Genomic DNA, 124,306 nt, shown 5'->3' with positions numbered 1-124,306 from the left:
ATTAATTTAAATGGCCAATGAGTTTGCAGATGTATCGAATTGCAGCTTCAACACACAATGCAGCTTCTTCGTATTTGATTGACAAGAGGGCAACACGCATCCTGTAGCTTCTTCGTATTTGCAACTTCAGCACACATATCTTGTTAAGAATTTTTATTATGAGCTATATATAAATGTAACTTTTAAAACATAAATCAGAAATTTTGAAAAGAAAATAATATAATAAAATAATAATTTAATTTGACATATCGAGTGGAGAATACAACTTTAAAAATCTCAAAGTACCACATAATCTGCAGAATTTGAATTTTATATTTAAAATTTGACAACTCATTTGAAGATGAGAATGAATTTTCTCATACAACTGATGACACTTATCTATATTATTGGTGGTGTTTCAAGAAAGTTTCTCTATGCATTGAGGGTTGTTTGAAAATAAACAGCATATCTTCACACACCCTCTCTACTGTCTCAAATACTAATTTTTATTTTTAGCCAACAAATTGAATAAATTAAACGAAAATAAAGAACAATATTAAACTTGGGCTTGTAGTGGCCTGATAAGCTCATATATATATATATATATATATTTTACATCAAATTCACTTATCTTTTCTTAGTTAGTTCCTTATATTTTTTAGCTATTTACTTTGTTTTTGTGTTTTGTAGGATTTGCCAAGTAAAGAAAAGAAAAATAGCACAAGTGGAATTTTAAGTAACAAATTCGTCAAAATTTCATGTGCACGTCAGCTGACTTTGGAAGCAAGTTGCGGACAGCTCAAAATGAATTAGAGAATGAGCCTTATATGCTTGGAAAACTACAGATGTCTATTTGTTGGAGCATTTCGGGGATTGTTAATATCATTTTTCTAGAAAAAGTTATGGCCGTTTTAACTTTGAAAGGTTCCCAAGAGGCTGAGCAATTTGTAACTGACAAGAAAGTATTGAAAGCAATAAATCCCATAAAACTAACAGCCAAAAGTGATGCAGCCAAGAACAAGCCAGCTAACACCTATTCAAATATCAGAGGAAATGGAAAATTAAGTGAGAGTAAAGGGCATAAAGGCTGCCCAAAGAGTTAAAATTGTTTTAGCATTTCCTCTCACTTATTGTCATCACTAAATGACTGTTAGTGGGGTGAGTTATGGAGAAAAAACTGTGGCAGCAGAAAAGAAGAAAAGGGCTACAGGTTGCAGCAGCAAAGAGGGAAAAAAAGGTGGAAAAAAAAAGATAGAAAAAAGGAAGGAAAGCAAGGAAAAAAGGCAAGGTTGCTGCGTTGGGGAAGGAAGGAAAGGAAGGAGGAAATTTTGGCATTCTCTTCTTTCGGTTTTATCTTCTCAAACTCGTGTCTTTCTTTTGGTTTAATTTGAGAATTATGTGTAACTAATTTTTAGTAGTTAGGGGCTGTTTTGAAGCCCCAAATATGATTGCAAGTTTGTTATGACATTTCGTTTGAATTACTTTTGTGAATGGATGAAAATTAGTTCACTACTTGTCTCATTTATGAATTCTTTATGTGTTTTCTACGAATGCATACTTAATAAGCATATCTAGGATTCTAATGCTATGAATATGTGTGTGCCTGGCCTTGTCAAATGAGGACCTACATATGTTCTAGAGTAGTACTTGTTAATTGTGATTAACATGTGAACCAATTTCTAGGATTAGTAAGACAACGCTAGTACTTACGATGCCTTGTGATGACTCAAACTCTTTTCGTTCTTAATGATTTCTACTTATTAAATCTATGAACACACCATTCGAGATTGCATGTTAGGGACTAAGTTAAGTTGAAAACGTCATTCTCTTAACATACTACATAAGAAAGAGTAATAGGTTGAGTTCTAACATTGAGCCAACTTGAGCATCTTCATCCAAAAATGAAAGGAATTTGAATGAAACATAACATGTTTGCATGATTATTTGGTGGTGGATAGCAATTCTCCTAACTCGTTTTTTCTTAATTTGTGAACTACTTAAAAATCTATTATTGTCATGTTTTTGTTCGATTTAATTTAAATAGCAAATCAACTCCAAAAATTTGTGTGAGTGTATCTCTGTGTGTCTAGTATTTGCATATAAAATTTCGTAGACTTTAGATAAGTGTAAGTCGGTCTAATAATTATTTTTCGGTGGCTGGTCAGTAGGGACAACAGTCTAGTTTTTGTGACATTTTAAGTAGTTAGATAAAACAACCTTCTGCGGGAAAGACCCTTATTTTCATATGCTACAATTGACAAATCTTATTGTTAATAAGGAAAATTAATAGGACATTTGTGTGCTACTTTGTGGTGTGCTTTTAATCCTGTCATGGCCGTGTAAGGGGAACAAAAATGTGAGTTTATCATTTACCTTAGAAATGGTAATAAATTTAGGGGTGTGCTATCTACACACTTCATTTTACTTCTTACACACCCCTTGTTAATTTTTATCTGTTGATTTTCTTCGATTCATTTGATCCAACGACAGAAAATTAGAAGGGTGTGTGAAAAGTAAAATGAGGTGTGTGAATATCACACCCCTAAATTTAATTTAGGTCAATAAATAGTTTTATATTTCAGAATAAGTTAATGTTGATTTCATTTATAAGTATATATGCAATTTGAAACAATTGTGTCTGTACGGCTCAAAATTGTTTTTACAACTAAAAAAGTTTATAAGGTTAATGCTGCATAACATTTAATGTTACAAGTGTTTTATTATTAAATTTAATTTTTTATAACTATTTAAAATTTTCATATTTTTTGTTAGAAATATTTCGTTATTAATGTTTGTAATTTCTTCCCATATGATTCATTGATTGATAAATAGTATTGAAGAAATTTCCGTGTTTGTAACCATCTTTCACATAGAAGTTACCAGTTTTCCATAAGCACTTTTAAAAAAAGCACAGATTTCAAACGTTAATGAAAACATTGATCATTTACCAGTAGACGCTGCTTTTATTTCACAATCACTCCCAGACACCAACCGCAGAAAAAACTCTATTTTAAACGTGCTTCAACCTCAATCTGACATGAACCCACCAGGCCCTCTCTCATTGGTCAAAGTCACACACGCGCCACAGGAGCACGTTAGACATACCTATGCTATGACCGGGCGGGTCCCACACAGTCAGATCCTCTGAGGTAAGTATTTACGTTTGTGAAAATAGGAGAGAAGAGTCAGCATCCACCGGCACCAGTAACAGCACCACCACAACCATGGATAGATAGATAGATTTCGGAGGGATAAATACACAACTACTTACAAAACACGAAACATTCCAGACAACAACACCGCCGCTGACACCGGTGTCCCGTCATACCGCCGGCATGGGTGCCGCAGAGCCTGTAAAGCAACCCATCTTTCTCATTTCTTTTCTGTTGTTTATTTTTTATTTTCTATTTTGTTTATTATTAGCTCTGTGTACATTTCAATTAATGCCAAAAGGTCCGAACTTTGCTGTGGCTTGTAGGTGGAGGAGAGAGAAAGAGAGGAGCTTGAGGAGAGAGAGGACTATGGGAGGAAGGAGGAGGAGGAGGAGGATGTGAGAGATGTTGAGAAAGGGGAGGTGGGTTTTGAAGAACAGGCGGTGGCAGCTGAGAGAAATATTAATATTAATATTAATCATGGAAATAATAATATTAATCAGGACGAGAGAGAAGGAGATGTTCATGTGTCAATGCTGCAGAGGCTGAATCCAACAAACCCTTTGAGAATTGTAATAAATAGCAAAACCAGAGCTGCAACTCCGCCGCCGCCGCCGCCGCCGTCTCGGTTCTCTAATATCAGAGGCGTTGGTGGTGGTCATGGTGGTGCTACTGCTACTCCTTCCCCTCCTCAGTTATCCTCTCACACCAACACTCCCCAGCATTCTCAGCCTCGTTCGACACCAAACCCACAAGTAAGTTTTCCTTTTTTTTTTTTGTTTTTTTAATTAATCTTCCTCATTAAAACAAAATTAAAGTTTTTAAACAACTTAGGATACCAACTGATAAGTGATGCTTAAGAAAGATTAAACAAAGATATCTCATTTTTATTCTTGAAAATTTGAGATTTATATATATGTTCCCTAAATATCCTTGGTTAGTTTGGAAAGGAAATGATACAGATCATTTTTCTGGGACTTGTTTATTGAGATTGAGACTTGAAGCAAAACCGAGCGCAATAACGTTCTAGGTTCATATAGCTGACCCATTTCGTGGTATAAGACTTTGTCAATTAAGTGATGTTTAAGAAAGATTAAACAAAGATATCTCATTTTTAATCTTGAAATTTTGCGATATATGTTATTTTTATCCTAAATATCTTTGATGAGTTTGGTAAGGAAATGATAAAAGCCATTTTTCTGGGACTTGTTTAATGAGATTGAGACTTGGCACAAAATCGAGCACTATGGCGTTTTAGGGTTCATGCAGCCGATCCCATTTAGTGACATAAAAAGATTAATTGCAGAACTTGTGGTCCTAAATATTTTTAATCAGTTTGTCAGCCATTTATCTGGTAGAGCATGATTTTTTTGGGGAGAATTTTGAGTTATCAATCTGATATTTTAATGGGTTTTGTCTCAATTTTTTGACCAGCCATCTTTTACAACACTGAATTCAAGAAAATACACCAACAAGATATCTCTGTTTCTATTTCTTCTGCACATGGTTGCAGCCATTGGGCTAGTCGGTTTCCTTCTGTTCAGGGGAGTTCAAGGGCTGATAGAAGCATCAGACAACAAGGTTAAAAGAGCCGAGAAACGAGTGTTGAAGTTTTTTCTACCACAAGTCGAAGCTGCATCTCTTTTAAGCATTGTTCTTGCATTTGCATGGCAAAAGGCAGTCAGGCTATGGCCTAAGTTTTTTATTCATTTCATACTATGGACCACTTTTGTCATGTCTCTGTCTGCTGGAATTCTGCTAATTTGCTTCCAAAAGGCTCCCACTGATGGCGTTGCATTCTGCTTTATTGCATTTGCGATAGGCAATGGCTTATACGCTTGTTGGATCACACAGCGGATAGGATTTTGTAGCAAGATATTGATCAAATCGCTCGAACCCGTATCAAAGTTCCCCGATTTGAATCAACCCACTTATTGGATGCTTGGGGTCGGATTTCTGTGGATGTCCCTGTGGATTCTAGCTGTGATTGGAGCCTTGAATTTCTACTTTCCTCCACTGATCATAATTTTATTGGTCTTGAGCTTAGCTTGGACAGCTGAAGTAATGAGGAACGTTGCAAATATGACCGTCAGTAGGGTAATTTCTCTTTATTATCTCAGAGGAATGCAATCTAATACTCAATTTTGCTTCCAGAGAGCCTTGAGTAAAAATCTTGGAAGTGCTTGTTTGGGTTCACTCTTTGTACCTGCAATTGAAGCACTGAGAATTGTTGCTCGGGCTTTAAATTTACTCAAGGGAGAAGATGAGTTCATGTTTTCTTGTGCACATTGCTGTCTCAAAGTCATGGAGTGCATCTTCAGATATGGCAACGGCTGGGCCTTCATACAGGTACGTTTATAAGCCATTGTCAAGTGACTTTGTGATTCCGTTTGCATACCAGCCAAGTGCTTCTTGCAGAGAGCACTTCAAGTGCTTTTCCAAGATTCACTTCCATTTTTGCTAAGGATTGGTACCAAAAACCATTACCAAAAACGCTTTCAGCCATTTTGAAAATACTTCCAAACGAGTCCTTATTTTGCCTAGCAAAGTATACTAGTTTTGCCAGCTGATCAATATTTCAGTAACACAATATGGCCAATTGCTGCAGATAGCAGTGTATGGGAAAGGTTTTGTGAGGGCATCACAAGACACCTGGGAGCTCTTTGAACGGCAAGAAATGGAACCAATTGTTGATTCCGACATTACCAGCTCAATCTGCTTCCTAACCGGCGTCTGCAGCGGCTCTATCTGTGTCATAGTTGTGGCGGCTTGGACCGCTAGAGTGCACCAAAGTTTCACAGCCACCATTTCCCTCCTTACATTCTTCATTGGATACCTTATGGTTGGTCACTTTTCTTACTCTATTATTCATTTTATGCATATGAACGATGTGATCAACTTGTTAATTCTTTAATCTTTGTTGCTTATTAGTTATTTAAATACCTAATTAACACCTTAACCTAACCAATTTCTATTAATATGCTTTTTCCAGACGAGGATAGCCATGGCACTACCACATGCTTGTGTAGGTAGTTACTTTGTTTGCTATGCAGAGAATCCAGACAACAGATTGTTTGACAACACAATCAAGGATCGCCTCGCTTTGATGAAATCTGGTCGAGATGTAGTCGTTCCCACACCTCGAGTCCCCAGCCGGTTTGCAAGGTAAAGCATAATCACACTGCCATTAACTCCTCGAGTCCCCTCACTCCTTGTAGAAGTGAACTCCGGCCATCCCCAAAACCATGATTGGAGCCCTTTTTTCTCCATCGGTACGATATTATAAGGGCATCGGATATTGTTCGGACGAGGTTTTACATGTGTATAACCGTCCTCTCGAAACATGTACGCGAGGTCTATCATGTACGAATGAGGCCTCCCGTACATATGAATAGGGGAACACTATGTATAAATGGCTCATACATTTTCCGGATACTCTCCTCGGAGACTCGGACTTGAAGAATCGGCCAAATGAGCTCAAGCTAAAATTTCCTGCAACTACTACAACTCTGCAAGAGTGATATGGTGGTGGTGATGATCAAGGTTGAATGAAAGAGTTGAACCATTATTGGAAGGAACATGGGGAGCCAACGCGTTGAGACTCCATTGAACAAAGGGCTAAAAGAAAAATATCTCGTGGGGCTGTCCTATTTGTATAATCTGTCCTTTTGGCATATACCGTATGCTGAAAAGTCGCATTTTTTATTTTATTTTATTTGTTCACTGGAATTTTTACCTAAAATTCGAAACCAAACAAAAAAAATAAAAAATCCCGATCCAATACAGAAAAATTCTCAAATCAATAATACCAAAATTTTGGGGACTTTATACTGAATCGATCTCGAACCTTTAGGTACTGGAATCGGGATTACATATTCAATGGTTTAGGAATCCCAAAACGATCCGACATATATATATATATATATTTATTTTAGTTGCATAAGTGTTGAATTTATAGTAGATTATATTAGAAATAGAAGTATGAAATTAAGTAGTTTGGAATAGGGTTGGGCACGGGCCGGGCCGGGTAGAGAGCTTTAGAGTTTTAGAACCGGACTTAACCCAGCCCGTTTGAAATGGGCCGGTTTGGGGCGGGTCCGTGGTTCCTATTACATTTTTTTTCATCAACACAGAAGGGGACGACGTCATTCAAGTCGTCTTCCTCAATCGTCGAACCCGTTTCCTCCGCGACAACCCAGATGCAGCTTAGACCGTTCAAGTCGTCTTCCTTAGTCATCTGGGAGAGAGGAGAAGGCGAAAAATCAGAACCATAAAAAAAAAACCCAACCAACACAAAATCATAACCATAAAAAACCCAGAAAAGACGAGTCAAAGAGAGAGGAGAAGACGAGTTAGGGAGTCTATCCCACATGCGCAACGCCGACGGACTAGTGGGCGGCCATAGGAGTCTATCCTAGTTCTGGATCGTGGCAATGATGTGGTAGATTGAGTCAACAATGCTGCGAAATCAGTGGAGTCGGACCATATTGGGTGGTCAACGGCCGAGATCTGACGGTCCAGCGACTTCAGCAAGAGCTCGAGGGCGACGCAATCGTGGTGGTCGTGAGGCGGTGATGGTCTGGGTGACTGTTGTCGAGAACTCGACACATGCTTAAGTGTGAATGAATGGAAAATGGGAGATTGATGAAAGTCTTTGAGATCAGATGAGGGGATAAAAAAGCTGGAGAGTTGGATTTAATTAAACCATATAATTAAGTCTTTGAAATCAAATGAGGGGATAAAAAAGCTGGAGAGATGAAAGTCTTTGAGGTCTAGGTGACTGTTGGCGAGAACTCGACGCATGCTTTGACACGTATTGGTTATAGAGACCTTCTTGAAGGCCTCTCAAATCTGGTCCAATATGGTGGGTGACCTTGTAAGTCAAGGGCTAGTGGGCTATAGCATCGCTCTAATCCAATTCCAATCCATTATTGCATGCTACAAACGGGCCGGGCCGGGGCCCGTTCCTTCTTATTTTTGGACTCGTCCCGTCCCGCCCCACCCCATTTTGTGTTTCGAATTTTTGGACCCACCCCGTACCCGCCCCGACCCACGAGTCCAGAACCTGTTTGCCCACCCCTAGTTTGGAACCTTGGAACTTTAGATGGTATGAATGAATTGGTATTTCAATTGGTATAAGGTAAAAAGCCTAAATTTCAATTGATATGAAATTGGGTGATAAAAATTTAGTTCAAAAGCCCAAATTTTAGAACACAGCACAAAACTCTCAAATTTCAGCCCAAAATCCAGTCCCGAAATACTGCGACTCATGCGAATGAGTTGCAGATTATATCAATGTTTGAATTTCATCTTTCAAGCGTTTTTTGAATTGCTTGGGTGCTTCGAATCAAATTGTATATGAATTGCAGTCCATTAGGGACATTTTCATTCTTCTGCTAATCTTAATTATTTGTATCTCAAAGAAAAAAAAATACCTAAACGCATTTGACTTTTTTTTAATCTTTTACACTTAAAACATCTTAGCAAGGAGATGACAAATCCTAAATGAAATGTCATGTAATCAAATTTGAAGGTAAAATCAAACTCCAACTGATATATCAATCCTATGTGGATTGACATATGAATTTTCATATGTCAAATTTGTTAATTATTTTATTATGTGAGTCTCATCAATGTACCAATTATAGATGTTGAAAATTTATTTAAAAAAATGGGTCCTACAAATAGAAGCCTATAGCCATTTCAGCCTTACTCCCTATTCTGTCTTAAATAAAGCTATGAGATATCATTTCTAAGAAAAATATATATGGTTGGAGGAAAAAAAAAATCCGACATTCCCACGTCAGTTATCAAATTAACATTTGACATCTATTTTTGACATCTTCATTGAAGATGCTTTTATTATGCATTTACAATGATTTCCACTATGTAAAATATGTACGTGTCTCCTAAATTACCTATGAATTATCAACTGAAAGGAAATTAATTATATGACATAAGACCATAGTCCCAATCGTGCTTAGTATTGATTTAGGGTTTAGGAGAATTGGTTACTGATTGTTAGAGTAAACTAAATGTTTTTGCTGTGAAGAATCTGATTAACATTTGTGATTCGTTCGAACAGTTTTTTTTTATTTTTTTATTTTTACTTGCGCAGTCAATTTGTTTTATGCTGAATTATAACACTAAAGTTGTGAGGAAATGTGAATGCGAATGTGATAACCTATAACCTCATCTATCATTTGTTTTAGACATCACTCAAGTTGTGAGTAAATGTGAATAGACATTTTACGAAAATTACTAGGCACTAAATGCAATTATGCCTTCATATTTTTTTCTTCTTCTTTTAGTATATTTTCAGAATTTATAAGAGGGTACATTTTCTTCTTTTGTATATAAAGATATTCTTCAAAATTTACAAATTCAACCTTTATTCATACATGCCTAATATGGTTATACATAATACTTTATGCATGTTTTATGCGCTTTTGAAAATCGCAGTAACGTGTGAACACCTATGTTAATGTCTTCTTAAAAGGACATTAAAAATGGAGAGCCCTTCAGAGTACTTGCTTCCATTTGGATGCTGGCCCTCAGGCTAATTTCATAACATCTCATTTAAAAAAAAAAAAAAAAAAAAAAAAAAAAAAACTGAAATTGTAGAAACCATTCTACTATAATAATAATAATAATATCTCAGCATCCTTTTTCACTTTTAGTGTTGATTTTGGAACCAATTTAAATTCATCAATTAATTCTTGACAGCTCCCCAAATCCATAAACATAAAAGAACACAAATAATATCTAAAAAAAATTAAACGCACAGTATACGACAAAAAAAATCCTCCCAGATTTATGGGGTGGCCACGCTGCGTGGGAATACAAAAGTAATGAGAAAGAAATTGGAAAGGGAACCAACGGCTGCGATTTGGTTTGATGAGATGAGAATTTTGACGTTTTTTTCTTCATATTTTCAATTTCTAATGTCGTTGGTTGACCCACCACCATGCAATTGGCTTTTTCTCATTCAATTTTGAATGCAGTTACTTTCAGCTTATATATAAAGTGGTATATTGTCACTTGTTCTATTTCTATTGATATTTTTTTTAACTTGTAAGTGAAAAGTTTAAGTTTGATTTTCATCGTAGGAGAATGTGAATTACATTATTACTAATCTATTGTTAGGCTAAACCCACTCTTTTTCCTCTAACGTATATAATATCGTTTGTTAAAAAAATGATATAGTATTGCATTAGTGCATTTGCTTTATGCTTTTATATAAAAAGGATGGACGAATAAATTTGGTATTGGAGCCCAATGAAATTGCTTCAACATTATATAGTATTATGCAAAAAATATGAGATGATATAGGGTTATGAGTGTGCCAGTTTTAAGATAATTCTCTTAGCATTTCTTGTCTAGCTATATAAAATCTATATTTACATTAGGGTGGATGAATAAACTAGTATTGGTCATGTTGGAGACTGATGAAATTGCAAGTGTGTTTAAAAAGTAAACTTTCAATCATACGTGTTTGTTGTGTTGTTTATTGTTATTCCAGCATCTCATCTTTATTAATATATTTATTTTATATATGAAATGATGCATGAGTTGATGGATGAAAGCTCAATTAATTCATGATATATTGGTGGTGGTGTGTATTTTAATTTGATCAATTTATATTATTGTTTGATGGACCGATAAAATTACAAATGGATTTTGAAAATACAACATAACGTTAAGAACCAAGCCGGCATTAGTGATATTGTGACAAGTCTTTGTTTTTATTTTATGTATGGAGTGGTGTATGGGTACTTGGATGAAAGTGCAATTAATTCGATGTATATTGGAGGTGGCGTGTATTTGGTTTTGGTCCATTTATAATAGTGTTTCACGAACTGATAAAATTGCAGATGGGTTTAAAAAATACAACTAAACGTTAGGGACCAGGCCGGCATTAGTGAATTGGTCACAAGTCTTTGTTTTTAATTTATTCATGGAATGACGTATGAGTGGTTGGATGAGTGGGCATATAAAGATGAGCAAGGACGAATAAATACAAAGGTGTCAAAAAAGGTACGCCTCTTCTTCTCTAACTTACTAAAATCAACTTGCTTTTGGGCTAAAGATGAATCATAAGATAAAAGAGACTAACAAGAAGCTTGGTGAGGATGCATTTCGTAGAACCTTTCTATAATCACATAAGCCTATTGATATCTACTTATCAGGAATACAATAGGTCTCTCAATAACTCATAATGAATTGTCATAAATCCCCAACATTATTGTTTTGAATGTTTAATATAACTTAGCATTACAAAATTCTATTAACTTAATTAATACAATTCTATCGACCTAATGATATGTCTACCCAAATTCTTATATTTACGCCCTTTTTTTCTAGCTCAAATGAACTTGTTACTGGGTTTTCTAGCTCAAATGAACTTGTTACTGGGTTAAAGATGGGTTATAAAATAAAAAATGGGGATAATTAAGTCTGATCCCAAGTCACTAATGTTTATTGATGAAACATTTTTAGTTTTAAATTTTTGTTTGAAGGCCTTTGACTTATGTCCATATGAAATTCTTAAAATTAATCAAATTCCATGTCAGATTTTCCTTTTCTTTTTATTTAAAAAGACTCATTTATTCATTTCCTTTTATGTCATTTCCGTTTAGGATAATTGATCATTTACATCATTTAAGGGATTTTATTGCAGCTAGATATCCCTAACATCCCTTTAATTTGAAATTAAAATATGAATTTTTATACGTTCCAATAGTTTCATCTCATTTTTCGTTTGACTGAATTAACAATCTTTTATTAATAATCATGGGTCCATTATATTTGCTAGAACGCTTATGGATGCCCTCCTTTTTTTGTATTTTTAATCTAAATGGGTATATTGTTTTGAAATTTGTTTCTAATTATAAGGGTACATTTTTTTTATAAAAAAAAAACTTTGGGGTGTACACATATGAAAACAATTTACTTTTGGGAGGATGTAGGAATTGGACCATAATTAATAATTATATATGGCAATTGTATGGGTACTTTCTTTTAACAAGTAACTACAATTATACCTTCCTTAGTCCAAAAAATAAAAAAAATAAAAAAAATAAAAAAAACAAAAAACTACAATTATACCTTCCGTATATATGTAATAGGTACAATTGCAATTGTTTTGAATGTTGCTAGACTCTCTTTATTGTCATATTTTTTTGGGAAAATTAGAATCTCCTGTACTTTTCTAATACTCTTTAGATTAAACATTGGTTCTATTTTGAAATTTGATTATGACGCCTAAACAATAGTCATGTCAGCATTTTTATATTTATTTAGATTACATGTAATTATTGTATTTTTTAAATTTAAAATGTTAATTATTAAATTCCATATATATCCCTTTAGGTTGATATATTTATGTACGTGGCCTTTTTTTTAGGAAGCCAGTTTCTTCTCCCATGTTTGAGCCGTATGATTTATTCTCCCACGTTAGAATTCTATGATCCTCATTTTTGAATTTTGAATGGACTTATCCATTTCAATTAGTGGTTGTTTTCACTATTTTATATTGATATTATGTGAGATAATTAGACGTATTCTCTATTTTCTGAGGCTTGAGGCTGGTACGTTCAAATAATATATTTAAACGTATCAAATACGTGCCAAGAAGATATATAAAGTAACATACCAAATATATTTTTTAAATAAATACAAACGTACCAAAATAATATATAAATGTACCAAATACATACAAAAAAAAAAAAAATATGAACATATCAAACACGTACCAAGAAGATGTATAAAGTAACGTACCAAATATGTAACAAGGAGAAATATATGTTTAATCAAGAGCAAATATATGTACCAAATATGTTTTTTTTTTAAATAAATATAAACGTACCAAATACATGCAAAAAATAAAACAAACATAACAAATATGTACCAAGAAGATATATTAAGTAACGTATCAAATATGTACCAAGAAGAAATCAAAGTTTCATGTGTAATTTGAAAGACTTTTTATTAAAATTGAATACTACAATATTTATCTACAAGATCTAAGGAGTTTTGAGATATTATCTAAGAAAATTAAAAGGTATATTAAATATAATGGCAAGTTGCATTTATGTGTATTTTGAAAGACTTTATATTGGAATTAAATTATACAATATTTATCAACAAGATTTTAAGAGTTTTGATGTATTATCTAGGAATTAAAAGGTATATTTATATAATGGCAAATTGGGTAATTTAAATTATAAAAAATGCTACTTCTAATCCATTTGGCACCAAAATTGTAGGAAGATATTTAATCAAAACTCTAAAAGGCATAAATGTTTAATTTCAAAATTGGGTAAAGTACAAAAATCTACCACAATTTTCATACATCATCTTTTAAAATTGTCATCTTTAGAATTTGGTTCAATGTTATATCTTCCGTTACTTGACCGTTTACTTTTTAGTTAAATACTGACGTAGCTTGATTCGGGACCCACTTTTTGTTAAAAATTTAATAAAAACTAAAAAAAAATTATTTAATATTTTTTAAATATTAAAAGTAAATAAAAAAAAAAAACCCCTTAGTAACCACCCTTTCCCCCGGCTGCGGAAGAAGAAGAAGGAGGTCACAAAGGTTTCCCGATTCCACCTCAATGAGATATGGGTTTTTTTTTTCCTCCTCTTTTTTTTGCAGATTCAGGGTTTTTTTTTTTTTTTTTTTTTAATTTTAAAATTTTTCTTTTTCTTTTTCTTCTTCCTCCTCCTCCTCCTCCTTCTTCCTCTGGGTTGTAGATTCGGGTTTTTTTCTTCTTCTTCTTCTGCAATTTTTTTCTTCTTCTTCTTCCTCCTTTTTTTCCTGGGTTGCAAGAAACGGACTGGAAGGGAGAAGAAGATGAAGATGGGGGAGAAGAGAGAGAAGAGGGGTGGGGGAAGGGTACGAACATAAGGCTTTTTTTTTTTTTTTTTTTTTTTAACTTTTCTTCATTTTTTTTTAATATTTTAAAATTATTAAATGATATTTTTTTAGTTTTTAATAATATTTATTAATTTTTTAATAGAAAATGGGATCCGGATCAAGCCACGTCAGCATTTAATTGAAAAGTAAATGGCCAAGTAACGAAAGGTATAACATTAGACCAAATTCTAAAGATGATGTATGATATTGTTAGTTTTAAAAGATGAGATATGAAAGTGTAACACCAATAATTGAGATAGTTTTTTGTACTTTACCCTTCAAAATTTTAAAACTTAGGCATATGTATCAAAACCCACTTATTTTTTTACTCATATTATAATCTCATCCATCTTAAAAGGTGAAAAAAATTAAAATATTATTTTTCACTCTATTTCTAAAAAAACGTTTGATAACTATCCAACAAAGAGAAACATTGTCAACTTAATAAAATATTGAAAAATGAAAACTTCAAAGAAAAAAAAGCCACTCTTTTTCTCCACTTTTCCTTTATCACGGATCCACCCAATCTCTTGAGGTACCCTGTCCGGACGGTAAAACCTCCATCTCTCTCTCTCTCTCTCTCTCTCTCTCTCTCTCTCTCCACCTCTCTTTCTTGCACTTTCGCCAAACACCCATATCCATAATCTACCCACTGTGAAAGGTTTACTTGAGAGAGAAAGAGAGAGACTATGAGTCTGTGTTGAGAGAGAGACCTACTCTCTCACACTTCTCTATCCAATTTCATGTATACTGCATTCCTAGATCTGTAGTTCAGAGGAATTGATATCTTTGTTTGATGGGTGGGAGTGGGTTTGGCCCCTTGGGAGGTTTCTTAGATCTGGATATGCTATACTAGTGCAGGTGAGAGATAGCGCTTGGAAAAGAGGGGTTTTGGCGGCGGTGGTAAGGAGAGGGGTTGTTGGCGAGTTGCGATGGTTGACCAGGGTTGTGTGAGTCGGGATGTACGGTGGGCCTTTGTTGTATGGCTTTTTGTTCTCTTTTCTTTTAAAAAAATAATAATGAATTTATAAATAAGGGTCTAAAAGTCTTTTTATAAAAGAATAAATATGTAATTAACACTTTTACTAAAAAGTAAGTAGGAAAATAAGATAATAAGATGAATTTAGCAGCAGTTACTGTTTTTTATGAGTTTAGAATGTACCCATGTATGATATATGAGTTGAATGCATTTTTCAGTCTCATGGATACATTTCTATGCAAAATGTACCCATATATACACACACGTGTGTATATAAATAAATATAAATATATACTGTATTTATATATATTTGTTGATTTTGCAATTCTTGTTTTGGATTTGTGTCTATGAGAATCCAATTATATGTATACATTGTTTTTTATGTGTTTAGAATGTACTCGCTTGATTATTAGTAGATTAATGTTCTGTTGGTTTCAAATTTTACTATTTATTGTTTCTTTTATACTCTTTTTAGGGAATAGTTTATTATAAAGTTTGAAGTCCATAAATTAAGGAATTTCAAAAATAGATAGTTGACATGGAAATACATTAATATCAATATGATGAGATGTACAAAGTCAAGGATTTTTTTATTTTGATTTTAAAAAAAAAAACAAAAAAACAAACAAGGTTTCTGTCAAACACTATTGGTGACTAGGGATCTCATCCAAAGTCTCTTGACTAAAAAGATATTAACGAGAGGCTTCGTGCGGTTAAATCACGTACACGTATAACCTTTTCATAGTCACATAAGCCTATTGATATCCACCTATTAGGAATACAATAGATCTCTAAATAACTTATAATTAACTGCAGTAAGTCTTCTACATTATTGTTTTGAATGTTTCATATAACCTACTGCTACAAAACTCTATTAACTTAATTAATACCGTTCTATCAAAATAATGATTATGTCTACTCAAATTCTTACAGGTGCACCTTTTCTTTTCTAGCTTAAATCAACCTGTGTTTGGGATAAAGATGGGTCACAAGATAAAAAAAATTAACAAGAGGATTAGAGAGATTGCATCTCGTAGACCCAGTGACTTAAAAGACAATCGTGAAGATACACAATTTATAAAGAGAGAGAGGGTCACTCACTCATTTGTCCCTAATGAAAATATTGTAGGGAGAGATGAAGATACTAAGGCAATTATCCAACTTTTGTTGGATCCCATCTCAAGTGAGAATGTGTCAACCATTTCCATAGTTGGAATTGGGGGATTAGGGAAAACTGCACTTGCCCAACTCATATTCAACGATGAGGTGATTCATAATCATTTTGAGTTGAAAATATGGACATGTGTCTCTAATGCATTTGAGTTGGATATAGTCGTTAAGAAAATCCTTCAATCCAAAAATCATGATGAGATTGAGAAGTTGCAAAATGATCTTAGAAAAAAAGTAGATGGGAAGAAGTACCTACTTGTATTGGATGACGTGTGGAATGAGGATCGAGAGAAGTGGCTTAGCTTGAAGAACTTGTTAATGGGTGGTGGAGAATGTAGTAGAATACTAATAACCACTCGTAGTAAAACTGTTGCAATGATATCAGACACAGCTAAACCATACACCTTAAAGGGTTTGAATGAAGAGCAAAGTTGGTCTTTATTTAAGAAAATGGCTTATAAAGATGGACGGGAGCCAGAGAGTCCAACAATTAAGGCCGTTGGGGAGGAGGTTGCAAGAAAATGTCAAGGAGTTCCACTCGCTATAAGGACGATAGGTGGGATGTTGTTTGCCAAAGATGACAAAACAGATTGGTTGAATTTCAAAGAAAAGACACTGTCTAAAATAAATCAAGAACAAAATGATATTTTACCAACACTTAAATTGAGTTATGATGTCCTCCCATCACATTTGAAGCATTGTTTTGCTTATTGTAGTTCGTTCCCACCTGATTATAAGATCTCTGTACAGAGATTGATTAGATTTTGGGTGGCGCAAGGGTTCATTAAGTCATCCGACGAAAATGAGTGTTTGGAGGATGTTGCGTATGAATTTTATAGGGAGTTGTTGCAGAGATCATTTTTTCAAGAAGAAAAAACAAATGAGTTTGGTATGATAGTAAGTTGTAAAATGCATGATCTCATGAATGAACTTGCAATCTCAGTGTCGGGGGTCAGAAGCGTCATAGTTGATATGAACCAAAAGAATTTTCATGAAAAGCTTCATCATGTATCTTTCAATTTTGATATTGATTTGTCGCAATGAGAAGTGCCAACATCCTTGCTAAAAGCAAATAAGATACGAACTTTTCTTTTTACTTGCCAAAACCCTTACGGAAAAAGAGATGGGTCATTATGTGATTCATTTTGTGCTGCAATTGTTTCAAATTTTAAGTCATTGCGTATGTTGAGTCTCAATAACTTGGGAATTAAAAGAGTACCTAAATGTCTTAAAAAAATGAAACATTTGAGATATCTTGATCTTAGTGGGAATCCCGTAGAGAGACTTCCAGATTGGATAGTTGGACTTTCGAATTTGGAAACACTAGATCTCAGTTGGTGTGAAAGTCTTGTGGAATTGCCTAGAGACATTAAAAATATGATCAACTTAAGGCATCTCATATTGGAAGACTGCTGGCGATTGAGTGGAATGCCACGTGGAATTGGTGAATTGAATGGTGTTCGTACATTGAATAGATTTGTTTTGAGCGAAAGCAATTGTTTGGGGAGGGGCGGTAGTGCTGGTCTTGCTGAGCTGGGGACCCTTAACGAATTAAGGGGAGAGTTACTCATAAGGAAATTGAGGCATGTGGTGTCAGAATCAAATGTTGGTACACCTCTCAAGGACAAACAGCATCTCCATTCTTTGACTTTAGTGTGGAAATCTAGAGAAGATGGAAGGGGAGTTGATGAGGAGGATATTATAAAGTCAATGGAAGTATTGCAACCCCATTCTAATCTAAAGCAGCTGACAGTGTTTCATTATGGTGGTGTGAGGTTTGCGAGTTGGTTTTCTTCTCTCATAAATATTGTTAATCTCGAATTGCGGTTTTGTAAGAGATGCCAATGTCTTCCGCCCTTGGATCATTTGCCTTCCCTTAAGTCTCTTACAATGGTTGGGTTGCAGAAGTTGAAGTACATATCAGAGAATGAGAGCAGTAATAGTATGAGTGATGAGATGATGAGGATCTCATTCTTTCCCTCCCTGGAGACACTCAAGTTATACAATTGCCCTGTTCTGAAGGGATGGTGGAGGGCCCACACTCATAACAGTGCTTCTTCTTCTTCATCAACGGAAAATCTGTCGTTGCCTTCTTTTCCTCGTCTTTCTACATTGGAGATCAGGAATTGTCTTAATCTAACTTCACTGCCAGAAGGGATTCGTGGACTCCCCTGTTTAAATACACTGGATATTCGGCAATGCCCCATGTTAAGCGAAAGATACAAGAAAAAAACAGGTGAGGACTGGCCTAAGATTGCTCACGTCCCACACATTGACATTGATTAAGGTGCGTTTTCTAACTTGTTTCAATTCACACTAGCCTAATTCAATATAAACTACGAAATATTCAAACGCCAATCTCATTTCTTAATTTTATTCTTCATTCATCATCACCAGCATCTTACTTTTTTCTTTTCAAATGCCATTACCATGTGGATCAAAGCTTCCGTCGTCCATGCCTTTTAACTTCAATTTTTTTTTTTTTAATCTCTCTTTAATTTCCTTCTTTTCAATTATAGTCTTATATGCAGCGAATGGGGCGTCAACCTTTTGGATTCAGTATGTGATGGCCATGTTGACTGCTTGGAGTGGTTGTTTATGTTTTTTTTTTTTTGATCATCGGGGTTTAGGTACTATGTCCTCCCTGTTGTAATGTTTTTTTTTCAGTAATATAATATGGGCGTGAGGGCTTAGCCCCCCAGCTCTGACTGGGTTCCAGCCCTCTTTAAATATTTCTTTTTAATATAACTCCAATAACAGCGACCATCAAAAGAGCTTCCCATAGCGACATGATCTCGTTGCCATAATAATCCTTTGCACACAGGCAATTCTAAAACCATAAGATACCTAAAACAAACCTACTGATATTACAGAATGGTTTAACCCAAAGTTATTTAATTCAAACACCGAACGCAAACCCTAAGCACCTTGATAGTCCTTAAACCCGGGAAGGAGTGTATACTCACAGTTGCAGAATCCTAAAGCCACGCTTGAAACGTCTGAAGCTGAGGGTTGAGCTTAAGTTGTTCCATGAGTGCATTAGCTTCTTTCCACTCATCTCAGCTTCCATCTAGAACCTCAAAACCCCACTTTAGTCTTTCTCTTACAGGAGGAAACAGCATCTCCGGTGAAAGTGCATTCGAACTTGGCATCCATTCCTCCATCATACTTAGAAGCAACCGCATCCTGAAAGGAAGTCCCATGACAAACTTCCCATCCATCCATTGACTCCGAAGTCTTGAACTTCACAATTGTAAGTTTGCTCTTGCTACTCTTTCCAGCTCGTAATTGCGCCATTGTGTTGTTGTAGTCCTGCAATGCAAAGAGTCAAAAGCTTCACATAAGCAACTCTCGAACGGTAAAATTTAAATCCAACATTGAACCAACCCATGAACGTACACGACATCAAAACCAAAACAGATTACTAAATGTCAAAAAAGAGTATTTCAAGGGTATGGCAATAAGGATCACACCTGAAATGCTTTAGTAAGATTGAAGACCCCTCTTTGATCAACCCTGTAGAGGTCTCCGCTGATAGTAGAAAGTGCAGTAGCACAATAGATAATCTTGTTACAGCCCTGTACTGCGGCGTACAGGGTGGCAGTATCACCCACATCCCCAGTCAATGGCAAGACAGATATGAAAAAAGAGAGAAAATGATAACACCCACCATTTAAAGAGAACAACAAAAAAGTATCTTGCAAACCCTTGATTTATCGGTAAAGCACATCAGAACCAAACAGTTAAGAAAATAATTTAAAACCAATTCTATATGTCTAATCAGAAAGAGCATTTCACAAAATTCCAGATCTGCTACACCATCAAAGGGCAGACCTAATAGGAAAACGACATCATTCGTTATCCAATTGACACAACAATCCCACTAAAATTGACTACTCATAAGAATCTCATTCCACAAAACTACTTCAGTCCAGGCCTAAACAACTGCAAGCAAAAAAAAAAAATCCCCAAGATACTTTCATCCAAATCATCCACCGCCATTAACAAAAGCACAACCTATATCTTCCTTCGGCTAACATTACAGAACAAATTGAAACCCTACTCATTCCCAAACATGCTTTTGGAATCAGAATAGAAAGGAAACTTGAAATTAGAGTATCATACAAAACTGGGCTGCGGATTGGACTCGTGCTCGGAATCGACCTCTTCCTCTTCCTCTTCAGATAGATCACCGAATAAGTTCTACATCACCGATGTGTCATTTTGACAAATTAAGCAAATAGTTTGAAATTCAAAATTTTAACAGTTTGGGCTGATGGAAGTGGCGTTCCGTCAGTGGCATGGATGGAAAAAACAAAAATTGTTTTACACGCTAGACTTTCTTCCAGTTTGTGGGCCGTTTATTTAAGCTTGTTTTCTCTTAAGCTTTTGTTCTTTTATTAATTTTCATGTCCTTTTTATTTGAATAAAGTTGTTATGTGATTTTTGGTTATATTAAAATTTGGGATAAAGTATAAAAAATTACCTTAACTATTGAGGTCACGACAATTTTATACCTTATCTTTTAAAATTGACAATATCATACCGCATCTTACGAATTTGTGACAATGTCATACCTCCGTCAATTTTTCTGTTAGTTTTTCTGTTAAGTGCTAACGTGGCTTGATTCGAAACTTACTTTCTATTAAAAATTATTTAATATTTTTTAAATATTAAAATAATAATAAAAACAGAGAAAAAAAAAAAAAAAAAAAAACCTCATTTCGTCCCTCCCTCCCCCATCCTCCCTTCTCTGTCCTCTCCCAATCTTCATCTTCTTTCCCCACCTGCAAATCCCAAAAAAAAAAAAAAAAAAAAACGAAAAAGGAAAAAAATCCAATTTGTCTTCCCCCCACACCCACACTCAATTTCCCCACACCCACACCCACACCCAATTTTCCCACACCCACACCCATACCCACACTCTTCTCCCTCCTGCAACCCAGAAAAAAAAAAAAAAAAAAAAAAAGCCCCAGATCCCGTCGGCGGGAAGATAGGTGAGCAGAGAAGGTGGAGGATGGGTGCGGAAGAGGATGTGGAGAATGGATGAAAATGGTGGATTTGGGGTTTGATGGGTTTTCAAAATTTTATTTTTTTTCCTCTTCTTCTTCTTCTTCTTCTTCTTCTTCCGCAGGGGAGTTGATGGTTTTAAAAATAAAAAATAAAAAAAAAATTTCCTTCCTCCTTTTTTTCCTCTTCTTGTTCTTCCTCCTTCTCCTTCTCCTTCTTCTTCTTCCGCAGGGGGGTGTTGATGGGTTTTCAAATTTTTTTTTATTTTTTCTTCCTCCTCCTTTTCTTCCTCTTCTTCTTCTTCCTCCTTCTCCTTCTCCCTTCTTCTTCTTCGGCGCCAACAGGGGGAATTTTTTTTTTCCTTCCTCCTTTTTTTCCTCTTCTTCTTCTTCCTCCTCCTCCTCCTCCTCCTTCTCCTTCTTGTTCTTCCGCAGGGGGTTGTTGGGTTTTCAAAATTTTTTTATTTTTTTTATTTTTTTGGGTTTGCAGGTGGGGGGAAGAAAATGAAGATAGGGAGAAGAGAGAGGAGGGGGGAGGGGGAGGGGGAGGGACGAACTGATGGTTTTTTTTTTTTTTTTCCCTCTTCTTTTTATTATTATTTTAATATTTAAAAAAATATTAAATAATTATTTTTTAGTTTTTAATTATTTTTTTAATAGAAAGTATGTTCCGAATCAAGCCACGTGAGCACTTAACAGAAAAATTGACGGAGGTATAACATTGTCACAAATTCGTAAGATGCGGTATGACATTGTCAATTTTAAAAGATGAGGTATGAAACTGTCGTGACCCCAATAGTTGAGGTAGTTTTTTGTACCTTACCCTTTTTTTCTTAATTTTACTTTTATTTATTATTTTAATATTTAAAAAATATTAATTTTTTTTTAGTTTTTAATAATATTTTATTAATTTTTTAATAGAAAGTGGTCCCCGTCTCTTGCCACGTCAGCATTTAACAGAAAAACTAACAGAAAAATTGACGGAGGTATGACATTGTCACAAATTCGTAAGATGCGGTATGACATTGTCAATTTTAAAAGATGAGGTATGATATTGTCGTGATCCCAATAATTGAGGTAATTTTTTTGTACTTTACCCTAAAATTAGTTCAAGCGGTTTGACATTGTACCACTAACATATATTTAATATTGACGATTGATGACGATCCTATGATCATGATTTAATCTAGACTTTTCCTTACCAAGCAATTAAGACGTATTTACTTATACACTAGGTTTTGCTAAATATGTTGGAAAACTGAATACTTACAACACATCCAAATCCCTCTTACATGCTTTTGTAATGGTCTAATCTCTCCAATCCCACATTTTGCAATCCATCTCTTACTAATTTGGCGTCAATCTCTTGAGACATAGAAACCTCTTGCTCAAATTAACTCGTATGTAAGGGGATGTTTGGTATTATATTTTTATCCAATTTTTTTGTTTTGAAACTAATGTGTATTAAGTAATTTAACTACATTTATTATTTATTTAAACAAAAAATTAGATGCAATAAAGATTCCAAATAGGCCCTAAGTAACCTCAGCTGAGTGGTGCACAAATCAGTGCCCATCTTTTTCTAGTGAGCTATGATAAACTCAATTGGATACACTGTAGTAAGAACGTTTGCCAGTTGATGCTTAGACTTTACAAAAGTCAAATAAATTAAAATGTCGATCAACTTCAACATGTTTACGTTGATCAAGTTGAACGGGAGTGTGAGAGGGATAGTAGAAAGCCTAGTGAAGTTAACCCAAGTTTGCATCATGCCAAGGCCGAACTTGACATATTACCATGGCTACAAAAACTCCTAAAGAAACCCAACTGGTGCAAGAAATTGAATAAAAACTTATTATTTGCTGCTCATTTCGGAAGGCCAGTTCGAAAAACCTCCTTTTTTAGATTGCAAATTTTGTGATGACAAAAGATAAAGTAGAAACAAGGAAAAGAAATGAAAGCAAATACATTAGCGCCTCGATCACTATATGCCAAACCAACATCCTAGCGAAGTTTACTTCAGTTTACATCAGTGCCAAGGCTGACTTTGCAGACTACAACATAATAAGTTTTCTGCACTCTTCTCTATTTCCAGAGATAGAACTTGATACAGTCACGGCCACGAAAACTTCATCGGAACCCTACCTGGTGCAAGCAACGGACTAGGAACTTTAATTGGGTGTTCATTTCTGAATGTCGGTTGGAAAACTTTCTATTTTCTATGATCAATCTCTTTGCCCGCTGCATTACAACATATCAGAGTGTTTTCTTCAGTGCGTAGATAAAAAAATGTTCGGTGCTCTCAGTGATTTTCTATCAATACTAGATTCTATATTTGGTCATTTCTTAAATCTATACTTTACTGGACCTGTTTTGTCATTCGACACCTCACAACTTCCCAAGAAATTCGCCATGATGTCATCATGCTTGGCTGATTAACTAGTGAACATAAAGAGAGCCCCGATTTAGAACATTTCTGAAGAGAAACTCATGTTCAAAACAACTTAACACTCCAAGCATTAACCAAACACACTGATTAGGAGGATGAAAGAGAAAACCTGTAAGAAAGAAAAATTCCAAAAACTGAAAAACACTTCTTATTCTCCCCAGTTCTGAAAAGCCAGAGAAGGCGGGATAGCTAATCATCAAACAATTTAACTTCAGATACAATCTCACACTTCAAAAAGCTACGGTTCTTCATTTTCAATACCAAAATGCTACTCTTGTATGCATGATGCATACACACTACTGAAAAGAGTAATTCTTAATCCAGCATGAAAGTCACCCTTTGGCAGAATAGCACCTGTTCCTTCGTAAGGGCAATACAACAGGTCTCTCAATAACTCATAATTAACTTCAACAAGTCCTATACATTATTGTTTTGAATGTTTCATAAAACCACCGTTACAAAACCTATTACTAACCATGCTTCAGTCAAGAATCGAATTTTAGGTCCTATGGTACTTGTACGATCTCTTTGGTATGTTACTAACCATGCTTCATACTGCAGTTCAAACTATATGGCTGTTAACTTAAAATAGTTTATGCAGCTAACGTCTAATATTTGATTTTTCTGCGTCGTATGGAGTCGGCTGATATTAACCTTTTTCATGAATACCCATACATTGTCAAGGCAACTAACGTCTATTATTTGATTTTTCTGTTTCGCTTGGAGTTGGCAGATATTTACCTCTTCATGAATACCCTTAAATTGTCAATGCAACTGTGTTAACTGTAATTGGATGAATGAATGCTCGCAGGTACTGGCAGAGGATGAAAACAATGTCAAAGCGCTATTTAGGCGAGGCAAAGCCAGAGCAGATCTTTGGCACTGGCTGTTGTCATTGATTTATCGTCTTTTGGCACTGGATATTGTCATTGATATATCGTCTCTTCAGGCACGAAAGGCATAAAGCTGAGTAGTCAAAGATCTGAAGCTTTTGAATTGTACGATAAATGAAGAAATTCGTGTACTGAACTTGCTAATAAACAAGACTATGAATTGTGATTTGTGACCCAGAAGGTTCAGTTTACGTGCCAATAGTTTTTGCCGGGATCAAAGATACAGTGATAAAATTGAACTGTTCTAAACCGTGAGACAAGATCCTCATTTTGCTTTGTTTACTGAGTTCCGATTGTGAATTTTCCGTCACAACCATAATCTTTTAGATGGTGTGCCAAAACGAGTGGCTTTGTTTCTTTGAAGTGCTTCTTGGTTCTTTAGTTTATCTTTGGCTGGAGAATATTGTTTCTTTAGTAGCACAATTGAGCTTTAACCCGCACCTTGCTGCAGGAATGTCAAATTGATTATAAGCATTGTATATAAATTTTCGAATGAGGAATTAAATGTGTTGTAAGCATTGTGCGTAAGTATGTAAAAATTATTTACACAAAATATGATATAATATATATATATATATATATATATATAATATACAGTAGTTGTTGACAACTCTTTATACATATAAAGAGTTGTTGAAATCCTATTTTATCGATATACAAATTGATGTTAGCACGAAACTCATAAGAAGAAAATGGAGGGAGGGAAAGAGGGAGATGGAGCTTTCCATTGTATGCTTGGTGTGGCTTGTTGGAGTCGTGCAGATACCTGCAATACTTCAACAAACAAATTGACAATGTTTGTTCTCTGTTATGTTCTTTTGCAACTTGATCCTACAAACAAAAGCATAGACAAAACTTGAAAAACGATGCCAACCTGAATCTTTTACAAAACAAAGCACCATGAAAAATTTCAATAGTAAATGTTTTCCCATATAAAAAAAGAAACAAAGAAATAAACGTTTTACTTCGAAATTTCAACATAATCTTAGGTCAGACATTAACACCTTACTTTGAAATTTCTCCCCCAAAATGTGACAACAGTGTTCGAAGACAATCGTTGTAGAGTAGACATTAGGTGGACAACTCTTTGACCATGTCATTAGACACATTACAAAAAGCTTACTTTCCATGAGCTTTGCATGTAACTTACAAATTCCCAGGTACCAGTGTCACTTGTATGTCCTCAACTTTCATTGCTTAATCAAGTCTACGACTGAAACATTAACCCAATCCGGAAAAAAAACAAAAACAAAAACGCGACTCTCTCTCTCTCTCTCTCTCTCTCTCTCTCTATGGCTTTCTTACTACATAAAAATGTACCTAATTAGAGCATGCCACACATCAACACATCCAATCTTCCACTTTACAAATCACAGCTGCTGGCTTTACTCGTTCTGCTTCCCCACAAATTATATACACAGAAATTAGAAATTGAAATATTGACACTTTTCATCGAACATCTAGTGTGCCACCTTCTTATATGCTTTCTTGTAAGATTAATTGAAGAAGAATACTTCAGTTTTTGAACAAAATTAACTTCAAGATGAGTAATTTAACAGAACTGAAGCAAAAAGAAACCCAAAAATCTTTAATTGAACAACAAAACTTGGTCTTTGAACAAATAACTTCCGGATGAGTTTAAGAGAGGAGAAGCAAAAAAAAACCCAGAAATTTGAATAATTTGTCTTTCAGAACTGGAATTACCCTGAACGAATATCACTTCCGCTGCGAGAGAGATGGAATAACATGTTGAGAGGAGAGACCTTTTTTCTTTTCGGTCAACTTGATGCGGTTTTCTGGTCATAGTGTTTTCATCGAGAGAGGTGGAATTAAGAATTCGGGAGTGCTGTCCAAAGGAGATAACGACAGCTCAAGAACCGAACGCTATGTAACTCATACGTGTCAATTGGGATATATTAGTAATTTTACCGTGTCGGATGAAAATTTGAAAGAGTAAAATTATCTTCTATTCTAATCTCTCTTATTTTCTCTTGTCTTCTATTTGAATTTTTTATGCTCCTAATGTTTTGGGGCATCCCGATAATTATATACTTGCTAATCCGATGCCCACCCAGCCTCATATTGTCAACATTTTTATTTAATTTTTTTTATAGACAAAAAGACAAAAAGAAAAATGTAAGATGAGTGAAGAGAAGATGATGGTAATATAATAAGAGAGAATCTTATTATAGGAACAGTAAAATAGGTGCAAAACGGTCATTTAACTGTTGGTCAACAATGATTTTAAACCCAGTTTCAATATAGGTATAATTTAAGGGTCCATGTGGATGGAGTGCTCAAAACATAATGATTTGAATTTTTACTATATTATTGAGTTAATTAAGAAAACCTATAAAACTAGGAGTGAGCTCATCGAAATGTTTTAATTCTTATTCTCTATAAATACAGCATGTCCTGTTTTAGTAAATTCATGAAACTGAAGAATCGAAATGATTCTTGTTCCTATTATGTATAAATAAGCATGCCATATTATATGAAATCATAAAAATATTGGATCGAGGTTTGAAATTTCCTCATTTCAAATGGATCCCAATGTATGACTTTCCTTGTCCCCCATAAATCTTCTTTAGATTTTTGTGTCCGGAATAACCAGATCCGGGAGTTTGGGCCGTTCAAGAGAGAGAGATTCAGACTGTTCAAAGACTTCTTTTTCGTGAGTTAGGCTAGTGGAATTGGCTAATAGGGGCCACGTGATATAAAATGAGTGGTCTGCATTTTTGAATTTTGCTGCTTTGGGCACAGAGATTTGAAGATGATCTCAGCTCTCATAATTGAGGGTTTTAGGCTTTTTAACCTTAGATTGTGGAAAAGATATAGAATATGTTAAACCATTCAGAACTTGTGAAAAAAATCGATCATAATTTTGTTTTATCACGCATCTCTTTTACTTTTAGTGGAGATTCTAAAAACCAATTTAAATTCATCCATTAATTCTTAGCATCTGTTAGTGTAGATTATATCATCAACATAAATAGACACTATGATATCTCATCATCCCCTTTAATTTTAGTGTAAAATGTTGTTTCACAAGTACTCTTTTAACGATTTTATAGTTTTGGCAGTATTCAAACTTACATCAAAGTAATATTAGCATTTCATCTTACACCTTATGAGATGAAGACACATGGCAAAAGGGTAGTATTATCATTATTTGTTTTTTTCTCAACCCAAAACTAGAAATTGGAGTAGATCTAATTTTCTCAGTTGCTCAAACATAAACAACAATACAATATACAGTAGCGTGTGGGCCTTGGGAGCGGGAGAGAGAACATTTGTTGGAAATCAATCCCCCAAAGTAGGATGATTATGTTTTAGTTTATTATGCCACTAGACTAAAGTAGAATGATTGGGATACAATCAAAGAAATTTAATAATACAATTTGTGAAGATGGATGAATAAAGTAAAAATTGCAAATGGGTTTATAAAGTACGGATGAGGATCCCCTTGGATCCTCATTGTCTGATTGAAATGGATATTGGATTGGAGGATGATTGTCTACCCTCCTAATTTTTCTATCTTTCCATCCCCTCCTATTTGAACAGTCAAGGTTAAATCACGTCAACATCTTATATTAATTTTTTATAAAGATAATATGACAAAAAATAATGTGTGAGATGAGAGAATGGAACGGGATGTGAATACGAGTGCAGAGAATCCTCCTCCTATTGGATTGAGGTTTGAAATTTCCTCATTCCAAATGGACCCCAATTTATGACTTTCTTTGTCCCCGTAATAAAGGGTTTTAGCCTTAAATTTCCTCATTCCTCATTGTCTGATTGTAACCGTTCAGAACTTGTGAAAAAGTTAGTTATAATTTTGTTTAATTAATTGGAGAACAAAAATTTTAATTTGAGATTTCTTCGGAATGGTATATTTATATGTTTACTAAAGTGGAATGGGAGTGGAAAAAAAGGAATTGGATTCTTTCTAAATTGATTATGCAGTTTGATCATTTATTAAATTTTCTAAGAATGAAGAAAATAGGCGGAATCCACTCAAAAGCAGTAATTATACTCATGGAAATCAAGAGCTCCAATACTTAGGGGGCATGAGATTTGGACTCCAAGAGAAAGTTGCGAGATGGAGAAAAAAAAGTATTCGAATTGTGTGAGATTATTAGAGTTTTTTGAAATCTACCGTAAAACTTTTATTTTTAGCCTGTGTCCTCTGAGAAGGACATTAAAAATGGAAAGGCTTCAGAGTACTGCTTCCATTTGGATGATGGCCCTCAGGCTAATTTCACAGCATCTGATAAATAAACTAAAATTCTAGAAACCAATCTATAATAATAATAATATTAATATCTCATCATCCCTTCTACTTTTAGTGTAGATTCTGGAAACCAATTTAAATTCATTCATTAATTCTTGGCAACTCCTAATGTAGATTATATTAACAACATAAATGAACATTACGATATCTCATCATCTCTTTATTTTTAGTGTACAATGTTGTTTCATTGGTAGTCTTCTATGGAAGAATAATCCTACGAATGCCAAAAAATCTTTATTGAATTTATATTAAGAATAGAGAAAATAATATTTAATAAACAACTGATAGAATCACATTATTGCTAGCCCATTGTGAGGCTAAGTCCACAACCCCCCTCCTCCTTAGTGTAAATAATATCGTTTGTTCAAATAAAAAAAAAATCATTTGACAACTAATTTAATCACATTATTATCCACATGGGAAATACTTTTTTTATAACTGGCATTACAGCCTCTTAAGATGAAAATTGCATTATTTCCAACTTGGAACCTGCCACTCTTGTTCCTTCAAGACTTAAAAAGTAAATTGTATGATTTTTCCTCTATTTTAGGTCATGTGTCAATGAGTACCCCACCATTTAGACAACCCATTTCTGATTATTACCTTTTTTTTTTTTTTTGTTAATTTTAAATGATTGTCTCATTCCATAACTTCAAGACCATTCTTCAAATCAACATAACACATTAATCAGGATCTTCATATATATATATATATATATATATATATAAATAGTTGATTTTTCAAACTTGTTGAAATTTGATTAGTTCAACTTTATCATCTTTTGAAATTTCTATGGAAGAATAATCCTCCAGATGCCAAAAAATCTTTTGGTATAGCCAACTGATATAACAGTCTTCATTTCTATTGTGTTGGGTATCCTAGATCCATGAAGTTTCTTGATTCACCAAGCACCCACGCTTGTCCAACTACATCCCAAACTATTGTGTTTGGTTTATGATTCACTAGCCTTCATGCACGCGCCTGCATTTTTTAATCACACTATTATCTGCGTATGAATGACCATTTTTATAATCGGCATTACAACCTCTTAAGATGAAAATTGCAATATTTCCAACTTGGAACCTACTACTCTTGTTCCTTAAAGACTTAAACAGTAAACTGTATGATTTTTCCTCTATTTTAGGTCATGTGTCAATGAGTACCCCACCATTTAGACAGCCCATTTCTGATTATTACATTTTTTTTTTAATTTTAAATGATTGTCTCATTCCATAACTTCAAGACCGTTCTTCAAATCAACATAACACATCAATCAGGATCCTCATATATATAAATAGTTGATTTTTCAAACTTGTTGAAATTTGATTAGTTCAACTTTATCATCTTTTGAAATTTCTATGGAAGAATAATCCTCCAGATGCCAAAAAATCTTTTGGTATAGCCAACTGATACGACAGTCTTCATTCCTAACTTACATTGTATGCGTGTTGACTGTTGCGTATCCTAGATCCATGAAGTTTCTTGATTCACCAAGCACCCACACTCGTCCAACTACATCCCAAACTATTGTGTTTGGTTTATGATTCACTAGCCTTCATGCACGCGCCTGCATTTTTTAATCAGACTATTATCCGCGTATGAAAGACCTTTTTTATAACCGGCATTATAACCTCTTAAGATGAAAATTGCATTATTTCCAACTTGGAACCTACCACTCTTGTTCCTTAAAGACTTAAAAAGTAAACTATATGATTTTTCCTCTATTTTAGGTCATGTGTCAATGAGTACCCCACCATTTAGACAACCCATTTCTTATTATTACCTTCTTTTTTTTTTTGTTAATTTTAAATGATTGTCTCATTCCATAACTTCAAGACCGTTCTTCAAATCAACATAACACATCAATCATGATCCTCATATATATAAATAGTTGATTTTTCATACTTGTTGATATTTGATTAGTTCAACTTTATCATCTTTTGAAATTTCTATGGAAGAATAATCCTCCAGATGCCAAAAAATCTTTTGGTATAGCCAACTGATACGACAATCTTCATTCCTAACTTATATTGTATGCGTGTTGACTGTTGGGTATCCTAGATCCATGAAGTTTCTTGATTCACCAAGCACCCACGCTCGTCCAACTACATCCCAAACTATTGTGTTTGGTTTATGATTTACTAGGCTTCATGTACGCGCCTGCATTTTTTAATCACATTATTATCCGCATACGAAATACCTTTTTTATAACCGGCATTACAACCTCTTAAGATGAAAATTGCATTATTTCCAACTTGGAACCTGCCACTCTTGTTCCTTCAAGACTTAAAAAGTAAATTGTATGATTTTTCCTCTATTTTAGGTCATGTGTCAATGAGTACCCCACCATTTAGACAACCCATTTCTGATTATTACCTTTTTTTTTTTTTTTGTTAATTTTAAATGATTGTCTCATTCCATAACTTCAAGACCATTCTTCAAATCAACATAACACATTAATCAGGATCTTCATATATATATATATATATATAAATAGTTGATTTTTCAAACTTGTTGAAATTTGATTAGTTCAACTTTATCATCTTTTGAAATTTCTATGGAAGAATAATCCTCCAGATGCCAAAAAATCTTTTGGTATAGCCAACTGATATAACAGTCTTCATTTCTAACTTATATTGTATGCGTGTTGACTATTGGGTATCCTAGATCCATGAAGTTTCTTGATTCACCAAGCACCCACGCTTGTCCAACTACATCCCAAACTATTGTGTTTGGTTTATGATTTACTAGGCTTCATGCACGCGCCTGCATTTTTTAATCACATTATTATCCGCATACGAAAGACCTTTTTTATAACCGGCATTACAACATCTTAAGATGAAAATTGCATTATTTCCAACTTGGAACCTGCCACTCTTGTTCCTTAAAGACTTAAAAAGTAAATCGTATGATTTTTCCTCTATTTTAGGTCATGTGTCAATGAGTACCCCGCCATTTAGACAACCCATTTTTGATTATTACATTTTTTTTTTTGTTAATTTTAAATCATTGTCTCATTCCATAACTTCAAGACCGTTATTCAAATCAACATAAACACATCAATCAGGATCTTCATATATATAAATAGTTGATTTTTCAAACTTGTTGAAATTTGATTAGTTCAACTTTATCATCTTTTGAAATTTCTATGGAAGAATAATCCTCCGGATGCCAAAAAATCTTTTGGTATAGCCAACTGATACAATAGTCTTCATTCCTAACTTATATTGTATGCGTGTTGACTGTTGGGTATCCTAGATCCATGAAGTTTCTTGATTCACCAAGCACCCACGCTCGTTCAACTACATCCCAAACTATTGTGTTTGGTTTATGATTCACTAGCCTTTATGCACATGCCTGCATTTTTTAAATTACGGTATGCTACGCGAGGAGAGAAGAATCTAATTGGGCAGTGAGGAGAGAAACCGGGAAAAGGAATTATGGAGAGTGATTTGTGGCAAGTGATTGGTTGTTTGCGTGAGGGATAGGGAACACAGATCCCCTTTTTGTGGGATTGTTTGACCTTCAAAGTTTGTACTACCTTTAATGTACAAATCAGATTGCTTACAGTGTTTTAGACATTGTAAATTCGTATGTGCGTGTACAAAAATACTCATGGTTAGCGTACTTTAACGGGGCGTAATTTTTTCGTTACAGATCCGATTCAAGTCTAACACGTGTTCATAGCGACGAGTACAATTTAATTACGAAACCAAGAAAAGAAACAACAGTCGAAAACAACATCCACGTCATATTACACTTTTCCCCAAAAGGGTAAAAATGTCAAATTACACAAACGAAAAGGAAATTACAGTGAAAATTAGGGACAGGTCGTCACAAAAAGCAAGATTATGTTTAGTCTTATCAATAGAAGTAGAATTGATTCATACGAAATACATCCATGGGTGTACAACCACAATTTTTCAAGATCAATGGACTACATAGTCTACAACTTTCAGGTCCATATACCCCATCTTCTTCAACCATGGTCATAAAACAAGAACATTGAATGATTTAATGAATTCAAGTTATACTCTTACATGAACTTCAAAGCCAAGATTAACCAAAGTCCAAAGACTGGTCACACTATTTTCTCCAAATTCTATATGTTCTTCCACAAATCCGAGCTTTAATTTAAATAAAAGTCAAGAAAACACCTTCAACAACTAAACATCACCAAATGGGATTGCATTTCCCAATTGTCGAATAAAAAAAAAAAATCACATGCGGGTAAAATTTAATTAGTCATAACGAAAGAGGGAAAATAGAAAAGGATACAAAAATTTGTGTTGCTCGAACACCTTGTCTCTACAAAACAAGAATCACTCCACAAAAAAAAAAAAAAAAAAAAAAAAAAAAAAAAAAAAAAACATAATACAATTTAATTTGATGAGCAATTCAATTTGCTGCAATTGGAGCTTGGTAATGTCGGCAAAGAAAACCACAGAAAATGGCTTCAATAAAGTAGTTGGGAGAGGGTCTATGAAACGATGCCATTGTGCAATGGCACAAACGAGGTCTGGTTTCAGGTGTTTGTCAACGAATTCCTCGAGTTTTTGAATTTTGTGGTGGAAGATGTCTACGAGCCCTAGATTCGACTGGATTAAAATTCGACAGCACAACCTTCTCCAACTCTAATGTCCTCTGAATATCGACTTCCGTTGGCTCAACAGTCAATATTGATCACTCCGTATTGCCTCACCACCGAGATAGTGATGGCTCAAAATAAAGTTTGGGGATCTAATCTGTGGATTTTGCATGGGGACAGAGATGGAGCTGCGATGTGAAATTAAAAAGAAAAAAATGAAAGGTTTCGAATGTCAGGAAGAAATGTGGGAAGGAGACAAAATAAATATATTAAACAAATAAAAGTTATTAAATAACTTTTGATTAAAATTTAAAATTTTGAAATTCTTGTCATTAATTTTTCTTATAATATATAGTAACGTGTGGGCCCAGGGAGTGGGAGAGAGATCATTGGTTGAAAATCAAATCCCGTAGACTAAAGTAGAATAATTATGTTTTAGTTTATTATGCCACTAGACTAAAGTAGAATGATTGGGATTCAATCAAAGAAATTTCATAGCATACTAAATTTAATAATATAATTTGTGAAGATCGATGCATAAAGTAAAATTGTAAATGGGTTTAAAATGTACGGATGAGGTTCCCCTCGGATCTTCATTGTCTGATTGTAATCGATATTGGACTGAGGTTTGAAATCTCCTCATTCCAAATGGACCCTACTTTTTGACTTTCTTTGTCTTCATAATAAAGGGTTTTAGCCTTAAATTTCCTCATTTCTCATTGTCTGATTGTAACCGTTCAGAACTTGTGAAAATGTCAGTTATAATTTTGTTTAATTAATTGTAGAACCAAAATTTAAATTTGAGATTTCTTCATAATGGTATATTTATATGTTTACTAAAGTGGAATGGGAGTGGAAAAAAAACGGGAATTGGATTCTTTCTAAATTGATTCTGCAGTTTGATCATTTAATAATTTTTAAAGAATGAAAAAAAATAGGCGAAGGCCACTCAAAATCAGTAATTATACTCATGAAAATCAAGAATTCCAATACTTAAAGGGCATGAGATTTTGACTTCAAGAGAAAGTTGCGAGATGGAGAAAAAAAGTATTCGAATTGTGTAAGATTATTAGAGTTTTTTGAAATTTGTCCTAAAACTTTTATTTTTAGCCTCTGTCCTCTGAGAAGGACATTAAAAATGGAGAGCCTTCAGAGTACTTGCTTCTGACACACCCCGACCCAGAAAGTCCACTTGGACCCTGAATCGAGCTGTGCTGGCCGACACCTGGAAGGTGACGAAGCCATAAAATGTGATAGTGTATAAAAAGTGAATGAATTTGAATCTAAAAGTGTCTAAATACCAGAGTGCGCTACAAGTGGGAGCGAACCCATTTCACACGCGATGTCAGAGCATAAGTAAGGTACAGTAGTGTGGGTAAGAATCATACCCTCAAAAATATCCATCAATACTAAGATTCGCCACAGATTCTTGTCGATACAAACTCAGCAGTTAAAACCTGGAGGGCACCAAACAGAAGGTGTGAGTAAGCAATAAAACCAAGCTTCACAAAGTTACTATCTCTAAAAAAGTAATGCCCCTAAATGTAAAACCCGTATCGTTTTCCATAAGACAGTACAACATATATACATATATCCAAACCATACTCAGAAATGACCAAAACCACGGTTTGCCATCAACTCCACCATACATTAATAAGTAGGCCAAATGAACTAAATCAATACAAAGTGATATATCAGTCAGAGTCATCTAAAATGACTTGTACATCTTATCCTTATCTCATCAATCATGGCTAGCATATAAGTCGGAGTCACCTATAGTGACCTGTACGACTTATCCATATCTCATCAATCCTGGCTAGCATATAAGTCGGAGTCACCTATAGTGACCTGTACGACTTATCCATATCTCATCAATCCTGGCTAGCCAATAGCTCAATAAGTATACCTGCACACGAGTCAGAACCACCTAAAGTGGTCTGTACGACAGGACTGGGTGTAAATAAATACGCTCAAGTGCTACGATCACGTGAAGACTGAGCGAATAATCGCGGGTCACCTACGAGTCGGAACCACCTAAAGTGGTATGTACGACAGGACTGTGCACCTACCTTGAATCCAAGGTGAGTGTAAGGTGCGGGAGGTGAACATCACGTGAAGGACTGTGCCCTGGCCACGGGCGGGAGCACTAACACCGGGGTGCAGGTTTATGAGCTCTCAATGCATCTCAATATAACATGTGCAACTCATGGCAACCAGTACGACAATATCGAAGTTGCCTAACTCATAACTGTAGTCATGCTATAACGCAATCGATTCAACTATTACCATAAACTCACCTGAACTTACCTGGGTGTCCTGAGTTCACCTTTGCACTTGAAAGCATTCCCAATAATTATATGCAAGTAATATACATATGGATATATCATGATGCAATCTACTACTTAACCATGTCGTAGCATTTTCAATTATAAACAATATGGTGTGAAGTGTACAATCAGTAACGCCCTACTCCCAAACTACTTATTTTCAGGGATAATTATCCATGACAACCCAATTAACTCTAATTTAACTAACTAATTCACAAAACTAAAACTTGCCGTTACAAATTTCCTTCGCATTACTCAATTTCCCAAGCAAGGCTTTTGTCTCAAATATTTTATGGCTGCATCTAACGTCTCGTTAGACTGCCTACGTACCCTAGACAGGGATCAAGCCATTCGTAGTTCATATAGTACTTCAAGCATTCACAATAAATATGTATGAAAGTAATATGCCTAATCAATTTGAAAGTGTCGATAGAACTCTCAATAATATGTACGATGAAAAGGAAAAGATGCACTCACCTGGAGTCCACGCTATGATTCTCTAGTGCACGCATCGAGGCGTCCTGAATGATTGGTCCCTGTGACCAATTATCAAATCACATCTCAGAACTCTTATCCGTAGAATATGTAATTCACATAAAACACAACTTCAACGACATTCTAAAATAGTTTGATACCCATTGACCACAAATCAACCGTCGATCAAAGATCGACGGTAGGGTTTACAACCCTGTATAACTTGACCCAGAAGATCCGCAAATCAGATTTCCAATCCGCAACTCCCAACGATCCACAATATGTTTCTAGAATAACATATTAAAATTTCATTACGATCCAACGGTCAAATCTCCGTCAATTGCCTAAAACAAGTGGCCGTGAACATTTATTTTACTAACTTACAAATCCAATTCAGGAAGATCCGTAAGTCGGATTCCCGATCCGTAAATTCCAATATTCTTTAAATATTACGTATTATAATGTATCCAATTTTGGTGACGATCTAACGGTCGGATCATCGATTCACATTTTATCAAGTAACGTATCGTAACGAATTTAGGTTCCAACTATCAACCTACGTCATTCAAATGACAAAACTGAATTCAAGACATTTGACATAGCCTAAAAATAGCATTGGCGGCCCACTGGCCACGTGCCGCCGCGGGTGGCGGTCGGCCGCCCTGACTCGCCGGAAAATTCAACTATTTCCGAAAATTCTCAAACTTCACAGAAATGAAGATCTCAGTGAGTGGAGCAACTTTCATACCTGCCACGAAGTCCAAAAGTGGACGGAAGATGGTCAAGTTTGCCCACGAAGCCGGCGGGTGCCTAAAACTTCCCGACATCGATTCGTCGTCTACGGTGGTCCAACGGGGTCAAGGTTGGTTGGGTTTTGCTCCTGGGATGATGGGCTACAAAGCCCAAGTGGTGGCATCGGCCATTGCTTTGCCGATTTGCTGGAAAATCGAGAAGGGTGGCCGAAGCACCATTGATTTTCGTCAACTTTCGTGGCCTCAAACCGCCTCATACCATGGTTAATCAAGGTGGTTCTGGGGTGGGTTTTGTAGAGGGGAATGAGAGCTTCAAGATGGTGGTGGTGGCATCGAAAAACTCCACCGGAGTTGACCGGAATCGGCCTTGGAAAGTGGGTGGTCGCGAGTGGGAAAAACCCACGGGAAAGCTGGGATATTTTTATTTTTTATTTTTTTTTATTTTTTTTCTTTTCTTTCCTTTTTCTGATTGGGCTTCACCTTAAATAACCAATTTCTGATTGGGGATTTAATTTAATCAACACTAAACCTTGAATAACCAATTTCGAACGTCCGTAACTATACCGTTATAATCCGGACTCGCAAACGGCTTTCGTCTATGCGTTCACATCCACGAGTATTACGAGAATATGTTAAAAGAATAAGTCATACGTCTCTCTAGACGATGGTCAACAGAAGTCAAAGTCCTTACTTATAGGGCAATTTCGTAAATTCACACTTTTTAAATAAAATAAAAACGTAAAATTTGAAACGGGTTGTCACAGCTTCCATTTGGATGATGGCCCTCAGGCTAATTTCGTAGCATCTAAAATTCTAGAAACCAATCTATAATAATAATAATACTACTAATATCTCATCATCCCTTCTACTTTTAGTGTAGATTCTGGAAACCAATTTAAATTCATTCATTAATTCTTGGCAGCTCCTAATGTAGATTATATTATCAACATAAATGAACATTACGATATCTCATCATCTCTTTATTTTTAGTGTACAATGTTGTTTCACTGGTAGTCTTCTAATAGTTACATAGTTTTGGCAGTATTCAAGCTTACATCAAAGCAATCTTAGTCTTTTATCTTACACCTTATGAGATGAAGACACTTGGCAAAAGAGTAGCATTATTATTATTTATTTTTTGTCCTCATTTTGAAACTGGAAATTAGAGTAGATCTAATTTACTCAGCTAAAAGAAAGCTTTAGAAGTTGGGTTAGATTAATCTTCTCAGCTGCTCAAAAATAAACAACAATACAATATATAATTATTAGTTATTTACGCAATAAATGTGAGGATTGATGAATAAATTAGTAGTGAAGATACCATTAAAATTGGACTGATTGCTTCTATTTGGAAACGTGCAGGGTGTAGAAACGTGCAGGGTGTACAAATGCCCAAATGACGGGGTATATACCATATAGTAGCGTGTGGGTCCAGCAAATGGGAGAGAGAACGTGTGCTGGAAATCAAATCCCGTCATTAGTGGAAGACACAAACAAATCCGTGATTGTTGTAATTGCGTTTTCTTACAGGTCCACACAACACTAGCTTTACTAGAACACTAGCTAATACTTTACTAGACTAAAGTTGAATGATTATATTTTTCAATTTGGACGTTTTGATATAGGCACTTTATTTTTAAATGTTATAGACTAAACATCTATTTATTTTGCAAATTTGATTAAACATTTTCCCTACAATTTTGGTACTTTAATTTTAATTAATTAGAAGTCTATTCACGTTAGCATTCCCTTTTTTTCTCCTATTTTTATGCCTCTCTTATTATGATGATTTAAGATTTTTTTTATTTTTTATTAAAATATTTATTTTAGTAAATTAAGGGGTGTGCTATCCACACACCTCATTTTATTTCTCACACATCCTTGATAATTTCTGTCCGTTGATATTCTTCAATTCATCCGATCCGACGGCCGAAAATTCAAAAGTTGTGTGAGAAGTAAAATAGAGTGTGTGGATATCACACCCCTAAATTAAATAGAATGTAACAAAACTCCTTGTTAGGTGTGTTTGGTTATATCGGTACGTTTGATTATAATGGTACATTTGAATTTTTGGTCCATTTGGCTTATTGGTACATTTGAATTTTTGGTACATTTAGTTTTTTGTACATTTGAATTTTTGATACGTTTGTTTTCAAAACATAAGTTTTATTACTTTTTGTCCTAATAATGAGGAATTACTTTAATTAATTAATTTTATATAGAAAAGTCATTAATCAACAAACAATAGCCTTTTTATTAATTCAAAATTATATGATTTATCGTTATTATTTAGCATTATCTACAATAATAAGGATTTATCTCCGATCAACTAAAAGTTGTTCCAGAGACTTATCTACCAAAAAATAAGACTATCTAGCGCATTGTGTATGAATCAAACATATTTTTAAACATTCCAAACAGATGAACATTCAGTTTAATATAGTTTATAATCGGGTATGTTTTAATTCGGGGTTGGTACATTTTCATTTGACGTTGGTACGTTTTCATTTAATGTTGGCACGTTTCCATTTGGCATGGGTGTACATTTAGATTCGAAAAGTTTAAATTTTTAGACTTAAATATAGTTGAAATTATTTAAAATATATAGCAGATATTTAAATGTAAATTAATTTCAATTAATCTAAAATAGTTTAAGTCTGAGTATCTTAATCAAATGTTTCAAAAGCTTAATCAAAAACTCAAAAAGCATAAATGTTTAATCTACAAAAGTCTAAAAGAAATCATCTAATTCTAAAACATAGATGTTTAAAAGTCTTTACTTTTACACTGACACACCCCGACCGAGATCAGGGAGTGCTGGCCGTCACCCGAAGGTGACGTAGCCATGTGCGCGTGCGGAAGCTATTAAGATAGTAATATAAAAGTACGAATAATTAAAAACTAGCATACAAAGTACTAATACAAGTGCTAGCATATGTGAGACACAATTTCAGAGCAAGTCTACAGCAGTCCAAAAAGGAAAGATGCGACATAAATACACCCGAAGGTGACCCTACAATGGTGAGTGTTTGTCAGAAATGCCGGGACGCCCTCTGGGAAAAACCACCGAACCTGCTAGATCACTAGAACCTGGAGGGGCGCAAAAACAAAAGCGTGAGTGGGCAAAAACAAAGCTCTTTGAAAACTCTTTAGCAAAATACATTCTAACCCCTCGCCGTAAAACCTGTATACTTCCCAGAAAATGAACATATATACGTATGTATAGATATGCCAATCATGCTCCAAAATATGCCATTCATGCTCGAGAATATGCCACTACAGAATCTCATAATCAAATGTAAATGCTCAAGCGTAATTCACATCCATAACATATAGTCTAGCAGCCGGGAGTCACCTAACGTGATCTGTACGGCTACATATAGAGCTCTAATCTCAACTCAATAACTGAATCTGCACACGAATCGGAACCACCTAACGTGGTCTGTACGACAAGACTGGGTGTATCATATATACGCTCTAGTGCTACGATCACGTGAAGACTGTGCGAATAATCGCGGGTCACCTACGAGTCGGAACCACCTAATGTGGTCTGTACGACAAGCCTATGCACCTAACTTGGATCCAAGCTGAGCGTGTGGTGCGGGTGAACATCACGTGAAGGACTGTACCCTGGCCACGGGCGGGAGCACTAACACCGGGGGTGCAAATTATGAGCTCTCTAAGCATTTCAAACTAGTTCAGAATGTAAATATGAATAACCTTTACCTGGCACTTACCTGGGCATCCACAGCACCCAATACGCATATATAGACATATGCATATTCGAATATATAAATAACGTATATGCAACTAATCATGCATAACCACCAATTATATAAAAGGAGTGACATATAACAAATAAGCATTTATACTAAATTTCTGGGAATTAATATGTATATAGGTATATACGGAAAACAAAAGCCCACTCACTGATAAGTGGAAGGGTCGTAGCCCCCCTGCCTTGAGTGTGCACGCTCGTCCTCGGAATACGAATCACCTATATGCGAAATATCTACGAAAACGTTAATTTAAAAGCACATAACCAACTTCTCGTAATAACTTCTCATACATTGCTCAAAATGGACAATTGAATATACCAACGTGCTCTACACAACCTCAGGATCACAACCATATTTTTAAAATAATTTTTGGACCCCGCACGCGCCCCCACGCGCCTGAATAGGCACGGACCTACGCGCCCCCACGCGCGGCCACATGCCATGCACACTGACGGTGTCACTAGACGCCGTCAGGAATATTCTGTTAAACTGACGGAATATTCCGTTAGACTTAACCGGACGCCGTTAACGGCGTCAGGAATATTCCGTCAACTTTGACGGAATATTCCGTCTCCTTCTCCAATCAGTCACCGACGCCGGCGCCGTCGCCGGAAAACCTGCAACTCACTATTTCTCTCTCGTTTTTCCACCTTTTTCCACGTTTCTTGCACCAAAATCAACCCTAGAGCTAGTAGAACATATCCCAACAAGTTTTAAGGCCTAAAATTTCGAGATTATACCTGTCAAAATCTCCAAAACTCGGCCAACTCCACAACCAACGATCCTGACGTCCAATTTCACCCAACGAGCTACTCCCAAGCTCCTGGGAACCTCACAAACACAACTACAAGCTTAGAAATTCCAAAAACAAGCTAGATTAATCTTGCATGAACAGTACACAATTCGGACCGCTTCGAATCGACGTGAAAATGGTAGTTTCCTTACCTGAAAATGGTACCACTGGACTCCTCTCTGCCTCACGAACTTGATGGTGTACTTGGTTTCTTGATTTGTGAAGGTTTGAGTATGTTTGTGGGTGTGTACGTACGAAGAAGAGAGAAGAAGAAGAACTCGGGGAGAGAGAGAGAGAGAGAGACAGAGACAGAGACAGAAAAAGACAAAGAGTGAGGGAAAGAGGGAGGGAATCCCGGGAGAAAAAGAGAGGGTATGAGTGTGTGTGGTCCTACAACACCACACTACACAACACTAATGTGATAAAAACGAACTAGGGGTAAAATGGTCAATTCACACGTACGTTTTAATAATCCCGGGACGGGATGTTACATACACAGCTTAGACTTTTACATACATTTAAACTTTTGTATACACCTTTATACTCTCTTTTTTTTACATACTTTTAGACTTTTCCACATAATTTTATATTTTTGTTCACACTTTTAAACTTTTGTACACATCTTAGACGTAAACTAAGGGGCACTTGCTTTTGTAGTTTTTCGTAACTATTTTTATAATTTATGGCCATGATCTGTGACTGTGATGCACTCAATTTTTTTTAGGGAAAATTGCTCATCAAAGTGAGCAACTTTGTTATGTCTCGGTGTGTCCGAGATTGCATGCATTTTTAAGGCAATGCAACCAAGGATGCCTGCATAATTAAAGTAATCCCAGAGAAGAAAATACCAAGTATGCCTGCATCATTAAAGTAATCCCAAAGAAGAAAATTAAAGTAGCTTTGTTATGTGCTATTAATTCAAAATAATTGTAGGTGTCAAAAGTTAATCATATAGTGGGAGCCAGTGACTTTGTTTTTATGCAGACAGAACTTAACCGAAAAAAAAAAAAAAAAAAACTTAATTAAGACTTGGGCTAAAAGTTAACGATGTAGTAGGAGCTGATGTAAAAACATTGTTTAACTTTCAGTTTCATCACTTCCTGGAACCAAATAGTGTAGATGCACTGTGAAAGCATGCTGGTTTATTTGTTAATTATTGAGAGGTTCAAGGTAATAATTTGTTAATTATTTGAGGGGCTCAGGTAACCCACCAACGTGGAAAATGAAGCAAAGGTGTAGCTAGCTGTCGTTCTGTATTTTTCTGAGTTAGTGGGATGTCTAGGATTTGGACAAAAGTTGCGCTTTATGTCTTGTTATAAATCTCTTTCGGACTACTTAGCCTTTTTAACCACTGGTCTTTTTCCTTGCTTTGTTTATGGCCTTTTCCTGGGGCCAGACTGCCTTTTAGCCTCCTTTGTTGTACATCCCATGGTAATTCAACTTAAATCGTATAGAGAGAGGATTGATAAAAAGAAAAAAAGAAAGAAACCAAACCTTTAACCATGACATATAACAAATAGATTATCTCATGCACAAAAAGTCAATAAATTCAGTAAAAACTGAAGGCAAAGAGTAAATTCAAACAATTCAGAAACATACATGAAGCAACACATGGAGAAAAAGTAAAAAAATTGAGTAAAAACGAAAGGAAAAAATAAATGCAAACAATTGAATAATACACACACACAACAGCTAGAAGCATGCAGAGAGAAACGGTAAAAATCCCAAACTCATCTGATTATCTTGAAAACCCACCAGATCCTTCTCACAATCCAAAATCCAAATAACCACTTATAATCCATAAAATTACAATGAAATCAATACCAGAATGCACCAAACAACAGTATAAAAAAAATGCAGTAAAAGCAAGGACCAATTCAACAGCCCAAATAAGCAAAAAGATTCATACCTCAATTGAATTTTGAACTTGATTCTCGCTTAAAAATCTTAATCTACAAAACCAAATTAGTATTATTAATAATAAAGTAACACGATAATGTAGCAAACAACATTGAAAAATAAAATCCAGTAAGGGTAAAGATCAATTCAACAATCTAAATAAGTGGAAGCATTCATACCTGAACTGAATTTGCAGGTTGATTTTGTCGCTTAAAAATTCTAATCTGCAAAACCAAATCAATTTTATTAACACCGATAATTTAAGATTTGATATGAAAAACAAATCTATAATACAGACCTTTCACTGTTAATGAACAATGGTTTTTGTGTTGGGTTTTAGTATATGTATAATGTTGCTTCACTAGAACTCTTTTAACGGTTACATAGTTTTGACAATATTTAAGCTTACATCAAAGTAATCTTAACCTCTCATCTTACGTCTTATAAGATGAAGACACTTGGCAAAAAGGTAGTATTATCATTATTTTTTTATCTCAACCATCATTTTGAAATTAGAAATTGGAGTAGATCTAATTTTCTCAGTTGCTCAAACATAAACACAAAGCAATATATAGCTGCGTGTGGGTCCAAGGAGTGGGAGAGAGAACATTTGTTTATTATGCGACGAGAGAATGATCGAGATTTAATCAAAGAAATTTCATAGTGTGCTAAATTTAATAATATAATTTGTGAGGATCGATGGGTAAATTTAAAACTAAAGATACCAATAAAATTGCAAACGGGTTGAAAAAGTACGGATGAGGAACCCCTCTGATCCTCGTTATCTAATTGTAATCAATATTGGATTGAGCTTTGAAATTTCCTCATTCCCAAATGGTATCTTCAGTACTTTTTCAAAGCTCAATCCAATATTGATTACAATCAGACAGATCGGAGGGGTTCCTCATCCGTACTTTTTCAATGGGTGTACAAATGCGCAAATGGCAGGAATAGAGTAGCGTGTGGGCCCTGCGATTTGTTGTAATTGGCGTTTTTTTACTGAAGATAGGATTCTCTCCTTTTTTTTTTTTTTCTTTCTCTTATATTTGAACGGTTACGGTTAAGTCACGTCAACATCTTACATTAATTTTTTACAACAAAAAAAAAATTAAAATAAAAGAATGTAAGATAAGAGATTAAAAAGGGATAAGAAGAGGAGGTAAGAGAATTCTGCTTCTTCTTACTGTTGAAGAGCACTAGCTAATACTTTACTAAAGTAGAATGATTGATGCTCTCCACAAAAAAAAAAAAGTAGATTGATTGATTGTGTTTTCTAATTTGTCTGATTAATACTTTATCAAGCCACTAGACTAAAGTAGAAGACAATTATGAAGACCAGCAGTAACATATTGACCGGTCTCGTTTTCATTTTAAGCATGGAATTATATGTGAGTGGCTGCATATAAAGACAAGCGGGAGGAGCCATCTTCCGCTACGCAAAACCATTTTTTCACTTACAAGTTTCTACTTCATTTCACTTGTGTTTTTTCTTGTCCTGAATCTAAGAAATGGCGGAACGAGTTCTCTTCAACGTTGCAGGAGGGATCATTGAGAGGCTAGGCTCCCTAGCGTTCCAAGAGATTGGATTGATTTGGGGTGTCCAAGACGAGTTCCAGAAGCTCAAAGAGACAGTGGCCAGATTCCAAGCTTTTCTTCTTGACGCTGAGCAAAAGCAAGCCAACAATGAAGTCAAACTGTGGCTCCAAAGCGTAGAAGACGCAGTTTATGAAGCCGATGACGTGTTGGATGAGTTTAATACTAAAAATCAACGGAGAAAAATGTTGCCTGAAAATACAAAGCTGTCAAAAAAGGTACGCCTCTTCTTTCTCTAGCTCAAATCAACTTGCTTCTGGGCTAAAAGATGGGACATAGGATAAAAGATATTAACAAGAGGTTTGGTGAGGTTGCATCTCATAGAACCTTTACATAGTCACATTAGCCTATAGATATCCACCTATTAGGAATACAATAGGTCTCTCAATAACTCAATTAACTACAGTAAGTTCTCTACATTATTATTTTGAATGTTTCATATAACTTAACGTTACAAAATTCTATTAACTTAATTAATACAGTTCTTTCATATTAATGATTATGTTTATTCAAATTCTTACAGGTGGGCCTTTTTTTTTCTAACTCAAATCAACTTGTTTTTGGGCTGAACATGGGTCATAAGATAAAAGATATTAACAAAAGGCTGAGTGAGGTTGCAAATCGTAGACCCCTTCACTTAGAAGTAAATCGTGAAGATACACTATTTGTAATGAGAGAGAGGGTCACTCACTCATTTGTCCCCAAGGAAAATATTATAGGGAGAGATGAAGATAAAAAGGCAATTATCCAACTTTTGTTGGATCCCATCTTAACTGAGAATGTGTCAACCATTTCCATAGTTGGATTTGGAGGATTGGGGAAAACTGCACTTGCCCAACTCATATTCAACGATGAGGTGATTCAAAATCATTTTGAGTTGAAAATATGGACATGTGTCTCTAACGTATTCGAGTTGGATATAGTTGTTAAGAAAATCCTTCAATCCAAAAATCATGATGAGATTGAGCAGTTGCAAAATGATCTTAGAAAAAAAGTAGATGGGAAGAAGTACCTACTTGTGTTGGATGACGTGTGGAATGAGGATCGAGAGAAGTGGCTTAGCTTGAAGAACTTGTTAATGGGTGGTGGAGAAGGTAGTAGAATACTAATAACCACTCGTAGTAAAACCGTTGCGACAATATCAAACACAGCTAAATCATACACCTTAAGGGGTTTGAATGAAGAGCAAAGTTGGTCTTTATTTAAGAAAATGGCTTATAAAGATGGAAAGGAGCCAAAGAATTCAACAATTAAGGCAGTTGGAGAGGAGGTTGCAAGAAAATGTCAAGGAGTGCCACTCGCTATAAGGACGATAGGTGGGATGTTGTTCACCAAAGATGACGAAACTGATTGGTTGAATTTCAAAGAAAAGGAACTTTCAAAAATAAGTCAAAAAGAAGATGATATTTTTCCAACACTTAAATTGAGTTATGATGTGCTCCCATCACATTTGAAGCATTGTTTTGCTTATTGTAGCTTGTTCCCACCTGATTATAAGATCTCTATACAGAGATTGATTAGACTTTGGGTGGCGCAAGGGTTCATTAAGTCAACTGATGAAAGCAAGGGTTTGGAGGATGTTGCATATCAATATTACAAGGAGTTGTTGTGGAGATCGTTTTTTCAAGAAGAAGAAAAAGATGAGTTTGGTATAATAAGAAGTTGTAAAATGCACGATCTCATGAATGAACTTGCAAACTTTGTGTCGGGAGATAGAAGTGCCCTAGTTGAACTGAATCAAAAGAATTTTCATGAAAAGCTTCGTCACGTAGCTTTCAATTTTGATATTGATTTGTTGAAATGGGAAGTGCCAACATCCTTGCTAAAAGCAAGCAAGATACGAACCTTTCTTTTTCTTCAACAAGCTTGGGGTGGTCGCCAAAGTTCCTCACGTAATGCATTTTGTGCTACAATTGTTTCAAATTTTAAGTCATTGCGTATGTTGAGTTTTAATCAATTGGGAATTAAAAGAGTATCTAAATGTCTTAAAAAAATGAAACATTTGAGATATCTTGATCTTAGTGGGAATCTCATGGAGAGACTTCCAGATTGGATAGTTGGACTGTCGAATTTGGAAACACTAGATCTCAGTTGGTGTGGTAGGCTTGTGGAATTGCCTAGAGACATTAAAAAAATGATCAACTTAAGGCATCTCATCTTGGAAGGCTGTACGGGGTTGAGTGGAATGCCACGTGGAATTGGTGAATTGAATGGTGTTCGTACATTGAATAGATTTGTTTTGAGCGAAAGCAATTGTTTGGGGAGGGGCGGTAGTGCGGGTCTTGCTGAGCTGGGGACCCTTAACGAATTAAGGGGACATTTAGAAATTCATAAGTTGAGGCATGTGGTGTCAGAATCAAATGTTGGTACACTTCTCAAGGACAAACAACATCTTTGTTCGTTGGATTTATTCTGGAAATATAGAGAAGATGTAAGGGGAGTTGATGAGGAGGATATTATAAAGTCAATGGAAGTATTGCAACCCCATTCTAATCTAAAGCACTTGGAAGTGTGGAATTATGGTGGTGTGAGGTTTGCGAGTTGGTTTTCTTCTCTCATAAATATTGTTAATCTCGAATTGTGGTTTTGTAAGAGATGCCAACGTCTTCCGCCCTTGGATCATTTGCGTTCCCTTAAGTCTCTTACATTGGCTGAGTTGGAGAAGTTGGAGTACATATCAGAGAATGAGAGCAGTAATAGTATGAGTGATGAGATGATGAGGATCTCATTCTTTCCCTCCCTGGAGTACCTCTGGATACAAGATTGCCCTGTTCTGAAGGGATGGTGGAGGGCGCACACTTGTAACGGTGCTTCTTCTTCTTCAACAACTGAAATTCTGCAGTTGCCTTCTTTTTCCTGTCTTTCTCATTTGTTTATCAGTGATTGTCCTAATCTAACTTCCATGCCTCTGTATCCAAATGTGGAGAGAATAGATCTTGCGAATTCCAGCTGGAAGGTGGTTGATTCCTTGTTTGTTAGAGGAGCATCTGATATTACACATGATGTTGATGTTGATGTTTCTGCCTCTTCTTCTTCCCCTCATCTATCCAAATTAACACATCTGACACTCAATGGAATTGAGGATTTGGCATCAATGCCAGAAGGGATTCGTGGACTTCCCTGTTTAAATACATTGAAAATTCGGAATTGCCCCATGTTAAGCGAAAGATGCAAGAAAGAAAAAGGTGAGGACTGGCCTAAGATTGCTCACATCCCACACATTGACATTGATTAAGGTGCGTTTTCTAACTTGTTTCAATTCACACTAGCCTAATTCAATATAAACTACGAAATATTCAAATGCCAATCTCATTTCTTAATTTTATTCTTCATTCATCATCACCAGCATTTTACTTTTTTCTTTTCAAATGACATTACCATGTGGATCAAAGTTTCCGTCGTCCATGCTTTTTAACTTCAATTCTTTTTTTTTAATCTCTCGTTAATTTCCTTCTTTTCAATTATAGTCTTATATGCAGCGAATGGGGCGTCAACCTTTTGGATTCAGTATGTGATGGCCATGTTGACTGCTTGGAGTGGTTTTTTTTTTTTTTTTTTTTTTTTTTGATCATCGGGGTTTAGGTACTATGTCCCCCCTGTTGTAATGTTTTTTGTTCCAGCCCTCTTTAAATATTTCTTTTTAATATAACTCCAACAACAGCGACCATCAAAAGAGCTTCCCAGAGCGACATGATCTCGTCGCCATAATAATCCTTTGTACAAGCAATTCTAAAACAAACCTACTGATATTACAGAATGGTTTAACCCAAAGTTATTTAATTCAAACACCGAACGCAAACCCTAAGCAACTTGATAGTCCTTAAACCCGGGAAAGAGTGTATACTCACAGTTGCAGAATCCCAAAGCCACGCTTGAAACGTCTAAAGCTGAGGGTTGAGCTTAAGTTGTTCCATGAGTGCATTATCAGCAGCCCAGATCGCATCATCCACCTAAAATATTGCAAAAGAAAAATGTTTTAGCTCCTAAATCCAAACAGCAAAAGAAAAAACACAGAAAATTAAGTAAACAGAACGCAACTGAACTTGCACAGCTGCTTCTCAAATTCACGAAATGTTGATAGAATGTTGCAGCCGCGCGGCAAATTCATCAGGTAATTTCTGTTGCCAATGATTTTCTATCAAATGAATTCATTTTGTGTTCAAATTCTAAGTAATTAATAATAAGAAGGATACCATGAATTTTATTTACCCAAATCTTGTAATTAATAATAAGAAAAATACCATGAATTTCATTTTGGGAAGCTGTGCAACATACCTTCCTCTGGTGAAAACTTTTCTGACAGTTCAACATACCCTCCCCTGGTGAAAACACATCCTACAATGCAGCAAGAAATAGGGTAAAAGGAATTATAGTTGGTTTCCATTTAGAACCTCAAAACCCCACTTTAGTCTTTCTCTTACAGGAGGAAATAGCATCTCCGGTGAAAATGCATTTGAACTTGGCATCCGTTCCTCCATCATACATAGAAGCAACCACATCCTGAAAGTAAGTCCCATGACAAACTTCCCATCCATCCACTGACTCCGAAGTCTTGAACTTTACAATTGTTGTAGTCCTGCAATGCAAACAGTCAAAAGCTTCACATAAGCAACTCTCGAACGGTAAAATTTAAATCCAACATTGAACCAACCCATGAACTTAAACAACATCAAAACCTAAACAGATTACTAAATGTCAAAAAAGAGTATTTCAAGGCTATGGCAATAAGGATCACACCTGAAATGCTTTAGTAAGATTGAAGACCCCTCTTTGATCAACCCTGTAGAGGTCTCCGCTGATAGTAGAAAGTGCAGTAGCACAATAGATAATCTTGTTACAGCCCTGTACTGCGGCGTACAGGGTAGCAGTATCACCCACATCCCCAGTCAATGGCAAGACAGATATGAAAAAAGAGAGAAAATGATAACACCCACCATTTAAAGAGAACAACAAAAAAATATCTTGCAAACCCTTGATTTATCGGTAAAGCACATCAGAACCAAACAGTTAAGAAAATAATTTAAAACCAATTCTATATTTCTAATAAGAAAGAGCATTTCACAAAATTCCAGATCTGCTACACCATCAAAGGACAGACCGAATAGGAAAACGACATCATTCATTATCCAGATTGAAACAACAATCCCACTAAAATTGACTACTCATAAGAATCTCATTCCACAAAACTTCTTCAGTCCAGGCCTAAACAACTGCAAGCAAAAAAAAATCCCCAAGATACATCCTTTCATCCAAATCATCCACCGCCATTAACAAAAGCACAACCTATATCTTCCTTCGGCTAAGATTACAGAACAAATTGAAACCCTACTCATTCCCAAACATGCTTTTGGAATCAGAATAGAAAGGAAACTTGAAATTAGAGGATCATACAAAACTGGGCTGCGGATTGGACTCGTGCTCGGAATCCACCTCTTCCTCTTCCTCTTCAGATTGATCACCGAATAGGTTCTACATCACCTGGTGCCGCTTCTCCTCCCCCATCGCTGCTGCTGTGTGTTGCAGTCGGAGCCCTCAAACTACTGACATTAAATAGTTCATTTGATTAGATCATAGAAACTATCACCATAGCATCCTGCAAATTTCAAGAAGTGTGTGTTGAAACAAATCTGAAAAGGAATGAAAACCCTGTTAACCAAACCCATCAACAGTAACATAAGCCTCACCAATCGTAGCAAACAAAACCAATCCGACGTGGTCAACAATACAAAAAATACTCCAGCCAATATACAGCACGTAGAAGCAACGCAATTTTTTTTATATTTTTATTTAATAAAAATACCCAAATCCGTAATGATCCTAACAGTTAAAATTAGGGTTTGATAATTAGTGCACCTATTGCTATTAGACTTTGATCCCCGGGAATTACTGGATACTGTTGATGATGCCATTGTGTTCAAGCCAATGGATTTCAACCCTATTCGCAAAACATCACAAACTCCATCAGAAAAAGATCCCGACTGGAAGATGGCTAGGGCGGACTGCCTTAGAAGAATGGGCAGAAAAGGTTCCCGCTCCGAGCATCCAGCAGCTCAAATACCCAAATTAGTAACCAAATAATCGAAACCCACAATAAAAAATCATACAAAAATTAATGCTTTCACAGAAAAATGTCTAAAACCCACAAACCCTAAAAAAAAATTATTATACAAAAAACCCACAAATTAATGCATGACTTCTACAATTGACACGAGGGAAGATGCAAAAGGGCGGCCAATTCAAAAGGCAATGGTAACCTAAGTTGGCAGAATGGGGACGTAATGTGCACCAAAAATTATAGTTGAACTATTTTACGGTTTTGCTTTGAGAAATTCTCTGCTTGTTCTGCGAATCAATTCTCGGTTTCTTTTGCAAATGTGTCATTTTGACAAATTAAGCAAATAGTTTGAAATTCAAAATTTTAACGGTTTGTGCTGATGGAAGGTAGCGTTCCGTCAGTTGCATGGATTGAAAACAAAAAATATGTTTAGGAAAACTAACGAAAAATCCTAAACAACTTTAGTTTTTAATCAAGAGGATAAAATAAATTTGTAAGTGAATAGTATCAGGAGTAACTTTTCAAGGTAAAAATGTCTTTAACGTTAAAAGTCAACAGTACCGAAAGCGTTTCATTAAGATTCCCAAATTGTTTTGCGCGTTGAACTTATTTTCAGCTTGTGGGCCCTTTATTCAAGCTTGTTTTCAAAAACTCCTACAGAAGCCCAACTGGTGCAAGAAATTGAATAGAAACTTCTTTATTTGCTGCTCATTTCGGAAGGCCAGTTCGAAAAACCTCCTATTTTAGATTGCAAATTTTGTGATGACAAAAGATAAAAGTGGCACATAATAAGTTTTTCTGCACTCTTTCTCTATTTCCAGAAATAGAACTTGATACAGTCACGGCCACGAAAACTTCACTGGAACCCTACCTGGTGCAAGAAATAGTTACTGTTCTTCATTTTCAATACCCTAGGGTTACTCTTGTATGTATGCATGTATGCAAAAGAGTAATTCTTAATCCAGCATGAATGTCACCTTTGGGCAGAATAGCGCCTGTTCCCTCATAAGGGCAGGGCTAAAGAGCGAGATATGAGTTTAGTGCATTGTGGGAGTGTGGGTTTGTTACTTTAACCATTTTTTCTATTCTATTCCAGTCTCATGTTAACAGCATGTGGTACACGTCATCAATCGGAAAACATAAATCTCTATCAATGTATAATCATTATTGTGATTCAACACTGCATTCTTCAACCAAATTATGAACAAAACAGCCAGGCCAATGAACAGAAAAAAAATTGGACAAAAAATAAAATGAACAGAAAAATAAACTTAAAATTACAACGTAAACCACTCAAAGCAGAGTAAGTATTCAGACATCGACTTTAAGCCGAAAACTATGAAAGTTCCGAATCCTCAAATGCATTTTCCAATTGCAGTACAAACGCTTAAGCATAAACACTGAAGATAAAGTAAAACAACAGAAAATGTACTTTCCCCAAATAACTCAATTTACGGTGGGAGGAGGGACCCATAATGCTTTTTGACATTCAAGTCTCTTTGAAAACAAAACTATTCAATTTGAGATTTTCTTTTTTTAAATGGGTGCAAAAATAATTTTACATATTGAATTGGGTTAGAGATGATAGTTTAGGTAATAAATTTAGATTTAAAAAGATATTAGTTCTTAATTAAAAAATATTTAGAGGTTTAAATAATAAATTGAGTGTAAAAAAAGATTAAATGAAACCAAATAAAATTTTCCATCCATTAATTCTTAGCAGCTCTCTGTGTAGATTATAGCATCATCATAAAAGGACATTATGATGTCTCATTATCCCTTTTACTTTTATTGTATAATGTTGCTTCATTACATAGTTCTGGCAATCTTCAAACTTCCATCAAAGCAATCTCAATCTTTCATCTTACATCATATAAGACGATGACACTTGACAAAATAGTAAAAACGTGCAGCGGTCTGCTCAAAAAAACAAAAAAATCCAGCGGTCAGCCCAAAAATAAGGAAGGTGCAGCGGCCTGCCGAAAGGTTAAGAAACGTGAAGGACCCAGCTGGCATTAAAAATAAATTTGAACTACTAAGATCAGCAGTAACATATTGACCAGTCTTTGTTTTTATTTTTAACATGGAATCACGTGTGAGTGTTTGGAAGTGCTGGGTGTAAACGTGCATAGCCGGGTGTACAAATGCTCAAATGGCCGGTAGATTAATATAGTAGAGTGTGGACCCGAAGAGTGGGAAAGATAATATGTGGGGAGATCCGGATTTAAGGGGTGGCCACGTGGTGGCGTGGGAACACAAAAGTAGAGGGAAAGAAAAGGAGAGGGAACCAAACCAGCGGCTATAAATTGCAAATGGGTTTAATATATTGACCAGTCTTATTTTATACATGGACTGATGTGAGTGGCTGGATTAGAGAAGGGCATATAGAGATCAAAGACTAGCAGGAGGAGTCATCTTTCACCAGGCAAAACCATATTCTCACTTACAAGTTTTTACTCCACTTCACTTCACTTCACTTCACTTTACTTGGGTTTTTGCTTTGTTTATGGCCTTTTCCTGGGGCCAGACTGCCTTTTAGCCTCCTTTGTTGTACATCCCATGGTAATTCAACTTAAATTGTAAAGAGAGAGGATTGATAAAAAGAAAAAAGAAAGAAACCAAACCTTTAACCATGACATATAACAAATAGATTATCTCATGCACAAAAAGTCAATAAATTCAGTAAAAACTGAAGGCAAAGAGTAAATTCAAACAATTGAGAAACATAGATGAAGCAACACATGGAGAAAAAGAGTAAATTCAGTAAAAACTGAAGGCAAAGGGAATTGGATTCTTTTTAAATTGATTCTATACTTTAATCGTTTAATAAGTTTTTAGAAATGAAAAAAATAGGCGGAGTCCACTAAAAATCAGTAATTATACTCATGAAAATCAAGAGTTTCAATACTTAGGGGGCATGAGATTTTTTTTTTTAAAAAAAAAAAACGAAATTATCTACACTAAAGTAGAGATGGGTGAACTTAACCTCACAATAAATTAACAATAATGTGATTCAAATTCTCATTTGACAAGCTCGAACCTAAAATTTCTTACTTAAAAATGAAGAGCCCTTTAGTACTTGCTTCCATTTGAATATTGGCCCTCAGGCTAATTTCATAGCATCTGATAAATAAACTCAAATTCTAGAAACCAATCTATAATAATAATATCTCAACATTCCTTTTACTTTTAGGGTAAATTCAGGAAACCAATTTAAATTAATCCATTAATTCTTGTCAGCTGCTAGTGTAGATTATATTATCAACATAAATGAACACTATGATATGTCATCATCCCCTCTAATTTTCTCAGCTGAAAAAAAAAAAAAAAAAGTTAAAAGAAAGCGTAAGAAATTGGAAACATAAACAAATGTCCTTTTTTTCTCAACTGAAAGAAAGTGTCAGAAATTGGAGTAGATCAAATTTTCACAACGGCTCAAACATAAACAAAATACAATGTATAATTATTTGTTATTAATTACAAAATAAATGTGAGCATCCGTGAACAAATTAGTAGTGAAGATACCAATAAAATTGAAATGATTGCTTCTAGTTGGAAGTGCTGGGTGTAGAACCAGCCAGCGCTGGGTGTACAAATGCGCAAATGGCAAGAATAGAGTAGCGTGTGCGTCCCGTGATTTGTTGTAATTGACGTTTTTTACTGGAGATAGGATTTTTTTTTTTTCTTTTCTTTCTTTTTCTTATATTTGAACGGTAACGGTTAAATCATATCAAAATTTTACATTAATTTTTTATAATAAGAAAAAAAGACAAAATAAAAGAATGTAAAATAAGAGATTAAAAATGGATAAGAAGAGGAGGTAAGAGAATTCTGCTTCTTCCTACTGACGAAGAGCACTAGCTAATACTTTACTAAAGTAGAATGATTGATGCTCTCCACAAAAAAAAAAAAGGTAGATTGATTGATTGTGTTTTCTAATTTGTCTGATTGTAATCATTCAATACTTTATTAAGCCACTAGACTAAAGTAGAAGACAATTATGAAGACCAGCTGTAACATATTGACCGGTCTCGTTTTCATTTTAAGCATGGAATTATATGTGAGTGTCTGCATATAAAGACAAGCGGGAGGAGCCATCTTCCGCTACGCAAAACCATTTTTTCACTTACAAGTTTCTACTTCATTTCACTTGTGTTTTTTCTTGTCCTGAATCTAAGAAATGGCGGAAGGAGTTCTCTTCAACGTTGCAGGAGGGATCATTGAGAGGTTAGGCTCCCTAGCTTTCCAAGAGATTGGATTGATTTGGGGTGTCCAAGACGAGTTCCAGAAGCTCAAAGAGACAGTGGCCAGATTCCAAGCTGTTCTTCTTGACGCTGAGCAAAAGCAAGCCAACAATGAAGTCAAACTGTGGCTCCAAAGCGTAGAAGACGCAGTTTATGAAGCCGATGACGTGGTGGATGAGTTTAATACTAAAAATCAACGGAGAAAAATGATGCCTGAAAATACAAAGCTGTCAAAAAAGGTACGCATCTTCTTTCTCTAGCCCAAATCAACTTGCTTCTGGGCTAAAAGATGGGACATAAGATAAAAGATATTAATCAGAGGTTTGGTGAGGTTGCATCTCATAGAACCTTTACATAGTCACATTAGCCTATAGATATCCACCTATTAGGAATACAATAGGTCTCTCAATAACTCAATTAACTGCAATAAGTTCTCTACGTTATTATTTTGAATGTTTCATATAACTTAACATTACAAAACTCTATTAACTTAATTAATACAGTTCTTTCATATTAATGATTATGTCTATTCAAATTCTTACAGGTGGGCTTTATTTTTTCTAGCTCAAATCAACTTGTTTTTGGGCTGAAGATGGGTCATAAGATAAAAGATATTAACAAAAGGCTGAGTGAGGTTGCAAATCGTAGAACCTTTCACTTAGAAGTAAATCGTGAAGATACACGATTTGTAAAGAGGGAGAGGGTCACTCACTCATTTATCCGTAAGGAAAATATTATAGGGAGAGATAAAGATAAAATGGCAATTATCCAACTTTTGTTGGATTCCATCTCAGCTGAGAATGTGTCAACCATTTCCATAGTTGGAATTGGAGGATTGGGAAAAACTGCACTTGCCCAACTCATATTCAACGAAGAGGTGATTCAAAAGCATTTTGAGTTGAAAATATGGGCATGTGTCTCTAATGTATTTGAGTTGGATATAGTTGTTAAGAAAATCCTTCAATCCAAAAGTCATGACGAGATTGAGCAGTTGCAAAATGATCTTAGGGAAAAAGTAGATGGGAAGAAGTACCTACTTGTGTTGGATGACGTGTGGAATGAGGATCGAGAGAAGTGGCTTAGCTTGAAGAACTTGTTAATGGGTGGTGGAGAAGGTAGTAGAATACTAATAACCACTCGTAGTAAAACCGTTGCGACGATATCAGATGCAGCTAAATCATACACCTTAAAGGGTTTGAATGAAGAGCAAAGTTGGTCTTTATTTAAGAAAATGGCTTATAAAGACGGAAAGGAGCCAGAGAATTCAACAATTAAGGCAGTTGGGGAGGAGGTTGCAAGAAAATGTCAGGGAGTGCCCCTCGCTATAAGGACGATAGGTGGGATGTTGTTCACCAAAGATGACGAAACTGATTGGTTGAATTTCAAACAAAAGACACTTTCAAAAATAAATCAAGAACAAAATGATATTTTACCAACACTTAAATTGAGTTATGATGTGCTCCCATCACATTTGAAGCATTGTTTTGCTTATTGTAGTTTGTTCCCACCTGATTATGAGATCTCTGTTCAGAGATTGATTAGACTTTGGGTGGCGCAAGGGTTCATTAAGTCATCTGATGAAAACAAGGGTTTGGAGGATGTTGCATATGAATATTACAAGGAGTTGTTGTGGAGATCGTTTTTTCAAGAAGAAGAAAAAGATGAGTTTGGTATAATAAGAAGTTGTAAAATGCATGATCTCATGAATGAACTTGCAATCTTAGTGTCGGGGGTTGGAAGTGTCGTAGTTAAACCAAACCAAAAGAATTTTCATGAAAAGCTTCGTCATGTATCTTTCAATTTTCAAATTGATCCGTTTGAAAGGGAAGTGTCAACTTCGTTGCCAAAAGCAAAAAAGATACGAACTTTTCTTTTTCTTTGCCAAAAGGAGTTGACTTATAGCAATCGGTCATTATGTAATTCATTTTGTGCTACAATTGTTTCAAATTTTAAGTCATTACGAATGTTGAGTCTCACTGAATTAGGAATTACAACATTACCTAATTATCTTAGAAAAATGAAACATTTGAGATATCTTGATCTTAGTTGTAATCGTTACATGAAGAGACTTCCAGATTGGATAGTTGGACTTTCGAATTTGGAAACACTAGATCTCTCTGATTGTCGGGAGCTTGTGGAATTGCCTAGAGACATTAAAAAAATGATCAACTTAAGGCATCTCATCTTGGAAGATTGCTGGGGATTGAGTGGAATGCCACGTGGAATTGGTGAATTGAATGGTGTTCGTACATTGAATAGATTTGTTTTGAGCGAAAGCAATTGTTTGGGGAGGGGTGGTAGTGCTGGTCTTGCTGAGCTGGGGACCCTTAACGAATTAAGGGGACATTTAGAATTAAGGGTAGTGGTGTCAGAATCAAATGTTGGTACACCTCTCAAGGACAAACAGCATCTTTGTTCGTTGGATTTAACCTGGAAATACGGAGAAGATATAAGCGCGGTTGATGAGGAGGATATTATAAAGTCAATGGAAGTATTGCAACCCCATTCTAATCTAAAGCAGTTGTCGGTGTATGACTATAGTGGTGTGAGGTTTGCGAGTTGGTTTTCTTCTCTCATAAATATTGTTTATCTCCAATTGATTGGATGTAACAGATGCCAACGTCTTCCGCCCTTGGATCATTTGCCTTCCCTTAAGTCTCTTACAATGGTTGGGTTGCAGAAGTTGGAGTACATATCAGAGAATGAGAGCAGTAATAGTATGAGTAATGAGATGATGAGGATCTCATTCTTTCCCTCCCTGGAGTACCTCTGGATATCTAATTGCCCTGTTCTGAAGGGATGGTGGAGGGCCCACACTCATAACAGTGCTTCTTCTTCTTCATCAACGGAAAATCTGTCGTTGCCTTCTTTTCCTCGTCTTTCTACATTGGAGATCTATAATTGTCCTAATCTAACTTCACTGCCAGAAGGGATTCGTGGACTCCCCTGTTTAAATACACTGGATATGCACCAATGCCCCATGTTAAGCGAAAGATACAAAAAAGAAACAGGTGAGGACTGGCCTAAGATTGCTCACATCCCACACATTAACATTTATTAAGGTGCGTTTTCTAACTTGTTTCAATTCACACTAGCCTAATTTAATATAAACCACGAAATATTCAAATGCCTATCTTATTTCTTAATTTTATGCTTCATTCATCCTCACCAGCATTTCTTTTCAAATGACATTACCATGTGGATCAAAGTTTCCGTCGTCCATACTTTTTAACTTCAATTGTTTTTTTTAATCTCTCTCTAATTTCATTCTTTTCAATTATAGTCTTATATGCAGCGAATGAGGCGTCAACCCTTTGGATTCAATATGTGATGGCCACGTTGACTGCTTGGAGTGGTTGTTTATGTTTTTTTTTTTTTTTTTTTTTGGGATCATCGGGGTTTAGGTACTATATCCCCCCGTTGTAATGTTTTTTCTTTAATAATATAATATGGGCGTGAGGGCCTAGCCCCCCAGCTTTGACTGGGTTCCAGCCCTCTTTAAATATTTCTTTTTAATATAACTCCAACAACAGCGACCATCAAAAGAGCTTCCCAGAGCGACATGATCTCGTCGCCATAATAATCCTTTGTACAAGCAATTCTAAAACCATAAGATACCTAAAACAAACCTACTGATATTACAGAAAGGTTTAACCCAAAGTTACTTAATTCAAACACCGAACGCAAACCCTAAGCACCTTGATAGTCCTTAAACCCGGGAAAGAGTGTATACTCACAGTTGCAGAATCCCAAAGCCACGCTTGAAACGTCTGAAGCTGAGGGTAGAGCTTAAGTTCTTTCCACTCATCTCAGCTTTCAATGTGGCATTTTCAGCAGCCCAGATCGCATCATCCACCTAAAAATATTGCAAAAGAAAAATGTTTTAGCTCCTAAATCCAAACAGCAAAAGAAAAAACACAGAAAATTAAGTAAACAGTACGCAACTGAACTTGCACAGCTGCTTCTCAAATTCACGAAATGTTGCTTGAATGTTGCAGCTGCGGGGCAAATTCATCAGGTAATTTCTGTTGCCAATGATTTTCTAGCAAATGAATTCATTTTGTGTTCAAATTCTAAGTAATTAATAATAAGAAGGATACCATGAATTTTATTTACCCAAATCTTGTAATTAATAATAAGAAAAATACCATGAATTTCATATTGGGAAGCTGTGCAACATACCGTCCTCTGCTGAAAACTTTTCTGACAGTTCAACATACCCTCCCCTGGTGAAAACATATCCTACAATGCAGCAAGAAATAGAGTAAAAGGAATTATAGTTGGTTTCTATTTAGAACCTCAAAACCCCGCTTTAGTCTTTCTCTTACAGGAGGAAATAGCATCTCCGGTGAAAATGCATTTGAACTTGGCATCCGTTCCTCCATCATACATAGAAGCAACCACATCCTGAAAGCAAGTCCCCTAGAAGCAACCACATCCTGAAAGGAAGTCCCATGACAAACTTCCCATCCATCCACTGACTCCAAAGTCTTGAACTTTACAATTGTAAGTTTGCTCTTGCTACTCTTTCCAGCTCGTAATTGCGCCATTTTGTTGTTGTAGTCCTGCAATGCAGACAGTCAAAAGCTTCACATAAGCAACTCTCGAACGGTAAAATTTAAATCCAACATTGAACCAACCCATGAATTTAAACGACATCAAAACCAAAACAGATTACTAAATGTCAAAAAGAGTATTTCAAGGCTATGGCAATAAGGATCACACCTGAAATGCTTTAGTAAGATTGAAGACCCCTCTTTGATCAACCCTGTAGAGGTCTCCGCTGATAGTAGAAAGTGCAGTAGCACAACAGATAATCTTGTTACAGCCCTGTACTGCGGCGTACAGGGTAGCAGTATCACCCACATCCCCAGTCAATGGCAAGACAGATATGAAAAAACAGAGAATATGATAACACCCACCATTTAAAGAGAACAGCAAAAAAATATCTTGCAAACCCTTGATTTATCGGTAAAACACATCAGAACCAAACAGTTAAGAAAATAATTTAAAACCAATTCTATATTTCTAATCAGAAAGAGCATTTCAAAAAATTCCAGATCTGCTACACCATCAAAGGACAGACCGAATAGGAAAACGACATCATTCATTATCCAGATTGAAACAACAATCCCACTAAAATTGACTACTCATAAGAATCTCATTCCACAAAACTTCTTCAGTCCAGGCCTAAACAACTGCATGCAAAAAAAAATCCCCAAGATACATCCTTTCATCCAAATCATCCACCGCCATTAACAAAAGCACAACCTATATCTTCCTTCAGCTAAGATTACAGAACAAATTGAAACCCTACTCATTCCCAAACATGCTTTTGGAATCAGAATAGGAAGGAAACTTGAAATTAGAGGATCATACAAAACTGGGCTGCGGATTGGACTCGTGCTCGGAATCCACCTCTTGCTCTTCCTCTTCAGATTGATCACCGAATAGGTTCTACATCACCTGGTGCCGCTTCTCCTCCCCCATCACTGCTGCTGTGTGTTGCAGTCGGAGCCCTCAAACTACTGACATTAAATAGTTCATTTGATTAGATCATAGAAACTATCACCATAGCATCCTGCAAATTTCAAGTAGTGTGTGTTGAAACAAATCTGAAAAGGAATGAAAACCCTGTTAACCAAACCCATCAACAGTCACATAAGCCTCACCAATCGTAGCAAACAAAACCAAGCCGACGTGGTCAACAATACAAAAAATACTCCGAACATCAGCCAATATACAGCACGTAGAAGCAACGCAATTTTTTTAATTTTTTAATTTTATAAAAATACCCAAATCCGTAATGATCCTAACAGTTAAAATTAGGGTTTGATAATTAGTGCACCTACTGCTATTAGACTTTGATCCCCGGGAATTACCGGATACTGTTGATGATGCCATTGTGTTCAAGCCAATGGATTTCAACCCTATTCGCAAAACATCACAAACTCCATCAGAAAAAGATCCCGACTGGAATATGGCTAGGGCGGACTGCCTTAGAGGAATGGGCAGAAAAGGTTCCCGCTCCGAGCATCCAGCAGCTCAAATACCCAAATTAATAACCAAATAATCGAAACCCACAATAAAAAATCATACAAAAATTAATGCTTTCACAGAAAAATGTCTAAAACCCACAAGCCCTAAAAAAAAATATTACACAAAAATCTCACCGTGCTCAGATATACTAATTAAGATTAAGGGGTTTTTATGAGCAAGAACACATACAAACTTGGAAATGTCATACAATCCAAACCCTTTTCCAATATTAGCCACAACGAAATGAGGCCCTATCGGCCCAGTCAGAACCTTCTCGATAACCTCCTTCACCGCAACCTATCAATTCCAACACAAAAATTGAGAATGTGTGAGAAAATTTGAGCTTGTAATTTTCTCGGAAACCAAACAGGGGTCTAGACTTTAAACCAAACCTTAGGAGAGGGGTGGAGAGAGAGGGCAGAGGCGAGCTTCGGGCGAGCAAGGATTCGGCTGCAGATTGGGTTCCAGGATTTGCTAACGCACGCCACTGATGCGAATGATAAGGCGGGTAGGTGCGAGAGGATGTCGTCGAGAAGGTCGTCGTTTAGCAGATTAGGCGTGGAGGGGGAGGGAAAGAAGCGGTGAAGAAGCAGAAGGCGATGCGTAGTCGAAGCGGAGAAAGCATCCCCGAAAGATATAGGGTGGTTCGGTTTCGGTATTTTGCCAAAATCGAAACTGAACCAAAACTTCGGTCCGTTCAGTTCGGTTTAATTTTCTTTCGGATTTTTGGGTTTGGTTTTTTTTTATTTGGTTTTGTTCGGTTCAGCTTCAATTTTTTTTTATTTATTTTATAAAATTTGATATTTTTTAATATGAAATTTTTTTAAAAAAAAAAAAATTTGCATTGGTAGATTAATAGTAAGAAAATGAGGTCACTTGGTACTACGATTTAGTGATATTTCTCTTTACTTGTAAGTGATAAGTGTTAGGTTTGATTCTCGCCAAAGGAGAAGTTGAACCACATTATTGCTAGTTCATTGTGAGACTAATTCCACTAATTCTCCTTAGTGTATATAATATCGATTATTAAAAAAAATGATAATATTGATTGTTCAAATAATAATAATAATAAAATAGGAAAAGTGGGAAAGTGAGAAGGTAGTTGTACATATACAAGATCATACAAACCAATTATATTTTATCAACAACCTCAATTGCAAAGAAAAATGATCACCGTACCCATTCAAAAAGCAAATAAATAGATAAATTCTTTCAAAACTTTCCTCCATAACCAATGAAATATCATCTCTAATTGAACCAAGCATATGCTCCTTGAAAAAGCCCTAGGCCTAATTTCAAACTTGACAACAAAGTTTCACAAAAGAAACATCATGGGCATACATTCGTAAAGTGTAAAGGGATTCGTTTTTTCCGAACCCCCAAAACCGAATCAATAAGGTTCGGTTCGTTTTTTTCCTTTTCGGTTCGGTTTTTTTTGTTGAACCAAGCATATGCTCCTTGAAAAAGCCCTAGGCCTAATTTCAAACTTGACAACAAAGTTTCACAAAAGAAACATCATGGGCATATATTCGTAAAGTGTAAAGGGATTCGGTTTTTCCGAACCCCCAAAACCGAATCAATAAGGTTCGGTTCGTATTTTTCTTTTTCGGTTCGGTTTTTTTTGTTTTTTGGTTTTTCAATTTTGGTTCGGTGTTTGGTCCCATTTGTTTTGGTTTTCGGTTTTTTGAACCCACCCCTAAAAAGATTTATTCGTTTTTAAAGGAATGACAGAATTGATACAACGTCAAAAGACTCAAAAGTATCACTAGGGGCCAAACAAGAGATTGAAAACACAAAGCAGCACAACCAACCTAATTCTTATACGACATGACGCTTGTAGTTTCTAAACATATATTATACAATGAAAGTGATTTCCGTCCTTCTTATAGACATTTAATTGAACCGATCAAAAGAGAATTAACGAAGAAAAAGTATTTCATATTACAGCAAATACTAAACATTTTATGGTAATTGTTACTCATATGTTTTAACTTGCTGTTGTATGCAATATATACAGAAATCATTACTTCAATTGACACAAGGGAAGATGCAAGAGGGCGGCCTATTCAAAAGGCAATGGTACATACAAATCTTGTATCAGCCTTGAAACTTTCTGGTATCTGCGTTGGTATTTTGTTAACCCAAGTTGGCAGAATGGGGACGTAATGTGCACCAAAAAATTATAGTTGAATTATTTTACGGTTTTGCTTTGAGAAATTCTCTGCTTGTTTTGCGAATCAATTCTCGGTTTCTTTTGCAAATGTGTCATTTTGACAAATTAAGCAAATAGTTTGAAATTCAAAATTTTAACGGTTTGGCTGATGGAAGTGGCGTTCCCTCAGTGGCATGGATTGAAAAAATAAAAATTGTTTTGCACGCTGGATTAACTTCCAGCTTGTGGGCCCTTTATTTAAGCTTGTTTTCTTTTAGTTTTTGTCATTTTTATTAAAATTTATGACATTTTCATAAAATAAAGTTGCTTTGTGATTTTTTGTTAACTTAAAGTTAGCTCAAACCGTGTGACATTGTACCGTTAACTACATTTTATATTGACGATTGATGACGATCCTATGATCATGATTTAATCCAGATTTTTCCTTACCAATCAATTAAGATGTATTTACTTATACATTAAGTTTTGCTAACAATATGTTGGAAAACTGAATACTTACACCGCATCCAAATCCCCCTTACATGCTTTTGTAATGGTCTAATCTCTCCAATCTCACATTTTGCAATCCATTTTTTACTAATTTGCCATCAATCTCTTGAGACTTGGAAATCTCTCACTCAAACATAATCATTCATAAGGGGATGTTTGGTATTACTTTTGATCCAATTTATTGTATTGAAACTAATGCATATTAACTAATTTAGCCACATTTCATTTATTTAAACAAAAAATCAGATGCAATTAAGATTCCAAATAAGCCCCAAGTAACCTCAGCTAAGTGGTGCACAAATCAATGCTCATCTTTTTCAAGTGAGCTATGATAAATTTAATTGGACAAAAATAAGTACACCTGTGAGTTGATGCTCAGACTTTACAGAACTCAAATAAATTAAAATGTCGATCAACTTCAACATGTTTACGTCGATCATGTTGAACTGGAGTGTGAGTGGGAGTGTAGAAAGCCTTGTGAAGTTAACCTAAGTTTGCATCAGTGCCAAGGCGGAACTTGACATTTCATCATGGCTACAAAAACTCCTTCAGAAACCCAACTGGTGCAAGAAATTGAATAGAAACTTCTTATTTGCTGCTCATTTCGGAAGGCCAGTTCGAAAAAAGCTCCTATTTTAGATTGCAAATTTTGTGATGACAAAGGATAAAGTAGAACATAATAAGTTTTCTGCACTCTTCTCTATTTCCAGAAATAAAACTTGATCCTGCACGGCCACGAAAACTTCATCGGAACCCTACCTGATGCAAGCGACGGACTAGGAACTTTAATTGGGTGCTCATTTCAGAATGTCAGTTGGAAAACATCCTATTTTCTATTCAATCTCTATGACCACTGCATTACTGGATTCTTAGTGATTTTCTATCAATACTGGATTCTATATTTGGTCATTTCTTAAATATATACTTTACTGAACCTGTTTAGTCATTCGACACCTCACAAATTCCAAAAAAATTCACCATCATGCCAACATGCTTGGGTGATTAACTAGTGAACATACAGACAGCCCCGATTCAAAACATTTCTCAAGAGAAACTCAAGTTCAAAACAACTTAAAACTCCAAGCATTAACCAAACAAAATGATTAGGAGGATGAACGAGAGAAACTTGTAACAGAGAACAATTGCCCAAAATAGAAAACACTTTATTCCTCCCCAATTTCTGAAAAACTAGAGAAAGCAGGACTAACTTCAGATACAATCTCACTCTTGAAAAAGCTAATGTGCTTCACTTTCAATACCAAATCGCTAGTCTTGTATGTATACATGTATACACACTACTGAAAAGGGTAATTCTTAATCCAGCATGGGCAGAATAGTACCTGTACCCTCAAACGGGCAAGGCTAAAGGGCGAGATGCGGGTTTAGTGCATTGTGGGCGTGTGGGTTTGTCAACTTAACCAAGCAAAACAACTACTAATCTAGCCATTTTTCCTACTCTATTCCAAACTTATTCGCAAGTTCTCCTACTAATAGGATTCATTACTAGTGATGAAGAAAGATTTAGCACTACAGATCATCAAACGGAACAAACTCAAATCAAAAACATAAATTCCTAATCAATGTATAATCATTATTGGGATTCGCATTCTTCAACCAAACTATGAACAAAAGAGCCAGGCCAATGAACAGAAAATAAACTTAAATTACAACATAAAGCAGAGTAAGTATTTAAACATCAACAACTTCAGACGAACTATGAAGTTCCGAATCCTCAAATGCATTTTCCAAATTGCAGTACAAACACTAAGCACAAAAACCATAGATAAAGTAAAACAACAGAAAATGCACTTTCCCCAAATAACTCAATTTACCTCTCACTCTCATACCGCCTTGGCATTCCCTCTCTCGACCTTTTTTGCCTCTGCCTTATCTGGTTTCGCCGCCTCCCCTGAGCAACACCCACCTTCATGATGGTGATGATGGTGGTGATGCCCATGCCCATGCCCATGCCCATGCACATGCCCATGACTATGTCCATGCACCTTCTTCCCCTTGAGCTCCTTCCTCATATCATACGCATCTTCCCCATCGGCATAGTACTTCGCCTCCACATCATGAATCTTATATCCCAAAGTCTCAGTGTACAAATTGAACGCTGCTCGATTGCTCTTCCTAACATGAAGCGACACGTACTCCGCCGCGAACACCTGTTCCATGGCGTTCTGGGCGGCGCTCATGAGCTTGGTGGCGAGCCCGAGTTTGCGGTGGGTGCGGAGAACGGCGAGGGAGGTGATGTGGCCGTGGCACTCGTTACTCTCCTCCTCCATCTTGGCCAGGACGTAGCCGACGATGCGACCGTTGTAGTCTTCAGCGACGTAGAGGAGCTGCGGCCATGAGAGGATGTGATAAAGGTAGTACTTCATCTGGTAATTCTCAGGGAGGCAGAAAAGGTTGCAGGCTTGCATCGCCAGGAGGTCGTCGATTGTGGCCTTGCGTATGCACACCATTTTTGGAGCTCCTGGAGTTTCTAGGGTTAGGGTTTTAGTGTGGGAATTTTGACTTTGGGGAAGAAGAGAAGGGAGTGAGGTCAAAAGAAATACGGGGGTGTTGTGGGATTTTTAATGAGATTGGGCTTGGGCTGAATTATGGGCTTGATGAATTTAAACATGGGCTTAAAGTCCATACCTTTCGAATAAATTAAATACAAAATAAAACATTTTGACGATTTTCCTCCACAACTTTTATTTTCCTCATTCTTTTATCTCCATGTAGCATCATCTTTCTCCGTAATTGACCTAACTTTTCATTAAAACTGTCTTGTTTAAAGAAAGAGAACAACAACAAATAATATTTTGTAACTAACGAGAGTTTTATGGACAGATAATTAGATGTAACGCGGGAATTGACCATTTATAATAGTCCACGTGGAAAATTGGCCAGAATTAGGGAAACTGGCGAAATAATCAAACTAGAAACATGAATACCGACCCTCCAAGATCAAATTCTTCCATCTGACAAGTTCCAGTTCGATTCTACGTTTCTTGTCAATCGGTTCAATTCTGGAACCGTTAGTAAAATCGACCTACTATTTTCTCGGAGGACTCAACGGAAAACAGGTTTGTATTTCAAGATCAAGAATTTGTTGTAGTTTGTACACGAACCATATATAAACTTTATACACACATATTATCATGAATATCATACATGTCAAAGCAAAAAAAGAGTGGTCGTCTTACTCAAATTTCCAGATTCTGATGTACTTATCGTAGTGCGTGGTGATAACCTTCCTCATCCCAACCGTCAAGCACGTAATGGGAGGCCGTCTGGTACTAAGAATGCTCTCAACGGGGGTATCTTCCGAAAGCCTTGTTCCTTTCATTCTTTGGGTAGTCCCAATCGTGTTTCGAGAACTTGATGATAAATATCCATCCAAGACGCAACTTGAAATTACTTCACCTGTGCTCTGGTTCAGAAGACGCAGCACACCGTCTATTCCGCCAACCGCCAACGTCGATGCATCATTTCTCATGTGCTGCAACGTGTATACCCTATTTGGACTCACTCGTGTCTCCCATAAACATTTCATTGTCCTGAATCGTACAATATAACAGAAGAACATTAACATACTACTGTATTACGTCAACTGTTACTATCGAGACAGTAAAATAAAAGGGCGGAAGACAGAGAAAACTAGGACGTAAAGGGTAAGTTTTGCATACAAATTTTACGATAACAAAACCACCATATAAAAACTACAGATTTTTTATGCTGAAATCCGTTGGTGACAAAACAACCATATAAAGTTTTAGCATCTGTCCAGAGAAATACAAGTCACACAAAAGTATAAAGAATAGACCCCGAAATGAAAATTGATAAACCACTCTAAACCTTAAGGCTTAATATTTCAGCGACACTAGTGTTCAGCCCTTAGTTTCAGAGAAACGGTCAAAATTCAGCCCCAAAAGAATCGAGATTATATAACTTCTAAGAAACAAATTTTCTAGAATTGGAACAAGTATATGTGATGTTTGTTCACGTGTTTGGATGTTGCCTTGTTGATATCATTGTCAGCTGCCCTATCCATGGCTGGTTAGCTTCTCAAGTTTTTTGCCTTAATTCGTTACGTTTAAAGATTTTTTCTTTTGGTTAAAAGTTGTGGGTTTTCTTTTAATGATAATTAATGTACAGTTAAATGGGCATTTTAACAGAAATCACCTCAGAATATGTCGTTAAATTGACACTTCCATATGAAAACACACTAAGGGCCGTCAGACACTATCTTCGATTAAAATCCCTTGTCTTTTAGAGAGGAGGGCAAAAAATTGGGGGTCTACACACTTTTTCATACTCGCTTTTATTGAAGTTTTCATCTTGAAGCAACTCTCATTCTGTAGAAAGGATAAGTAACTGACTAGTTGCATACAAGCTTTCTATCTACCAATGATATCATCTACAGAACATTTGAAGTAATCCAAACCTTGTATTCGAATTGTAACAAGGTGAAAAATGGAAACGGTTATAACATAGACTATCATCAAGCTAAAGTGCACATCCAGGCAAATTAAAATTCTTAAAAAAGCATTTTAAGTCATATTTCATACCTAACGTCCCAACATAATGCATATCCAGCAGCTGATCCAGCAAATACTAAGTGAGAGCCCGGGTTGAAACACAAAGTCTTTATGCCTGCATTGAAAAATTGATACTAGATTTATGATCTCTGTCATGAACATAATGTCCTTATCACTCCAAGATAGAGGATTGCTCAAAACCCATAAATATGTTATTTAGAATATTGATGTACTGTTAAGCGCCAACACTTCCAAACAACTGCAATCAAAATCCTTATCAATTTGCTTTCACATGAATATATTTCATTCAACAAGGACAAAAGGGCATAAGTAGTAAGAGTACACCCAGCAGTTATAAGACACAACAAATAAATATGAGACAGTGCAATTATGACTTCTTCATGATCCCATTGGCAGTTTGATGAAGTACTCAAAATTATATGAACAAAGTATAGTGTATCTCTGTCGATATGTTCGATGGAATGAGTTGTCCAGCACACAATGAATCAGATATACTAGACTGAGTGGCGGAGGATGGAAAAAAGAATGTAATTAGTGTCCTGATGAGCTTTCGAATTTATTTTAGTTTTATGTATCAGAAGTTATAACTGGAATGTAGGTGTCCCTCATAACAACGGTAGAGCACGCATAACGTGTAACCTGAGGAATCATTTGAACTTAATTTCGCAACCCGCTCGCCAGATGAAAGTCCAGATATTGTGATACCACCAAGAGATGAACCACTAAGTATCAACTGATCATCACTCAAACATAAGCATGTTACTGGCCCCGCATGCGTTCTGCAATCAGGAATCAAAAGAAAATCCATAAACCATTGAGCAGCATATAAATTCATATTACAGCAAATACTGAACATTCTATGCCAGAGGGGAAATTATTCTAAATTCTAACTCATACTTCCTGTTTTTCGTTTTACGTCTACAAGTCAAAAGGTATCTACTTAAGCTGTATAAATTCACTGTATTCTTCAGAAGAAAAATGAAAACAAATACAAACACCAATCTAGAAGCTACATTCTTTGTAGTACATACCTAATGATTTGAGAACATTGTTTACTATACATGTCAAACACACGAGCTGTCCCATCCTCGCATCCAACCACAGCCTCAGGATCGCAGTAACTACAATCAGAACAGAATGTGAAATCCACCAAAAGTAAACCTCCATACATATCTAGCATTCCATTCCAAAACAGAAATGATCAAGTAAAGACAACCGTAAAAAAAAAAAAAAATTGAAGGGCCTTCAGCAACAAAGGAGTTTTTTAAAGTCCAAAAGCAATAGTAACGGCAATATTAGTAAACAAATAAATAAGATATAATCAATCAAAACAAGAAACTTTCAGAACAACCATTGATAGAAGCTCAAAATGTAAAATATTCAGACAATCCCCCGCCCAACCAATTGGTGAAGGAAATCAAATAATAAATCTCCAATTTTATGTTATTGGTCTTTACCATGTATATTGCTGCTCATGAAGTAGTGCATTCTAGCACTTACAAAATAAAACTAAAAATAATGAGAGTATTTTCTCTGCATACCGCATGCATAAACCCTTCGGAAAGGTGCCCTCACGCGAGGGAAATATGCTTCTCATCGCATTCCTCCTCCATATGCATATACGAGTGCCAACCAAACCTACAATCTACAGAAAACTAAGTCAGTCATGTCTGAAATTCCGTTAATTATTGAAAGCAACATGCTTTGACTAAGGACTATTAAATAAGGTAGCTATTCACACTCAAGGTTAAAGATCCAACAATATTATCACAACGAATCATCCATACCAGTCTCTAAACTGGATGAAAGGAATTGAACAGCATACATGCTATTTACATTTCCAAGTAAGCTTGAAGAATGCAATAAGCTCAATAGCATATTTCAAAAGCCCTTGTATGCTCTGTCATATAAATTGATGTTAATGCTACATTTTCACTCCTAGGTTGATCTGTTAAACTAAGATGCGTGCATGGCATTGCAATCCTTTATCAAGATGTCCAGAAAACAACAGAAGTCACAGTCTTGCTTCACAATCTGAACGGTAAGTCAATGATATATCCAGATTAAGCTTCAGATCAATATGTGGTCTGTAACATGATAGCATTTAAGTTGAGTCTCATTTGAATGAAAAAGTAATAAGTTTGAATTACCTTGCTTTCATCAAAATCAAAGTCAACCAAAGGAACCTTGTCTGGAATGGGATATTCTCCCACACATTTATAGCTTTCCAATGACCAAAGACGCATAACCTAGCATCATTGCCATGTCAAAAGTCAGAAGAACTATACTGAAGAGAAAACCTTATGATCACATAATTAACAACAATTGAATAAGTTCTCGAGTTTATTACTACAAGCTATCAAGAGAAGAAAGGGTAGGCCCTGCGGAACAAGGCCTGTTGAACAAAGAAAGACCAAGGTTGTGGACACAAAGAGTGGTATACTTAGTTAAAAGATACAACAGGGCCAAGTGCAAATGCTAACAAAGCACTCGATGCCTTGGCTTAGGTGGAAATAGGTGAAGGATGGTATAATGTGGGAAATGGCAAAATGCATGCAAGTTGAGCTGATGAGAACTGAAAAGATGGACCATTCATTCAAAAATACAATTTCCGTCAAATATAAAACTTATTCCACAGCCAATATCATTTAGTTTGAATTTGACATTTGTTAATACGATCCTCCAAGCAGATTTGCAAGCCAAGTGGGCGGTGCTTGTACAAATGACACATTTGGAGGCCAGATACAAATACGTTTAAATTACATTTACATCCTATAGAACACATCCATACTTCTAAAGCATATCCAAAATCTAATAATAACATGTATGGTACTAAGTTCTTGCCTCAAGAAGTCGTCACATTATAGTATAGAGTTGAAACATCACAATGGGCAAAATATAGGGAGGAATCGTGATCTAGGAACATATGATTCAAGGACAATATTCAAGCTCCCCACCCCAGTTTGGAAGTACATCAAGAGATTCAGGACTCGGGAATATTTGTGCTTTTGGATAATTAACAGTTAAAAAAAGGAGCGACCACAAGCCAACAAGGCTCCCCACTTTGCGAGGGTCAGGGGGAACGTTTATCGTACAAAGCCTTACCCTTGCCTTACAAAAAGGCTGTTTTCATGACTCAAACCCGTGACCTTCGGTCAAAAAAATTCAATATATTTTATGATACATAAAGATGCTAGTTTTGTAAGTTGTTTACAAGGGAAACTACCTTATCACCGCTGCCAGTGAGAAGCAACCCCATCTTTTTTCGACACTGTCCAACCCTAAGACAAAGCAAGGTTAGGAAATGATATCATCCCCGCAGAAAGCAGTATGCCTAGGCATAAGATAAGAACTAACACAGATCCCTTCCCTCATCAAGCTATGAGCCTACTTACACAAACAGCCAGCTAAACCAGAATTTGTTTGGCACCCCAGCTTCAGTATTTAATAATACCGTACATATAATTCTACAGTCAGAAAGTATAATCTTAAATGTAATTAAAATTGAAATGTGAGGCGTGAAGTATCTCGTGAGGTTTAACAAGCATTAACGTCGTATTCAACTATTCATTTGCCCCTCTTGGTTAACGAGACAACTGGTTTCTTGAATAAATGCCTTCTCAAGCAACGGCCTCTCCAAATTCATCTATACGCAAACTCTAGATTAAATTAATTAATTCTATAGAATGTTTCACGCCCGCGATTCAGCCCTCAATTGACACAATCAAAACTTTCAATGCATTATATAGGCTGCTTCTTGTACAATGCAAAGACACGCAGACATTCAAAAACTTCATATTATGATTCACAAAAGTTACATCACACCAAAAAGTATACGAAGAAAGGTGAATTGAACATTAAGAAGGATAAAGACAATACCCGACAGAGTGACCCCTCAAGTGATCGACTCGAATTCGACCTTTGTGTAACGCCACTTTATGACGCTCCACAGCCATCTCCTCCAAAAAAACCTCCCAAGGTTTCTCAGGACCATCACTAGACCCATTGCTAGAACCCGCAAGACGCATCTGCCATTGCTTGCGGCAAAACACTCGGAGCAACTTAGACTTGTTGATCACCGTGCTCCTGCATTAAAAGTAACAAAAACCCAGTTCAAATTTACCTACAAAATTCCGAAAGAAGGGTAGTTGAAATCGAGTACCAGGTTTTGCATACGGCGGAACAACTTGCGAGGTCGAAGAAGTCGAGGAAAGAGAAGATGGTGCAAAGGATTTCGTGTTGGAGGGACTGGATTGTGGTCGGAGATCTTGCTCTTGAGCTGCTGCTCCGCCTCTTCTTGTCGCCGGTCAAAGAGACATCCATCTTTGCTCGTAATCCGTCGGTAAATTGAGTTTAGCAACGTTATACACAGGGTGTCTTCGATTAGGAGTTTTTTCTAGTTCAATAAATCATGCCAATTCAATCAAGAATTAAATAAATTATGAAACTTCACGAATCTTCAATTAAAATTTTAAAAAGTTTGTAAAATTTTATAGAAATGTGAACGTATTTATTTCTACTAATTAATAAAACACTAATTGTCAATTAAAATATTATAAAATTACCAATTTAACCATGTAATTAAAACAAAACGTGAATAAGAAATATAAGGTATAATTGTAATTTCACACAACCAAATTTTGCTATTTTTTTTCAAAGTCTCACCTACATGTAATCCTAACATATCTCTAATTTAAAAAAAAAAAAAACTTCCCGCTCTCACATTCTCTATCACTCTCTTCTTCTCTCCTTCTATTTCAAAAACAAAAATAAAAAATTTCCTTACACACTTTGTGTGTGCCTATATGCTAGTTTTTAATTTAAAAATAATTTATAAAATTTCATTGTATATTCAATTAAGATTTTATTTTAAAGCACTTTAAAAAATGAAGAATTTAAATGGATTTAGAAAGATTTATCCGTGTTTTTTAAACTTTACAAATTCATTCTTTTTTTCAAGATTTCTATTGAATTCATCTAAAGTTCACATGGAGTCTATAGAACTCAACTAAACTTCATGAATACAACGTCCATATATTTAGAAACATTTTAAGGGATTTTTTCTTCTTAAATTCAATAATTTTTACATAATCTTTAGAAATCAATTAAGCACTATAAAATTATGAATTTGTTAATACACTAAAATTCCTCAAAACTCCTAATTGAGATGGTAACAATATTTTTTTTATACAACGATGTATTTGTAGCAAGGAGTGGAAAATAAATTGGTATCGAATTTGTCATTCATGAGATTCGAACCTAAGACCTTTCCCTTGGAAGTGTAGAGGGAATAGTATTAAACCGTAGTACTAAATAGCAACATCGATGGTTGTTGGATGTGTGTGGTGCAATAGCAAGGTGGCAGGAGGCAATGGTGGTTGGAGTGGTGGCGGTGGCGGTGTAGATGGTGATGTTAGCTGAGAATGGTGGTGGTGGCGTCAGCAACAATGGTGATCTATGATTATCTGGTAACCGCAACAATAGTAGCGGAGGGTGTTGTGGTATCAATGTTGGATAAGAGTGGTGGTTGGATGGTGATTAGGAGGTAGTGGGAGTGATCGAGTTGGAAATGGTGGAGGTGGTGGGCGAATAGTAGTAGTGGTGGTGGTGGTGGTAGTGGTGATGGTGATGGTGGTAGTGGGGATGCAGTGATCCCATTTCGTATTCAGGAGAATAAACAAAATCCGGGTTTTAAGAGCTTTGAAGAAAGTTTGGTATTTTAAATAAGGTTTTTTAGCCAAAACGATCTATGAGATTTGCATAATACATCACTTTGGTCCCTGATATTTAAAATCAATAGAAGTGGTCCCTGAGATTGTCTACCATCAATCATTTTGGTCATTTTGTGCAAAATTATGTTAAATAAGGATCAAAATGACAAAGACACCCACAATTTAATAAACTATGGGCCAAAATGATTTGACAAAAATTATGGGTATTTTAGTCATTTTATTCTTATTTAACGAAGATTTTTCATGGAATGACCAAAATGATTAATGGTGGACAAACTCAGGGATTAATTTTATTAATTCCAATCTCAAAGGCCAAAGTGAAGAGTTATGCAAATCTCATAGATCATTTTAGCTAAAAACCTCTAAATAATTTCTTTTTTGTTTTGGTTTGGGCCTATGATTGTTTTCTTGTTGGACAAATAGTTAAAGAATAGTCTGGAAGTGGTTCTAGACTTTCCTACAAATTAGGTTTATTATGGTTTCTATATTGGCTAACTTATTTAATTGTACTTTTCGAAAAGTTCTTCCCTGCTATGCAACATTGAATGAGCTGGATTAGTTTGGATTATTGCTTTTATTGTGGACCCGTCAATTCTGACTTTCTAATGCTTATAACATTCAAGTGGAATTCATAGCTTTCATCTTATCATATTATTTATTCAAAAATTAAGAATTTCTCTCTCAAATTTCTATATTCAAAAGTAATCATTCGTGATCACCTTGTTAAATACCTTCCCTTGTGCTATAAATATAATTATATGATTGATTTTATAGATAATCTTTTTCATATAGTTTCTCCTCTCTTAGAATTCCTAACTGATTGTATTAGGTTGCACTCCACTCATGCAACTTGTTATATAATCCTAGAAATAAATCAAGGTATGTAATCCTGAGGTGTTAGAATAGCGGCCTTAATTCCAGATTCTTCTCCTTAGTTATTGTTCCTTGTATATCAAGTAAATGTTAATCTAAGAAGTCATATGTCATATTAGTCTAGCGAAAGGACATGAAAATTTTCGGTGAAATTTTATTAATTTTAATAACAATAAATTACAACTTGAAGTTTGACAAATCAATTAATTAACCCTGTGTGGACCAAAAAAATTAATAACAAGGTAGTGCCAGTCGAATAGGTAGAAAGATTTGAAGAAATTAGCTAGCTAGTTATATCTTTTGGTATCAGGAAGAGGTGTGCCATCAAGGAAGTGCTTGATGAGTGAAAGTCCTCTTGCAGGCTGATAGCTTGGAACTTGATGCCCTGCCTGTCTCACTGTAGCAAATGTTAGGCCTCCCTCGAACTCTTGTGTGTACCCAGCAACCTGTTCAACGACACATACAGAACATATCAAGACTTTTGAAGGTCTTATGAAAATTCGATTACTGAAACAAACAACAGTAGAAAGAAAATAAATAAATAAAAAATGTTGTATATAATACCTCTCCACTAAGGAACCAAGCGTGCCACTCAGTCTTTACTGGAAGATTCATCTTGTCAAGAGAATACTTTGTTGAAGTGACTGGTACCCTCCCATCAATGTCGCCACTGCACTCAATTTTTTCATAAAAATAAGATCGTTTGTAACCCTAACACTGAAACTGCAAGGCCTTCTTTTCCTCAAGTATTGAAATTGCATAGCATTTATAAGAATATATAACATACGAACAAGAAAAAGTCTGAAACTTGACCTGAAAATCCACACTCGAAGTCCATTCTGCAGGAACTCATGTAAAAGAGGTAGTACGGTTGATGCACTATCGCCCCATGTGATAACATCACTACATGGTTCCCAATCGTGTGAGAGTTTGGTGACATTGGCATGGAGAGCTTGTTGAACGTCAGGCCGATTCAAATAAGCATACACATAGTCCTCACTGCACGGATCAAATTTGAATATCTGCACGACGAATGTATTAGCGCAAGATTATGTTTTGCAATAAGCAGTGTTACATATATCTATATGCGGGAAATTTTTAGGGTTTTGTTTTAACTTACCGAAGTCCTTTTGGGTTTTGCAGTGAGGTTGGTAGACAAACATGAAGGGGCATAGATGTTATAAATGTCAACGTAATAGGTATCTTTAGCAGCATCATCTGTGGCATCACTGCACTCCTTACGCTGATCAGTCTTGACATTAGGTGCAAAATTACAGTAGTTGTTAATAACGTTTGCAGTTTTATCTGAAATGATAGCATGGCTCGCAAGATAGTCGTACATTCCCTTTGTATCAGTTTCATCATTGATCACTGCATTCCCAATCTACATCATGTAACAAGGAAAGCTTTGAGTAAAGAAGAGAGATAGGGTATTTGCAATCTGCTAAAATTTTAATAAACTTTATATGCTTCATTATCATCAATGCTTTTAACATGTCATAGAGACAAAAAATTTGGATGTTAACGATCACACCGTCGAGTGGTGTTACCAAATACATATTGTAATACAAATATGCAATACGGTAAATATATATTTGATGGACCTAGGATATAGTACTAATAAATAAATAAATACATGTGCTATAACATAAATGAATCAGTAACATTATGTGCCAGTTGGTTGTCTCACATAAAATGTATGGTATCATAAACAATAAATCTCGCATCTATTACAACAAGTGGGCAGTATAGTGCGCCGCATATATAAATAAAGGAGAAAGATTTTCGCAACCCTTTTGCACACATCTTTTTTTTTTTTTCCCCCAATGCAAAATATTAAAAATAAACATGAATGTGTAATGATAAAGAAGAGCAGAAATACTTTCTCAAACAATAAATTCTCAGTTTTTTTCCTTTTTTACCCAATTCATTAAGTGATAGTCAAGCATATAATAAGCAGATTTCGCACCCACCCACTAAAATTAGGCAATGTGTAACATCAGTCTTAAAAAACAAAAATGATGACCAGACCAAGAATTATGGAAAACCAAGAGCAAAAGGGATTATATGATGATACCACCAAATGTGGGAGTTGGCCAACCCTTGCCAGGAGCGACCAATCACCTCCAATGCAAGCATTTTTCCTATGACCTTTTTACAACTTTCACCAACTACCAAGAATCCAAGAACATAGAACCTCATGGAATCTAAATTCTAATTATTTGCTATAGATTTGTGCTTCCCAATTAGTCTAAAACTTAATTATTTGCCATTGATTTGTAAGGGACTCGCTCAGTTGATTAAGAGCAATCTTCCTTACAATCACAGTTCCATATTGAAATCCCCCTCCTCCAATATCGCTTATATATAAAACGAAAAAAAATTGTTTGTCATAGAGTTGGGACTTCCCAATTTGAGAGAGAGAGAGAGAGAGAGAGAGAGAGAGAGAGAGAGAGAGAGAGAGAGAGAGGAACATACTATTATGCCCTTGAGGTTGATAATGGTCTTGTTAGCCCTCTTATTATGGTATAGAATGGTATGTGCAAGTTGAGGTACATAATGCCCTGCATAACTTTCCCCAGAGATATAAAACTCCCTGCCCTTGTATTCAGGAAACCTCTCCAACCAATTCACCAAAAATACATAATTATCTGCTGCTGTGTTTCTATCCCCGCTCGCATTGTAATCAGATGTTCTATTTGAGTATGAAAATCCCACCCCAGCAGGAGACTCAAGGAACAACACATTAGCAGCTGAAGAAAAAAAGAGAGATGAAACTTTGAAGATTTATAAATTAAGGTCTGGTAATTGTGTTTTAAATATATACCATGATTCCATGAAAATCTGTTTCTGTAAAGTGTTTTTCCATCGCTGTGGATTCGGAACGGTCCAAGCTCGAGCATTGCTCCATAGGCAAGAGAAGAACAACCAGGTCCTGTGAAAATATTAAGCAATGGCAACCTTATATTATTGTCAGTTAATATGTACCAATTAATAGGTAATAAATTATTAAAATGTCATCAAAGTAGTAGTTAGTAATTTATGTCACTGGATCCAATTGACACAGGATGCAAGTGGAAGTTAGTAAGACTAAACTAGAATGATGTTCTAAGATAATTCTATATATACTGGTGTATGAGATGCATCGGTGCATTGGATGACTAAATCTGTATGATTGAATTGTTACCATTGCAATCTAACCGTTTAAATACCAGTACACTCCATAAACCGGAGTATCGCAACAGTCTTATGCCAAAATATTGGTAGAAAGGAGAAGATATATGTAACCGAATTGTGTAAATAAATGATCATGTGTCATGTGGACAACTAAACTATTTGTATTTATCTGATAAATAATTGATCAACATACGAATCACAAACATTTTCAACGTCCATTTTATATTATGTATATTTTCCAACTGAGAGACGTATTAGATTCAGCATGAGCGCCAAGATATCCTCCACAAGGGGCCAGCCCTTCCGAAAATTAAAGAGGGGTGCCAGGATTAGCCTTCTGGGGAATTTGCATTAAGCTTCACATACGTCAAGATTAACAAAGAGTCATGTGTGTGTTTGGTGCGACTATCGCAATACAATATGTGGTGTTAGGCCTAAATCATTGAAAAAAAAATTAATTGATGTAAATTTACAAGACAAGCAATTGATTACAATTAACCTTTTGGGTGATGAAAATTATTGTTTAGGGCATCAATAATTGAGGGACATAAGTAGCTATAAATTATTATTCTTTTAATAATCATATCAGGCCGAAGAAAAACTAGGAACCATCATGCAAAGGTGTGGGAACACTACAAAGAGAGTGGGAAAATACAGAAAGAAAAGATAGGTTGGAGTAGCTAGTACCACACAAGAAGCATTTTTTGGAATTTTTTTTTTTTTAAACAAGTGATATTTTACATTAATTTATCAAAATTTTAAGAAAGGAGATTAGAAATTAGAATTTGGCTGCAGAAAAATGCTCTAGCTATTTTGGCTAAGCTTAAGCCAGCTATTTAGTTGGGATTTTAGTGGAATACTTCATATATTTCCACTTCTATCAATCACCAATAATTAAAATAAAGGAAAAAAAATGTATACCTAGACAAAGAGATCACAATTAACCACCCATAACTTTAGCAGCAAATGACAAATTATAACATCATCAGTTGAACAGGTGGTATTGACATTACAATTTGCAGGTAGGATAGTAATTTACCTCCATTGAGCCACAGAAGAAGAGGTGAAGAATCCTTAGCTCGCTCAGCTTCAACTAAATAGTAAAACATTGCACGGCCGGCATTTTTATCCACCGTAACGTACCCGCCATACTGGGAGAACTTCACGTTGGGTTGTCCAGGCAATTTAACGATCCTATCCTTCACCTTCAACCCTTCCTGAGGATGAGTTTTGGTTGCGTTTGCGTGAAGAATCGCCACGAAGGGACTCTTGTCGATGCGGGCGACGTTCTTCAATTTGGACCTGTGGAGCTGTGAAAGTGCTTGCGATTGCTTGCTTCCATGGATTTGAGTTGCGAAGCAAGAAAGAATGAGAAGAGATAAAATTGCCAAACAAGGCCTAATTATTTGCATTTTGATTGTATTCATGGTATTAGTATATTTTTGGTGTCTTTTTAGAGAGAAAGAAAGAATGAAAGGGCTTCTGGGTTTTGGATCCAAAGAAAGAATGATTGTTTTCAATGTTTGGGTAATTCCGATGAAATTCCCAGGAAAGGTTATGAGAGCTCACTCATTTTTATAAGACAAAAGTTAGTCACCAATCATGTTATGCCATGTGAGTAGTGTTTTGGGAGTGATTGGGGTCATTTAAGAACACATGCAGTTAATTATATAAATGAAATAATCCAACCTGACAAACAAAAAGTGTGTGAAGGGCCGACTTCTAAGGAAAATCCGCCTTCAGCAAGATTCTCGGACTTAATAGTCGCTTATTAAAAACTTTACTCAACAAACTGAGAATGCCTTACAAGACAAAAAGTATACATTCTGTTGTAATAATACAAGGATATGCGTAAGCTTATCTCCAACTAACGTTGTATCATTATATCACATGAAGCCGCAATAATAGTATATTCATACTATTTTTTTCAAAGGGAGATCAACTGGTGGTTTTACCATGGCAATCCATTTTTTCAGGGGTCAAAAGACTTCTAGAAGCATCTCAGTCTTCCTCTTGCCACCACTCACCAGCGCTAGGAGTCGAATTCAAAACGTGTTGTGTGAAATACGAGCCTGAAATTCATCCCCAACTACTAAACTACTTTATGATAATCATGTAGCCGTACCGTTGAAATTGCTCTCCTACAAACCACTCACTTCCTTGAAAACTTTATATTATTAGTGCTCTTGGCCATGATTAGCTTCCCACCTAAAAAAAATTGTCCATTTCAAGATGATGACCACAAGAAGTTAATTCTTATAATTTGCGTGGGACTTGAAATGCACCACTTGCTCTCCCATCTTTTTAGCTATCTTTCTTCGCTCAGTCCCGTTTCCACGAGGAAGATGCTACGCCTAAGATAATGGATAAAGATGCATATTTTATTACTTGCACTCAATTAGTAGGACGCACACAACCTTTAACTTTCATACATCATTATCATTTTTTTTTTGTGCATATTAAATTATTGTAATGAATACCGTATGCTAACATTAATACTACAGGTGTATTTTTGCTCACTATCTTCAAGTGTTGGTAATGCTAACTACGTATCCAACTTATTGTTATTCTATGAGTCTAAATTTTGAGATTTGTGTATATCCACTGTATAAAGCTCGAAACTTAAATTCATCTAACGTTAATAAATAGGATGGTGAACAAAAATATTCCCTTTTATATTAGAATCTATAATATGTAAATTTTTTGTCGAAGATACAATATAACACATATTCTTACAGTTGTTGGCAATTTTAAGAATGGCTGACACACCCCGTCCCGAAGGAGGGCATGCTGGCCGTCACGTGAGAGTGACGTAACCATTTGCACAGTTCGGAAGCTTTAAAAATATACAACTTCTAAAATGAAACACCCGAAGGTGAGTCCTTATTTGGTCCATTCTGTCAGAACACCGTTGAATTTCCTCGTAGTCACCACACCTTTGCAATTCTTGAACCTGGAGGGGCGCAAAACAAAATTGAGTGGGTCAGCAAAACGAACGTATTCAAAACCTTCTTTTCTCTTTTGCATATACTAACCCCTCGCCGTAAAACAAGTATAGTTTCCCAGAAAATAACATATATACGTATGTATAGATATGCCAGTCATGCTCAAAGATATATCATTCATGCTCATAAATATGTCATTCATGCTCGAGAATATGCCACAACGGAAACTCATAATCAAATGTAAGTGCTCAAGCGTAATTCACATCAATAACATATAATCTGGCAGCCGGGAGTCACCTAACGTGACCTGTACGGCTGCATCTAGAGCTCTACTCTCAACTCAATAACTGAATCTGCACACGAGTTGGAACCACCTAACGTGGTCTGTACGACAGGCTGGGTGTAATATATATATATGCTCTAGTGCTACGATCACGTGAAGCTGTGCGATAAATCGCGGGTCACCTACAAGTCGGAACCACCTAATGTGGTCTGTACGACAGGCTTGCACCTAACTTGGATCCAAGGCGAGCATGCGGTGCTGGTGAACATACACGTGAAGGCTGTGCCCTGGCCCTGGGCGGGAGCACTAACACCGGGGGTGCAGATTATGAGCTCTCTAATCCTCTCAAACTACTACTGCATAACAACATGAATACCACTTACCTGGCACTTACCTGTGCGTCCACAGCACCAATACACATATATAAATGTATGCCACTACTAATGCATGTGATGATAGTATTTCAATCGTAGCTTACCTGGGCCTCCTCAGCACCATGCAACAGTATGCATAATTATGGTAATGCACATATTAAAATATGATGCATATATGACAGGATAATTAATTCGTATTTCTTTTAAAATACGTTTCTGGGAAATACGTCAAGCATACGTATATATATATATACTGAAAAATAACTGCCCACTCACTGATCACATCGACGTCTCATAGGTCCCTGAACCTCCCCTAGCTTGGTTACATTCTTCCTCTGTAATATTTTCACCTATACAAAAAGTAACCAAATTGATGTTATTTAACGTACATACACCAAACATTCGTCCATAACTTTCTCATACGTTGCTCAATTTGGGTGTATGAATATACCACGGTGATCTACACGACGTCACGAACGCGTGACAATTTTCAGAACTCAATTTGGAGCTCTCACGCGCCCCCACGCGCACTGTTCACGCGCTGCCCACGCGCGCGTCTTCTTCCTCGCGTCGCCGGACTGGTTTCGCCGGAGATGGTGTTTTGCCGGAATTTCTGGGAAAATTTCAAAGTGTCATAACTTCTTCATTTCTTAACCATTTTCGACGTACTATATATCAAATTGAAGGTATTGACGAGACGAACACATCCATACCTTCCTCGACTCCTAAATCGCCGTGGATTCGCCGGAAAAGGCCCCGAAAGCTCCGGCCAAACTTTGAACTTGTCATTCTCCGTGTTCCTATGTCCATTTTTCACGTAATTTATACCAAAATGAAGCCCTAAACATAATCTACCACGTTGGACTAGTTTTAGGGCCTAAAAACAACGGAATCAAACTTTTCCAAAAATACGAAAATTCGGCCGAACTTACAGTTCGTGATCCCGATGTCCAAATCCTTCAAACGAAGCACTCCGAGCTTCCTTAGGACCTCACCAAGCTTCCTACAAGCTTCAAAATCCCAGAAAACATCAAGTTTTACATGTGCATGAACAGTGCACACGCACAGTGAAATTGAAATCCATGTTTTCCGAAGTGAAACTCACCTGAAATTGGTACCATCGTGTTCGTGTGGTCCTCAGGAGAACGATGGTGGTCTTAGATCCTTCGTTGGTATAGTTTTAGGGTGGTTTTGTGGGTGGTCCGTGTGAGTTCGAAGGAGAGAGAGAGAACGGAGAGTGAATGAGAGATTTGTGAGGGAGGAGAGAGAGAGACAAGGTACGGGAATGAGGGAGAGATTTGAGGGAGGTGGGATCCTACCCAATCCCCAAATCATCAAGTTACAACATATTTTACGCCCCTTAGTCCCGTTTAAGGGCATTTTCATAACTTCACGTCCTCGGAATTAAAATTCCGGGACGGGTTGTGACAACCTTCCCTCCTTATAGAATTTCGTCCCCGAAATTCCAACAACCAACTTAATCATCTAAACTCATACAATAGCTTCGGATAAATCTCTCTCATCCGATTCTCCCACGTAATTTCTTCCACTGAATGCTTTCTTCACAAATTCTTTACCAATTACACTGTCTTAATTCTCAATACATTCTTTTTCCAATCCAAAGTCGTCCTTGGTTCCTCAACCAGTTTAATCCGGATTAATTCTCAATAGTTGCACCAGAACTCCATGTGACGAATCTGCCACCTAGTGACAACGCATTGAAATATAATACATTATGCACCTTAGCCAATTCTGAAGACATCACCACTTGTATGCAACTTCACTTACTCTTCGATGATCACATAAAGTCCAATGTACTTAGGACTTAATTTGCTTTCCTTTCCCAGCCGAATCATACTTTTCTAAAGTGAAAACTTCAAAATTATAAGATCATCTACGTTAAACACTCGATTAGTGACATGTTCAACTATTAATCTCTTTTGCCATTCCTGGCTACTCTCAGGTTAAACTTAATCACCTGAATAATTTGAGAAGACTCATCCATAGTTTCAGGGCCTACCAAAACTCTTTCGTGATCGAATCTTCTCTATCCAGAAGTATTTTTTCCACAAATCAACAAAAATCGACACATTTCATGGTCCTTATGGCGTTACTTTGGAAACTGCGCAACCAACATACTTAAGAAACTCAGCAGTTTCGTAACCCAAATCTCTTCTCCATAAAACATATAAGTACTGTTGCACTGTGGTTGTTACTCAACACTGGAGTAAATGTACTAACTTGGTACATTGATCAACTATCACTTCAAGTTCAATCATAACCATCCTATTCTTGAACTCAGCAATCTTTCTTTTTCCCTTCTTTCTTTACCTTGGTTAATTCTTAATTTTCGTCGTTAACCATTTGAGTCTTGAGTACGACCTTACTAAAAAGACTTAACTTGAAAATTAGCAATTACAACTTCTTCTCAATCTTCCATTCTCAACTTTACTTCAGTTGATTTCCAATCCACAAGAAGACAATCTTGGCAAGCGTGCCAGGCATTAATTCTTACCGCCGTCTTCTCACCAAATGCATCAGCTAGAACAATTTTACGATCACCCTGGTCGTACAATCATGTTCATTAAACAATTCAATCCACCTTCGCTGCCTCATATCAAAATCCTTCCAAGTAATTGATATTGGAGACTTTTTGGATTCGTAAAAATCTTGCATTCTTACCAAATATAATGTCTTCATAACTTCACAGCAAGAATGGTAATCATGACTTCCAAATCACCAGTAGGGTAATTCATTTCATGAGGTTCCTTTTGTCGTGAAACGTATGTAATCACCCTAACATTTGCATCAACATGCATCCAATACCATTCAAGAAACATCACTAAAAATTTATGATTACCACTATTCTCTGGGAATACTAGATTACGTGCATGAGTGAGGAAATACTTCAGTTGTTGAATCCTTTACTCATAATTATCATCCCACTCAAACTTAACCTCTTTTCTCGTCAATGGCAAGGCAATGACTGAAAAATCTTTCACGAACCGTCCCTGATAGCTTGTTAAGCTAGGATAACTCCGAATCCCAATCACGATTCGTGGTTGTTCTAAATTCTCAATTTCTGCTACCTTTTAAGAATTCACTTGAATGCCTGAAGCTGATATAACATATCTCAAAAATGCTACTTGATTCATCCAACCTTGGCATTTGCTAAACTTAGCATACAATCGACGTTCCCTCGATCTTTGCAATACCAATATGTTTAGCATACTTTGCTCTAGTCTTATCAATCCTTTCAATAGCAACAACAACAAATCGGTCTAGATATCATTGGAATACTTTATTCATCAAATTCATAAAGTAGTAGATGCATTCGTCACTCCGAATGGCATCACCTAAACTTGAAATGACCTTAACGAGTCCTGAAAGTTATCATAAGGGCATCCTTACCGATAGTCTTCAACTAATAATATCCAGACCTCAAATCAAACTTAGAAAATATACAACCACCTAGAAGCTGATCAAACAACCATCAATGTGAGGTTACGAATAACGGTTTTCAATTGTTACTCGATTCAACTGCTTATAATCAAAGCACAACCCAAAAGTGGCCAGCTGAACAATAACAAAAAAAACCCTAAGACTGGAATGGAAACCAGCAACTACCAGATACGCCTCCATCGTATCACAAGGCCACCACCACCACTAAGAGAACGAACCAACGAAACAACTAGATCAACAAAAAATGAGGTAAACGAGCCAACCGTGCAGTGAGCGCTCCCATAATCCTACCAGATAGTGTTAAAAACATTGTAATAGCCCACCTAACACCCGATGATAAGCACACAGGCCGAGTAGCAGAGGCCAGTGGTTAAGGACCCGCAATTTAAAGTCGCACCGAAGCAGGAAAGGGCCATGAAGGTCCAAATCTAAGACCATCTCATGGGCATTGAGACAAAGTTCAAAGAACAAAGCTCAAGGGAAGCCAAAACAAAGACCAAAAGAGAAAAAGTTTAGAAATTAAAAACTTTTTGAGTGGAATGATGGGGGAAGGATGAGGAAATGAAGGGGGAAGAGGGAAGATGTGGAGGGTGTAGATGGATGGGAAAGAGGGAAAGAGGGCTAGAAAAAGGTGGGAAGGATGGGGGAAAAAGGAAGATGCTGAGGGTGGAGAAGGACGAGAAAGAAGGAAGGATGGCTAGAAAGAGGTGAGAGTTGGGCTACCGCCGACCCCAAGCCAGAGCAAGGAGCAGCAGCTATGAGGGTTTCTTTTTTCTTGAAAGTATAGGGGAGAAAAGGTTTTAGAGAGAGAGAGAGAGAGAGAGAGAGAGAGAGAAAGTGTTAAAAGTAAACATAGATTATGTTGAAAATCCATTAATTGGGTATATCATGGTCAACATTAATATTAGTTGTCTCAAAATTTGAATTTTAAACATAAATTATGTAATATGAAACCCAATGAACAAACAAGTATTAAATTGAATAAAAAATGAACCCAAATTGAAATTATATTATGAGGGCAATCTCCTATCAAAGAAGAGGGTTAAGAATTCAGATAAGATTTCAAGCAGCTTGTTTCTACTCATGTGATTTCCTCATACGTTAATTGTCAGCTCGTTAAGCTTCCAGTTCTTCTTTGCAGGCAGTGAAGATGGTGGTGGGCGGATCATGACAGTTCATACCATTTCAGAAACCTGCATGACCTTCTTCTTGATGTTGGCAAAAGGCCTCATGCTATATGAAGGTGGACATGTACATATAAGGCATAGATGATCCACTCCCCTGGGCGATGTGGGATCTAACAATCCACCCCCCTTAGGGGCCCGACATCCTCGTCGGCACACTTCCGGCCAAGGATTGGCTCTAATACCAAATTGTCACATCCCAGCCCGGGCTCGACTCCGCCATAACACGATATTGTCCGCTTTGAGCCCCGACCACACCCTCACGATTTTGTTTATGGGAACTCACACGAGAACTTCCCGGTGGGTCACCTATCCTAGAATTGCTCTCGCACTAACTCGCTTAACTTCGGAGTTCCTATAAAACTCGAAGCCAGTGAGCTCCCAAAAGGTCTCTTGCTAGGTAGACATGGGAATATACATATAAGGCTTACAGGATTCTCACCCCTGGGTGATGTGGGATCTTACAATTAAAGTTAATAAAAAGCATTTAACAGTTCATTAAAAATTATTTGAAGCTGCTGTCAAATTTGATAGCAACCCGCCTTGCTGCTAATTCATGTCATGCTGCATAGGAATTTACATATTGGTTGGAAAATATTTGTGTTATTTTTACTGTTATTGTTGATCTGGACCTTTTGACATCTCATTTGGAGATGCTTTTAAACAATCTTTTTTTTTTTTAATATTAAATTGTGTAACCATTTTTATTTTCATCATAAGTTTTTTAGGGTAGTGCTACTCACACACTCCTTTTTACTTTTCACACACCCTTATTAAATTTTGTCCATTGATCTTCTCAATTAATTCGATTCGACGGCTAGAAATTGAAAGGTATATGTAACAAGTAAAATTAAGTGTGTGAATAGCACCATTTTTTTTTTATCTCACCTTCACAATGAAAATCATCGGAGCCTAATTAATGAGTCGATCTTTTTTTTTTGCCCTAATTTGAACACCTCTCACACACACACACACACACACACACACACACACACACACACATATATAGGAATCCTTTAACAAGAGGGATCCCCATTAAAAAAAAAAAAAAGATGGGGACACCCTCTTGACTGTTAGATTTGGCTTTAATGAAATTATGTGGTTGAGATTCTATGGCATGTGATTTAATCTCAACCATAGAATTCCATTAAAACCAAATCTAACGGTCAAGAGGGTATTCCCATTTTTTTTTAAAAACGGGGATCCCTCTTGTTCAAGGGCCTGCATATATATATATATATATATATATATAATTTAGGATTCAATGATTAAAAAAGGGAGTTTCTATTTTTGCTCACATGTCTTATTTTCTAACTATTTTTAATGAGAAGGTTAGATGACAAGTTTATGCTAACTATTTGTCAAAGGCTGAATTATGTGCAATATGCATGGACCAAATCTTTTTTTTGGGGATCTTAAGGATCTCGCGATCGTGACCATTCATCGTACATCTTGCGGTAAAAAATCATTTCAAAATTTAAAATTTAAAATTAAAGATAAATAGCCACCCAACACCTGATAAGAAGCACACATGCCGAGTAGCAGAGGTCGGTGGTTGAGGACGCGCGATGTAAAGTAGCATCGGAGCAGGAGAGGGCCATGAAGGTCCATATATGAGACCAGTTCATGGGAATTGAGACAAAGTTCAAAGCACAAAGCTCAAGGGAAGCCAAAACAAAGGCCAAAAGAGAAAAAGTTTAGAAATTAAAAACTTTTTGAGTGGAAGGATAAGGGAATGATGAGGAAAAGAAGGGGGAAGAGGGAAGATGTGGAGGGTGTAGATGGATGGGGAAAAGGGCTAGAAAAAGGTGGGAAGGAGGGGGGGAAAGGAAGATGCAGAAGCTGGAGAAGGACGAGAAAGAGGGAATGATGGCTAGAAAGAGGCGGGAGTTGGGTTGCCGTCGACCCCAAGCTAGAGCAAGGAGCGGTGGCTAGTAGGGTTTCTTTTTTCTTGAAGGTAGAGGGGAGAAAAGGTTTTAGAGAGAGACAAAAAAAAAGTGTTAAAAGTAAACATAGATTATGTTGAAAATCCATTAATTGGGTATATCATGGTCAACATTAATATTAGTTGTCTCAAAATTTGAATTTTAAACATAAATTATGTAATATGAAACCCAATGAATCGAAACGGGACCCAAATTGAAATTATATTAGGAGGGCAATCTCCTATCAAAGAAGAGGGTTAAGAATTCAGATAAGATTTCAAGGAGTTTGTTTCTACTCATGTGATTTCCTCATACGTCAATTGTCAGCTCGTCAAGCTTCCAGTTCTTCTTTGTGGGAAGTGAAGATGGTGGTGGGCGGATCATGACAGTTCATACCATTTCAGAAACTTGCATGACCTTCTACTTGATGTTGGCAACTAGAGTTGTAGGGTGAGTTAGTAGTTTTGTGTTGGGTTTGGAGGTGATGGCATGATAGGGCTAGTGGTAACCGTTTGTTGGTGGATGATATGCTTTCCATAACCTTCTATTGATTTTAGAGGCAAAGTATGCCCTAGTTAGTTTAACAAATTTTTAAATAGGGCTTAACGAATGTGACATGTTCAATTGGTTGGGTATTTATTTAGAATGTTTAAAAATGTTTAAACCAATTTGAAATGACATTAAAAGGTTGGGGGTTTTAGGTACTTAATCCTATATAATAAATGCTTTAAACAAATAAAAAGGACGGTGAACCAACAATCACTTATAATAAATGTTTAAACCAACAAAATTAAAGTTAATGAAAAACATTTAACAATTCATTAAAAATTATTTGAAGCTGCTGTCAAATTGACAGCAACCCGCTTTGCTGCTAATTCATGTTATGCTGCATATGAATTGACATCTCGATTGGAAAATATTTGTGTTATTTTTACTGTTATTGTTGATGTGGACCTTTTGACATCTTATTTGAAGATGCTTTTAAACAATCTTTTTTTTTTTTTAATATTAAATTGTGTAACCATTTTTATTTTCTTCATAAGTTTTTTAGGGTAATGCTACTTACACACTCCTTTTTACCTTTCACACACTCTTATTAAATTTTGTCAATTGATATTCTTCAATTAATTCGATTTGACGGCTAGAAATCGAGAGGTGTGTATATATATATATAATTTAGGATTCAATGATTAAAAAAGGGAGTTTCTATTTTTGCTCACATGTCTTATTTTCTAACTATTTTTAATGAAAAGGTTAGATGACAAGTTTATGCTACCTATTTGTCGAAGGCTGAATTATGTGCAATGCATGGACCAAATCTTTTTTCTGGGGACCTTAAGGATCTCACGATCATGACCGTTTATCGTAGATCTTACGGCCATAAATCATTTCAAAATTTAAAATTTAAAATTAAAGATAAATAACACCTAACGAAAATTGAACGCATGATATATGATGAATGATCACGATCGTGAGATCCCTAAAATCCCCAGGGCCTGAGATTTTGGAAAAATAAGGTCTAATTGCTATATTAAATCATATGAAAAATCAAGAAATAATTCATGCAATTATATATCAAAGTAATGCATGCACATAAGTAACTAATGCTAAATGAACAAGACATAATGGATTAGAAAAACCTAGAAAATATGGTTGAGGCAAACGTTGGACACTTTGTCTTTAAGGCAAGTTTATGCCCCACTATGATGCTCATGGTTGATTGGCATATGTCTCCCAAGATACAACGATCACGTCCTTGTAATAGTAGCACTCCAAATCACAAGGCTCCATGAACTACTATTGTGTTGAAAATTTTCTCATATGGACTCAATGAGACTTTCTATTATTTAGTGCACTATAGGTTTGATTATGTAAAACAATGAAAAGTTATTTTGTGATTATAGGGGGTTTCTCTATTTATAAAATGTGAGATACTTCTTTAAAAAGCATATGACTATTCATGAAGAGTCAAAAGTTACAATTCTTCATTTAAGTAAACACATATTTCTATCAAAATGCTCAACTTCTAATTTCTATGCAATTAATAAATTTAATATAATAATATTATTATTATTATTAAATTGACTCGATTGAGATAACATTATGTCATTTTATTCTGACTTGACTAGAGATGCAATCGCAAACTTCTGCAAGTTCCCATGAATGAATGAATGACACACGGAGAGATCATATCAGATAGACAGAGATCGGATCGCACAATAATTGTTCAACGGCCACTGAAACTTCAGCAGCAGAGAGCTTTTTCATTCAAAGTGTAAGAATAATAACTACGCCATCAGTCCTATAAATATAACAGAAAATTAAATCCTTGCTCCAAATACGAATAAATTTATATGAGTGTCTTATGATTCCTTGAAACCTGAAACTGAGGAAAAAAAGATGGGTGTATGTGTCATGTTTCAAATTTTTTTATATAATTTTAACGTTTCAGGATGGTTCATTTTAACGAAAAATCATATTTTTATACTAAAAAAATCAATTATGGTACTATTCACTTTACTATTTATTTTGTCATTATTATTAAAACTCAAAGTTTTGAAGTCATTTTCTTTAGTTTTATTTTTTATTTTTTTATGATACAATCTATTTTCCTTTTCTTGAAGTAGAAAGAACAAAAGATTGAATGAAAACAAAAGGTGAGAGGATAACTGGTTTTGGACTGTGATGCAATCATTAAAACTAAGGCCATGTTCAATTAAACGAGTCAAAAATAGTCATGTTCAGAATTATAGTTATTTAAAAAAAATTATTTTTTAACGAACAATTTCAGGTCATACTTATATATCATTGTCAACCGAAGGGGCCAAACATAGTCACCTCAATAATTTACTAGTTTTAAGTTTATAATTTAATTTAATTATACTACCTTTGAATGTTTTCAAATCTAACCGTTGAATTTGAATTAATTATTGCAACTGATGAGCTGGGCTAAAAAAGAAAAAGCGCTAAGAGAGAGCTACATTTGGCCAGCCTGATGCCCATTTGGCCAAATAATGGTCTGGTGGGCTATATAGAATTATAGCCAGTCATCGGTTGGAGATGAATTTTTGGGCAAATTAGGTCTTTTTTGGCATTTGGACCTTTAGCCCTCTCCATTGGAGATGGCCTAAGGCGCCAAGGTGCTAGTATGTGCATGTGGAACCTTTTTGATTTTGGAAGAATGCTAGCAATATGCTCATTTAGACCATTTTGATCCGTCTTTTCAATTATTCTTCTCATTTTGTAATATTTCACGATGTTCTGAACCGATACTTTTTAGGTCACCTTTAAAGTTCATCTCTTGAAAAATTAACTAATCTAAACCTGTTTATAGTCTAAATGGTTATCCAATAAATCCTCTACTCTTTTTTCTAGGTCATCCTTTCTAATTCGGTTTTTTTTTTTTTTTAACAGAATTAATCTTTAAATGGTGATCTATAGAGTAGACGGTTCTAATCACTAAAACTAAACTACAAGATGAGAAAGAAAGCTAAAAAATGTATTATCATCCCCTCCTCAATCATAGTGAATAACTGATATATGGTTTACATTGTATAGGATGGGTGTGGTTAGGGATTCCTTCATTGAAAGCATCATACTTTTGACTTTTCTCTTGGACGCTTATGCTCGTCCATAACGCTTTGATGTGATGATTATTAAGAACCGATTGATCAATTTGTATCTAGAAAACAACACAAAACAGATAAGAAGAAAACATATGAGAGGTATTAAAGCTCTTTTGAGAGCGCTTTTAAAATAGTTAAAAGCGTTTTTATAATGGCTGAAAGTCTTTCTGGCGAAAATATTATCAGAACCAATTCTTATTAAAAATACAAGTGAAAGCACTTCAAGTGCTTTTATAACCCAAAAATATTTTTGCTAAAAATGTTTTTAATCATTTTGAAAACACTTCTGAACGAACACTTAATATTGTTGTCAACTGATTAATTATAAATTTCAAAACTATTCTGGAATGAAAAATACTTCTTTGGTTGTTCAACCGTGACCGACGCGGATAGAAAAAAAAAGTTTACGAACAAGATATTGCTTATTGCATTCAAAATTTATTTTCCACTACATTATACGTTTTAAATTATGTAATATGTCTTGGTTTTTGTGGATCTTGGCCTAACTTGCAATTTGGTCGAGCACTAAATATTAGTGTACGTCTCCATCTAGGTAACAGCCGCCCTTCAGCATTTGGACGCACATCACAGCCCAATCCATGTCTAGTCTGTAAGAACATGAGGATGAAAAAGATTGTTATGCTGGTGATTCAAAAAGTCTTATAAAAAGAGGATGTCCTATTTTATATGAAATTTGACTTATGTAAACTGATTTTTACCGCTTATAATTTGAAAAAGAGACTATATGGATGTTCTATGTGAATTCTAATAGGAGAACCAAAAGGATCGTTTGCCAACGGGATTTTACATCATCAAGATCAAGTGAGAAATGTTGGAATATGATCATGATGATATTGGCTTTACTATGTGTGTATTTGATGTGTGGAGGTGCACCATAAGATTGTTGTATTGATATACACTTAAGCAAAGATTGTATTAAAAGGTATGACTTATCATAAGGGTTATACCTTTCTATAAGTGATGTGTCTTATCATGAAAGGATAAGATCATTCAGAGAAATCTCACAACTCTTGGAAAGATAAAGTTAATTTAAAAAGGAGAATTCATTCTTCTAGGCAGATCATCCAACGGGAAATGGATTCTCGTCTTCCCTTTGGTGCACTATGTCTCCCTTGACACTCCCTCATAGTAAATCAATAGTCTAACAACGTTAGAGATTGATCCTGTGATTACCAACGATCCCATGTTCTCAATTTCGGTCTCTGACGACTCACCTATTTGGTGGTCAACGTCCACCCTAGGAACAGAGCGGACGCGATCTTGCCCTGTGACACAATAGAGCTTCTTGTCCTCGGTAGCTACAAAGACGGTGGCTACTCCCCTGGTCGTTTCCTTGGACTCCCGGACGTCTCTGGACAGACTGATTAGCTTACGGCGCAACCGTTGGTTGGTTACGTTAGGGTTGGTCAGTTGGGTTTGGCTGGGGCGAGTTCTTCGCAGTGACCCTGTTGAAATCCATGGCGGGTTAGGGTATTAGGAATAAGACAATACCTACCCAAGAGAATAGAGAAGGGCTAGCTAGTATGATATATGAGCCAAGCCTAGAGAATGTAATTGTAGCAGAGGCTCCATATGTCCAGAACTTGTATGTTGCCCTATGATTGTTCTTGGGTACATGGGGGTCATAATGTCTCGTATTGCTTTTCTATATTTGTGCATGCACCAAAAAGCTGAAAAGGAAATTATATATAGGGTTATTTACGCAAAAAAAAAAGGGGAAATTAGGGCTACATACTAAAAAAACAAAAAACGAAAATAGGCAAAAATAAAAACAAAAATATATGTGTTTTAAATAAGATAAGAATATGCATGTTGCATTAACAAACCTTATATTAGAAATTAATTCCTTATTGGTGGTAATTAGGTATTTTATTCTAGTTTACATTAACTTGTAACTCAAGCCGTCTTTTGTGTTTTTTTTCTTCTTTTACCTACTGTTTTTCCTTTTTTCTCAATATAATTTTTATAAGGGTAATGCTAGGGAGACCAGTTATTTAAATCATAAATTGTAAACAATAAGACGTGGTTGTTAATGATTGAATTATTATTTAATTGTGAATTAAAATGTTTATTTCATATTGACGACATATCGTATATTTTGTAAATATGGTCTTAAAAATTAATCTGCATAACATTACTCTTTTTCTAGTGACACATTTTTTGGCAGATAGTCCTACCTTTCCCAAATGGACACTACACACTGTCGTAATTTTACATACGGACAACATCCTTTCTACGACGTGTTCTTACTACTTAGCTAGTTACTAATCACATTGATCGAGCAATGTTTGAGAAGTGAATGTAATTTTCGAGTACTTGGCTTACATATGCATGTTATACCGGCCGACTCTAAGTTAAATCCACTTGCATCCAGATTCATTTTAATTTCACTATTTTAGAATTTTGCATGAACAAAATTCGCTTTAGAATTTAATTCGTTACGGATGTTAATTAGTTACGTACTCTTGGTCATCACCGTCTAAGACACTTATCGCAACTTTTTTTTGTCGAATTTTAGAAAGTTTCATTAAGTTTGAATGGAAATGTTTACATCAATTGCAAACGCATGACTCAAAATGCTCCCATTGATGAAGTCCGCCATCACATGGCGAGTCACAAACGCTTAGAGCATGTCGTACTTCTAAATTCTACACAATTCTCCTTTTCAAAATGATGACAATAACACTTTCATTTTGGTGAATGAAACATTGTTAAGTCTATCAAGATGAGCATGTACCAAGTATTTAAAATGAGATTCACCTTCTCTTGATCTTTAGAGTTCATTGTCACTCACCAATAGTTTTGGTATTAAAGATTGAGATTAAAACATTAATTAAAATGTATCTATTTATTTTTTCTATCTTTGATTTTAAATCTAACTGTTAGTGATCATGTATTTCTTTGTCATCGAATGATCAAGAAAACATCTATTTTAAAATGATTACATATTTTAAAAATTGGTGAATGAGTCATCTATCTTCTGTTACTGGTTATTTTTGCGGGTCATGTTCGTATTTGGATTTTCCATATGCTAGCTTAATGACACATTTGAATTCAGAATGTCCATGTAGGCACCCGAATCAAGTTGTGCTGGCTTCATCACCTTCTAGCTGTCAGCCAACACAACTTGATTGGGGTGCCCAGGTGGACATTCCGAACCAGGTTCTGTCACTTAATAGGTCATGTGAATTAAGTTAATTTTCACATGACATGCATGATACTACATATTGCCAGCTGTTGGTGCACGCACCGCCAATTTAATTTGTAGTTTTTCTCAATTAGGACATTCAGTTAAAGTGGTATCTCATCATTTTCACGCGTCAACTTTTTTTGGTATGTGCATTTTTTTAAACGAACGATATTATCTATACGGGAGTAGGTGGGCTTGACCTCACAATGGGTTAGCAATAATGTAGTTCAAATTCGCCTTTGGCAAGAATCAGATTTAAGACCTCTCACTTACAAGTGAAAAATGATACTACTGGCTATAGCACTAAAAGACGGTATTTACGTTTTTTAAGAAGCGTAAAATCTCAAACGTGGAATTTCCGTATCTATGCCAATTTCTTTTATTTGTAAGAAAACTCATTTTCGTTGAACGTTGTGTATATGTGAAATCCCAAAATGCCCTTAATGTGATAATTCAAGGTTTTTATGATAATTTCACCTACTTCATTTCTTATCCAACCTACCCCGACTATCTTTTGAATTTCTGTACACGACGATTTACAAAATTCGTTCAGGTAACACTATAAAATGTGATTAACTAGAACACTGATTTTACTTTTGTATACTAGTTTACATCACCCAAAATTTTAATTATATTTACTTCAAGAAGATTATTGAAGAATTTTCAATTGGAATACTGATAAAAAAGAGAAAAACATTCAACATCTATATATTACTATAACATACAAGTTATTCTAATTAGAACACACGCAGGGCAACCAATCTTCTCGAAATGAAAAACAAAATTCAACATTATTATTTTTTTGGTCGAACTGGAAAACAAGAAACAACTCTTAACAAACCCCCAAACCAAAATCAACCAAACATACCCCTCTCCCTCCTCTCTTGAAAGCAACAAATTTAAAGAAACAAAAACACTGTGGAGTAGCCATAGCTACCAAAGCATACACATCTATTGAACTTCTGCCTCACTCACAACCAGGCCTCATGCGACGTTATCCTAATCCACATCGACGCTCACGGGAGACAGTGGCAGTAGCACTGCCATCACGAACAGAAGTCAAACCACTGCTACCACCAGTAGCTGTGGACTTCTGTTCGGTAGCCTTCTCCATACCTTTCTTCACTTCCAACAAGCTTATCTTGTACAGCTTAAGCTCCTCCTCTCCCATGGTCTTAATCGGCTTAATCCACTGCGGACCACACTTGTCATGGTCCACCACTTGGCCTAGGGTTTTGCTCTCTGATGGCTCCTGGTCGTCCGAAACCTCCACCTTAGCGGCATGCTGGGCTAGCATGTCTTCGACACGGTATTGCCCAGTGACACAAAACAGCTTTTTGTCCTTAGTCTCTACATAAAATGTGACTTCTTTCCCGGTTGCCTCCTTGAGCTCCCGTACGTCTCTGGACAGGCTCATTAGTTTGCGCCGCAATCGTTGTTTGGACAGATTATTGGTTCGGGTTTGTTTGGACGAGTTCTTGGAGGTGACTATGCTGAAATCCATGACGGCTTAGGGTATTAATTAGGAATAAGACAATACCTATAGCCAAGATAATATAGAGAAGAGGATTGGTATGATATATGAGTCAGGGCTACAGAGGTATTTATAGCACAGGTTGCATATGTCCAGAATTCCTTCCCTTGTAGGTTTGCCCTATGATTGTTCTTGGGTATATGGGGGCAATAATATCTTTAATTCTTTTTCTTTATTTGTGCATGCACGAACAAGCAAAAAACAGGAAATTATTTTTAGGGCTTACTTATCCAAAAACCAAAAAAGGTAATTATATATAGGGTTTCCGTAACCAAAAAACAGAAACGGAAATTAATTAATGGATAATTATTGAAAAAACATTGAAGGAAACAATCAAGCAAACAACAAAGCATTATTCTACTAAGTAAGACCAGCCATGTGATTCCTAAAACACCATTGTACTTGGTTTTGCGCTAAGTATTCCATTAGATCTAGGTACTCGATGTATTTTCTTAGAGTCTCTTTCCAAATCTTCTTAGGTCTTCCTTTACCTCTTTTGCCTTGAGCATTTGTCTCATAATCGCATTTTCTAATTGAAACATCCATAGGTCTTCGGTTGACATATCCAAACCGAAATAACAAAGAAGGAAAAGAGGCAAAAATAAAAATATGTGTTTTTCAAATAGGATGAGAATGCATGTTGCAGGAAGGGAAATTTCACCAACTCTTTACTAAATCTCCTTCAACCTCATAGTGAAAGAAGTTCAAGTCTTTTGTGTTCTTTTTCTTGTACCTTATATTATTTTTCCTTTTTGCTTCTTCTTTTTCAACATACTTTTTGCCTTATATTGTTGTTGAGTTGAGCACACTACACATTGTCGAGATTTCACGGGTTAATTGTTGTTGAGTTGAGCCATTTGCTAAATAAATTAAGAGAGTTTAACTAAAAATATTTTCATGACACTATCTTTTGCTAAAAAAATTATAGCCAACTTTTTTTATTTTTAAGGACACACACACTAAAACATGGTTCAACATACAACTCCACTCCCAATCCAAACACTGCTTCGACATTCATCGGTTATATGTAAAAATAAAAAGTAATTTTGCAAAAGGAAGAATTTGATACAATTAGAATAAAAAAAATTTCACCTACTAACTTTCCTCCAATAATTTGATAGTTGTGATTCTTTTAATGTAGCACATAGTAGCTTGGGCGTGCCAACTTTTGTGATAAGTGCAATTTTTTTTAAGAATGTAGCATCTAAGGACATAGAAATATATGAGGATGTCAGAATCTTTAAAATCTCAAAAAATAGGTCCGGAGATGATCCTTTTCCATATTGGTCAACCGATACTTAAGTAGGGCGATAAGTAGTCAAAATAAAAATACGTGCAACTAACACGAATACGAGAAGTTGAGATTACTCTATACTAAAACGAATTTGAAAAACACTGTTTATAATAGTGATTTGACACTATTGCCCTTAATTTCTGCCCATTCGGTTTTTTCTGTTTAGCACAGTGAATTTACAATTTTTTTCTTCAATCTCCTGTTGACTGAGGGTGCTGATTTGTGTTAAGTGTGACGGTGACACTTTCTTTTTTTGGTCAGAAGTAGAGAAATTTCATAAAATAAAGTTCAAACAGACAAATTACATCAAAGATCAGCATACAGAAAAAAAAAAAGTTACTTATGCAAACAAAACATGAGTAAAGGTTCTTCCCTATAGCAAATTACAAATAGTACACAAAGAAAATAAACATGAAACGGTTTCAACCCAAATACAAATCCTCCACAAGGATTCAAACAGTGGAGGCCCAAAGGCGGCTCACAGAGAAAACTCTACAAGCCTAGGTGAGAGATCACCCGCCGCAGTTGCTTGAAAACCATAAACGGCCGACAATCCACACCGCCAGATTCACACCACAAAATAACAATTATTCACCCCTATATCGGGGTCATACACAGACCTTCACAAGTCCCAAATAAATAACAATGCTAAATCACATAACAACAGCATCATAAAAACCAAAACAAAACTGAAAAGTATCACCGATAAACCTACAAACCAAACGGAGAAGCCAAACCTCAATTGCTATAACCACTGCCCGGTAACCAGCAAGAACAAAGTTCCAAAGCCGGCGAAGTAGGACATGAATTCAGAACCAAAGAAGGAGGTGGGGCAAAGCTCCGCACCGAACCCAAGTGCTTGGTTTCGCACACCTTCAACTGAATGAGCAACGATTCGCTCTTGAGGTGAGCAGCGGACACAAGAGCTCGGTCAAACTTCTCAATCGAAAGTGTGACGGTGACACTTGCCTATTCTAAACCACCGCCACCATTCTTCTCGCTAAAAACCACGGGCCACAACACCATTTTCCATTCTGCCAAAATTCGAGCTTTGCACGCACGAATTCGAATCCTTTCCTAGGTTTAAAATTTTCTTCCCATCCAAAACGGATTCACGCACTTCGTCCACTGGCGCTCCCACCAATCAACGGTGCAGAGTTCTCTTCGTCCACCGGCAATTCCTTGTGGGTCCCACTAAAACCCATCTAACGAATCAGAGTTCCCAAAAAAAACTTCATTTGAAGTACAAATCTCGTTCAGCTTTATGCTAAATAAATATACCATGTGCCCAACGACTAAGTCAACAAAAGTCAACATATACTCAATAAGGGTATATTCGTCATTCTCCCACTCTAAGGATTTAAAATACTATAATTCAGGGACAGGTCGTTACACAAGAACCATGTACCACAAGTCAGCAAAGATTGACGGCACCGCGACCACGGAGAGCAGGGCAACCCCAACTCCTATGAACTGGTTTTCTAATGAGAAAAAAGGTATACATACTTCAAGCAGGCTTTCAGTCAACTATAAACAAAACCTCACTTAAGAACACAATTTGTGATTTTTATAAAATTTGAGAGAAAACATATTAAATTGAAACGATCTCAAGGATGATATAACATACTAAATTGATTAGTAAAGAAATATATATTTCCAATGACAAGTTGCTATCTTTTTAACTACCCATTCAACAACCCAATGTCCTGGATCAAACCCCTAAATTAATTAAAGTCCTCCTCGAGCATCAGTTTTTCTGGGAAAAGAAATAAAAACCAAGTACAGTTTTGGCTTCCTTGTCCATCAAACCTATGTCATTGTGCAGCAGGTTTTAGGGTTTCGCTAATTGACAAGTAATAGAAGAAAACCCAAGAATGAAATTTCAGCTCCACAAGTACAAGAAAACCAACTCAAGTCTGAAAAATGAGAGTCTATTTCGGTTTCTATTTGTACACTTCGAATACGAAGGGAAAAAACAAAAAGGGAAAGAAAGCAAGCAAACCAGACAATGTGCAGGTCTCTCTCCGAAGATTATGCGCAAAATAGACCTAGCTGATATCCTCCAAGTTGCCCTCTCACTCTCTCTCTCTCTCTCTCTCTCTCCCCCCCCCACTCTGGTTGTAACGTAAGGGGACTTTTCTTTTTCAGCTGTTGAGATTGATCCAACGACACCTGTAACTTACTCCTGGCAAATACTCCCACTCATGATAGCCTCGTGGATGTTGAGATTGATCCAATGACACCTGCAATGAACCAAATTGATGTAAGCATATTTTGCAGACCAAGCCAAGTCAAGAACCTTGTACTGCAAGTCTGCAAAGATTGGTGGCACCATGACCATGGAGAGCAGGGCAACCCCAACTCATATGAACTGGTTTCCTAATGAGAAAGTATACATAATTAAAGCAGACTTTATTAACAAAACGTCACTTAAGAAAAAAGCTTGTAAGATACAGGACACGACGTACCTTACAATATAGCTCTGAAAGCTAGCTGCTACAAGTGAATGTTGCAGAATCAAATGGCTAAAACTGTTAGAATGTCATCCAGTTTAACATTATGGACATCACAAATCTTCAATTTCAACTTTCCCTTGATACAAACTCAACAGTTGAGGTACTTGGTCTAGGTATCTGGTCACAAATCTCTCCAAGAACAGCTTCTCCACTTGCAATAACACATAACTCAAGCTAAAATTTTCATTTATCAATCCTTTCAATAACAAAACCTTAACAACTGAACACCTTGGGATGATTCTATTCTCCAAACTTAGGCACAAAACCGCTGGGCACTTTGCGAGTAGTCCCGATGACCATCCCATCTTGTTGACAAAAAAATCCATTGCTAGCGTTATTTTTTTCTCAGATAGATTCATACACTGCGGGTTTTTCCTGAAAGCAAAGAGAATATCATCCTCAGACCAACCCCAGCTCCTGTAAACTTCCCGACTTCGATCCCATATCAACTTACTATTCTTACCAGACAATGAGCGTAGCGCAAACATAAAAGTCGCTTTTTCAAGATCAAGTCCCTTATCCCTCACCTCATCCACAACTTTACCAAAATTTTCAGGCTTTTGCATTAAAGTTTGGGTGCATTGAGCTAGCATCAGAGAAATGCATGATTGGGAAACACCCAATTCTCTCAACAGCCCAATATTTGGAGCCACATTCTTGCAGTGACCTTCCAAGAAAATTCGAGATCGAAACTTGAAAACCGAAACAACATTCTTCTCCGAAATCAGACTCCTAAGGAACTCATAAGTGGGTACAATTCGGTTCGCCAAGCTTACCGATAAAAGATGTGGAGTAGAAGCCAGAGTTTTGGCAAGCTCCTCCTTGGAAACTCCGAGGGAGCTGAAAAACTTGATCTTGGGCAAAAGGGTTCTCTCCGGATACGCCAACAGAACTCTCGGGTACGACCTGACGAGCTTTGAGATCTGGATTTCGGAGAAGCCGTGGTCTCTCAGAAGGGCCAAAACAGAGTCTGCCCTTTCTGGGTTTTGCAATTCGAGCATTTTGGACGCTGAAATTGCAGCTTCTGGGGACAACCCACATGACCTTATGAGGTAATCGACGGTGAAATTTTGTTGGTTTTCTGGGATTTTTGAGGTGATGGGTCTGTAAAGCAACTGGTTTTGAAGAGAAGAAAGTGAGGGTTTTACATTTTCAATCACTAATCTCTTGTTTCTGGAAGCAAATGGAGAGGAAAATATTAAATAGCATAACCTGGGGGTCTTTGAGCTGCAGAGTAGAACCATGTTAGATGCTGCCGGCGACGAACGATTTCTCACGGCAAACCCCAGAACCCTTGGAGTGGCTCTCAGGTCTCTAGAACCCATAAGTAGGGGTGAATAAAAACCCACAAATTAACCTCAGTGAAAAATTAACAAACACACGTGTCGTTTAATTCACACCAAAGTCGAAAATCACCCGCTATGAGAAATTATTATGGCTCGTTTGGATATACTTTTAGAATGACTAAAAGTATTTTTAGAGAAAATATTTTTTTGTTGTAAAAGCACTTCAAGTGTTTTTTGCAAGAAGCATCAGTTATGTGCTTATTCTAGGAAGTACTTTAAGTGATTTTTCATAATTCATTTGCATTTTTACTATAGATGAGTTCCAAAAATATTTTTACTAAAAATACTTTCACTTATTTTAAAAGCACGTTCAAACGAGCTCTTAGTGATCCTATTTTGTTAGAGATCAAGCTCTGATAGCCCTTAAAGAAATTTTAAAGGAAAACTAATGAAAATAGCTGGAAAACTTTGAGTTTTAACGATAAAAACAAAATAAATGGTAAAATGAATAGTACCAGAATTAACTTTTTAACGTAAAAATGTGGTTTTTCGTTAAAGTAAACAGTACTGTAAGCTTTTCGTTAAAACTCCCAAATTTTAAGCCCTATTAAACATCAAATGTTCATCACCTTTGAATCATTTGACTTTTATTATTTTAAATTAAACATAAATAATACCTGACCAAAACTAAACGTACGATACACGATGAACGGTTGAGATGTGGGGATCCATAAGACCCCACATAATGGATCTGGAGGGGATTTCCTAAATCAAATTCTAATTTAGAGACCAAATCAGAAGAACTTTCTTATAAAAAAAATAAATTACAGAGGCTATAAACCTAAATCTACCAAATCCACCAAAGCCACAAATTCTGGCCTTCGAAATTTGATTCAACAGTTAAAATTATTATAACTTTTAAAGTGAATTATTATTTATTGCCGTTAAATCAAATTTTAAAGATCCAAATTTATGATTTTGATGAATTTAGTGAAAGGATCCGGAGAGAATTCTTTTTCCTAAATACTTATCAAACAAAATTTCAATTTAAATTAAAGAAAATAAAAATTGAAAACAAAATAGTTATATCGTGGCAATTACCAAAAAAATTACTGTAAGAAATCGATTCCGGCTCATACCGTCCTACGCTGAGAAACTTCACAGCAGGAAAAAGGAGCTCATACTTCGCAAAATTTGATCTCAAAGCCCGTAATTTACCCAAATCCACTTCCAAGTCACTGATTTCAATTTCCGCGGTAGAAGCCGTCGTCGTCAATGTTCAGCAACAACAGCATATCAATCTCAGTCTCCGACGACGAAGCGGACGAACTCGGCCGGATGCGAGTTCGAGTTCGAAGAAAGCGCAAGAAACTCGGCCACCGACTCAAGAACGAGTTCCTCTACCGAGTCGCTAGAAAGCTCGTCAGGTACTGGGCACTTCTCATTTTTCTCCCGGCCCTTGGGTTGCTCTTATACGAGGTTTCGAAGATTGGTAGGAAGCCGAGTTTGGTGGTGAAATCGGAACTCAGTGCGCCGGAAAAGCCGAGTTTGGTTGGCGCGGAAACGGTGAAGAACTCGAGTTTGGAGAAGAAATCGGAGGGGAATTTGAATCGGCTCGATCATACGACTCGGGTTGTTGGAGGCGTTAGACAACGTAAGTTCAACTCTTGCTTAATTGCCATACGTTTCGGATGCAATTGTACAATGGGTAATCGAAATTGTGTTAAGAACGAGTTCAAAATCTTTAATTTTTCTTTCTAAAGAGTATAAGGAAACGATTCTGCAATCTGCATAGTGTTGTAAGTTACTTACTTTTCTAATGACGTTGTAAATTTCAATGAGTGTAAGCTAGAATTGTGCCTGTTAGATTAATGGGATTGCCCGAATGCCGATTATCATGCATTGCTTGACACCCACATTAGTTAACGATTCGGAGTGATTGCCGAGCTTGCTTTGTTGTTTCTTTAGTGTTACTGAGAATTGGGTTGTGCATTTTACTGTATTTGGAAAATTTTATTTTATTTAGGATTGGAGTATTGAAGCATTTTGAAATGTGACGAAAATTTGCGGTAATGTTAGGTTGTTTGGACATCCTATCTCCTGAAGAACTTGAGCATCTGGAAATTCCTATTCGCGAAGATTCCAATACTCCTGTTAAGAAAGTGGTATACATATCAGAGAATGACACTCCGTTTTCAGGAGGGAACAACAGTCTTTCTCAGGAGCACACACAGGCCCCAAGATTTAATTCATTTACCGGAAGTCAAACTCTGGATCAGAGAGCGAAATCGTTTAAGGTTATAAGCTGCATCTTTGTTTTGAAACTTTGAACTGGTTTAGTATTCTATCTGGTCTTTGTCATGTTAAAGGTCAAATTTTAAGATGCATCTAATTTCTTTAGGTTTTGATGTAGATGTTATTTTCATTGTGAAGCACATTGAGGTCTTTACTTTTTGCCCAATTTTAAACAGAAATAATAATAATAATTTGTACTGTGAGGCGGTGTTCATATTGTTAGAAATTTGTTGCTCACAGGTAAATGAAACTGTTACTATGAACTGTGGTTTCTACAGTGAAAATGGAGGGTTTAAAATCTCAAATGAAGACAAGGGGTACATGGATAGTTGCAAGGTTGTAGTGTCCACATGTGCATTTGGTGGTGGAGATGATCTTTATCAGCCTATTGGAATGTCAGAGGCAACACTTCGAAAGGTTTTTGTCTTTTCAGTCAAATATTACTAATTAGCTTCGAAGTTATAAATTCTTATGAGTACTGAATGGATGCAGGTTTGCTATGTCGCTTTTTGGGATGAAATTACTCTAAGTACACAGGAAGCGGCTGAACATAGAATTGATGGGAATGGATTTATTGGGAAATGGCGCATTGTGGTTGTTAAAGATCTTCCCTTTTCGGACCAAAGGTTAAACGGAAAGATCCCAAAGGTAACAACTTTCAGAGTTAGGTTAAATTATTATCTTTTTCTCTATTTTCATTTAGTTTGTTTAAGTTCAATTTAAAAAATTTATCCTGATCATGTTGCTATCTCTTGTCATCTGTCATTTCTTTACTTTTTAATTTTTGCAAACATTTTTGTTTTCATGATACATGAAAGCTATTGCAACATGGAACCTATTTTCTGTAATTACATTAATAAGTCAAGTAAAGTACAATAATTTAAGCAGAACAATATTAATCAAGGGGACGCTGGATCTGTTCTTCATGATATAATAGGTTTAAGCTAAATGTCAAATATCCAAAAAGTTCTGTTACAAGTGCTAGCCAAATATCATGTATAGGTGTATGTGGATATTTATCTGAGACTTCGTATATTTTTTCTGGTGTTAGATGTTGCCCCATCGTCTTTTTCCTCATGCAAAGTATTCCATTTGGGTAGATTCAAAGTCCCAATTTAGGAGGGACCCTTTAGGTGTGCTCGAAGCCCTACTTTGGCGTTCAAATTCTGTACTTGCGATCTCAGAACATGGAGCTCGCAGTAGCGTTTATGATGAAGCGAAGGCTGTTGTGAAAAAAAACAAGGCCAAACCAGAAGAAGTTGAGGTGCAATTGACTCAATACCGCCATGATGGCTTGCCAGATGACAAGAGGTTCAACGGAAAGAAGGGTATGCTTCGTTTTCTTTCACTTGTTCTGGCTTGATCTCTCTTATGAAATATTGCTATTTATGATGCTTCATGATTGTAGCAATTCTTGAATTCCATTGCTTCTTTGTTGAGTACATCTTTTTGAAGCAGGAGCAGTTAAGCCTACTGCATGCCTTATTGCTTTCCTTAATTCTGTATATAAGGTGACTTACTCCTGGGTTTTACCGAATGTAAATATCTTAAAATTTTGACATTGAGAAGAATAGTCGAAATATAAAATCAATCTGTTTATTCATGTTTTCTTATCAGTCTGTTCGTAATTTGAAACAATCTGTTGATTGCCTCAATTCTGCATATTTTCACTTGCTCCTCTGCGCATCATATACCCATACACTGATTCCAGCAGCCAGTCCGCTCCCCATCAGTCTACTTCAGATTCATATTTTCCCAATTTGTGTTTAAAGTGGGTTATGAGCCCTTCCTCGCTGTCTGCTGCCACCAAGCTTATTTGGATACTTGAGAATTAAGAAATAACCGTACTTAATATGAAAAACTCCAAAACTACAAAGCTGGTGATATCATTGTCTTGCATTTTGTTCCTGTACTGAACCATTGTGTCGTTAACCTGTGCAGCTTTATCTGAAGCATCTGTTATCGTGAGGGAGCATACACCATTGACTAATATGTTTATGTGCCTCTGGTTCAACGAGGTGGTTCGGTTCACTTCTCGTGATCAGCTTAGTTTCCCATATGTATTATGGCGGTTGAAAGTGCTCAAGAAGATAAATATATTCCCTGTATGTACCCGGAAAGATCTTGTTAATAGTATGGGTCACATACGCAAGGCTAAGCCCCTTAGAAGTTGACTCTTTGGTAACAGATGGTGCTTCGATTTCTCAATTATTGAACAGGGGCGCGCTGGGGTGCTCGTGTGGTGTGTTCTTAGGCAGTAGTAGATTCCTTCCATTTTCTAATTTCTGTTCATAAACATTTTACAGGAAGAGAAAAGAAAATGATTTTTGCTTTAGAATTTGCTGTGCAAGACTTGCTAGTACATCGTGCAGTCTGTTTTTGTCATGTATTATTTATATTTAATTTTAAATAAAAGTATTTCAAATTATTTTTGACCATACCATATACGATGAACGAACATGATTTGAGGATCCTCGGGATCCTCACAACGAGGATCCGGAGAGAATCCTCATTCCCGTTCATAAACTCCGAGAAGGCTTTGTCAGGAGTGGCAAGAGTGGTCTTGTGCTGCTGCTGGTAGAGTTTTCCTTGATCTTTATAAAGTGTCAGGTAATTCACTTTTGTTTCCCAATTAAGTATGAAAATAAGCTTTAATATTTTGGCTTTATAGCCAAAATATTCTCTAAAATTGTCATAACTATTCTCTTTGGTCGCTAACAATGAAAATCAATAAAAAGCGTCCTTAAGTTTACCACTGTAATTCACTTTGTTCTTTATGTGAAAAATCTATTAATATCCTCATTAAGTAGAGGGTTAGGTTTAACAAGAATACTCATAAATGGGTGGTCACGTAGTCGTTCATGTGACAATTTAGTGATGATATTGATGTAGTTTTCACAGAAGAACCAAATTAATTTATGGTGGACAAACTCATCAACGACTTGTGTCAATTTTCATTGTCAGAAATCAGAGTGAGGAGTTATCCTAATTTCAAAAATCATTTAAGCCAAAATGTTCTCTAAAATTGTCATAACTATTCTCTTTGGTCGCTAACAATGAAAATCGATAAAAAGCGTCCTTAAGTTTATCCACTGTAAATCACTTTGTTCTTTATGTGAAAAATCTATCAATATCCTCATTAAGTAGATGGGTTGGTTTGACAAGAATACCCATAAAAGGGTGGTTACGTAGTCATTCACGTGACCATTTAGTGATGATCTTGATTTAGTTTTCACAGAAGAACCAAATTTATTTATAGTGGACAAACTCATTGACGACTTATGTTGATTTTCATTGTAAAAAATTAAAGTGAGGAGTTATCTCAGTTTCAAAAATCATTTTAGTTAAAAAGTATTTTCTTTTCTTTTCTTTTTTTTTTCTTTTGTGTTTCAGACAATGGGAGCTTTTAGTTTAGACAATTGACTTTTCTATAAAATACAGCTGGCAAAATTGCAACCTAAAAAACTGAAAGAAGCACGTTTACACGCTACGCTAATTAAGTGGTAAATGCACGTTTCTACGCACGCAGTTTTGTGTGCAGTGGGTGCAAATAGGTGCATCACGGAAAACAAAAACGTGCGTTGACTTGGGATTCTAGTATTTAGTTTCAGTACAGCCGTAGCTTGTAGCCTGTACGTGTTTTCTTTGTATGGAACAAAATTTGTCCTTCCTTTCCTTCCTTCCAGATTCTTCCTTCCTTCCCTACGTTTGGGAGTTCTGAGGGTCCTCTACTCCTCTCATAACTCTGTTTACGAGTTTGACTGTTTCCCACATTTACTATTAGTACCAATCGAATTGAGCCATTGTTTAAAATAGTAGTATCGGCAGAATATTAACATGCAAATTTATGAAAATATCGATATCGATTACTTTTGATAAAAATTATGAAAATTTGAAATGAAATTTTAGGAATTGTCAAACACTGGTTTGGACAAAATATACAAGTTTTTCCGTTATTTAACATGTATGTAAGAAATATCGACAATATCTGTTGATTTCAAACACTGTTTGAACCAAACGTGAACTTTCAAAAAAAAAAAAAATACACTCATGACTTGTTTATTAGAGAAGATTAACTTAGATATGATATTCATTGTATTAAATACATTTTGAAAGAATAAATAAATGTCAGTTTTCTTGTTTTGTCCAAACCAATCATTTAACAAGGGAGGCCTTGTAGTACTACTACGATGACATAAACCAAAACAAAGCTCGTAGTGGGCAGTGTTTTTGTTTATTTATTTAACTTTTTAAATAACAAAATATAAAAACATAATTTAAACAAGAAGTAAATAAATAAAACGTGCAAAAGAGTAAATTGTCACACGTGTTTAAAACCTTTAGATTATATGGACATTCATAGTTTGCCCGTTAATTGGCATTAAAAAATAGGAAAACTAATGAAAAGTGCTTGAAAACTTTGAGTTTTAACGATAAGGACAAAATAAAGGGTTAAGTCAATAGTATCATGTTTGACTTTTTAGTGTAACATGATGGTTTTTCGTTAAAGTGAACAGTACTGCGAGTTTTTTGTTAAAACTTCCTTAAAAAAACTGATGGCAACCAACAGAGAAGAGCTGTACAAACAAAGCAAAAACATTGATAAAGTATATTCTTAAAGCCATGAAACAATACAAGTAACATTATGGTTTAAGCTACCGACTAACAAACAATGCGCTACTGCAGCAACTGCGACCAATAAAAACATATACAAAGGAACCAATGTGCTGCATTCGTGTACATAAAACACAAGTCGGTATACCACGTGTTATGATAGAAATGGTTTTGAGTTGGACGCTAACATCCCATTGTGAAATCATTCTTACTCTCAACTAATAGTAGTAGCTTTCATTATCGTTTTCTTCTACAAGTTCTATTGTTTTGGTCTTTTAATTTCCTTAAATTCTCAAAATTTAAGATTAGAAATAAATTAAAATACGCATGTTGACGAATGCAACGATCACTTTGTCCAACAATATGTACTTTTAGGTCATTTAATATGTTTTACCAAAAAAAAAAAGTTATTTAATATGTGTTATTCATGTACCAAACTAAGTAACATCACTTATAAAAACATGTTCAGAATTAAAGAGCATATCACTTAATCAGATGCTAACTTTGCAAAACAAATAATAGACAATCTCCACTCGATCCTTCCTATATGTTAGCTTGCATTTGAAGGCAACAACAAGTGGATCCAATTGCATTGCTCCAAAAGTGTCTTTCAAGGATTAGCACAAACAAACAAGACAAGAACATTTGACCGCCGCCAATGTCCCTCCTCAGTTTTTATAATTTTCAATTGGTAGTTGGCCTAATGGCACGCACCTGGTTTCAACTCTTTTCTGTGTCCATCTGTTCAGCCAAAAACGAACACGCCATGTGGACTTTTTCAACGCAAACCCCACAGCTTATAACACACAAACCCACATTTTCCAAAAACTCAACCACAAGCCACAAACCAAATTTCCAAACGAAAACCCTCATTACTTTGCAATGGTTCTCTTGGTGCAAAAGTTTAACCAAATCTACTCCAAGCTGGAGAATCACCACCACCACCACAACCACCACCAACTGTCGGAATCCGCCTTATCGGCATCTCTGGATGCCTTCCAAACCCATGTTTCAAACTCCTTGAAAAAGTTGTTGCCTCTGAGTTCATCAGAATCTGCAGGGTCAGAGATTCCATCATTTCCATGGATTCAACAGTGCTTTGAGCTCCTACCCATTGTCCAAAGTGCTTTTGCAAAGCTGGTTGTGGAAGTAGATTTTCCCATGAGCAGATGGGGAGCTACTTCTGTGGATGAGTATCTCAAATACAGTTTGAGTTTGTTGGAGCTTTGCAATTCTGTCAGTTCTTCTCTGTCTAATCTTGGGAAGGCTAGGGTTTCGCTGGCTCATGGTTTGAGCCTGGTGGAGAAATCGTCGCCTTCTTCGGCTTTGGAGCATCTGAAGGCAATCCAATTCCAACCAAAGGGTTTGAGCAACGAAATCAGATGCCAAGGAAATGAAGAGGTTGCGAAAGGAAGCTGCTTGATTAGCAAGGAAACAGTGATTCATCAAGCTTTGGAGGTTATGCAGGGAATGGTATTCTGGCTAGGTGGGATTTTGATGTCTGGATTAGCTGGGAATCCCAAGCCGTACTCGGAGGTGAAGAATTCTGGTGGAAGGTTTGTTGACTCGTTGCTTTCGGGGTTGAATTCGAGAGTGAGTGAAATAATGGAGAGAAATGGTGGATTGAAGGAGGTGAAGGAGCTTAACGATGCAGTGACGGGCCTTGCAGCAGCAATCGAAATTGGAAAGAACAGCGGAGTAGAAGCCGAGGAATTGAGAAGAAAAATAGAGGTGTTTGAGAAGTCTGTGGACGGTTTGGGAAAGGAGGTGGATTCCGTCTTCGACAAGGTTTTGGCAGGGAGAAATCAATTGCTCAATGGCCTTCCACAGCAAAAGAAATAGAAGATCAATTGTATAATTCACTGTGTACAGAACATTGTTGTATATTTATTGATTTTAGTTTGTAAATTAGAGTTTGTACGTATATAGAAAAAAAATGAAGTAAAAATTCACAGTTCAAATGATCAAACCAATGTTTATTTCATTTTCGAAAATGTAGATCCTCGTCTTTTAAGTTCACTTTATAGAACTTAAACAGTGATCGGATTCTACAAACTTCAAAGTTGTATTCATTCATGGACTTAAAGACTTGGAAGCGTAAATGCTGCTACCCATATCTTGCTTCAGGCAAGTAAATGTCTTTCTAGTTATCGAAACAATCGGCCAGAGCAAGCCAAAGGGTGCGTGGATCCTCCTTAACGAGGTACTCGGTCTGCAGTGCATCATAGATGTGTCTTCGGATGATGATCATAGCTTCTCATCTTCGTCGACGGGTTCATCGTTGATAGGTTCCTCAATGGTGGCTCTAATACCCTTTGCAATGAGATGGAGCTTCACGTCTTGGATACTTCTAGAGCGGTGAAATCGAGCTTGTTCACGTTCAACATGTCCCTAAGACAGTGGGTACAAAAATGTAGTTAGTCATATGGAAAGCCATAGACATACATCATAGAACATTTGGATTTTATAGATATGTATTGGTTTAATTTAAGCATGAAAGCTACAGGTTTCATGTGGTAAGTTTTGAATGAAACTTCGGGTTTCAAAGGCACTAAATATGAAACTATAGGTTCAATTTAGTTTTATGAATGATTAGTTCATAAAGGAGAGGTTCCAGCAAGAACAAATAATGCAATATGCTGATTTAAGTGTACTAGATTTGAGTTTCTTCGAGAACTCAAGTTTGAGAGCTTTGGGACAACGAAAGGATGTCAACGGTTCAAAGTATAAAAATAAATTATTGAATTATTAATGTCCAAAAGTGATTTTCAGGTTAATAATTTTGGATTAATTATTAGATTAATGGATTGCTGGTCACTTTTAATTAATTCAATAGATCAGACCAAACGGGGTCAATCGTGGAAGCAAAATAATGACAAATAGATCATATTAGCTTTGGTTGGCGATAAACCAAGTGATAATTAAATTAGAATTAATTATTGTAAACCAAAGTTGGGTATGATTTATAACGTGGGAATGCCAAAAATTAGCATTGGGTCGAAAAAGATAACGTGGCCCAGCATAAAGTAGGCTAGCTGCAATGTGGGTACGAGCCTTGTAGCACAGTTGCAGGCCATTGGGCCGTGGGAAGGCTGCAGGGCTCAGGGCCATGTGGTATGGGTGAGCCCAGCAACAAAAGCTACTGGTTTGGGCCAAAACAAGGCACGAGGCAAGCCCAGCTTAAAGCTGGTTTGCAGGTTGGTGCAGGAAGCCCAGCTGAGGCTGGCTTCCGGGTTTTTGGGTTGGAGCAAGTCAAGCCCAGCAACATAAGTTGCAGGCATCGGGCGAGACTTGGAAAAACCTAACAAGCGATACGGGCTTGCTGCAGACGAGCTTGGTGCACGGGGTGAACCTAGCAAGCCATGAACTTGTTGCAGGTTTGGGCCAAGGACTTAGAACAAAGCTCAACAACTCAAAAGTTGCTAGTTTTGGGCTTGGAGGGGCTGCAGGCCCATGGTAACCCTTACCAAGCTAAGCCTGGTGTTTGTGTAGGCGCATCAAAGCTTAAAGGACTGCTACCATAGTCCAGACGTCACAACGACGTCTTTCTGACGGTGTGCTCCACGCGGTTGGGCTGCAGGCCAACTGTGGTTGTCGGCGATGGTGCCAGCGGCAACGCAGTGGCGAGCCCCAGCCATGCTGCATATTTCCCAATTTTTTTTTTCTCGACATCTCTAGGGTTTGAAAAAATCCTAAATTGCTTCTAATTTATTTATATGCTTTGACTCCCAAATTCCACATAACAAAATAATAATTGCGTAATGCATGAAATGGATATATATATATATATATATATATATATATAATGACAAATATATAAATCATATACAATATCTATATATATCGGAAGGCAAATATAAATATAGGGGTTCATGCATAGTGGGGAATGTTTCATGTTTCGTGGATGTTTCAAATATCTTTTAGTTTATTTTAAGCATACCTGATTGGCAGAAAACAAATAAAAGCCTTTGAATTTTGAAGAAGAAAGCCTTATCCTACGATCTTTCAGTTCCTTAGCTTCTGGTAAGAGCGTACTGATAACGTGTTGTAGGCCTAATTGACTGAACTATTCTAAGGGAATGGAAGGGGAGAGGCCGGCAGCAAGAGTTATAGGATAGGTTAAATTTTTAGTTATAGGATAGGTTAAATTTTTATCCTAATAGGGTTACAACTCTAATAAGATAATATCTACTAAAGGGAATATTACAAGATACCCCTAGATACATTAGGATTTACACAATCACATGTCTATTCTAAATATGACTACAACAGTTTCCTGTATTCTAGTTTTTTTGTCAAAATGTTTCATGAAAACGTCATAACCCTTCACTTTGGTCTTTAACAATAAAAATTGATAGAAGTGGCCATGAGTAAATGATTTTGTTTATTCCGTGGAAAATCTGTCAATATCCTCGTTATGTGGCTGGCTTGGTTCACAAAATCCTAAAAAGGTTATTACATGGGCGTTCATGTGACAATTTAACAAGAATATGAATAAATTTTTCACGGAAAAACCAAAATAATTTACAGTGACCACTTGAATTGATTTTCATAATGAAATATCAAATTGAGAAGTTATGTCGTTGACTAAAAAGCTTTATATAATTTTTTTGTTTCTTTTCTTTTGTGTATCAGACAATGGGAACTTTTAGTTTAAATAATTTAACTTTTCTATAAACTACAGGAAGCAAATTGCAATTTAAAAAACTGGAAGAAGCACGTTTACACGCTATTTAAGTGGTAAATGCACGTTTCCATACGGTATGTTGACTTAGGATTTAGTATTTACTTTGTATGGAACAAAATTTGTCTTTCCTCTCCTTCCTTCCCTACGTATGGGAGTTCCGATGACCCTTTACTTCTCCCAGGACTCATGTGTCTGAGTTTGACGGTTTCCCACATTTTCTATTACTACCAATCCAATTGAGCTCAGTGTTTAAAAGATCTGTATCCGTGGAAATATCGACATGTAAATTTATAAAAATATTGACAAATATATCGAATATCGATATTTGTTTTCATTTGAAATAATAGAAATTTAAAATGAAGTTTGAGAGATTGTCAAACATTAGTTTGGACGAAATATAAGAGATTTTCCATTATTATGTGTAAGAAATATCGAAAATATTTGTCGATTTTAGCATAAAGGTCCTAAACTTAAGAGTTTCTTCTATATGAGCTGAAGTTTAGACTTCAACCCCAATGTTCATGTCTTTCTTTGATTTTTTGGATTTATCATGAAAATATCAACAATATATAAAAAAAAATTTAAACACTGATTGAGCCAAACGTAAACTTCCAAAAAAAACACTTGGGACTCGTTTGTTGGAGAGGATTGACTTGAATATGATATTCATTGTATTGAAAGTATTTTAAAGGAAGAAATGAATGTCAATTTTCTTGTTTTGTCTAAGTCAATCGTCTTTAACAAAAGGAAGCTTTGCAGTACTGCGATGAAATAAACCAAAACAAAACTCGTAGCGGGCCTTTTTTTTTTTTTTTTTTTGTTAATTTCTTTGACTTTTTAAATAACAAAATTTAAAAACATACTTTAAAAAAAAAAAAAAAAGTAAATAATAGCATGCAACGAGTAAATTGTCACATACGTTTAAAACTTTTACTTGATATGAACATTCATAGTCACCGGTTAACTGGCAATAAAAAATTGATGGCAAGCAATAAAGAGGACCTTTACAAACAAAGCAAAAACATTGAGAAAGTAATCTTATTATAGTAAAGCCGTGAAACAATACAAGTAATGTTACGGTTTAAGCTACCGACTATATAAACCAATGTGCTGCATCTGGAGAGTTTTTTCATATACCTTGAACACAAGCCGGTACACCGCATATCATGATACAGATGGTTTTGAGTTGGACACTAACATCTTAATGTGATGTCGTTCCTACTCTCAAGTAACAGTAGTAGCTTTCATTATCGTTTTCTCCTCCTACATTAGTTTTTTGTTTCTGTCTTTTAATTTTCTTTAAATTCTCAAAACTTAAGACTAGAAATAAATTAGAACACATGTTGTGAAAAGAGAAATGCAACAATCACTTCGTTCCAACATTATATGCTTATATATTATTTAATATGTGTTATTCACGTATTAAACTGAGTAACATCACTAATATGAAACATGCTCGGGATTGAAGAACATTACTTACTTAGATGCTCAACTTTGCAAGACAAATAATAGACAATCTCCATCCTCGATCCTTCCTATATGTTAGCTTGCATTTGAAGGCAACAACAAGTGGATCCAATTGCATTGCTCCAAATCGTGTCTTTCAAGGATTAGTACAAACGAGCAAGATAAGAACATTTGACCGCCGCCAATGTCCCTCAGATTTTTATAATTTTCAATTGGTAATTGGCCTAATGGCACGCACCTGGTTTCAAATCTTTTCTGTGTCCATGTGTTCAGCCAAAACGAACACGCCATGTGGACTTTTTCAACCCAAACCCCACAACTTATATAACGCAGCACAAACCAAATTTCCATACCAAAACCCTCATTAATTTGCAATGGTTCTCTTGGTGCAAAAGTTTAACCAAATCTACTCCAAGCTGGAGAATCACCACCACCACCACCCGTCGGAACCCGCCTTATCGGCATCTCTGGATGCCTTCCAAACCCATGTTTCAAACTCCTTGACAAAGTTGTTGCCTCTCAGTTCATCAAAATCTGCAGGGTCAGAGATTCCATCATTTCCATGGATTCAACAGTGCCTTGAGCTGCTACCCATCGTCCAAGGTGCTTTTGCAAAGTTGGTTGTGGGAGTAGATTTTCCCATGAGCAGATGGGAAGCTGCTTCTGTGGATGAGTACCTCAAATACAGTTTGAGCTTGTTGGAGCTTTGCAATTCTGTCAGTTCTTCTCTGTCTAATCTTGGGAAGGCTAGGGTTTCGCTGGCTCATGGTTTGAGCCTGGTGGAGAAATCGTCGCCTTCTTCGGCTTTGGAGCATCTGAAGGCAATCCAATTCCAACCAAAGGGTTTGAGCAAAGGAATCAGATGCCAAGGAAATGAAGAGGTTGGGAAAGGAAGCTGCTTGATTAGCAAGGAAACAGTGATTCATCAAGCTTTGGAGGTTATGCAGGGAATCGTATTCTGGCTAGGTGGGATTTTGATGTCTGGATTAGCTGGGAATCCCAAGCCATACTCGGAGGTGAGGAATTCTGGTGAAAGGTTTGTTGACTCGTTGCTTTCGGGGTTGAATTCGAGAGTGAGTGAAATAATGGAGAGAAATGGTGGATTGAAGGAGGTGAAGGAGCTTAATGAGGCCGTGACTGGCCTTGCAGCGGCAATCGGAATTGGAAAAAACGGTGGAGCAGAAGCTGAGGAATTGAGAAGAAAATTAGAAGTTTTTGAGAAGTTTGTGGACGGTTTGGGAAAGGAGGTGGATTCCGTCTTCGACAAGGTTTTGGCCGGGAGAAATCAATTGCTCAATGGCCTTCCACAGCAAAAGAAATAGAAGATCAATTGTATAATTCACTTTGTACAGAACATTGTTGTGTTTTTATTGATTTTAGCTTGTAAATCAGAGTTTGTATATAGTAAAAATGAAGTAAAAATTCAGATTTCAAATGATCCAACCAGTATGTTTATTTCCTTTTCGAAAATATATAACCCGGAACATGAAGTTTAGCCCAAAATTTTGTGAGACGACAAGAGAGATTTTGTAAGCACAGAGCAATAATTAAAACTACGAGCAATGCTAGGTAGACCAAATTTATAAGTCATCTCAATTTTTGCTACATTTCGAGGAGAATCAGCTCGCTCCAAGTTCAAGAGATATTTCACCCTTAACCACAACTTATCCGCCGATTCTTCCAACTTCACATAAACTCAGGCCATTGTTTATGGAAATAAAGGGTTTGGTATTCTCCATAACATGGGTCCATAACTTGAACCTTTCAATTTCAAATAATGGCCAAGAGCCTGAGATTAAAAACTTCAACAAGTACTCTAGGTGCTCTAAACGTCTTGATCCGACTATGAAAGAGGAGCTAAAACTTGCAATTTCGAAAACAGTTGACATTTTCCTTTGTTTCTTTTCTCTGACCTGAAAGAAAATACCAATCAAACTAGTAAAAACTAACTAGGACATTTTCCTCTTCATCAGCCAAACCTTCCGAAGAAAGGATCTTCTATGACACCACATCGATGATTTGGGGGTCCTAACGATTCTACACTCTTTTACAAGTTACTGACCTTTCAACGAAGGGTTACTACACTACACTCTTGACTGTATCAACTTCTTCTCTAGCATCTGCTGATCCTACAGAAAAGAGATCCTCATAAACAATTACAGACCTAATTGGCTCCCTGAGTCATTGGAGTTGGCTTCTCTTTCTGGAGCTTTCCTCTTCCCACAAGCATCACTTGGCAGCCTGGTAAAACTAAAACCGATGGAGTAAGAGAACACTGTTATTTTCAGTTGAGAAACTTCTATCAAATCATTTGTAAAACGAAACACCGTATGAGGAACTAAATTAATATTTTGCTCAACAGGGCTGGGGTAAATTTCGGTTGGCTTATCCTAACTAACCATCCCCAATATTTGTTTTAGCCTTTTAGTTTAGAATGTAACTTGAGCATATGACTTTAATTTTAATCAGACTCTTCTACTCTTTGAAAGAATATCAAGCAGGAATATAGATAATACAGTGAAATTTTTTAAAGGTTAAGCTTGTTATTAAGGAAAGAAGAGTACCCTAGCTGCAAGGTGGTGTCAGAATCGCCGTTCTCAAATGCAAAATTGCTGACCAAATCAGGACTATGTGTGACGCCATGGTTTACAAGGGATTTAGTTTTCTCCACAGGATAATATTCCAAATAAGATTGGACTGCACGGTCAGTTTGTGGAAACAAACATCGAAGCTCCTCAACCTACACAGAAAGAATATGCCGAAGTAGACTTGCATGAGAGAAAATCACTCAAAGGCCAAGTAACGTGAAACTAATAAAATTTGCATTTGGCAAGAAGAATGTTACTTGCCTGTCTGCGCAACGTTTCATTCTCAAGTACAGCACGCTGTTCCTGGAGGAAACAAAATAGATGACAAGTTAAAACCATAATTGTCCCTTTTTATGACATTGAATCAACATTTGTCTTTGCAATTCAAACCGATGAAGATTCAAGGTCATAGTGCAACTTATACCAAGAAGCCAAACTTTTAAACCACAACAGAAGTATTTATAAATGGAGAACTTTCCAGTCTAGATTAGTCACTTTCTTCCTTCTCCTGTCACCTTCTCAATTTGCAGAACATTGTGTTTTGTATCATTTTTATCCCTCTTTCTATTCGTCTTTTGCTTTAAATCATTGTTTGTATCCTTTAGTTCAAAATTCAAAGAAAAAGTAGCTTATTTAGAACAATAATATATTAGGTAAAGTGAAACTGAAAATCTATATCTCATATGTTTTGCATGAATGAATATTATTCGTTAGTTCTTTAGAAAACTGATAATTCAACTTACTACTCAATGCTAGTGCTAATGCTTACATCTCAAACTTCAAGTAAGACTCGGTGCTATTTCGGTACTTCCACATACCTGTATTCTTGATTGCTCTAGTTGTTCTGTCATTAATTGCTCCTGAAATATTAGAACATCTATTTAGGCCTTACGGATTGCAGAAATGAGTAGATATTAATCTGAACTACATCTGACATCCCTACTGAATACCTCGAAGAAAAAAAAACGAAACAAGGGAAAAATATAATTTGTACCTTCCTCTCCTTCACTGTCAATAATCCTTCATTCAATTGCTGTTCTAGTTGCTGCAATTCTTTCAAGCTCAAATCAGTCAACTCCTTACCCAACAGCCTTCTACACAATCAGAAAATAATAATCTTACACGCAGTACTCCAAAAATATAAAATTATTAGATCTAATAATTGCGTAAATACATACAATTGTTTCTTTTGTAGCTTTGCATATTCATCCTTTAGATTATCCAGCTCCTTGCAGTCTTGCTTCTGAATCTACAAACACAAAAAAACAATGGTTGCTGCAATTCTTTGTGAAAAATGTTATGTGAGGTTCTTGCTCCGAAGGAGGTTAGCATAGTTTACATAGGAGAAACGAAAAAATTTTGAACATAGGAAAATTTGGCACAAAAGTATATTTCACTTTGTCAAACGTACGAATAAGACTGACATGCAACTGGTGGACATACAAATTAACGCAGGAAGAACCAAAATAGGACAACAGATAAAAAAATTTGTCCATGTTAAAATTTCAAGTGCTACAACGCAAAAGATCAACTAGTGGCAAGTGCATAAACTTGTGAGAACAATACCTCTGCCTTGCCTTCTTCTGGTGTATCTTCTGAAGAATCTAAACACTTGTTGTATCTTGAAAGAGTTCGCATCATACTACAAAAAGAAGAACAAATAAACATCAGCCGTGTTCTTTTTATACATGAAGGGCACAGTTAATTTCAACTTTCTTTATCGCTTCATTTGCAGCAACATTTCTAAATTGTTTCACAAGGTACACAAGGTAGATGCAACCATCCACATTGAGTTTGCCCAAAATTTCCAGGAAACAAAAATATAGCAGAAATACAAATATGGCTCCGTGGAAATCCGAACCAACATCCATATTACAAACTAATCAGTCAAATACATCGTTTCATTCCTTAATTCATGTTTAAATTGAAGAGTTATTCAATGCTGGCTTATTGCCAGTGAAGCGTTTCAGATTGATCGGCCTGATAGAGGAAGGAAGCACCTTCAACATAAAGTGTAGGGCATCTTTAGAGGAAAATTAAAGGCTTTCTCACAACAGCATTGCATCAGGTATTTCAGCCAGGAAGTAGTTTTAAAAGTACAATTTTACCCCATTTGAGCACAATGTAGCTGGCTTGCACAAGGGAAAAGAGCATCTGGATATTCAAATCCCAAAAATAAACCACTGCCTAACTTTGGAAGATGCACAAAGGAGCAACAACCAAACAGGGCAGTTTCAACTTTGAGAAGCTTAAAAGGAAGTGAAAGTTCTTTCGATTCTGCTATGTGTCGGATTTAGCACTAAATTAACTTAGCTGAAATTAGTCTTTCTGATAGTTCAGAATCATCACCAATACTGGTAGCTTACCAAGGTCCATTGCAGATTCAATTGATCAAACATCATAAAAGTTGGAACAGACTTCACTCAAGGACTCAAAAACATACTTGCAAACTCAACGTTAACCAAGATATATACTCAAATATTTGCACAACCACTTCAAAATTTGCTCATAAGAAGATGAAATCATAGGAGAAATCGCCTCCAAATCAACAATTGTAAGATTATAGGCAACAGTGTAGGGAAGAATTTATACGAAAAGAAAACCCTACTTCATAAGTAAACTGACTGACCATCCCAGACATTCACACAAACCCAAATAAGAAAAAGGGAAAAGGGGCACAGGAGCATCCACTAGTCCCTAAAATAAAATAAAAACAATAAAAAATGAAGAGAGAAAAAAAATATCAACAGTAAAAATGGAAAAACCAAAACCCCAGATAAATTCATATTCAAAGACAAAATCTTTATCCAAAAAGAGTAAAACCCATCAGAGAAACATGATCAGAAACACATACATGAACCTAAAAAATTCAGAAGAAGAAGAAAAAAAATTGAAAATTTGTACCCAGAATTTAAAAGTAAAAAGTAAAAATTCAGAAACATACCCAGCACTGGAAAATTCAAAAAGCTTTCCAGTATTGGAGAAGATAATGACAGCAACCTCAGCATCACAGAGAATAGCCAATTCCTGAGCTTTTTTGAGCAACCCAGAACGTCTCTTTGAGAATGTGACTTGTCTGCTATTTGCATTCTCAATCCTCTTGATCTCAATCTTCCCCCTTCCCATTATTTCTCTCAAACTCTCAATAACCCCTCCAACAAAAAATATATTAAAAAAACCCAAATGCTCAAAAACCCAGAAAAGCCACCAACTTTAGCAGAAAAACTTGAATACCATTTAAAAATTTCTCTCTAAAACTAAAAGTCCAAAAGAGTTGTGCGCCGTTCCGCTCTACCCCTCTTTCTCTCTCTCTCTCTCTTTCTCTCTCTCTAGGAGGCGTTGTTCTGAGGGTTTGGTTCTTTGGGGGAGAGAGGGTGGGGCTGAAGGGGGAAGGGGGCGTTGCCAAAATTAGATTGGGGAGAAGATAAAGGGGCGTGTGTTGGTGTGAGAGAGAAATAGAAAGAAAGCGTTTATACCCCAAATGGCGAAAGCTTGGAAACGGCAAGTTTGCATGGCTCTGTTTACTATTTAGAGAGTGGTTGCATGACTCTGTTTTCCCACATTTGGCATTCTGGGTCCCACTTTTACTTCCTAACCATTTTTTACCTATTATTTATTGTATTTCGAGTTGGAAACTGTTTAGTCGGTCTTGCTTACGGGTCCCACTTGGCCGTTTCAAAACGGAAATGGATTGTTTCCAGATAAGCTAGCTGAGGAAAAAATCTGAATGCTTGAAATTTGATCAAACGGTTATAAACAGAAAGTCTTATGAAAAATTATAATAATTTTAACCGTTGGATCAAATTTTAAAGATCCGAATTTTTTGCTTAGCTGACTTAGGTAGAAGGGATCCGAGGATCCCTTTCCTTTCAAAACTTCATTATGTAAGTTGTGAATTGCCGTGACGGATGCAGTTAATTTTTTTAACACTGTTTTCCGTCCAAACTCCTCTCTCACTATAATTTAAATAATTTGGTGTAAATTATCGTATTATCTATCTGTGTGCTATAAACATGGTAGTTTAATATTTAGTGCTAGAAATAGTAAATCCTCTACCAAAATGAGAGAGAGAGGGGCATTTTGTTTTGTGTGCTTTTTTCTGTTTTGGGAGGGAGAGTGTATGCCCTCTAATGCCTTTGCCATCCAATTTGCCACATTTGTATTGTGGAGCCCACTTTGGGAATCTCCATTTGCCACATTAAGAAGTTTTTGGTTACATATTGCAACTATCCGAGTGTTACATTTAGTAAAGCCACTTCCAAATTTGGAGCATATGGGAATTGGCTAGTTTGTTTGAAAAAGCACTTTTGAATTACTTCCACTTTTAGAGAATTGGGAGTTGCCTAGTTTGTTTGTAAAAGCACTTCTCTTCTTTGCTGTAATTGTTAAATTGGGAAGGGTCTCATTACTCATTTGGCTTGCAAAAGATATTTTCCCTGAATTAAATGATTTTTTTGCTACAAAATATATTTGTGTACAAGGTTGGTTGAGGTGAAATGATTATTCAGCCTAGGTTTATTAGTTGTCATGGGGATTATCAAGCAATTCTAAAAGAGGAATCAAACACAAAACTTTTGGTATGAGGGTAATTGGGCAAATGCTCTTAAGATGAACTTTATAAGGGTTGAGGTAGAGCGTGTTTAGCATTGCTTCTAGAAAAAGGATAGTGTTTTCCGACGGTTAAAAACGTTTCTAACTATGTTTGCCAAAACGTGTTAAAAGTGTTTATGGGTAGGAGAAACATTTGTCAAATGCTTCTTCGAGAAACCCTCCCAAGTGCTCTTTTAGGAAGAACTTGAATGTTTTATAAGTGCTTCTTACAAGAGTTATCCCAAAAGACCCTTAGGCAAGCAAAATAAATGATTTTGTTTGTTTGCCTAATAATCAAAGTTGTTTTTACAATAAGTGATAGGGGATATGGAAAAAAAAAAAAATTAAACTTAGAACCTTGAATGCATAAGTAAATGCTCTTAATCACTTGATCTAACTTCGACTAAATCTGAATGAGTTGACATATCGACTCATTGCAAATTTCTATAATTTCCGTCAAATGCGATATCAATATCCTAGTCGATATTTCCATAAATTTACATATCAATATTTATACCAATATCAATATTTTAAACATTGCATACGATAAACAATCATCATGTAATTGAGGGAACTAAGTAAAAATGTTCCAAAAAATAAACTAATATCACAATTTATTTTGTAATTGTTCATGGTAGCTACTTCTGTGGTGACTGATACAATACAAGAAATCAAAAGATGGGCCACTCAATGTGTCCATGGAGGCTTTTGTTTCAGTGAGTTATTTGTTTTAGATTTTTCATGCCAAAGATCTAGGCAGATACATTGAACAAAATCCTCTCTCTTAGACACCCCAACGACGATCACAATTAGCAGGTGGTACAATAATTAATCATACAAATGACGACGATAAGCATGTGAATGCTAGTATACAGGTCACGAGCTACCTTCATCGGCGTTTCACTGCACTGCAAGTAATTACTATAAGCCATCAACTGTCAATCGACTCAATCCATCAGTTGGTGGATTACTTAGCTCCCCATCGTCCTTTTTACACACATATATGAAGTGACAATCTGGATCTTCCAAAACAAAATCAGCCGGAAGTAAGCCCTTCTCAGTGATAGGAACAGGTTCCAAATCTGACTTTGTTGACGAACCACAGCCTTCAGGCGTTTGGAATCCTGGTCTGGCTGTGAAACAATAGCCAAAAGGATACAAAATTTAGATAAGGCACCTCTATCAGGAATCGTGAACACTGAACTAACAAAAAATGAAAGTACATGGCTAGAAAACAGGAAGAAACCAATTCATAGAATTATCATCTCTGTTGACTGCTTATGACTATCCAAGAAAGATCCCAGGAAAAGGTGGGTACAACGTAGTTTGCGATAGTCGAAAAATAGTCAGCTTGCATGTATGCTATGCATAAGCAACAAGTATCTGATGCTTGGACAATCTGGACTGAACTTCCCAACCAATAAACCAAAAAACGGAAAACAAAAACCAAAACAAGTTGAATAATACAACCTGCACATGGAATCTAAAGATCTTAAACTCCTAAATGACAATTTCGGAGGTCATCGCTAGCTCCCGTTTTTGCTTTGTCAATCATATTAACTCGTAGATTGTGAATAGCTACAAATTTCTCAAGCTGGTGAAGGAAATTAGAAACTTTCTTAACTGACACCACTTTAGATGTGGGACAACAAAAATCTTGTACCATTATACTTGAATGGATGTTCACCATGTGTTAAAATTGCCTCAAATTCACTAACAAAGTAAGAACATTTGGCATCGAAAAGAAATGAAAACTGCAATTTAAACCAAAAATCTCTAGCAATTATTAAACAGAATTTAATAACACGGAAGTAAAATCACTTCTGGAGAGCTAACTGAATGAGGAAAACTGCAGATATTTGAACAGCAAGAAAAATATGAACTATTATGAAAGGACAGTAAACTTACGTATAACAAACAAACGAGCTTTCCAGTTGTACACTGGCCTGCTCAAATGAGGCATTCTTACTGTAGGATCACCGTAGGTTATCTGCTATATGGCATTGTAAGAACAGATAATACATTTTGAGCTTTTAACT

General features: G+C 36.1%; 14 protein-coding genes, 3 long non-coding RNA genes and 1 pseudogene across 39 annotated transcripts in view; 7 read left to right on the top strand and 11 right to left on the bottom strand.

The window, feature by feature from the left end:
- Nucleotides 1-3,147: 3,147 nt before the first annotated feature.
- LOC137735157 (protein PNS1) lies at nucleotides 3,148-6,959 on the top strand. 2 transcript variants are annotated; one of them, XM_068474551.2, is made up of 5 exons: nucleotides 3,148-3,332; nucleotides 3,458-3,886; nucleotides 4,566-5,480; nucleotides 5,740-5,977; nucleotides 6,124-6,959. In XM_068474551.2, the coding sequence occupies exons 1-5, from the start codon at nucleotides 3,315-3,317 to the stop codon at nucleotides 6,162-6,164; spliced, it is 1,641 nt and encodes a 546-aa protein (XP_068330652.2). In that variant the 5' UTR covers nucleotides 3,148-3,314; the 3' UTR covers nucleotides 6,165-6,959. The 2 variants fall into 2 exon arrangements, with proteins under 2 accessions (XP_068330652.2, XP_068330651.2); XM_068474550.2 differs by having other exon boundaries at nucleotides 3,149-3,332; nucleotides 5,740-5,973.
- A 4,134-nt stretch (nucleotides 6,960-11,093) lies between these two features.
- LOC137733930 (putative disease resistance protein RGA4) lies at nucleotides 11,094-18,931 on the top strand (annotated as a pseudogene). Its single transcript, XR_015964343.1, has 3 exons — nucleotides 11,094-11,168; nucleotides 15,965-18,488; nucleotides 18,721-18,931. The product of XR_015964343.1 is annotated as a putative disease resistance protein RGA4 (transcript).
- Nucleotides 18,932-18,967: 36 nt separating this feature from the next.
- On the bottom strand, nucleotides 18,968-62,112 carry LOC137733580 (uncharacterized). 17 transcript variants are annotated; one of them, XM_088697309.1, is made up of 9 exons: nucleotides 61,782-62,112; nucleotides 61,203-61,686; nucleotides 60,730-60,878; nucleotides 60,076-60,185; nucleotides 59,679-59,915; nucleotides 59,499-59,592; nucleotides 59,296-59,348; nucleotides 59,088-59,206; nucleotides 50,154-50,591 (listed from the first exon to the last, which is right to left on the bottom strand). In XM_088697309.1, the coding sequence occupies exons 5-9, from the start codon at nucleotides 59,898-59,900 to the stop codon at nucleotides 50,507-50,509; spliced, it is 573 nt and encodes a 190-aa protein (XP_088553435.1). In that variant the 5' UTR covers nucleotides 59,901-59,915; nucleotides 60,076-60,185; nucleotides 60,730-60,878; nucleotides 61,203-61,686; nucleotides 61,782-62,112; the 3' UTR covers nucleotides 50,154-50,506. The 17 variants fall into 17 exon arrangements, with proteins under 17 accessions (XP_088553443.1, XP_088553442.1, XP_088553444.1 ...); XM_088697317.1 differs by lacking the exon at nucleotides 50,154-50,591 and adding an exon at nucleotides 18,968-19,254 and having other exon boundaries at nucleotides 59,187-59,206; nucleotides 60,730-61,686; nucleotides 61,782-62,111; XM_088697316.1 differs by lacking the exon at nucleotides 50,154-50,591 and adding an exon at nucleotides 18,968-19,267 and having other exon boundaries at nucleotides 59,167-59,206; nucleotides 60,730-61,686; nucleotides 61,782-62,109.
- Nucleotides 19,274-49,627, bottom strand: LOC137733579 (protein HIGH CHLOROPHYLL FLUORESCENCE PHENOTYPE 173, chloroplastic). The gene is made up of 3 exons (XM_088697325.1): nucleotides 49,327-49,627; nucleotides 19,675-19,784; nucleotides 19,274-19,513 (listed from the first exon to the last, which is right to left on the bottom strand). The coding sequence occupies exons 1-3, from the start codon at nucleotides 49,433-49,435 to the stop codon at nucleotides 19,280-19,282; spliced, it is 453 nt and encodes a 150-aa protein (XP_088553451.1). The 5' UTR covers nucleotides 49,436-49,627; the 3' UTR covers nucleotides 19,274-19,279.
- Nucleotides 25,153-26,257, bottom strand: LOC148695427 (uncharacterized). Its single transcript, XR_015964416.1, has 2 exons — nucleotides 25,562-26,257; nucleotides 25,153-25,383 (listed from the first exon to the last, which is right to left on the bottom strand). It is a non-coding gene; the product is annotated as an uncharacterized LOC148695427 (long non-coding RNA).
- Nucleotides 44,791-48,724, top strand: LOC137733583 (disease resistance protein RGA2-like). The gene is made up of 3 exons (XM_088697306.1): nucleotides 44,791-45,269; nucleotides 45,575-48,287; nucleotides 48,519-48,724. The coding sequence occupies exons 1-2, from the start codon at nucleotides 44,967-44,969 to the stop codon at nucleotides 48,284-48,286; spliced, it is 3,015 nt and encodes a 1,004-aa protein (XP_088553432.1). The 5' UTR covers nucleotides 44,791-44,966; the 3' UTR covers nucleotide 48,287; nucleotides 48,519-48,724.
- On the bottom strand, nucleotides 48,675-48,975 carry LOC148695426 (uncharacterized). The gene is made up of 2 exons (XR_015964417.1): nucleotides 48,900-48,975; nucleotides 48,675-48,764 (listed from the first exon to the last, which is right to left on the bottom strand). It is a non-coding gene; the product is annotated as an uncharacterized LOC148695426 (long non-coding RNA).
- LOC137733518 (disease resistance protein RGA2-like) lies at nucleotides 55,287-58,853 on the top strand. The gene is made up of 3 exons (XM_088697307.1): nucleotides 55,287-55,589; nucleotides 55,895-58,412; nucleotides 58,634-58,853. The coding sequence occupies exons 1-2, from the start codon at nucleotides 55,287-55,289 to the stop codon at nucleotides 58,409-58,411; spliced, it is 2,820 nt and encodes a 939-aa protein (XP_088553433.1). The 3' UTR covers nucleotide 58,412; nucleotides 58,634-58,853.
- Nucleotides 62,113-64,341: 2,229 nt separating the features above from the next.
- LOC137733578 (N-terminal acetyltransferase A complex catalytic subunit NAA10) lies at nucleotides 64,342-66,608 on the bottom strand. 3 transcript variants are annotated; one of them, XM_068472710.2, is made up of 2 exons: nucleotides 65,884-66,608; nucleotides 64,342-64,810 (listed from the first exon to the last, which is right to left on the bottom strand). In XM_068472710.2, the coding sequence occupies exon 1, from the start codon at nucleotides 66,517-66,519 to the stop codon at nucleotides 65,893-65,895; it is 627 nt and encodes a 208-aa protein (XP_068328811.2). In that variant the 5' UTR covers nucleotides 66,520-66,608; the 3' UTR covers nucleotides 64,342-64,810; nucleotides 65,884-65,892. The 3 variants fall into 3 exon arrangements, with proteins under 3 accessions (XP_068328811.2, XP_068328813.2, XP_068328814.2); XM_068472712.2 differs by having other exon boundaries at nucleotides 64,342-64,611; XM_068472713.2 differs by having other exon boundaries at nucleotides 64,638-64,776.
- A 506-nt stretch (nucleotides 66,609-67,114) lies between these two features.
- Nucleotides 67,115-73,016, bottom strand: LOC137733577 (F-box family protein with WD40/YVTN repeat doamin). Its single transcript, XM_068472709.2, has 9 exons — nucleotides 72,767-73,016; nucleotides 72,484-72,690; nucleotides 71,831-71,885; nucleotides 70,755-70,853; nucleotides 70,146-70,249; nucleotides 69,636-69,725; nucleotides 69,244-69,383; nucleotides 68,614-68,698; nucleotides 67,115-67,602 (listed from the first exon to the last, which is right to left on the bottom strand). Exons 1-9 carry the CDS (start codon nucleotides 72,925-72,927, stop codon nucleotides 67,245-67,247), a joined length of 1,299 nt encoding a protein of 432 aa, XP_068328810.2. The 5' UTR covers nucleotides 72,928-73,016; the 3' UTR covers nucleotides 67,115-67,244.
- A 2,322-nt stretch (nucleotides 73,017-75,338) lies between these two features.
- On the bottom strand, nucleotides 75,339-80,738 carry LOC137735605 (serine carboxypeptidase-like 40). Its single transcript, XM_068475037.2, has 7 exons — nucleotides 79,426-80,738; nucleotides 78,037-78,144; nucleotides 77,688-77,962; nucleotides 76,330-76,593; nucleotides 76,023-76,231; nucleotides 75,774-75,879; nucleotides 75,339-75,655 (listed from the first exon to the last, which is right to left on the bottom strand). The coding sequence occupies exons 1-7, from the start codon at nucleotides 79,811-79,813 to the stop codon at nucleotides 75,497-75,499; spliced, it is 1,509 nt and encodes a 502-aa protein (XP_068331138.2). The 5' UTR covers nucleotides 79,814-80,738; the 3' UTR covers nucleotides 75,339-75,496.
- A 412-nt stretch (nucleotides 80,739-81,150) lies between these two features.
- Nucleotides 81,151-82,601, bottom strand: LOC148695425 (uncharacterized). Its single transcript, XR_015964611.1, has 3 exons — nucleotides 82,440-82,601; nucleotides 82,265-82,338; nucleotides 81,151-81,339 (listed from the first exon to the last, which is right to left on the bottom strand). It is a non-coding gene; the product is annotated as an uncharacterized LOC148695425 (long non-coding RNA).
- A 17,480-nt stretch (nucleotides 82,602-100,081) lies between these two features.
- Nucleotides 100,082-102,087, bottom strand: LOC137735390 (transcription termination factor MTEF18, mitochondrial). Its single transcript, XM_068474813.2, has 2 exons — nucleotides 100,693-102,087; nucleotides 100,082-100,467 (listed from the first exon to the last, which is right to left on the bottom strand). Exon 1 carries the CDS (start codon nucleotides 102,063-102,065, stop codon nucleotides 100,791-100,793), a length of 1,275 nt encoding a protein of 424 aa, XP_068330914.2. The 5' UTR covers nucleotides 102,066-102,087; the 3' UTR covers nucleotides 100,082-100,467; nucleotides 100,693-100,790.
- Nucleotides 102,088-103,137: 1,050 nt separating this feature from the next.
- LOC137735247 (putative hexosyltransferase MUCI70) lies at nucleotides 103,138-106,659 on the top strand. Its single transcript, XM_068474658.2, has 6 exons — nucleotides 103,138-103,680; nucleotides 104,106-104,323; nucleotides 104,562-104,738; nucleotides 104,814-104,969; nucleotides 105,373-105,649; nucleotides 106,263-106,659. The coding sequence occupies exons 1-6, from the start codon at nucleotides 103,302-103,304 to the stop codon at nucleotides 106,493-106,495; spliced, it is 1,440 nt and encodes a 479-aa protein (XP_068330759.2). The 5' UTR covers nucleotides 103,138-103,301; the 3' UTR covers nucleotides 106,496-106,659.
- Nucleotides 106,660-109,753: 3,094 nt separating this feature from the next.
- On the top strand, nucleotides 109,754-110,904 carry LOC137733517 (protein BPS1, chloroplastic). The gene has a single exon (XM_068472664.2). The coding sequence runs from the start codon at nucleotides 109,818-109,820 to the stop codon at nucleotides 110,775-110,777; it is 960 nt and encodes a 319-aa protein (XP_068328765.2). The 5' UTR covers nucleotides 109,754-109,817; the 3' UTR covers nucleotides 110,778-110,904.
- A 4,501-nt stretch (nucleotides 110,905-115,405) lies between these two features.
- Nucleotides 115,406-116,532, top strand: LOC137733516 (protein BPS1, chloroplastic-like). Its single transcript, XM_068472662.2, has one exon. It carries the CDS (start codon nucleotides 115,464-115,466, stop codon nucleotides 116,409-116,411), a length of 948 nt encoding a protein of 315 aa, XP_068328763.2. The 5' UTR covers nucleotides 115,406-115,463; the 3' UTR covers nucleotides 116,412-116,532.
- A 403-nt stretch (nucleotides 116,533-116,935) lies between these two features.
- LOC137735720 (agamous-like MADS-box protein AGL15) lies at nucleotides 116,936-121,180 on the bottom strand. 2 transcript variants are annotated; one of them, XM_068475164.2, is made up of 8 exons: nucleotides 120,622-121,180; nucleotides 119,244-119,319; nucleotides 118,856-118,926; nucleotides 118,672-118,771; nucleotides 118,496-118,537; nucleotides 117,939-117,980; nucleotides 117,654-117,829; nucleotides 116,936-117,339 (listed from the first exon to the last, which is right to left on the bottom strand). In XM_068475164.2, exons 1-8 carry the CDS (start codon nucleotides 120,801-120,803, stop codon nucleotides 117,246-117,248), a joined length of 783 nt encoding a protein of 260 aa, XP_068331265.2. In that variant the 5' UTR covers nucleotides 120,804-121,180; the 3' UTR covers nucleotides 116,936-117,245. The 2 variants fall into 2 exon arrangements, with proteins under 2 accessions (XP_068331265.2, XP_088552378.1); XM_088696252.1 differs by having other exon boundaries at nucleotides 116,936-117,330; nucleotides 120,622-121,123.
- Nucleotides 121,181-122,852: 1,672 nt separating this feature from the next.
- The window catches only part of LOC137735567 (uncharacterized), a 3,301-nt gene continuing 1,847 nt past the window's right edge, over nucleotides 122,853-124,306 (bottom strand). Inside the window, exons 7-8 of one of the 2 annotated variants that reach the window (XM_068474990.2) lie at nucleotides 124,176-124,257; nucleotides 122,853-123,400 (exon numbers count right to left, since the gene is read on the bottom strand). In XM_068474990.2, the coding sequence (XP_068331091.2) occupies nucleotides 123,189-123,400; nucleotides 124,176-124,257 (294 nt within the window). In that variant the 3' untranslated portion in view covers nucleotides 122,853-123,188. Of the gene's footprint in view, nucleotides 123,401-124,175; nucleotides 124,261-124,306 lie in introns of both variants that reach the window. The other variant, XM_088696289.1, reaches the window with a different exon arrangement.

The sequence above is a fragment of the Pyrus communis genome, chromosome 7 (genome assembly GCF_041283825.1).
Source record: "Pyrus communis isolate YQ-2024b chromosome 7, ASM4128382v1, whole genome shotgun sequence".
Classification (NCBI taxonomy): Eukaryota; Viridiplantae; Streptophyta; class Magnoliopsida; order Rosales; family Rosaceae; genus Pyrus; species Pyrus communis.
The sequence above is the reverse complement of the archived record's forward strand: the minus strand, read 5'-3'. Positions and strand labels throughout refer to the sequence as shown.

Excerpts from the sequence above, each read along its gene's own strand:
- LOC137735157 (XM_068474550.2), top strand. Across the intron at positions 5,481-5,739 it reads ACGGCTGGGCCTTCATACAG|ATAGCAGTGTATGGGAAAGG; the intron begins GTACGTTTATAA and ends CAATTGCTGCAG. Across the intron at positions 5,974-6,123 it reads TCTTCATTGGATACCTTATG|ACGAGGATAGCCATGGCACT; the intron begins GTTGGTCACTTT and ends TGCTTTTTCCAG.
- LOC137733583 (XM_088697306.1), top strand. The coding sequence starts at position 44,967 with ATGGCGGAACGAGTTCTCTTCAACGTTGCAGGAGGGATCATTGAGAGG. Across the intron at positions 45,270-45,574 it reads ATACAAAGCTGTCAAAAAAG|GTGGGCCTTTTTTTTTCTAA; the intron begins GTACGCCTCTTC and ends AAATTCTTACAG.
- LOC137733579 (XM_088697325.1), bottom strand. The coding sequence starts at position 49,435 with ATGGAAACCAACTATAATTCCTTTTACCCTATTTCTTGCTGCATTGTA. Across the intron at positions 19,785-49,326 it reads AAAGTTTTCACCAGAGGAAG|TACAGGGCTGTAACAAGATT; the intron begins GTATGTTGCACA and ends TGTACGCCGCAG. Across the intron at positions 19,514-19,674 it reads ATCTTACTAAAGCATTTCAG|GACTACAACAACACAATGGC; the intron begins GTGTGATCCTTA and ends TTTGCATTGCAG.
- LOC137733518 (XM_088697307.1), top strand. The coding sequence starts at position 55,287 with ATGGCGGAAGGAGTTCTCTTCAACGTTGCAGGAGGGATCATTGAGAGG. Across the intron at positions 55,590-55,894 it reads ATACAAAGCTGTCAAAAAAG|GTGGGCTTTATTTTTTCTAG; the intron begins GTACGCATCTTC and ends AAATTCTTACAG.
- LOC137733580 (XM_088697308.1), bottom strand. The coding sequence starts at position 59,900 with ATGGCGCAATTACGAGCTGGAAAGAGTAGCAAGAGCAAACTTACAATT. Across the intron at positions 59,207-59,295 it reads GAAGCAGCTGTGCAAGTTCA|GTGGATGATGCGATCTGGGC; the intron begins GTTGCGTACTGT and ends CAATATTTTTAG. Across the intron at positions 50,592-59,087 it reads GGCTTTGGGATTCTGCAACT|TAGTTTGAGGGCTCCGACTG; the intron begins GTGAGTATACAC and ends ATTTAATGTCAG.
- LOC137733578 (XM_068472710.2), bottom strand. The coding sequence starts at position 66,519 with ATGGTGTGCATACGCAAGGCCACAATCGACGACCTCCTGGCGATGCAA.
- LOC137733577 (XM_068472709.2), bottom strand. The coding sequence starts at position 72,927 with ATGGATGTCTCTTTGACCGGCGACAAGAAGAGGCGGAGCAGCAGCTCA. Across the intron at positions 72,691-72,766 it reads TCCGCCGTATGCAAAACCTG|GAGCACGGTGATCAACAAGT; the intron begins GTACTCGATTTC and ends CTTTTAATGCAG. Across the intron at positions 70,250-70,754 it reads TTGATTTTGATGAAAGCAAG|ATTGTAGGTTTGGTTGGCAC; the intron begins GTAATTCAAACT and ends AGTTTTCTGTAG.
- LOC137735605 (XM_068475037.2), bottom strand. The coding sequence starts at position 79,813 with ATGAATACAATCAAAATGCAAATAATTAGGCCTTGTTTGGCAATTTTA. Across the intron at positions 78,145-79,425 it reads TCTTCTGTGGCTCAATGGAG|GACCTGGTTGTTCTTCTCTT; the intron begins GTAAATTACTAT and ends ATATTTTCACAG. Across the intron at positions 77,963-78,036 it reads CAGATTTTCATGGAATCATG|CTGCTAATGTGTTGTTCCTT; the intron begins GTATATATTTAA and ends TTTTTTCTTCAG.
- LOC137735390 (XM_068474813.2), bottom strand. The coding sequence starts at position 102,065 with ATGGGTTCTAGAGACCTGAGAGCCACTCCAAGGGTTCTGGGGTTTGCC.
- LOC137735247 (XM_068474658.2), top strand. The coding sequence starts at position 103,302 with ATGTTCAGCAACAACAGCATATCAATCTCAGTCTCCGACGACGAAGCG. Across the intron at positions 104,739-104,813 it reads CAGAGGCAACACTTCGAAAG|GTTTGCTATGTCGCTTTTTG; the intron begins GTTTTTGTCTTT and ends GAATGGATGCAG. Across the intron at positions 105,650-106,262 it reads GAGGTTCAACGGAAAGAAGG|CTTTATCTGAAGCATCTGTT; the intron begins GTATGCTTCGTT and ends TAACCTGTGCAG.
- LOC137733517 (XM_068472664.2), top strand. The coding sequence starts at position 109,818 with ATGGTTCTCTTGGTGCAAAAGTTTAACCAAATCTACTCCAAGCTGGAG.
- LOC137733516 (XM_068472662.2), top strand. The coding sequence starts at position 115,464 with ATGGTTCTCTTGGTGCAAAAGTTTAACCAAATCTACTCCAAGCTGGAG.
- LOC137735720 (XM_068475164.2), bottom strand. The coding sequence starts at position 120,803 with ATGGGAAGGGGGAAGATTGAGATCAAGAGGATTGAGAATGCAAATAGC. Across the intron at positions 118,927-119,243 it reads CAGAAGAAGGCAAGGCAGAG|ATTCAGAAGCAAGACTGCAA; the intron begins GTATTGTTCTCA and ends TTGTGTTTGTAG. Across the intron at positions 118,772-118,855 it reads AAGCTACAAAAGAAACAATT|AAGGCTGTTGGGTAAGGAGT; the intron begins GTATGTATTTAC and ends CTGATTGTGTAG.